The sequence below is a fragment of the Taudactylus pleione genome, unplaced genomic scaffold (genome assembly GCF_031769625.1).
Source record: "Taudactylus pleione unplaced genomic scaffold, aTauple2 ptg000069l, whole genome shotgun sequence".
Taxonomy (NCBI): domain Eukaryota; kingdom Metazoa; phylum Chordata; class Amphibia; order Anura; family Myobatrachidae; genus Taudactylus; species Taudactylus pleione.
The window spans coordinates 2010698-2143882 of record NW_028284471.1 but is presented as its reverse complement, the minus strand read 5'-3'; the positions used below and the strand labels follow the sequence as shown (position 1 = coordinate 2143882).

At 45.6% G+C, this 133185-nt stretch overlaps 3 protein-coding genes across 5 annotated transcripts; 1 reads left to right on the top strand and 2 right to left on the bottom strand.

Moving 5' to 3' along the window:
- Positions 1–21608: 21608 nt before the first annotated feature.
- Positions 21609–69296, bottom strand: ZNF512B (zinc finger protein 512B). 3 transcript variants are annotated; one of them, XR_015877666.1, is made up of 18 exons: positions 62343–62503; positions 52337–52458; positions 48210–48283; positions 47320–47448; positions 46841–46965; positions 46486–46637; positions 46301–46372; positions 43473–43601; positions 42742–42866; positions 39108–39200; positions 38720–38818; positions 38272–38439; positions 31276–31467; positions 30982–31083; positions 30488–30550; positions 30233–30331; positions 26392–26525; positions 23335–23419 (listed from the first exon to the last, which is right to left on the bottom strand). XR_015877666.1 is itself a non-coding variant. In XM_088467017.1 (17 exons), exons 2-17 carry the CDS (start codon positions 52431–52433, stop codon positions 23138–23140), a joined length of 2001 nt encoding a protein of 666 aa, XP_088323143.1. In that variant the 5' UTR covers positions 52434–52458; positions 69248–69296; the 3' UTR covers positions 21609–23137. The 3 variants fall into 3 exon arrangements, 2 of the variants coding, with proteins under 2 accessions (XP_088323143.1, XP_088323142.1); XM_088467017.1 differs by lacking the exons at positions 26392–26525; positions 62343–62503 and adding an exon at positions 69248–69296 and having other exon boundaries at positions 21609–23419; XM_088467016.1 differs by lacking the exon at positions 26392–26525 and having other exon boundaries at positions 21609–23419.
- A 9812-nt stretch (positions 69297–79108) lies between these two features.
- Positions 79109–118703, bottom strand: SAMD10 (sterile alpha motif domain containing 10). The gene is made up of 5 exons (XM_088467015.1): positions 118117–118703; positions 109405–109586; positions 93269–93437; positions 87286–87426; positions 79109–81022 (listed from the first exon to the last, which is right to left on the bottom strand). The coding sequence occupies exons 1-5, from the start codon at positions 118199–118201 to the stop codon at positions 81003–81005; spliced, it is 597 nt and encodes a 198-aa protein (XP_088323141.1). The 5' UTR covers positions 118202–118703; the 3' UTR covers positions 79109–81002.
- Positions 118704–128981: 10278 nt separating this feature from the next.
- LOC148534228 (uncharacterized) lies at positions 128982–131586 on the top strand. The gene is made up of 3 exons (XM_088466985.1): positions 128982–130254; positions 130448–130771; positions 131474–131586. The coding sequence occupies exons 1-3, from the start codon at positions 129981–129983 to the stop codon at positions 131584–131586; spliced, it is 711 nt and encodes a 236-aa protein (XP_088323111.1). The 5' UTR covers positions 128982–129980.
- The last annotated feature ends 1599 nt before the right edge of the window (positions 131587–133185 follow it).

Here is a 133185-nt window from a genome sequence, read left to right as displayed (position 1 = left end):
GCGTTCTTAAAAGAAACAAATGAACGCAGGACAGCATCCTTTCACTAATGCAGCATTATCTAAACACATCTATTGTGTGAATACACATTTAAGCAAATGTTATTTATGGAAATGGATATGATTTGCATTACTTTGGCAAATTCAGCTTTCAGTTATAAACATACTGCTTCTAAAGACCCTATTCTCTTTTTCAAAATTCTCCATTTATTTTTAGGTCGGGTTACCTCAATAAATAGTCATTCACTCTGTTGTGCAAACAAAATATACATTGCTTGGAATATTTAGCTGTTCCTGACTGAATCAGGAACAGTCAACAACAATATTTGATTGTTTCCACATGTTTTTGTCCCTAGCAGATGCATTATTTACTAAGCTGTGTTAGGAGATACACTAATGGTGGGTACACACTGGGCGATATTACTGAGCGACTGCACGATTACGATATCGTAGTCGTGCAATCGCTCAGTAATCCTGCACAAATCGTGCACTTTTATGTCAGAAACGACCAGCGATGCGCACTCCCGCTGGTCGTTTCCGACATTGTCCATCGCCTGAACATGCAGCACAATCTGACGATAACGACAGATTGGCATGTTCAGGAATGATGGACAGTGCCTGCACTGAACGACTGATCGTTCAGTGCAGACACTACAGGGGATCAGGAACGACGGTACGATCACAATGTCGTAATCGTACTGTCTTTCCTGATCGCCTAGTGTGTACGCACCTTAAGTGAAAGGTGATAAGGTACCAGACCAATCAGCTCATGACTGCCATTTTTCAAACAGCCTGTGACATGGCAGTTAGGAGCTGACTGGCTGGTACCTTATCACCATTCACTTTATCTCCTAACATAGCTTAGTAAATAGACCCCTAAATCTTTTGGAGTCTATTCATTATGCTGGGGCTTTGTGCGCCTGCGTGAACTCTTCACGCAGGCACACAAAGCCCGGGCGTCCAGCAGAAGGAGCCGGACAGGGGCAGAGGGTTCTGAAAGGATCCCACTTCGCAACCCGAGACTCCTTCATATAGGACGGCGAATGCTCCTGCAGTCAAGCTCCGAAAATATTGTATTTTCGGAGCTTGATTCATTTAGGTCTCCATACTAGTGATATCTCCTGCATTACCTTTACGATGAATAGCCCCAAAACTTAATTTCTACAAAAGCAGGTAAAAATTTTAATTTTCACCTGCTTTTGTAGAAATTCAGTGATAATGAATAACCCCCAAATGAGAAAGTGGAGAAGTTGCCCATAGCAACTAATCAGCTTTTGCCATAATACATGCTGGGCTAGAAAATTGACAGAAGCTGACTGGTTGCTATGAGCAACTTCTCCGCTTTATCTCTGTCCAAGATTTGATAAATCTCCCCCAATGTTTATTATTGTTTTTCAACAGTCAAACAAGTAAAAATCATTCATTCTCAGTGCTGAAAATAATGGTCAGTGCTTGAATATATTTCATGCTTGCCGACAGTCTGGCTGCCCCTCTCGGCAGGGAGCCGCCAGATCAGCATAGCAAGGGGCGTGGCCGGCATAGGGGGGCGCGGCGGGACATTTTACCCAGCATTTGTGGACGGAGTGGGGGCATGACCACACGATCACATAATTTTAGCCCCACCCCAGCTACACAATTCCGAGATTACCAGCATTGTGAAGCAGAGGGCGGGGCCAAAATGACGCAATTCAGCGTGAATCACGTCATCGACCTCCCTGCTGCGAGGGTTTCTCTTGTAACTGCGGTGGGGTCGGCAGCCGCCAGGAGGCGTGCCTTCCTTTCCGCGGGGCCAGGAGCGGCACCTGATTTTCGGGAGGCTCCCGGCCGAATCCAGAGGGTAGGTAAGTATGATATATTTTCTACACACACATACACAATAAATTATGCAGTGCACTTCTCAAGCTTTTACATAGTAAATAGTGAAAAAGAGTATACATAATGATAAAACTAATTTGTTCAATTCAAAATTGAGGGAAGTCCACTTATGAGCTGTACTGAAGCTTAAATATCAAACACTAAGGGGCACATTTACTAATGCTGGGCATACATTATACAATTATAATTGTACAGTGTATTTGCGCGACCGGCCACAAGTTATCCGTCTGCCTATCCTCCAATATGACCCCTTCCACCAGGTACAAAATGCTCTGCTCCTGGGCTTCTCCCCTAGTTTATGATTGCAGTCACCTGTGTGGAACTAGTTAATTGATGAGAGGGGTGTTTCAACGGGAAGCAGTCGGGAAGCCGATGGACGGAATCCCGACTGCCGGCTTCCCGACTGCTTAATCCCGGCAAGGTACAAATGACAGTAGTCGAAATCTCAAAGCCTGTCATTTTACCTACGCTGGGAGCCTGACACCCGGCTTACTAATCAAAGGTATGCAGGGCGCCGGGCGCAGATAGCCACGGGGGGGTTAGGCTTAGGGTTCCCTGGGGGGACTTAGAGTTAGGCACCACTCCGGGAGGTTAGGTTTAGGCTAGGGGAAGGGGGGGTTAGGGTTAGGCACCCCCAGGGGTAGGTTAGGGTTAGGCACTTAGAGGGGGGATTAGGGTTAGGCACTTGGGGGGGGGGAGGATAGGGTAGGCACCCCTAAGAGAGGGTAAGGGTTAGAATTAGGTTAGTGCATACTAACCTTTCACGATCGGGATTTCCTCCTCTGCCGGGATGCCGCTGACGGGATTAGAACCTGCGGCCAGCGGTAAAACGTATGTATTCCGTTTCACCACAGGTGGCTGCAATCATACATTAAGAAGGAAGTCTAGGATCAGAACATCTTGTACCTAATGGAACAGGTCATGTTGGAGGGTCTGCTTCTGTCGGACATGCCAAATCGTTCAGCATGTCTGAAAGATACAATAATGTGGGTATTGGCGGCAGCGGGAATTTAATTGGGCGCAAAGGGCAGTGTATGTGAAATATCTCACAGTGTATGGCCATGATATTTGCTGGTTTCAGGGTGTCCGATAAAATATCAGTCGGTCTGACAAACATTTTATCTGACAATGTATCCCCAACATAAGCCTTTGCTGCTTTGCGGTGTGTTTAAGTAGGAAATTTAAAACGGCAATACATGGACCCTCCCAACCCATTAACACAGGACTTGACATTAGTGGCTCAGGGGTAAATTTACTAAGAATCGAATTCAACTCGATTAGCATTCCCGAAACTTGGGTGATTTTCCCATTTTTAAACTCGTAAATTTACTAAGAAGTGAATTTAGCTGAAAGTGAGATGGCCGATGGTGAAGCAGATCGAGATTTCTCCCCCGAGTAGCAAGTTTAGATGAGATTACTCAACCAAGATTGCAGTGTTTTCTCTCTGCAAAACTCTCCCGAGCAAGCAGCCTGCACATATCACATATCAGTGAGTACCTGTAAAAAACGGGTTAAATGTAAAAAAAAAAAAAAGAGGTAGGGCCCCCCCAAAAAGCACAACCAGCCCCGGACTGCCCAGCAAGTCCTGGTTCCTAAAATTACGGGGTACAAAATGAGTAGGGTTCCCCTGCAATTTAGGAGCCAGCACCTGGCTGCAGGGCCAGAGCTGTTTTTAAACATGGGGGGGGATGCGTAGGGGTCCCCCTATATTTAAAACCAGCACCAGACCCAAAACGACTGGGGTGTAATGCCACAGCAAGGAGACTCTATCACCGGGGCCCCATGGCCAAAGCATTCACACCCCAAGTCGGTCATCCCAAGCCGGGGATCTCAGGGAAGCTAGGGACCCCCCAAAAAAGGGGTCGGCCCTCTCCCGAAACCCCATGCTTGGGCTGAAGCCCGGGGCTCTTCCCAGCACTCCTGGGCTGTGGGTATGGGGATAATAATGTATTAAATAGTTATAAACTATTGTATTTTACAGTGGAACTACAGGTGCCAGCATGCCTGCCCTTTTGCACTTGTGGAACTACAAGTGCCAGCAGGCGGCCGGCACCCGTACCTCCACTGTAAAATAAATAGTTAAAAAAAACACAGTACACACACCGTCTAACGTAAAACTTTATTACACACTTACCTACCTCACTCACACATACCATATGTGGACCAATAAACCCTCCTTTGGGCAGCCTCTACAACAGTAGTGGGGAACCTTTTTTCTGCCGAGGGCCATTTTGATATATACATCCCCCAGATCAGGCCCGGCCAAAAGGTTGATCGCGATCTACCGGAAGAGCTTCAGAGGTCAGCGTTCCCAGTAATGAAGTGCGCGGGTGATATCATGACATCACCTGCGATGTGAGGAGCCTGCGCGCCTGCTGGATCCAGTTAGATCCAACAGGCAGCGGAAGCGGCAGCAGCGACGGCGGGACTCGGGAGCCTTGATGGCAAGGAGTGAAGACAGGTAAGTTTATTCACAGGGCTGTGGGGCGGGGAGGGGGAGCTAGTACTGGGGGCACTACTTTAGGGGGCACGACTACAGGGGGCATTAAAAAAAAGGCACAACTACTGGGGGCATTGGAGAAGAGTCACAACTACTGGGGGCGTTGCAAAAGGAGCACAACTACTGGTGGCATTGCAAAAGAGGCACAACTACAGGGGGCTTTGCAGGAGCACAACAACTGGGGGCTTTGCAGAAGGGGCACAACTACAGGGGGCATTCACCCCCCCTCCCAGCTAATATTACCTGCGTCCGATGTCTTACGATCGGGATGCCGGCTGTTGGGATTCCGACGCCGGAATCCCAACCGGCTGTCTTGGAGCATTCTGCTATTCTCATCCATCCTGTGCGTTCCCCTGCGCTGCAGTTACTCCTCTCCTAACTCAGCTTCTCCAATCTGGTGACCAAAAAGCCACCTGGGATTATTCCACCGAGTAACGAGTATCTGTGACCGGATACCCTTGCTCCACCAGGTGATCACAGATTTTTTGATCCCACTTGATCTTGACGTATTAGGATTCCCACTTGCCGTCAGTAACCACCTGTTGCTGACTTCACCCACTACATAGTGGGCAGGTACTTTGCTGCCATCACCAAGCTCCTACTACTGGCACTTGGAACCGCTTACTTCCACCCAGGCTCTTACACTGGCACCTGGAAACACTTCTTCCAGGCTCCCATGTCAGCACCTCACTGATTTCCCTCAGCGCCGAGACTTTAACCATTCCCTTACCACAGCAGCCTGATGGGGTCCAGACTGAGGCACACCATATAATACATTTTTTATAGCAACACTGCGTTTGGCGCCAGTAAGACTTTTAAAATTAGCGCCTAGCGATGATTTGTCCTTTTAAAAAAATTACGATTAACCCCTTCCATGATGCAGCTGCACTCGGAAACTCAAATACCTCGGGCCTATCTCGGAAACTCAAATACCTCGGGCTTATCTCCCCAGGTCCTACTCAGGAGTTTTTGACACCAACTTCCCTGGTCTTATTAACTCCCTTAAAAAAGATCTCTCTCACTGGAACTAGCAAATTATCTCCTGATTTGGCTGCAGTTAAAATTATTTTATTCCCCAAACTTCTATATTTATGATAAACCCTCCCAATTCCTGTCCCTTCCATAGTTCTTAAAATCCTCCAACCTGATTGTGGGCAGGTGGGAAACCTAGGATGAAAATGTGGGTATTATATAAATACCATACCCATGAAGGGCTTGGCATTCCTAATCTCCTCAAATATTATCAGGCTACACATTTATCTCAATGTGTCCTTTAACTCTCTCCCCTCACCCCTACCTTTGGACGTTCATTGAAACTGATTTGCATAGCTTGTTTCCCCCCTCCTCGCCATGGATTGCTCCTTACGGTCACCCTACAGATATCACTTATGTTCCTGTAGCTATAATTTTAAATACTCATACCCCTTATTTACTCCCTTGCAGACTATCCAATAGTTTGCTCCAGGTCAAACCCATGGCACATATCAGTCTTGGACACGCCACAATCTTTTTCTCATTAAAGTAGCACCTCTGCATTCCTTCCAGGACTTTGCAAATGTCCAATCTTGTTTTGACCTTCCATACCAGGCCTTATTTCAATACTTACAACTCAGATACTCTACCAGCCTCGTCATACTTCTTCCAAGCTGCCACAATTTTCCTCCAAGGGCCTAATTTCCTCCCTTTATTAAACTCTACTGACACACAATTTGCCTCAGAAGGATGCACATGAAGTGGCCTGAGAGAGGGATGGGGGAGAAACTCTGGACCCTGACAAATGGCCTAAAATTAGAGCTAATTTAGCTTCTATTTTCATTAGGATAAAGGAAAATTCCTTTAAACTTTGTGCCTGCATTCAATTTCCCCCAACTAATTTACGTTGGAGATCATGTGGCCAATGGGGCACCTGCTGCACATCTGTTGTACCTGCCTTAAACTGGTCCCATACTGAGCCAAAATCCACACTCTTATTATAGCGGTCACTATTGTCCAAATGTCTGACTCTCCCCTCTTTTCCCTCCTCCCATAGACCCATTCCAAACACATCTACACATTTTTAAAAACAGTAATTTTCTCAATGCAGCTAGATGTCAGACAGCTCTCTCCTAGAAATGTACAAATCTTCCCTCCTATGGTGAATAGTAGCTGGTCTATGTATTGCATGGTAAGCATTACTTCTTTCTACTTAATACATCTGACCACTTCAGGAAAACATGGTCTCCCTGGACTGAACACTTTGAGCCGAACCCCCTAAGTATACAATCTAGACTACAGGTTCTCAAAATCGGTCCTCAGGACCCCACACAGTGAATGTTTTCCAGGTCTCTCCACAGATTTAAAAGTGAAATAATTATAACCACCAAATGTGTCAGTGAGTAATGAATACACCTGTGCACCTACTGGGTGACCTGGAAAATGTGACCAGTGTGGGGTCCTGAGGACCGAGTTTGAGAACCACTGATCCAGACTAATTTTGCCTGTTTCCTCTTCGCAGTGTTTCCTTCCCCTTCTCTCTCCCCAGCTCCTTTCACCCTTGTAATCATTTTTCTGCTTCCTTTTTCTTTACTGGTTTGTTTGTTTTTTCTTTCACTTTCTCTCTCTTATTAACCTAATAGTGTTTATTGTTGCACATACCCCTCCCTCTTTATTTTTCCACGTCCCCCCTCTCTGATCCCATTCCGATATGTTAGCTTTCATATCAATATATCGGTCTCTCACGAAAATCCAATAAACTTTGATTAACAAAATTTTTTTTGCAATTTTAGTCTTGACTGCTTCTCTGCAGACGACGAGTCCTACTCATCATCCAGATGCCCACTACAATTTAGAAAGATGAGTGGGACTCGCTGTGATGGAGGATAAAACAAAACCAGAAGTCACTTTAGGCCGTGTACACATAACAACGGCGTGTATCCGAGCCAAACTCACACCCAATGGAATGATATATCGGGCGGCTGTACACACTGCATGATACGGTGTACCACTGCTCGATATACCCTTCCATCCCGCATTCACCTGCACGTCGTCAGCATCGTCGTCCCATCTGAAGTGCAGCACATCAGATGGGATGGAGTCGCAGACGGCGGACGTATCGCGTATTTCAGGGTACACTGGGGTAGATGTATGATAGCGGCACTTGACGTGCTGCTATAATGCTTCCCGCTTCGCGTGTGACAACCCACAGCTATAGCGAGCGGCCAGGAAGATGGTCGCGATGGTCAAGACCATCGGGCTTGCGACGAGACCCTTGTGGTAGGGTCTCATTGCCGCAAGCCCTGGAGTGCTTTTGGCTCTATCAGAGCCGAGAGCACTCCCACTGACATCACTTGTGATGTCAGTGGGGCCGTCCCCAGACGGTAGGCGTTCCCATGGTAACGCCTCCGTCTGGCCAGCCACACCCACCTTGTAGCGAGACCCATAGCGAAGGCTAGCCCGTCGCTATCCGGGTCTCTTACATGCGCACGGCGGAGCAGTGTCCGTCGTGCGCATGCGCACTGGGCCAACATCGACCCACTTGCGAGCGCTCAGCGTTCGCGAGCGGGTCTGAATCAGGCACTATGTACGATATATAATTCCACTTCAGGTCGGAATGATATATCGTCCAATATATCACCTGAAGTGTACACAGCCTTACATTCCCCACAAGTCCAGATGACCGATGTGGTCAAGCCGGGAGCCGCGAGGAGTTCCTGGGAGAGCCATCAGCATGCACATGCTTGCTGATGGCACTGCAATGTTACAAAAAAATAAAGAGAATGAATGAAAAATGTAGAGGTAGGTAATTTAATTCCCTCTTTTGAAATAAGGGAGACCCATCTTTTAAACTATGTTCCCCATAGAAATGTATGCCTGTTGATCAGTGTTATCAACAGGCATTAACCCCTGCACTACAGAAATATCATGGAGTCCAGGGATGGGGAAGAGCTCCCCCTACCTGGCATCCATTAAATCAGGGGCAACTATGGGCCTGATTCAGACCCACTCGCGAGCGGCTGTCCGCTCGCAAGTGGGTCGATGTTATGGACTGAGCATGCGCACGACGGAGGGAGCTCCGTCGTGCGCATGCGCCAGACGCGACGAGCGAAGGAAAGTCCTTCGCTCGTTGTGTCCGATCAAAGGGGGCGTGCTGTCAATGTTGATTGACAGCACGCCCCCTTTGGTGGGCGTGCCAGGGGCGTGCCTCCCTGACGGGGGCGTTCCCACGGGAACGCCTCCCGTCAGAAGCCGGCCCACTGACATCACTAGTGATGTCAGCGGGAGTGATTTTGGCTCTGATAGAGCCAAAATCACTCCGGAGCTTGCGGTTGAAAACCTCAACCGCAGGCTCCGGCTCGCAAATTCGATGGTCGCGACCATCGCGACCATCACAATGCACGCTCGTATAGCCTGTGGGTGGTGAAAATGGAGCCCGGCCCTCATTCAAAGCGTGCGCTCTGCTCAGAGCGTACGGCTCTGAATGAGGGCCTATATCTTTAAAATTATCTGACTCCTTACTAGTTATTGTCTGGTAATACAAGACAATATTACCCATACTATGAAAAACATAAATTTTCTGTATATTGGTGGGAGGGCACTAAGTGCCAGACTGCCCCCATAATGATGCCTGCACATATGGAAGCATCCATATTTGAAAGAGGGGAGCCTCCTAGTAGCTATTGTCTGGTAACCATTCCAGTGATCTGAAAAAAAATGACGTATATAGGTGGAAGTGCATTACATGCCCTATCACCACTATAATGACACTGGCATTCATCAGGGGCGCAGCTATGGGGGCTGCAGGCAAGGCATGTGCCCCGGATGACAAAATAAGGGTGCTCCAGTGAAGCAGAGGCCTCAGCTGGAGGGCAGGGAGGGGGGCTGGGTCAGCAGTTAGCTCCTCCCAGAGTCAGTGCTCAGCAGCAATATGCTGAATGGCCCCTGTCTGTGCATGGCCCTGTCACCTTCTCACTGTGCTGTGTGGCTGCAGCAGGAGACGGACAGGGACAGATTCAACAGAGAGGTTGGGTATAGTTTATGGTAGGTTATACTAAGAATAAGTGGAATAAGGGGTTAGTGATTTAATGGGGTTAATTAGGATCAAGTTTTCTGAGAATGAGGTGGTCGCTAATGCAGTCTGTCACTAAGTTATCTGTAGTATGTCGTGGTCACTAATGCTGTCTGTAGTATGTGGTGGTCATAAAGATAAAGGGTGACTACTATCCTGGGACAGGGAAGGAGGGGGATGGGCACCCTGATGAGTCTGCCTCAGCTGACAGAAATACCAGCATCACCACTGGCATGCATAATGGCACCCTTGTTTGAAAGAGGGGAGTTTCCTTTTTCAAATGATGTGGCCCATTAGCATCTATTGTGATCCCCAGATGATATAACCCAACTATTACACTTTCCATAGATTGTGGGGGCGGGGGAACACTGTCACAGGAATTAAATGACTTTATTAGACAGGAAGTTGAATTGGTACTGTAGTTGCAGAATCAGATAGGAACCGATATTGTAGAATCGTTGATGCAGGATTGGATTGGAACCGATATTGTAGAATCGTGATGTTGAATCAATGATGCAGGATCGGACTGAGACACTCTGTTTGGAGACAGTCGGACCGGGACAGATGGTAACAGGTGTCAGCTGGAATCAATGATAATACTAGCAGCAAGTCCTATAGCTAGACCAGACTGGAATACTGGGATAGATGGAGACTTGCATTCACCAGACTGGAACTGAATTTGGATGGTATGGGACTGTACAGATACAGTGTACCTGGGAGCTCAGCACAGAGCTGTAACTTTAGCAGAAGCGACATTGTACTGGCAATGTGAGCCAGTCAGGAGATGGAATTATAGAGTCTCCAGGGATTGGATGCTGCGATTAGCTGGTCAGGGGGCAGCACCCAGAGTGGTGGAGGAGAGTCAGGTTACTGAGTCCAACATGGCTGCGTCCATACCGAGTTTTGGAGGGAACTCTGGCATGTAGTCTGAGTACTACACGCCTGGACAGAGGACAATTACATCTTCAATCTCTACAGTCAAGACCAGCACTACATTTGGATTGCACACACTGGGCCTGATTCAGACCCTGTCGCAAGCGCTGTGCGCTCGCAACCGGGTCGATGGTGTGCCAGTGCGCATGCGCACGACGGAGCCGGGTCCATCGTGCGCATGCGCGAGACCCGGATAGCGACGGGCACTCCGTCGCTCCGGGTCTCGTACCAAAGGGGGCGTGCTGTCGATGTTGAGTGACAGCACGCCTCCTTTGGTGGGCGGGCCGGGGGGATGGCTGCCCAGACAGAGGTTTTCCCATGGGTGATGTCAGTGGGAGAGCTTTCGACTCAGCCGAAAGCTCTCTGGGGCTTGCAGCAACGAGACCCTACCACAAGGGTCTCGTCACAAGCCCGATTGTCGCGACGGTCTTGACCATCATCATGGCCGCTCGCTATAGCTGTGGGTGGTCACCTACAGCTATGTGAGCGGCCAGGAGGCCGTTCTGAAAAAAAAAAAATGCCTGGCTCTGATTCAGAGCGTCCGGCTCTGAATCAGGCCCATTGTTCTAATCAGGTGCCTGATTCATCACGGATCGCAACTGCATACGCAGATCAGTCGATGGTGCGTACTGCGCATGCACCGCAGTGCGTGTTAGCATTGCAATCGCTCTGCGATCACTCACACAGAAAGTGATTGCAGAGTGAGTGATGGGAGGTCAGCATTTGGGGGTGGTGAAGGAGGGGTGGTTGGAGAAATGCAGACGTGCCTGTCCGTTTGAACGCTATTGCATGGACGTGCATAAATTAGCCACTGCTTGTGTACTCACTGCGTGCGACGAGGTTAGCAATTTCTGAGTAAGGACAGACCTGTTGTAAATGTGTGTGAGGGGCAGATGTGAACAATGTATACGCAGGACTGCAAGGTATTACGGATGTGAGATAGCAGTAGTGGGCATCTCTATGTAGTCTGTGCAACTGCATACATTAGCATATTTTTGCAGCAGACCTCAGTTCGTAATCGCATCTGCGATCGCAATAGCGTTCCATAGTGAATCAGGCCCCAGGACTCTACAGAGGTCACAGACAGAAGGTAACTCAGGTGAATAATCAGAGAAACGTGGGGACCAGATGCTGCGCACAACCTATTTCCTGAACTCTGTATATTCTAAATATATTCTAAAGTAGTAGAACCCAAAATGATGAGAGGGTACCAACTAAGAAACAAATGTTGCTTTTACTGATAAAAGTTTCACAATAATAGTCACTACAATTGTAATGCAATATAATATGGTGCCTGTAAACCATTGGTTATACACCAACAGATTAAACAAACAAATAAACACAATGGACAATGCTGCAATATGTCAAAATTGTCAGAAGGAAAAGTAAACAAATATAAACAAAAATAATCAAAATATAGACAAATGTAGACAAAATATAAATAGCAAATGTGCCGATCTATTTGTGAATAGGCACTGGTACTGGTCTCAACCTTAGATGCCGCCAACTGAATAGTCAATATGATAGATGGTTAAAGTATAGTGTTTAGTCAGGGAGATCTAGCGGCGTCCCGCTAGTTCCAAAGGGGTACCTCGGTGGTATGCTGTAAGTCCTGTGGATGTCTGTACGTTGCCCGGGTTATTCTCCGTGTAGTGTGGGGGAGGCTGGCTGTGGCGAGCGCCGGGGATCACTCTGCGTCACGGGCGCCCTGAGTGCTGAGATCACGGACACTGTCCCTGTTGCCAGGGGGCAGGTCCGTGCGCGTGCACCAGGTGCCGGACAGGGGAGAGGGGTGCCTACGGTCCTGGCTTGCGCAAGCCGGGGTCGTGGACGACTCTGCACCAGAGGATACTTACCCGGATGCCAAGCTGCCGGTCCCGGCGGTCTTCGTCGGCGGTGATGGCGCGCTTCTGTTGCTCGCTAGTAGATTCAAGTTCCGGTAGTGGTAAGCTGAAACAGTTGGACGGCAAATGTGGTACTGGAGACGCTGTTAGATAGGGATTGCAGTGTTCCTCCAACGCGTTTCGACCTGTCAGGTCTTCTTCTGGGAGTTGAACATTTGCCGTCCAACTGTTTCAGCTTACCACTACCGGAACTTGAATCTACTAGCGAGCAACAGAAGCGCGCCATCACCGCCGACGAAGACCGCCGGGACCGGCAGCTTGGCATCCGGGTAAGTATCCTTTGGTGCAGAGTCGTCCGCGACCCCGGCTTGCGCAAGCCAGGACCGTAGGCACCCCTCTCCCCTGTCCGGCACCTGGTGCACGCGCACGGACCTGCCCCCTGGCAACAGGGACAGTGTCCGTGATCTCAGCACTCAGGGCGCCCGTGACGCAGAGTGATCCCCGGCGCTCGCCACAGCCAGCCTCCCCCACACTACACGGAGAATAACCCGGGCAACGTACAGACATCCACAGGACTTACAGCATACCACCGAGGTACCCCTTTGGAACTAGCGGGACGCCGCTAGATCTCCCTGACTAAACACTATACTTTAACCATCTATCATATTGACTATTCAGTTGGCGGCATCTAAGGTTGAGACCAGTACCAGTGCCTATTCACAAATAGATCGGCACATTTGCTATTTATATTTTGTCTACATTTGTCTATATTTTGTTTATTTTTGTTTATATTTGTTTACTTTTCCTTCTGACAATTTTGACATATTGCAGCATTGTCCATTGTGTTTATTTGTTTGTTTAATCTGTTGGTGTATAACCAATGGTTTACAGGCACCATATTATATTGCATTACAATTGTAGTGACTATTATTGTGAAACTTTTATCAGTAAAAGCAACATTTGTTTCTTAGTTGGTACCCTCTCATCATTTTGGGTTCTACTACTTTAGAATATATTTAGAATATACAGAGTTCAGGAAATAGGTTGTGCGCAGCATCTGGTCCCCACGTTTCTCTGTATTTACCCACTGGATGAGGTCAGGCATCCCCCAGTGCAGCAGCATACCTGTGGCAAGCAGTACCATCTACACCACTTGCGCAGGACCTACAATCTCTCAGGTGAATAATCAGCCTGCATGCTGAGCAAACTTCCCAGGCAAATCAGAATATCCTAATCCACACAGGTAGGACATGAGACAACTAATAACAAATGAGAGAAATAGTCCGGATGGTGACAGAATGAATCTCCTCTTTCAATTGATGTGCCCTTTAGTAGTTATTGGGGTAGATGTATTATAGCGGCACTTAACGTGCCGCTATAACGCTTCCCCTCTTTACCGAGGCGAAGCAGGAAGCACTACCGATGAGATGTATAAACATCTCATCGGCCGGAGAGGGGGAACTCCCCCCTCCGGTGCTACCCGCTAGAGACAGCAGCGCATCAGCCTAGTGCTGATGCGCTGTCTCTCTCTCCCGGCCGGCTCCACTGAGCATGCGCGGGATCTCGCAAGTATCGCGAGATCCCCGCGTGGAGCCGGCAGCCAGGACAGCGCTGTCCCTGCTGTGGGGATAGGCTAACGCCAGGCTGTAGCTGTCGATAACTACAGCTATAGCCGGCCGAACGGTCTTGCGTTATGACCGTTCGTACACGCCCCTGTCATTTACCGCCCAGGCCCCCGATCATACATCGGGGAGAAGCGTAATCACCGTTTCTGGGCTTCGTACATCTCCCCCATTGTCTGTTGATCACCAGACAATGACTTAAACAGTACACAAAGAATAAACTTTTCCACATGTGGGCGATATAAAGCCTAGATTTTCCCCACACTGAAATAAAAAAAGGGGTTCTCTCATTGAATGCTTTCCCTATCCTAGTTTAAAAAATAGTAATCCTTGTTAGGCTGCAATATTAATCCTATGCATAGTAAACGTTTAAATTGTGTTGGCAAAAATTAGCAAAATAAAAAACTATCATTTTCAAGAGTAGGATTTTTTTTTTTTAAGAAAAGCTACAATGTGGAATCCTGTTGGTTGCAATTTTAGAAGAATGAACTAATGCCGAAGCAAGAACCAAAGTACTTATTTGTAGTGTTTATAAAAAAAATAATATAATCATGTTTGCTTTTCTACTTTCTTGAAATTTTAATAATAAAAAAAACCCATAAACCTATAATGAGCAAAAAGACTAATGATATTTTCATAAAACAAAGTCTGACAAAGTATTTATGGTCTTACCTTGTCAAATCCTTTCTTTGACTCCATACGGTCACAGGGATCACTCTGGGTATAGCATGGAGAGGAAAGTCTGGGCAGAAGCCCCCAGACTCCCTCTCCACTATACCTGGCCCCTAGCCACAGGCCAGCCAGTTTAAGTTAGCAAGCAAGCAAGCAGGAGCGGGGAGAAAAAGAAGGAGATGGAAGACCGGCACACACCCAGAGCAAAGTCAGAGAAAGGTGTGCCAAGAACCAGCATCAGAGGAAATAAACCCCGCAAGCCAGGTGCGTCAGGGTGGGCGCCCTATGGAGTCGTAGAAAAGGATTTAACAAGGTAAGACTATAAATCCTTGTTCTTCTTCCTCCACTAGAGGGCACAGGGATCACTCTGGGATGTCCTAAAGCTGTCTCCCAAAGGGAGGGGATGCCCCTGGGCTGCATGGAGAACCCCTTTGCCTGAAGGCTGCGCCTGAAGAAGCGAAGGTGACAACTGCATAGAAACAAAGTGTGGACAGAGAACCATGTGGCAGCTGTACAAAGCTGTCTGAAGAGCAGTCACCACAAAAGGGGCAGGAGTGTGGCGGATAGACAAGCGGGGCGGGCCAGCGGGATAATCTATTCACAAACCGGAAGCCCCGTTTGTTAAAATCCTACCGGACCATAGAGAAACTGATCTCCGGCACTGTCCGCTGAAAATAATACCAGAGAGCCCCATCCCTAGAGGCGTCCTCTCTTGAAGAATCTGGAAAGCAGAGAGCCGGAACCACAATCCCAGGTAGGAGAACAGAGACACAACCCTGTGTAGGAAATCAAGCGAGATCGCAGAACGGTTTGATCCAAGTATAAGATCAGAGAGGGCGAGCAACAAGACAAGGCTCTTCAAACAGACACCACGATGGCAAGTAGAAAAAAGCAACGACTGAGCAATGTGCACCGCAATCCACGAATCAAGGACGTTAAGCGAGCTTTCTAAAGAGACCAAGAACCCAGGGGAGGTTCGATGGAACCACCTGGTAAGAACAAATGGTGGCTGCACCTAGAGGACACCCTGAAATAAATGCCCGAACCTCTGGTAGGAGCGGAAGTGATCGTTGGAGATCAGACAGGTCCGAGACCTGTATCTGCAGGAAGAAGGCCGCAGGCCCAAACCCTGAACAATTTGCAGAAAAAATAGGACTCATGCTAGCTGGAAGAAGCCTCTAAGTAAGAAATGCTGACCGAAGAGGGATACTAGACATGCAGCAGGGTCAACTGACCCCTCTGGAAAGAACCTTCCTAGCTACTATGGCAGGTGTCAAGAACCACTCTGGCAAAGCGAGGCGGGCTAGAATCTGACAGAAGTACGGCCCGGAGACCAAAGGACCGACCGTAGAGGAAGACGCAGTGGAGTACCGACTGAGAGGCAGAAAGAGCTGCTTACTACAGCCGCAGTGGCCAAGCTAAGCCACGAGGATAGGCGTGCTCCCATCCAACTGCGACCCGCGGGAGCATGGAAAGTGGAGGAAAGACAAATAAGAGCGAAACCTTCCACTGTACCGCCGGAGTGACCAAGTGGAGAGCTCCTGAAATTCTGGAGACAGAACAGTATCTCAGTAACCTGTGGTTATGCAAGACATCATAATCTCAATGTCCATCAGTTCCCAGCGATCACAAGGCTCTCAAAGTGTCAGAATGTAGAGTCCACTCACCCGAGAGAACGACCAGGCAACCTAGGAGCCCACTGCCTCAGGAAAACTGCGGGAAGGAAGGCAGTCTACAGAGCTATAAGAGGACGCGCCGCCCACCTAGGGAAGCAGCCAACCATCTTAATGGAACCGCAACTGAGAGCTCCACCCTGATTGCTTATGTGAGCAACGGGTCTTACGCTGACAGATCAGTCAAGGACAGGACGATGCTGGAGGAGTGATAGAACCAGACAGAGAGCTCTGAAGACTATGCAGAGTAGCAGACTGAAGATCGGTAACAGGCTCCCCTGACCCGTTCAAAGATCCAAACGGTCTAATGACAGGTTACTCCTCTCCATCAGCGAAGATGTGCATCAGTGCTGAGAAGGACCCCTGTCCTGGATCCCAAAGGGAGCACCTTTAGCGACCACAAAATAGGGACAATAGCTTACGTTATAAAAAGCAGACAGGATCTATGTCATAGCCCACAAATTTCCCTGTGAAAAGGCAGGGAATGAAACTGAGCAAACCACAACCACTCCACCCCGTCGAAGGGGTGGACTAGAGAGCTCAAGATCTGCTTGCAAGAGTGTAATAACACTTGGTAGAGATTCCAGAATAGAGGGAATGGTCACCAGAAGACCCTTAGTCTAACTGCAGGGAGGAAAACCTGTTGAACCCTGGAATGCAGTAAAGCTCTCTCCGAAGGAGAAAAACTTCCAAGTAATTATTCATCCGTGGGTCCAGTGACTGAGCCCTGATGAGCAGGTCGAGAGGAGCTGCCATGACTGTCCTGAATCTCATGAAAACACTAGGGGCTGTGGACCTTCCCTAATGGTGATACCAGAAACTGGAAGTGATTGTCCCGTACAGTCTACCCAAGGAAGTACTGGTGACTTACTCGGATGGCAAAATTAAAATAGGCCTCTTAGGTGTGAAAGAATGCTCTAAATCCTCTAGCCTGAGCAAATTATGGACTGCAGCAACCCCATGCAAAACCTGAGAATCCTGTAGTTCCTGCTAGTGCACAGAGAATGAGGATGGGCTGGAACAAGCAGTCCGGCGTCAGACCAGTAGAAGGCAGATATAGTAAATCACAATCCAGTGGACGATGCAGCATACTGGACCACCACTACACCCACACCACCGATAGTCTCCAACACCGGTAGGATATAGCCACGATGATGTGTCTACCTGCAAGCAGAGAGCCGATCTCTTACCTGCCAGGCGACCGGTTGCAGCTGTGGGGAGCGGAGAGACAGACTCGAGCGGTCCTTGCTTAGTGCTCGGGATGGTAGTCACCAGTCCACTCACTTGTGCAGGACACCTGCACAGACCGCTCAATGATACAGTCAAATAAAAATAAATAAGTAACAGGGGGACCACTTAAAAGTAGCCCCCCTTAGAAACGGTGCCCGCTTCTGCGAGCACCAAACTTCAAACCGGCTGAACTGTGGCTGGGGGCGGGGTATAGTGGAGAGGGAGCCTGGGGGCTGCTTGGAAAAAAATTAGTAACTGTTTGGTGCCAGACTCTTTTCCAGGCTATACCCAGAGTTATCCCTTTGCCCCCTAGTGGAGGAAGAAGAAAAATAAGGTAGAATTTGGATGGGCACGGTGTAAAAAAAAAATAAAAAAAAATCTGTGATATTGATGTTGGAATGTGACGGACATCAGAAAATGGCCTCTGCACAGAGGTGTTAATAACTGGACTATCCATGTTCCAATTTTCATAATATAGTAGTAAGATAATTAGGTTCTATCTTGTTGAGGATTTTTCACCATTACTTTGGTCCAGTGTGTACTAACTATCGAGCGCTCCTCCTATGTGTTTTTCGCCGCATCTTTGGATCTGCTTGCAGTGCAGGCCAATCTGAAGATGGTTTTAGATGCTGCGGGGGAACGACATATCGGGCAGTTGTACACGAGATCGGGCAGTGTGTACGGAGCGCCCTATATATCATCCAGTAGCATCTGCTGTCGCTGGGTACACGCATTGTCTAATGTGTACCCAGCACTAGACATGATTTACAAGGGATATTTTTAGGCAACAAATGATTGTCAGACATCAGGAAGCTCCCTCACATGGAGTAAAAATTATTTTTGTGGCACCTTGGCATATAATTATGCTGTTTTTTTGTATGAAACATTAATAACGGGATATAGTCAAAATGTTGACACCTGAAATTACAGTTAGGCTGCAATTAGGGGTTGATTAAGATTAAGCTTAGGCTAAAATAGCATTGTTGACAATCACAATGTCAATATTCAGAAAATGTCGATATTAGGTCAGTGTTGACATTCTGAACATGTCGACATTATGGTGTCAACATAATTAATGTCAATATTTCATACCAAACCCTTCATAACATACTTTGTAGTTGTACCATAGAAAAAGCATAGACCAACTGGTTGACGCAGAGTGAGACAAATGATATTTGCATAGCATAAAATCTCTCATGCCAAGAAAACAGACAGCACCAATATATTAGAGGTGGTTTATACAGGTTATTGATGCTTAACTGCAAATATGTAATTCACAAGCAATACATAGGAGTAAAACGTGGGCTTAAGTGTAAGTGACATATGCCTAACCTAAAACCTGCTGCATACGTTACTGATGTTTATCTGCACACATATTGCATTAGATGCAATTTTGTATATATGCCTGAAATTGCGGCTTATTTAGTCAGTGCATTTTACCGATGCAATTTGGGGCACAATTTAGCATCAGCCCCCAATACCTTTTTTAAAATATTAGTTGGTAACAATGACTGCTGTGACTTTACTACTGTCACATCAATACACAACAGCAGCTTCAGGTGAAAGGTACAACTTTGCACCTAGACAGGACCATTAAAATACTGTTTTACGGCATGTAACAATCAATTACTGGGTACGCAGTGGCAGATTTTACCTAGATGCTGTAGCCCCCGCCCCTGTAAAATCCGCCACCTCAGTGAGTCAACTGTAGTCCGTGGCTGCATGGTCTGCAGAGTGACTGGCAGTGGCTTCCCATTGGAAGCGCTACCTGCCAGTCACACAGAGGACATGCAGTTTTCAGGGGAAGGTATTTTCTCCCCATGTGACTACCAGTCTGGGCTGCGATTAGCAGAGAACCCGCTTCCACTTGGGCACATGTGCCGGTCCCAGTGCCTGCCCGATCCATTGCGCAAGCACCAGGACCTGGCTTCCCGGCCCGGGACTACAGTGTCTCCTCCTCTCCCCTGACCTGCACTGTAGGTTGGAGCACCGGCAGCCCCCCTCATCTAAGGGCAGGAGCCGCTGCTCCTGGGTAGAGTTATATTTGCACTGTAATTTAGAGGTAAGCAAGGCCATGATCCCATCCCAACTCTGACTGCACAGATTAAGTTAGCTCTTCTGCAAGGCAACATAGTTTTCCCTACTGCAAAGTTGTACCTTCTAATTATATTTACTCCTAACAGTAAACCAAACACTCAGGGGGCCCATTTATCAAAATGTATTTGAGGTAAAATCCCCGAAAACACCCATTTTCGTGGGGTTTACCTCAAATACTAAGTATCCCCCGTATGTATTAAGGAGGGACCACAGCAGGTATCTCCAATACCTGCTGTGATCCCTCCATTACCGCTGGCAGCCGCCTCCCCCATAGGTTTCTATGGGGGATGCGATGCTGCAAAATTTACCAATATCCGGAATGCGATGCATTCCAGATATTGGCCCCCACAGCTAATGCCATCTGAAGATGGCGTTAGCCGCTGTAGCCTATGGGCTACACCGCGCATTATTATGCGGATGTGCATGTGCAGTCCACGGGCCTGCGCATGCGCACCACCCCCTGTAGTGGCGGCAGCTCTCCGGGGAGACATCCTTTCGGAGCCCGTGTCCCTGCACGTCCCGTATGATACATCCAGCCGAAGAGATCGCTTTTTGCAATGCGATCATGGGCGTTACTGGAATACCCTAATCGCGTTGCAAAAGCGATCCTTGATAAATGGACCTGTCAGAGTCTATCTTCATGCAGCCACATATGTATAGGATTTTCAGATGCAAGTACCTGTGTTGTTTTCCAGAAAGAAACACTGCAGCTTTCCATGTACTTTATACAAAACATACAGTGAAACGCATTTTGTATCTCGTCTTACTGTGATATTACCATTTAGCGGTTATTGGAGAACAGTTGTTGATGTTTTTGTTATTTTTACCAAGGGTGCAGCATTTAATTCTATTTTTGAAAAAGATTTACTTGCTAACCATACATTTCTATGCCTTAATAATCGCACACAGCACCACCTACATTGTGCACATTTTTACATTCCACCGACATGCTAATCGTTTCTTTAATGTTTGAAATATTCAAATGCAAAAATAAGATTATCTTTTTAAAAAAAAACACACCTCATTATCCTTCACTGAAAAACAGCCAATTGGATCAATTATATTGGCAAAACAATGGTGTTTCCATTAATTTAAAAGCACAGTATTAGGAAATACGGTAAGTGTATATAAATTTGTATCTCTGCATAAATACTGCACAGACAATAACTTTCAAATGCAAGTACTGTATGAAATGTCCTTCTCATAGTGCGTACACACGTAGCGATCTGCCAGCGATACGATATCGCTGGCAGATCGTTATGCACCCTCCCTGATAAGCTGGATGATCAATATCGATCATCCTGCACACCACCAACTTGACAACGATAGCGATCCGCGATAGTCTATCGCGGGTCCCTATAGTAACTTGCTCGAAATCAAGCAAGTTGACCGGCATGCACGGGCCAATTGACTATATTGAGATCGTCCATACGTGACCATGCATTGCTGGTCGACGGTAAGTTGGTAGGGACCATTTAGAAGAACGATTTGAAAGATAACGGTAAGGATATCGATATCGTTCAAATCGTTCTTTTAAATCGCTACGTGTGTATGCACCATCACACCAGATTTCCTTTTACAATCAAATACCACTTTCAGACCGAAAATGGCAAAAAACCCGGCTTTTACCCGGCATTTGCGTGTCGGGCTGTTTTGCCAGTCCCACCCTTCAGACAGAAGAGCAAATTACTGGGTCATACATTTCTACCTGGTAATTTGCTGATTAACATGGGTATTTCTTCTGTCTGAAAGGGTCAACCCGGATCTAAATTTCCAGGTCTCCGACCCTGGTAAATTCCTGGGTCGAAGTCCCGGGAATTTCGACCTGGGTTGACCCTTTCAGACAGTAAAAAAAACAGTGTTGATCAGCAAATTACCGGGTAGAAATGTAGGAGCCGGTAATTTGGTTGTCTGTCTGAAAAAAATGTTGAGGGGAGTTATACTTTAACGATAGATAGATAGATAGATAGATAGATAGATAGATAGATAGATAGATAGATAGATAGATAGATAGGATATACATATTGTTACAAGGTGCCTACTAAAATTGGATCAACTTTTATTTTGTTTCTTCAAGACCCCATTTAATGTATAGGGAAACTTCTCTGTAAAACACGTTACGAGAATTTAAATAAATTTTATTTCAATATGAAGCCATGTGCTAATTGACAGACACTGGAGAAATAACAGACATGGTAGTTATGGAGAAAGCCTGGATGTTCACTTCAGTGGGTACATCAGTGTTCTACACTCGTACATTTCTAAAGGTCTGTGCTAGTAAATCTGGCTATATATGAATATAAATGTGAATAAAAGGGTGTGCAAACGTGTGCAGACAATTGACAAAGTGTTTATGCATATTTCATGACGCTTCTAGGTCAACCATTTTAAACTAGACACAAGTTAAATTACAGCAAACTTGCAGAGTTAAAACCACAAGTAAGCACCATGTGTGTATTTGCCATGTGCCTGGCGTTAAAAGTGTACCTGTCACCTACACACAGTGGGGGCAGACATTTTGGAATCTGAATAAATATTCATGAGAATGCAGACTATCAATTAACTTTGAACATAGTGAACCTATACAAACTGCATTGTCTTGAAGATCGCATTGCTTCCTACCGTAGCTAACCGATAATCTGAATTGTCACGAAGTATGAAGAATTCATAAAATGGCTGCCTCCACTTTAAATAGCTTAGCTAGCTGCTTTGAAACAACATAAGGTAGTCGTGTGTATGTACAATGGCAATGTATTTTATAGGTGTACTGTCTCCTGAGAACAGACTATCGACTTGACTGTAAGTGCTTATTAAATATAGAAATTAAATGTCCGATATAAATTTTACAGGAGTAACTAGATGTTCCATATTATTTTCTGGGTACAACCCCCTCTTTACATTGCAGTCTTAAAAACATTGTTCTCATTTTGCTGCTTACACCATTACACCATTTTCTTATTAAAAAGAAAAAAAACTAACAAACAAACAAACAGGGACACGGACTCCAAATCCTGGATGGATTACTGGCAGAGGATGCCCATTTGTTGCTCAATCTTCTATATTGCCAGATTATGGGCCTGTTGTCCATACAATTACTTGTTGGGCTCTATTCCTAACATCAAATTAGGTGAAGAATTTGCACTGATCCACAGGAACCAATCCGCGTAATATTTATCGAAAGTGCAAGTTCCATAATAAAAGCAAATGTTTGATTGGTTTAGTGAAGTTTTCACCTTAATGTAATGTTAGTAATGAGCCATAGTGTCAGGATTGAGAACCACATTAATCTGTAATATGTTAACACTAAAGAACCAAATATTTGTGTACTGCCACAACAGATTCATGTCTTTAGGCTATTGCTGTATTTTATGGTGGGTGCTGCTTTCAATTTTCACATAAAGCAGCAGCAGGGTCCTTTCCTTATGTCCTTTCAATATGTTTTACATATAATATTTAATTCAGAAAGTAACGTCATTATTTCCTATCCTGAATTTCAAGTAGTAGATTTATATTATGTGTACTTGGTCCTGCTTTATGCTGCAGCAGTGAGACATTGAGAGGGATTTGCTATAGCATTTGCATGGTTTTCTGTGTGACTACTGCAGGCTGCTTAAGTTGATTCTAGGATTGGTGCACGTTCCTATGTGTAGTTATTTCCATCTTCTGGATGGTGCACCCTTCCGAACTTTCCCCTTGGGCCCAAAGCTGTGCGTGTACACTCCAATTTTACTTGATGCTTTCTTAGGCAGGGAATTTTGTGCAAATGGAAGCTCTCTTTTAGGGGTTGTTGTGGATGCTTGAGGAACAACTACAGAATTCTCCTCAATCCTTTTTTTCTTCCCTGTTGCTTTCATCTCAGATTCATTAGCAGAGAATTCTGGAGATATTTTTCTTTTAGAAGGTGATGAAACCACAGACACCCGGAACCAGTTCTGGGAATACACAGCTAGTATCAAAAGCTGGATCATTCTGCCACAAGACTTTTCCCCATGACCCCTCATGCCAACATGCCCTCCCAATTCCTTAGTGACAAAACCATCTAGTCTTTCCACCCAACAGTCTTCAGTAACATACTGCTCATCAGTGTCCCCAACTCAGCTCCTAGTAGCTCACATTATACGCCAGTGACACTATTTACAAAGTTGCAAAAATGTAGCGCAAATTTTATTATGTCGCACACCAAGGTGTACAATGTTGCACCCATTTGTATGACAAATTGCATGACAGTGATTGCAGGGGAGCAACGTTTGATCCTTTTGATTGCAGGAGCTGGGTAGATTAGTATTCCTTGATAAATGCAGGTTAAATGTAGTACTGCACCTCCCATGTAAAAATTAAATATTGCAATTCAAGAAATTTAAAATGAGCTTTATAGGATGAGACTGTCAATTTTGTGGAAAGTTCTTGTTGAGGGTGTCAATGCAAAGCCTTTTCCCCTCCGCAAAATAACTATATCTTTAAGCCTCCAATCTTTTTGCACTTTCTAGACGCACTTTATAAGGGAACGTATAATCTTTTTCATGAAGTTGGGGGGAGACTGCAACTATGGGTATAGAATGAAGTCGAGATAGGCACTTAGGATGAAATTCAATTAGCACCGATGCACAGTCACACTGTACGGCTGTGCACATCACTGCTTATTACAGCATACCAACATTACAGATGTTCCGCAGTACAATTATGTGGCAGCAATACCTCATGGCCATCAACGCTAATTAAACTGCTTATGAACTACACAAATTCCTAAACATTCTCCACCTCTAGAGGGCATAAGTGGATCTGTCCAATGGACAGTGGCCAACTACGCACTGGACATTAGAGGGAGGTGCTTATCACCGCCAGTTAACAATTCCTCTTTGGCAAGTTTACCTCATAAAAGGCAAAACCTGCCAAAACTAACAGACACTCTGCATGCCTGCTTGCTGTACCAGCTCTCTTATGCTGGGTACACACTTGTTGATATATTGTTCGTTCGATGACGATATATTGCGGGCGCTTTGGCGGGTGTATACACTCGATACGTCTGTGGACAACATCGTTCACAGACATATCAGGTCAGCCCTGCAGCACAGCCAATACCGATATATCAGAAAGATATATTGGTGCATCTGCTGTGTTTACGGCATATATGCCTACTCTCCAGAGACGGGCAGGGCAGGAGGCTCACGAAAAATGGATGGTGCTCCCCACCATCCAGAAAAGTAGGTAAATCTTCCAGCTGGCCGCCACCCCCTTGCGCCCCCCGCTTCGTCCCGTACCCTCCACATCCCCATACAGGCCCCCCGCAGCATGAGGGGCCAATGAAGCAATTTGCGCTCAATCAAGTCATCGTGACCCCATAAGGCCATTGTGAAGAGGGGGCGGGGCCACAACGAAGGGATGGCATGGTCAGGCCCAGTTCCGCCCCTAAGCTACATCATTTTCCGCCACGCCCCCTTATGCCGTGCCACCCCAAGAATGATGTAGCTGGATGTCGGCAAGTATGGTTTACAGGTGAACCCCCAACCGCCCGTAAATTTGCTGCAGGGACAACCAATACTGACATCACAACTGGGCGGGCAAATTTAAATGCCTGCCCAGTTGTGATGTCAGCCCAGACATATCGAGCTCTGATGGATCGTTCTGTTGACCTGTTTACCGAGCATTGTTCGGTTTATCGACACAGGGAGGAGTTTCTGAAAAATAACTTTGTATGTAATTTCTGCTACTGTTTAGCACATAAAAGGCACAGTTTTATGTGCACTACACTAGCTATATAATTGGGTGTCACTGTATTTGCACTCTTTTCTATCAGATTGTGCATTTGAGTGGATAGACCTTTCCCTCTCAGATCCTGCACTACGCCTGCACAGGCTACTTCCAGCTTTTTTAAGCAACTCTGAGTTGGCTGCACCTTGGTTGCTTCTCAGTTACAGCTGAATGGGCGTTGCTAGGTGGCAACAAGGCTTTCGAACACAGAAGAAGAGTCAAGTAAGCGTCGTTTGGGCATGTTGACAGTTGCGGGCTATTCAAAGGTGAATGCATAAAAGAGATCCGTCCAAGTAAAAGCACCAGTGCATTTGCATAGATGCAGCCAACGCGGAATGCAGGCAGATGTTCGCAATAATTTCCAATCACTGGAAGCGGCCACAATTGTGACTGCTTTACGTATGACACAGAATCATGCACCTGGTGTGCAGCTTGTGTGACTAAGGACTGTGGATGCAGCTGTAATGGCAGAGCCAGCCTAGGCAAAACCTCTGCGCCTAACCATCACAGAGTTTACACTAAGGATATAAAAAGTGTAGTCCCACCTACGGTGCACCTCTGATGCTGTAGGTTAGATATAATTCCTAGACACCACAGGGGTACAGGAGGAGCCAGTCTGGGTGCAGAATTGGGCAAAAATCTATACATGGTCCGACACTAGTCTCTTCTTAATGAGAAAATATTTTAGAGTCTGCATTTACTGAAGCCTCACAACCACATAATTTCCTCCCAGATTCAATACTGGGTGGATTCTGATTTTCAGTATTACTCCCAGGAGGAAGGTAAATGGTCTCTGTTTTCAATGAGGAGGATTAATCAAAAAGGAAGAATATTGATGATTTAGTAACAGTAGGGCAACAGACACTTAAACATGCAGAACCAGAGGTTCATATTGTATGTTAGCTAAGAGGAATAAGAAGCATCTTTTTCTTCTCCTGAGTTGGGGGCATTACTCAAGCTTCAAATCCTGTCTGCTACAAGTTCTTTATCCTCTACCTAATGATGATCCATACGAAAGGTTAGCAAACCTCTGTTGCACCTCTCAAAATCTACTACAACCATTTTGGTTTTGCTTGAGTAAAAAGACAGTGGGAAAGGGGCATGAACTGATTTATGAAAAATTACAATCTTGTAGACCTGAGTCTGAGATGCTTACCTTGTTAGATCATATCAGATTCATCTGAATATTTGAGTGATGTTGACCTTGATGTGGGCCTAATTCAAGTCAGGATTTCAGCCTTAGTGGTTCTTTAGCGGAAGCAGGATTTAAAAGGACACTTGAGTCAGTTCCTTTTGAAAAAAACATTAAGATCATAAGTCAGGCCAGAGGAAAAACCTCCTTTCTCCTGATTGACATTGCCAGACTTTGAAGTCAGAATTATTGGTTCTTTTGTTTCTCAGAAGCTCTCATACTAGACAATTCTCCTGGTCACATAAAGCACAAAATAGAGGTAAACATGTTTGGTCAGCTAAGCAAACAGATTCCAGGTCCTCTGATAAACAATCAGCATGGGCTCTTCATAGTTCCTGTGATGGGAGCATGCTTTCCCCTGGATAAGAGAATAATTGAGCACGCCATCATCTTAGACCTCCTGAAATTCCTTCACAAGAGATATTCTACCACTGGTCTTCCAAGAGACAGGACAAAAAGATTGGCACTCAGCAATGCCCTTCTGTCCTCAAACTCCTCAGGAATGGTGGTACCAATTGCAAAAGAACAAAACAGTTATGACATTCTTTTCCAATCGGTTTTAGATCAAGAAACTATTTCACGTATTCAGATAAATAGGTTCAAAATGGAATCAGTAATAAATGGCATAGAACAAGAGGAGTTTCTAGCTTTCACATATATCAAGGACAGATATTTTCATATCCTAATTTGTGATGAACATACAAGACTACTTAGATTTACATTAAATATAAATCCCCACTATCAATTGTGCGCTCTTTTCTGCCTGCCTATAGCATCAAAAGTATTCATGAAAATTATGGTGTTAATTCCGTGTTCCCGAGAGGGGAACGTTGATTGCCTAGCTGGAAGACCTGCTAATCAAAGCAGGATCTTCATCACTTGCCCAGACCCACTTACTGGTTCAAACTCCAAAGTCACATGGGTGGCTAATAAATTGAACCTTGCTCAGTCACAAATAATAATATTGTTTGGATTGCTATTTGATACCAACTCCTCAGAGAGTATTTTTGCTAATGGACAAGACTATTCAGAGAGACTTCAATTCTGTTGTGTATGGAGGTTCTGGAGAAAATTATCTCCATCTTCGGAGCAGTTCAATATGAATGACGTTACTCTAGGACATTCTGAATTGCGATTGTTGCAAAATGGAATAAATTGATCCATTACCTATCCATCAAGATAATCTCTATATATCCTCAGGTGTGTCAGTCCCTTTGTTGGTGGTTGAAACTCGACAAACCTCAACAAAGGGCCATCCCTTCATGACCTGGAACTGGATGATTGTAACAACAAATGCAAACCTTCAGGGTTAGGAAGCTGTAACTCCACAGCATGGACCCTGGTGCCAGGAGGAATCAAAAGAACAAGCTCTTTTTAAAGGGAAAGACCATAAAAATTCAATATGACAATGCCACAACAGTAGCTTAGATAAACAATCAAGATGGCACCCAACCCTCCCTGGCAGTGAAGGAGACCAAGAAGATTATGCATTGGGTGGAATGAAACATTCTGTCAATTTCAGCAGTGTTCATTCTTAAAGGGGGAAAAGTGGCTTTCTAAGCAGATATGTTTGCTACTAGGGAATGGTCCTTCACTCTAGAGGTGTTCCTTCAGATTGTTCAACATGAGAACATCTTGGTTCAACCAAAAAGTTAACTGCTTTTGCAAGAGATCAGATGCCAAGTCAGTCCCTTGAAAATTTCAGCTAATTTACCTCTGAATGCAATGCTCCTTCTGGTCCTCAAGATGTAAAGAAGAGGATCTACATTCTACTAGTGCCAGCCTGACCAAGGTGGTCGTGATACTCAGAAATCAGGCATTAGGTCCCTGCTGGTGATGTCTTCTACGATGTGACCTTCTAAGTTCTGATCCACTTATTCATCAAGATATTCTTGAAGTGGCTGTAGTGGCGTGGCCATTGAACTCCTTATTCTTAAAGCTAAATGGTTCTCAAACAGTGTGATTAAGACCTTGCTTAAGGCTAGGAAACCTGTTTCTGCTACAAACTACCATAGTTTTTACAAAAAGTTTTTCTTGGTGCAAGTGCAGAGATTTTCATAACTCTATCTTTAAGCTAACCTGCCTATTGTCATTTTTACAAGACTATCTAAATGGTATATTTGAAATGACAGATTTTGTCCCTGTATGTGCAGAATTGTATACAAGGGGTATTGCAGCCTCCTATAGCTTCAAGGAACCTTAATTTATTCCTCGAAACCTTACAACATCCTCTAACTGAGCTTGTGGACAATATACAATTGAAACTTTTCTACTGGGAGACAGTTTTCCCTGTTGGCGATACTGTAGCTTCTGCTTGGAGATTTTCAGAATTGGCAGACCTTATATGGATGTTCCCCATATTGATTTTGTTTATAGGCTAGGGGGTAAATTTACTAAAGTGAGAGTTTTTAGAAGTGAGTTTTAAAAGTGATGTTGCCCATAACAACCAATCAGATTCTTGCTATTATCTTCTAGAAGGTGCTAGTTAAATGTTAAGTAGAATCTGATTGGTTGGTATGGGCAACATCACTTTTAAAACTCACTTCTAAAAACTCTCACTTCAGTGAATTTACCCCTAGGACTGTACTGCATACAAACCCCTCTTTTAAACTGATAGTGGTATATACAGTAGATTCTTCATTTATCTGGAGATTTTCATTCTGTATTCAATGAAGTGCCCCTCATCAGAGAAAGAAGGGTTGTTATTGTTAAATTTGGTACAGGACCATGAAATGTTATTTGCATAGGACCTCAGCTATTAGGAAGGCAGATGACTTATTTGTCCTGTATGATGCTCAGAAGAAAATAGACTACGACCAAATAAACCATATCCAGATGGATCACTTCAGTTATTTTCCATGTTAGTTTGGGAGAACTGGTGTCTGGAAATATTAAAGCTCAGTCTACCAGATCAGTGTGTACTCCGTGGGTGATAGGACACAGAGCCTCTGTGGAAGAGCTGTGTCCGGCTGCTATCTGGTCGTCTATTCATACACTAACAAAATTGCAACATTTACTTTTGCGTTGAGAGGGTAGTTGTGGTTGGAAGGTTTTGCGCTGAGTAAATTTAGAGCCTTCCATCAAAAGGGACAACTCTGGATAATCTAAGTGGTTGAAATTGGATGAAAGAGAAAACAGGACATTTGTATTTATATTGAAACCATTTCTCTGAGTCCATTGGGGGACATGGTGCTGTCTCCCTTAATACTCTATTGTTGATTCTATTAGTTTCTTTTATTATATCCCATGGTTGCAGGGTTCCCCAATGGAGTCAGAGAAGTGAATCTAACGAAGTACAAAAATCCGTTTGTTTTTTTTTTTTTTTTACTAATGTGACAAACACATTTACACATTTCATGCAACTCAGGAAATCAAAAGATGACTGAAGTTCCCTTAATCACGTCACTTACTGACAACATAATGTACCAAAAGCGGCAGTATTCAAGGGACAAAAGTTCAAATTAACGAAGTGGGTGGCAGAAATGTATTGCCTTTGATGTGTGCATTCTGATGTGTGGCCACAGTCATACAAGTGGTCATGCAAAGTATTTTATAAGGCACTCCCCAAACTAGAAAGTAGTTGTGCATTTACATAAGCACAAGGCAGTGATCCAAGTACAGTATATGTCTGTATATTTTGTGGTTAGCACACGATCCTTACCCAATTGTCCCCCAGCAAAGCAGCTTCAGCACTCAACTCCAAAGCGAGCGGATATTCCCACTGTAAAAGACTGCTCCTTATGTGTCCCCAAACACAACTATCTACATTATTGCATGCTCTGTTTTGTCACTGCCGAATTCTTACCTGCGAGTGTGTCTTCAAGATGTGGTACTTTACTCCACTTTCAGAGCTAAACTCCTTCTGACACAGTAGACATCGATATTTCCCCACTGAGTGATTACCCTGAAAGGACAAACGGCAACGCGATGACCACCTCGAAGCAGACCTACACTCACTAACGCAGTGCCCCAACACTGAGCAGTAGCAAGTAGACTCATTCACTCAGTGTATGTTTCAAGCACTCAGCAATCTGAGTAACCATTATGTGGCGCTCGGTACCTTGCTGCAGTTTGCTAGATGAGCCTTCAGCCCAGACACGCTGGAATATATTGCTTCACAATGCTGCCAAAGGAAGCAGGACATGGCATGAGTGTCACTGCATGTACTAATGTACACTAATGTCAATGTGTATCTATATTGATGGCAGAGTCAGTATCCATGTGTTAAAAGTGCAACTGTCAAGTAGTATCAAAAGAATCAAACACTATTAGTATAGTGTATATAAAAGTGGAATTGCAATGTACAGCTATCAAAGCACATAGAGCACTCTTGAGAAAATCTACTTGAACATTTTTAACAAAGCCCAGACAGTATAGGTGATAAATATATGTTCCAATATAACAAAGGTGTATCCATTGCAGGCAATCACTAGATAGGAGTGATCGCTGCTGTGGATTTTCACTACAAAAAGGGAACTGTATTTTCACCTCTTTTTATTAGTGAAAGTGTACTTAGTAGAAGTGTATCACAGCATACACAGTATGTGCACTCACATTATTGGGACAACAAATGAATCCATTCTCCTTTACACGTGTTTTCCAGCTGTCCAGGAGCCGGGGGCTAAAGGTCGGCAGTCCAGGGCGGAGGTAGTTCAGCTGTCACATGACACACGTTAGACATTGTCATTGCATCCCAGACATAACTAGCAGAAGGGCACAGATTATACAGCGTGACATCGCAGCGGGCAAGATCTGCAGACTGTACTTACCTTCCCTATATATACCTACTAAAGTATCTGTCACTGTAATTGTACCTGTAAGTGCCAGATCTCATTATCTGCCCCTCACCCTCTTGCTGTCAGGTACTAAATCTTCCTTCATCCTCCTCCGGCTTCCTCCACTTGTCAGTTCATCCTCTGCAATTTCCTGCAAATGGAAGACTGCAATCTGTGCTGAATGCCTCCTGATCCTGCCACTTGGGGTCCGCTCAAAATCCTCTACCTCTATCTCCTGGGTCTCTGGCTCCAGTTCCACAGGATTCTGGCAGGGGACGAATGGAGAGGTCTTGAAATATCACATATTGGATAACTTGGACAGTTACCTATACCAATGAATTTAAATACAGTCATAGCCAAAATAGTAAAGACAAAGCATAGAATAAGGAGAATGTACACTAGTGTAAAACTCAGAATAAATTGAAACACTAATGATTATCCATGAGTAGTTCATAGAGTCCACAGGGAGACCTTGGGATGGCTGAAAACCGGGCACCACACCTCCTATACCCCGCCCCCGAGGCACATCAGTTCGTGACGAGCCAGAGGCCGGAGGAGGAGGAGAAGAGAGAAGGAAGACTGGTACAAGCAAGAATCACATCCTCACGTAGAAGGAGACTGGAAAATGGTGACCAGAAACATAGCCCATATGAAGCCAGGTGCGTCAGGGCGGGTCAATACAGGGCGGGTGCCCCTATGGACTTCGAAGAAAGAGTTAACAAAAGGTAAGTTTTACCATAACTCTCATTTTCTTCTTCAGGGTCCATAGGGCTCCACAGGGAGACCTTGGGGATTCCCCAAAGTAAGAATTTAAGGGAGGGGAAGCTCCTGTGCTGAGAGGAGAATCCGTTGCCCAAATGAAGCATCCTGAGAGGCAAATGTATCAAAGACATAAAACCTCAGCAATGTATGGACAGAGGACCACGTGGATGCCTTAAAAAGCTATGGCGCGCTTCCCACGAAGGACCCACAGAGCGAGTAGAATAACAGTAGCCGGTACAGGAAGGCCTGCCTGCGTGCAAGTCTGTAATATAGTCATGCGAAGCCATCTAGCCAATGTCTGTTTGTTGGCTGGCCATCCCTTCTTGTGAAATCCATATAGAGCACAAATAAGGACTCTGATCTGGTATGGTCCACTTATATCTTGAGGGCACGGACCACATCCAAGGAGGCCTCACCTGCCGATAGGTCTGGTGATTGAAAGGCCGGGACTACAATTTCCTCATTAATGTGGAAACTAGTAACTACTTTAGGAAGGAAACCAGGGCGGGTCCAAAGCACAGCTCTGTCCTGATGGAATATCAGAAATGGGGAGCGACAGGAGAGCGCCCCTAAATCTGACACCCTTCTGGCAGACGCCATAGCCAGAAGAAAAAGAGGTCTTCGCTTTGAGCCACTTGAGTTCCACAAATTCCAGGGGTTGAAACGGAGGACCCTGGAGGGCACGAAGCACAGTCAAATCCCATGTAGCCACTGGAGGGATAAAGGGAGGTTGTATACGGAGGACACACCCTGGAGGAAGGTGTGGGCCTCTGGAAGTGGAGCAAGTCTATGCTGGAACCAAATCGGTAGAGGAGAGACATGCACTTTCAGTGAGGCCAGGCAGAGTCCAAGGATCTAATCCAGCTTGAAGGAAGGCCAGGACTCTGGAAATCCTAAACACTTGGGGGTCATAGCTTCTGGTACGACACCATTGGAAATATGTATGCCACACTCTGTTATAGATCCGAGCAGAAGCTGGCTTACGCGCTCCGAGCATAGTTTTGACTACAGAGCTAGAGAATCCAGCTAGAGAATCCTTTGGATCTCAGGAGGGATGTCTCAAGAGCCACGTCGTCAAAGACAGACGACCCACATCCGGGTAAAGGCAAGGACCCTGAGACAACAGGTCCGGTCGTTGAGGCAACAGGAATGGAGTTTCGATGAAGAAACTCTGAAGATCTGAGTACCAATGACATCTGGGCCAAGCTGGAGCCACAAGCAGGACAGTGCCTCCATCTTGTTTGAACTTCCGAAGAACCCGAGGAAGAGGGGAGACTGGAGGGAATAGGTATGCAAACTGGAAGGTCCACTTCACTGATAATGCGTCTACAAAGTTTGCCTCGGTATTTCTTGTTCTGGACCCGTACACTGGCAGTTTGTGATTGTGTCGGGAGGCCATAAGGTCCACCTCTGGTAGGCCCCATCTGCTCATTAGGAGTTGAAAAACCTTGTGGTGAAGAGACCATTCCCTGGGATGCATGTCGTGACGGCTGAGGAAGTCTGCTTCCCAATTTAGAACTCCCAGAAGGAACACTGCAGAGATGGCCGGAAGGTGACCCTGGGCCCATGTTAGAATGTGTGACACGTCTGTCATTGCTGCCCGACTTAGAGTGCCTCCTTGATGGTTGATGTAAGCCATTGTTGTGGTATTGTCGGACTGTACCTGTATAGGTTTTCCGTGAAGTATGTTCTGGACCAGTATGAGGGCCCTGTAGACAGCTCGAAGTTCCAATATGTTGATTTGACAGATTGCTAGCGACCCTGACAAGGAGTGTGGACCGGTCACTGCACCCCAGCCAAAAGGGGTGACCCTTGGTTAGATGAGATGTCTATAGCCACCAAAAGAGGGACAGACGCACCTCCGGAGAGAGTACCATTGTCTGAGCTTTGATCCGATGGGGTAACCCGTTCCACCTGGAGAGGATCAGCCTTTGCAAAGGCCTGTAATGGAACGGAGCATACTCCACCATGTCAAAGGTGGACACCATGGATCCCAGAACCTGCATTGCTGAGTGTATTGACACGCGCCGACTGTGGAGACATCTGTGCACTCGTAGATGAAGTGTGGCGATCTTGTCTGATGTCAGAAAGATTCTCCGATCCTGAGAATCCAGCAGGGCTCCCAGATGAACCATTTTCTGTGAGGGATTCAGGGAGGACTTTTTCCAGTTGATTAACCATCTGTGCTTGTGAAGGAAGGCAATGGTTAGCCATAAATGGCGGTGAAGCACTTCTGAGGATCCTGCTAAGAGCAGGAGGTCATCCAGATATGGTAACAGTCGGAAACACACTGACCACACAGGTGGGACGCCATGATAGCCATAACTTTGGTAAACACCCATGGAGCTGTGGATAGTCCAAAGGGCAGAGCCTGAAATTGGAAGTGTTGCTGTAGTATAGCAAACCGGAGATATCGCTGATGTGAGGGCACTATAGGTACATGTAGGTACGGGTCCTGAATATCCAGAGATACCATAAAGTCCCCAGGCTCCATAGCTAAGATGATGGAGCGTAGGGTTTCCATCCTGAACCTGGGTACCCTGAGGAATTTTTTCAGGGATTTGAAGTGGAGGATAGGCCGCTGAGACCCATTCGGCTTTTGAACCAGAAAGAGTAGAATAGTAACCGCTCCTCAGCTGAGATAGCAGGACTGGCACAATTACCCCTGCTTGCAGCAAGGACTGAATGGCTTTCTGGATTTGTAAGGCTTTGCTTGGGTCTGAAGTAGGGCCTGTGTAGAAAAACTGGTGGGGTGGCCATCGAAAAAATGAGAGGACGTACCCGTGAGAGACCACTTCTCTTACCCAAGCATCCGTGGTGGTTTGACACCAGCACTGGGCAAACTGAAGAAGCTTATCCTTGGATTTTGAAGCAGGGCGTCTGGAGGTCCAGGCCTGCTTGGTCCTGGGCTTGGCGGCCCTAGTGGAAGCCGACTGCTTAGGAAAGGACTGACCTTTAGGTTTTCCTTGAGGACGAAAGGCCCTAAAATATGTAGTCCGAGGCTGTGCAGTAGTAGTTGCTGAAGGCAGAAATGCAGTTTTTGATGCCGCCAATGTGGTTACAATCTTTTCAAGGACCGGGTCAAACAAGATCTCCCCATTGTAGTGTAACATTTTTAGGCCTTTATTGGAGTCCGCGCCTGCCGTCCATGAGCGTAGGCACAGGGTACGGTGGGCAGACACTGCCGTGGCCGAGACTCTGGAGGTTAGGAGACTGGCATCCAATGTTGCTTCTCCAATACAGGAAGCTGCATCTCATATGTGAGCAACGAAAAGGAAAAAAAGGGTCTTCAAGTGCGTCAGCCCAGCACTCTATAGCTTTAGCCACCCATGCAATAGTCATGATCGGACGGGCAACAGCTCCTGAAAGAGAGTATATTGATTTAAGGCAAGATTCAACCTTTCTATCCGAAGGGTCCTTCAAAGAGGATACTGTAGGGAGAGGCAATGTAATTAAATGCGTAACATGTGAATACACCGCAGGGGGAGTCTCCCATTTTGAACATTGAGCAGCAGGAAATGGATAATAGGAGGTCAGATGTTTTTGGGGCTGAAACCTCTTACCAGGCATCTGTCAGGCTGCCGACATATGTTCAGCTAATTGATCCGATAGAGGGAATTCTGCTGAAGCCACTTTCTGTAGTTTAAACAGTGGGTGCTTTGATTTCGGGGCTGGCTCGTCATCTTCTGTTAGTAAGATGGATCTAACCAGCTCACACCAAGGCAGGAATAATAATTTTAGACTGACTCTCGTCCTCCCCCAGAGGGGAGTCAGTGTTAGAGAGATCAGCATCTTCTGCCTCCTCAGATGACACTTCAGAATCTGAGAGTTGCGTGGACTATGAAGATAACACAGGATGCTTAGAAGGCTTACTGGGTAGGGGCTTCTCATCTAGCAACATAGTTTGAAAGGCTGTAGAGGTAGCCACCAGACTCTGTACCGAGCTAGAGAGTACGTCTACCCATGGAGGGGGCCACAGGAGGTACCTGTATCGCCTGAACCTGTTGTGGCAACACCAGAGGGGGAATTACGGCCTGCTGTGGTAACACCATAGGGGAGATTCCAGTCGGTACCTCTAGGTGGTCCGCAATAGTAGCCAGCACCTGAGAAAAGGAAGCCCAGGGGGGGCTCTGATAGGCCTGGTGGAGTAGAACACTTAACACATAACTCATTTTGTATCAAATCCTCCTCACTTAAGCCTGCAGCACATAATTTGCATGATAGCAGTATGGGTGCAGATGCTTGCTTGCTACTCTTGCCTTTGCTAGACATAGCTGTAGTATAGCACACAATATGGCACTGGGTAAAATGCAACCACTGGGTATGTAGGATACAAGTAGGAATGCAATATACTGATCCTGTCTAAGGCTTGGGCAAGCTGCAGGAGCTCACAGCACAAATATGGAACTGTGCACTAACCAACTGTAAGTGACAACATTCACCAATACATTTATCGTAGAGATGTGAGGTACTGGGAAAAACCCTGAATTTCACCTGTATTTTAGGGCAAAGTCAGAAAAAAAGGATAGATATATACTGACAGTATAGAGAAGTAAACAGACAGGCAGCGCTAGCATAAGTCATATACAATGCAGAAATGCAATATACAGTAACTGCAAAATGGCACTACAATCAACTACACAGATTCTGTTGTCAGTGACTCAACATCTGGTAGGCTATAGCGCTACATAACCTGACTCCAGGGAGAGGTATGTAGGGGGGCAGGATCCTGCATTTCCCTGAGAGAGCTATGGCTAAGCCTGGAGAGAATGGCCGCCGGAGACCTCTGAGCGGGCATGGTCGTCGGAGGAGAGCAGTTCAGGGAAAAGAGACATCAGAGGAATGGCGCCCTGAGCTGAGGGGAGAGGCTTTAATGGGGAAAGCTGACCTCCCCATGCTGATTTTTAACCACCGGGACGCTGGATTCTCGCTCCATCTGTACCCTGGTGGTCCAGTGGATCACTCTGGACAAAGCCTGTGTTCACTCTCAATGCGTCTGGTCTGTCCCCTGAGACAGCAAGCGATGACCCGCCTTACCTGTCCCCTTGCGTCCGGGCTGCAGGCTAGGTCCGTCTGCAGGGGCGGCTAGAGAGGACCCTGGGATGCCCACCGAAATCTCCAGCCGAAGCTGGCATTGTGGCGCCCGGAGGAGTGACGGAGCGGTAGCGCAGACATCCTGTGGACAGTCTGTTGCTGCGCGCTCAGCAAGAAACATAAAAAAAAAAAAATCAAATCATTAAATAAAAGCTTTTTGGTTTGCCTAAGCAGCCCACTGCATGATGGTGACCCGACTCCGGCCAGGCACCGACGAAACTGAGGAGGTACCTCTGGCTCGGGGGCAGGGTATAGGGGGTTGGACCAGTGCATCCTGGGAGCTGAAAGCTTTAACTGTGTGGTGCCTGGTCCTCAACCACCACCTAGGAGCCCTATGGACCCTGAAGAAGAAAACATGTTACAAACTAGTGCTCACAATGGGGTGAATGCAATTAGCTGCTATGTACTCGCAACAGCCGCACTTTACAGCACAAACACCCTATGGGGCTACAAGCAAATTTGTGCGGATTCGTGCTGAGAAAGGGCCACGACGGGAGCGAGATGCGGTGCAGTTGCCGGCATTTGAACACCGTTGCATTGGCAACTCGCACCCTTCGCGGCAAATTGGATTGACCTCAATGACTTCATTAATAGGAAGGAAAGATGTATCCAGTATAGTACAATAGGGTAAATTAATTGTGTAACTCAGTGAAAGCAGCGAACAATACACACAATAGTTATCTAAATGTCAGGTGGCTGAGAATCTTCAGATAGTAAGCAGTGATCCATCAGTTTAGAAAGCAAGGCACGTTCCGCACTTGCTCCTACCAGTATTACACTATTTATGTTTTTCATTTTAGAAAAAAAAAAATTGAGAAAATTACAATTTGAAGCATCACGCTTGTAGAATTTATTTATTTATATTACACCTTTTGATGACCAAAATAAGGTGAGCACGATTCATATATTCACACGTTATGATCTTTTTATCTTCATGGAGGAAATCTGTTTTGGAAATACGCGATCTCTAATGATTCAGAAGAATCAGGAAGTTCTTCTGGAGGTAGCACAAATCTGATGCATATGCATGAATATCTCATCTCAAGAGGTAAGCAGCATTCCCATCTATCCCTGAGATTAATGACTTACACAGTGTGCACTATACTATATTTTTTCTTCTTTTTCCAGTACATCGTCACCACTGAGATCTCATTATTTCTAATGGACCATTAGTGATACCCTTGTGCTGTCTGGATAAGCTATGAACACTTACCACACAGTGCTCGGAGCGTACATGGTAATCTCTCCCAGCTTTGGACTGATACGACTTGTTACAGTGGGAGCAGGAGAAGTGCAGCTTCTCCCTATCACACTGCTGCCTGCCACATCGCTGTATGTGGTACTGATACCCCATCAGGCTGGAGAACGTGGCGGAGCAATTCTGGGATGGGGACATAAAAGCACAGAGTGCAGTTTACTCTGCATCACAGCTGATAATATGTAACATAAAACTACAATAATGTAGTGAGAGAAGCATGCAAAATATCACTCAGAGATAACAAAGCAATATCAGATTATATCACATACATACAGCAGAAGCAGTCACTTTGTAGGATGAAGTCTATCAATTGCTTTGTCCCAGGAATACTGGTTCAGCCTGGATCTGGATTTATTGAGCATAATATAGGTTTGTATACAGGACATTATTGATGGACATGTACCTGTTTTGGACAGCGTAGTTTTCCCATCTGTTTCAAAACTTTGCGCAGGCGTTCCCTCTCCTTAGGATCATCCAACAGGACATCATCAGTACTGGAAGACTAAGAAAGTGGGGGGGGGGATTAAAGGGTGTACTGATGTCAGGAGGCCAGAATGACTTTTCCAGACCACAAAATGGGTATACAAACCCTAATATTGCATCAAAGAATTAAATAGAGAATACCTTGGCAATTTTTTTTTTTATTTAAAAAAAATAATATGTGCGGCTGATTTTCTTTCAAAGATGTATAGGCTATAATTCCCAGTAATGAGCACACACCTTAGAGAGAGGGAGTCAGTACCGCGGACCTCAGACTTATAGAGACTGAAGTGCTGAGACTTTTCGCTCACCTTGTTGACGTGTTCTGCCATAGTGTGATAATTGAGACCAGCTTTGGACTTGAACTGCTTCTTGCAATGTTGACACCTCAGTGCTTCCTGCAGCTGGGGGTAGGAGGCAGCAAGTGTCAGTACTTCTGTAGCAAATGTAACACAATAACAGGTATAGTAACGTACGCCAGGCTTAAACTGGGTACACACCTATGCAATTATCGGGCCGTTTACCTGACATCGCCTGATTGGCCCGATAATTGCATAGGCATGTATGCAGATAGGTTAGCCGATAAACTGCTTCATAACGGTCCTGCAATGGTCAGATGAAAAGATCGTATCTTATGAGGTGCTTACAAATTGAGATATCCGGCCTCCCAATCCCATTGAAGAAAGTACACACAGAGCTCAAAATAACTCAGTGTGTAAGGGGTGCACAGTGATTGATAATCGATCTGAGGATCGAAGCATTTATCTGATGCAAAGAGCGATGTGCACAGTGTATACCAGGCTTTATGCTGCATGTGGTTCTACAGCTGATGTGGAACTGATCATCAAAAATGCCTGGCCTGCCCAGTACGTCATAACTTGAATTTCCCAAAAGCTTGCCTACATCAATATCTATTTAATATCCACACAGAAAATCAACATAGAAGGTGTACAAGAGGATTATTGTACGGACCATAAAACCTCTTTCTCAGGTTTGGGGGACACTGCTGTATATTGCACCAAGGCACCTATGCTGGAATAAGGTACTAATTTATTGAAGAAAATGTTACCTGCAATCCCTCCCCTCTATGCCCCTTTACCACAGGACCTAAGTTTATTTAACAAGCAAATTGCAAAAATCTAAAAAAAAAACTTTTTAAACATTGTCACTATGGGGTATTGTGTGTAGAATTTTGAGGACAAAAATAAATTATTCCATTTTGGAATAAGGCTGTAACATAACAAAATGTGGAAAAAGTGAAGCGTTCTGAATACTTTACGGATGCACTGTATGAACCAACAAGCAAATATTCAAACAGGAAACAAGTGAAATAAAAATAGGACGGATCGCAGTGTCCCCCAAATGGATCCTGAGAAACAGATTTTACGGTAAGTACAAAAATCCTCTTTTCTCAGTCATTCATATTGGGGGATACTGCTGTATTGTTAGGAACGTTTCAAAGCTGCTCCTGTGGAGAGATACGCTCAGTTGTAGCTGCAAGTAAATCTTTATACCCTAAACTGGCATCTTTAGATAAAAATTTTCAAGTTATAAAAAATTTGGTAAAGGAAAGGACCTAACCACAGCCTGGCACAACTATTCCGCTAATATGCTATGCTGTGCCTCCCAGCAAGCACTCACCGACCCAGTGGACCTCTCAGATTAGTGTTCTATAAGTCCAGAAGGGAAACGATCTTGCACATGGTGGAAGACATTACCACATCAATCTGCAAGGCTCTCACCACATCCAGGAGAAAAATGGAAATGGTCTTGATGACTGATCCAGCTCTAAGAACCTTATGATGATCACCTGATTTAGGTGAATGTGCAAACCCACTTTGGGATGAAAGGAGGGTCTGTTATGCATCACCTCCCCCATTTACATGAAAAGCAAGGTATGGAGACTGATGGCCAACAAAAAGGAAACTTTCCAAATAAGGAATTTAAGTTCCACAGACTGAAGTGGATTAAACAGAGATTGCTTTAGACCACAGGGAACCAGGTTAAGGCGGTACAAAGGAGGTTAAATATGAATGATCCCATGAAACATATGTACCTCTGGAATCAAAGCCAGCTTTAGCTGGAATAATATGAAGAAAGCATACACCTGGGTCTTCAGGGATGCAACACGCATCCCACCATCAAGCTCATCCTGCAGAATTTAAAGCAGGTGTGCCAATTTAAAAAAGAAAGAGCACACCCTTCCCATGACACCTGTATAGTTTAACAGCTAGTTTCCTAGATATTATCCTACAGCTCCTTTGCTTGGATCATCAGGTCTTCAACATCCATGTTGTTAAAGCTAGTCAGGTCAAATCTTGAGTTAACAGATCATTTCTGTGTTGCAGTCACCTTGGTGGTTCTGCATCCTTCGCTAAGATGTCTGTACTGTATACCATGCTCTCCTTGGCCAATCTGGAGCCATCCTTGGCTCCAATCTGGAACCATCACTTTTTGTCTTTTGGCTTTCTTTATAACCAGAGGAACAATGGCAATAGGAGGAGCAGGTACACTAGACCGTAGTAACATTGAACATTAAGGTCATCCACCGGGATTGCTCCCGTGTCCCATGTGCAATAGTGATCCACTTTGCCCCATATAAGTGTGGAGTATGTGTGTCCTCCTGTTTGAATGGGTTTCCACTTGCTCTGATTTCCTCCCACAATCCAAAAACATACTGGTAGATTACTTAGTTTCTGAAACAAAATTAACCCTAGTATGTATGAGTGTCCATGTGACAGGGAATATAGATTGTACGTGCCACTGGGGCAGAGACGGATGTAAATAACGGAGATATTCTCTGTAAAACACTGCGTAATTTGTGTGCCTATTTTTTTTATAAAATATATATATATATATATATATATATATATATATACACACACACACACACACACACACACACACATACACTGTATATATTTAAAAAAAAAAAAAATAAGACCTTCTACTTTTGGTCAGGTGCACGGAGCATGCGGTTATTATCAGGCGAATCACAGCACTCACTGTTCCTGTAGATGATTTACAGAACATTACCTCTCAACCACCACACCTCTGGACATAGTTGAAGATTAAATAATCCTGGACAGGTGGTAACCCTATTCCTGGGGTCCAGCTTGCCAGAAGGACTCACACTCTATAGCTGCAAGCAGACCGCTGCAGAGTTTTCGGGGTGGAGGCGAGGTGACTGACACCTTCAATGAGCTTTTCTGCCCACTTCTGCTGCTGTGGTTCCCGCAATATAGTCCACATGGCTGGGTTATCAAAATAGCCATGGATCCCTGGTACCAGTACACAGACTAGGTGACCTATCCAACTGGGAATATAACAACGAGAGTTGCGAGCGCCAGAGGTTAACGCTGGAGCCTGCATTCCCCATGCTGGTGTTCAACAGAACAGAACACAGCTGTACCTACAAAATACCTAAATAGAAAAGGAAAATAAAAAAAAGGCCTCAGTTCCCACAAATGGAGGCGTGTCGCTGACGTTTGTGGGGGAGGGAAGAGCTGGCCTAAGAGGCTGAGAAGTCTCTGACGGAGATTTCCTAGCCTCTTTCTGTCATCTGCGGTGGCCGGCTTGTGTGACCCCATGGGTCACTTGACCGGCCGATGTACAACGCAGCTCGGATAAGTAATGCATGCAGGAGGCGTGATGCCTAATTGCAAGGACGGATTTGCAAAGCTGCTTGCGTGCAGCTTTGCAATTCCATTCTAAGCTGAATCAGGCCCAGGTACCTTCTGGAGTTGCAAATAAGGGAGCAGTTACAGGTCACATTTATTTAAGTGAATTAGTGCCTTACTCCAGAACTGGCACCCTCTATATCAAATGGTATAGTAGCACCTCCTCACACACATTCTGAAAATGAAACAAAGACTCAAAACCTACCAGAATGCACAGACACATGAAAATAGATAAACAGACATAGTTCCATAGGCATAGTCTTACCTGCTCACACACATCCATGTGTTTTCTCAAACCTGCCATAGTTTTACGTGTGACAGAGCAGCAGTTAGGACAGGTCACTTCACCCTTCTTATTGGTCTGGCGTTGGCACTTGTCGTCCACACTGCCTGGTACAGAGGGCAGAGACGTGAGAGTGATCTGTACCCACCCAAAACAGAACATTCAGTACAACTCACTAAAATGTAAATTTCCTTTCCAGCAACTGTAATTGATTGCAATGCTGAGGACATCGTGATGGTGAGACCTGCACTAGTGCCATGTACAACATGCATGTTAATTTAGTGGTTTAGGGGCCAAATGCAGTACTCTCTCCCTTCTACCTCATGTCCCTCAGACACTTTTAAAAAAAGCAACTAAAGCAGACCCTCACCTTTTTAAAATGTTCTATATCAAATTACAGTAGTTCTCTACTTATTTTTTTTTTACCTTATTGCAACTCCCTTCATCACTGCCGAATATACAGTACTTTTAAAAGGAAGCTTACAATACTTGCCTAATCACAGAAGCCCAGAGCTGATCTAAACCGCTGATCACTCTGTGTGTGGCGCCTGTGTCCTGGGTATAAGCCATGTGACCCTCGCTACATTTTATTCTCTCCATATGACTCAGTTATTATAATGAAGACTCCAAATTGTAAATGAACATGACCACAGGAAATAGGGATGGTTCTTTTCTCTGCACTTTCTCTGTTGATCTGTGCATTTGTTTCTTACCTGCAGGGGGCGACATTATATGCTCCAGTCTTATATTTGCGCTTTCTATCCTCTTCTTTGGGGCCTTTATTTTCCCTTGTACAATCCTCCCTGGTCTTCCCCTGGATTTGTCTTCAGTTTTCCCCAGGCCTGTGAAGTGAAACGTACAAATTAAGCTATGGAAGAAAACTAAACACACACTCATAAATGCGTAAATGAAAAAAAAACAAAAAACCTGTGGTTCATATATTTCTGTACACATGTAGAAGTGTCCCGGCAGAGTTATATATCTCTGTACACATGATAAAAAGACTGATGTTTGAATTATGTCTGCATATATGTGTAATGAGGTCAGGCGCAGACAATTCCCAGCAGCTCTATGTGTACAGACAGGTGTTGCAGACTGATGCTGTGTATGTTTCTCTTTAGTCTGTCTGTTGTGTCTGCCTTTTTCCTGTTCTTGCTTGTGTTTGTCCTTTTCATCTTCTATGTGCATCTGGGTACCCTTGTTCTCCTGTTCTCAATGTGTCAACTTTCCCACTCCACTCAATTGCTTAGACCCTTTTTTTTTTAATTGAGTAATCTTTCTTAAAACAATAAAAAAAAAAAAAAAAATACAAAAACAAAATAAACTCTGCAGACATGGAAAATAAATGAAGTACAGAAAATAACATTAGACAGTGTAACAAATTAATGATAATAATCAAAACAGGATATACGCAAACCCACATCATAGAAAGAGAGCATACCAAGTACCCAAAGGCACCATTTGGGCACATGGAGCCTGAAACCAAGGAGGGCTATATGAGACATACAACACACAAAAAATAATTGAAAGAAATACACCACCAATAGAGAATCGAAAAAAATAAAACGCATGCCAAGACAGGAGATATAAAATGAAACAAACCATGTTCGCCAGTATAGCAAAAAACAAATTAACCCAAGGCAAACCAATTAAAATGCCGGCCAAACAATACAAAATGTCCCAGAGGAGTAAAGACTGGCAGAGGGTCACAGCAGAGGACAGTAAAACAGAAGGCAGCAAAGCAGCGAAGCTGCGGCATCAGTGGTGCTGGGAAAACAAGGAGACAGCCACAGACCGAATCAGTCCCCAGCTCCTCCTACGCTACCAGGATAGGCTAGAAGATATTGGAGGAGCAAGGGGCAGCAAGCAGCGCAGCCGGGCCACCGGAGGTCACTGTCAGGAAGCAGGAGGGAGCCGCCAACCAAACACAGCGCAGGAGGACAGCCGCTGGAGCCAGGAATACCACACCGCGGGAACCGGCCACGGAGATCACTGGGCAATAGGTAAGCAGGCACTGGACAAAGAAACCACCGGTGAACCTCAGGAGATGCAGGAAAGAGTACTTCACTGCTATACCGAAGTTGGAGAGAGTACATCCACGCAAACAGGATTTATTAACAGGATGAAAGCGGGAGAGCTCCAATTGTTTACCCCTTTAAATCACATGCAGGGCCAGAGGCCTGATGGGAGCCGGTCTCTGCAATGTGTAAAAATAAAGTAATCGCTAATGTAATCACATTACTTGATCTTTCAGGGTCCGGTCGCGGGGAGGGACATTGTGCGCGCGGCGCGGCCGCTGAAGAGGGGGAGTGGCCTCAAAGACATAGGGCGTGGCCTCGCAGGCCGAACCCCCAGTGCAGGCCGGCTCCCTCAGTATCAGGAGCATAGTGCTGCACTTAATGCTACAGCGCAGCATCCGGCTCCTGTCTTTAAGGATGGGGGGAATCTGCACCTTGGCGTCACCCCTTGGCGGGTGACAGCTGGGTGCGTACCGCATTTCCCGCACCACCCTTGTGACACCACTGTGGTCACGCTACTTCGCATGTGCGGTCATCAAACCATGCATGTGCAAGAATCCCTCTCACAGTAACTTTTGCGGTGTGTAGCCTATAAGCTACAATGGCTAAAGCCATTTGAAGATGGCATTAGTTACTGGGGCCAAGCTAGCTTGTTAAATCTCACAAAGAAACTTATGGGGACTGTTACTGCGATCGTCAATATCTGCTGTGGTACCCCCTACATACATCCTGGAGATGTTTAGGGTCTGTGGGTATCATTAAAAATGTGTTTTGTTTCCGGGATTTCCAGCAAAATTACTTTAATAAATATGCCCCATAGTCCTGCCTGGATCCTCTGCCTGTTTATCACTATGGTCATGTATGAAAGTCTAAGGGGCCCATTTATCAAAAAGCACATTCGCAATACGACCTGGGCGCGATATTAACGCCCAAAATCACATTGCGGTATATGACAGTACTGCTGTAATGTGTCAAAAAGCACATACAGGAACAAGGGCCCCGAAAAGAGCCCATCCCCGATGTGCTAGGAGTGAAGTAACCATATCAGCAATATAGTCAATTCTCCATAAGGATTCCTGCACATGCACGGTCTACGGACCACACGTGTGCAGGCGGCCATTGCCGGGGAGGGTCTCAGAGGATGTCCCTCCCGGTTAAATTTTAGGTGTAGCCTATAGACTATAGCGGCTATCGCCATCTTCAAATGGTGTCAGCTGCGAGGGCCAAATCTGACAGCTTCGCAACTAACTTAGAAACCTATGGAGGTTGCGGCTGCAGCCAGAAATGGAGGGATAGCAACAGATATCAGAGATCCCCCAAAACACCCGCAAATATTTAATGATAAATAGGCCCCTAACTGTTCATGTTACCTTCACCTATTTTTTTTTTCTATTTTAGTTTAGTTCTTGTAGATTTTATCCTTTAATTCCTCACAAAGAGCGTTCACCAGTCACTTGCTGACCATTACATTCTGAATACAGATAGAACAGGCCAGTGAGGTTTGTATACTTCTGGACACTCACTTTTCAAGCCAAAAGTCGCAGTGATTGACGACTGTTCTCCTGTGAATTTCTTTGGGGTTTTCTGTTTCCTTCCTAACTCAAGTTAAGAGCAGAAATAAAAGAAATGTATCAAAGTTATTTCAATAAAATTATACAGTGTGCCTGAATGGATGAGATAGAGATATATATATTGCCCCTCCCCTTACTGTGCTTCATCCTCTCCGGGTCCTCATCAGATAGACAGATGTCCACCTGTTTTTTATGGTCTCTGGGATGGGTGACGTCTCCATTCTCCTCTGGTACCCATGCTTTAGTCTGTTTAGAAAGTCTGTGTGTTGCAGGTCCTCTTTTTATTACCCTAAGAGCAAAAGGGTGAAAGGTGAAATAACAGGCCTGTATTACAAAATAGACACTGTTACTGACAATACACTAGAAGCATAGTTCGGTTATTTTGCAGGATATTACAGTTGGCAGCCCCCATCCCAATGTTATACTCCAATGCAGCAATTGAGTGTGTTGAGGTTTTCTCTTGTTCCCCTAGAGACTGTGCATGGACTTGACCTTTTTTCTCTGCTGTCCTCCTTCTCTGAATGGTTCCACATCAGGTGTTTCTGCAGTTGTGTCTTGAAGGCAAAAACAGCTTCGCAGCGAGGGCAGGAGACCACCATCCGAGACAACATTGCGGCCTAGATAGAAAACGTCAGAAAGGTAGGGGACAAAACCCAAAAGCTGTCTTGGATAATAATGGAGTTGCCTACATCAGTGGTCCTCAGGACCTCTAACAGTCCACATTTTCCAGACCACCTAGCAGGGGCACAGGTATATTATCTACTGTCAAATTTAAAGATTCACAGGTGACCTAGAAAACATTAACTGTTTGGGGTCCTGAGGACTGAGTAAGAGAACCCCTGGTCTACATTAAATACAGACAAATATATAGGAGAATGTATAGAGAACACTAGAGCGAATTACACGGTCACATGTCAGTCAATACTGAGAAACTAATAGTGTTTAATGATGAATATTAGAATTACGCTTACCCCTTGACATCGTTGATAATGCTGTTTCAGCCCGTACACACTGGGAAACTCTAGCCAGCAGCCAGAGCTTGGACATCTCACCCGTGACAGCGTTTTAAACATCTCCTTCCATTCGCTGAACAGGGAAGCCTGAGATATCAAGGGAAAAAGTTATATGGTTTGTAGACTGAGCATGCTGGAATGATGTGAAATGTTAGGGAGGGTAAAAGAAGAGCACAATGAGTACAGACCCCATTTAGGCTTAATGTACAAGTAGATTGTCTACAGCAGTAGTTGTCAGCATTTCTTTTTAGGCACGAGCCAAGAGCCGGTGTGCCATTTCCTGCAAGTCCAAGAGTTAAGCTGCATACACACACACACACAACGATGTTAGTAACCAATGATTTTAGTGAACGATTTTCTTTAGGATTTTCCCTTGAAAAAGTGAACGAAAATCATTCACTAAAAATCGTTGTTACTAAAATAATGAACGATTTTCAAAAACGATGAAGTTTTTTTAATCATGCATACAGTGAATGGAAATCGTTCATCGTTTATTCTGCACAACATGAACGATTTTCTGAACAAAAATAGTTTGTTGGACAGTCAGAATAGACGATGAACTACAAACGTGAACGAGTATCGTTCAGCTTAAAAAGATTAACAAACGATTTAATGATAACGACGTCCTTATAGTTAAATCGTTCAAGAAATTGTTGTGTGTATGCACCTTTAGTCTACTATTCTTCTAGGATCCCAAAGACACAGCTGTCAATATATATTATGTATGTATTGCTAACCTGAAACAGATTTTTTAGGGGCCCTGATTGTTCTTCTGACCCACAAGTTGTGCAACTCTGGTCTAAAAGATATACTTCGTTTTATTTGTATCAGTCATTGGCCATGCTTACCGGTACTCCTCGAAGCTCACGGCTTTCTTTTCTGGGATATCTCCTTTGAACTGTTCTCTTGTTGTAATAGCTTCCTACAAACATACATTCAATCTGTTAAAATCTTAAGCCATATCTATGAACATATATGATATGAGTATATACTGTAATGCAATTTTAAGAAGACACATATCTATGCGAGTACGAGGTGATATTACCAACTACAGCCTCTACTCGGATATTACCAGGCCATCAGATGACACAGCAGTTTAGACAACCAATCAATATAATCTAATCCTGAAGTATCATATTCACCTGGTTGTCAACACAATCTAAATCTTCCATACCAAAATAAGCAGCCTTCTACAAACCACACTATCAGATCATCAAAAAGCAATAAAGATCTGCCACCCAAAAGGATGAAGCTGCATGACAAGAGGTCTCTCGATAATACAGAAAGTTAACCCTATAAACAAAACATTCCCCATCCCTATCCAGCACTCAAGAGAGATACACAATAATTCACCACAGCAGTTAATAAAGAGAGTAAAATAATCAGCAATCTGTGAAAAGATACTAAATGTGCATAAATCACTGAATAATTTATTGCAATACTCCAGGCACAGGTTTAGTGCATCAGCCAATGTAGAAAAAACAAACCCCATTTCACTGAACATCAATTCCCATAGCAATTCAATTCACAGCAGAACAGTACTCCCAAAGCCCCTTCCATGTACGATCATGATCTCTCCTCGGTGCCAGCTCACACAGCTTTGAAGCCAAACTCATGAAGTCCCTCGCTGATAATTATACATCTCAGCCTAGAACCTGTCCCTCCCCCCCATGACTTATCACAAGCTGTAAGATAGAGGACATCACACTATCTGTTGCACTTAACCTATTACCATCAAACAGATGACAAACACCTATTCAGAACATGCTAAAACTAACACAAAAAAATCTTTAATTCAGTAGATATTATTGAATTGTATTAACATAATTATACTAATGGTCCTCTGTGGTCATATATAGGTTCCAGTAATAAGCATGTTTTTGGTGAATAAACTCAATGAGAGGAATTCAATTGCAGGCGAAGGGTGAGAATGGCCGTTGCCACAGCTTTAAACGCTGGTAACGGCAGCCCTTCTCACACCTTTTGCACAGTCAGCCGAATGCCCGATTCGCTCAAAAGTGCTCGTTACCCTATGGGCGTAAAGTGCGGCAGCTGCCGCGCAGATTCGACCAGGAAAATGTATTCGCTCCTAATTGAATTCCCCTCAATGTGCTTTCTACATGTTATTGTAATGTATTATCCATGACACATGTAGCACTCACACTATTCTATGGTCTTCATTCTATCCCCTCTATTTGATTTCCATTTGATTTAGCAGGCATGCAAATAAAACTTATATTATTACTATTATATAGAAAACATCACTGTTCCGTGTACTAAGGGCCTTCACTTCGGAACGCAATATTGAGCATGCACACGTTCAACTGAGATAGTACGCTAATCCATTGCGACCACAATGCAAACTCAGCACTACATAAGGATGTCCAATGTACAGTGCACACATCCGTAATACAGATGAATAGCGAAACCATCGGTACAATCGAGTACCATCGCAGCCTCACACTCACTTGCACAAGCTCTGACCTTGCTCAGAAACTGCTAACAACCACGCCTACTACAAGACCTCAGACTGCATCGCAGTGGCTAATTTATGCACGCCCCTACAATGGCAGGCGAACGCACTGGGACACCTGCGTTTCGCAGACCACCCCCCCCTGGCACCACCCACAAATGGCACTTCCTGTCAATCACTCTGCGATGGGTCTGCGTAGTCACTGCGATCTCCGTCCCGATAGTAGCGGCCGGTTTGTGCACAGCGACGCGTAGGCATGAGCAGTACGAAACAATCGGGCGATTGCGTGCATATTCGCATTTGCGTACGGTTGTGGATCAGCCCCTAGATCCCATATCTAAAAGGACACTCTTTAAAATTACTGCATCTTTAAATTGCAGTCTCTTCCTCCCAGAGTAACTCAGCCCTGAGGTTAACATTTTGGGAAGCTGTCAGCTGGGCAGAAATCTCTAGGGTGCATTTTCAAAACACGATCGCATCCAGGACAACCTGGGTAAAAGCTGTGCCCTAGGCAATCAAGTCACAACACTTTGAAGGTGCACCAGAGGGATCCCAGATTTCCTTGTGGCACCAAAACTGCTGTGCCCACACTCGTCACTGGGAAATCTTAAACTGAAAAGTAAAAAAAAGTTTAAAAATTAAACTTTTTTTTTTATGAAATTGAAAAGGCTGGTAACCCGAACTGGTAAAAGCTGTAAGCCAGACTGAGATACTGGATAGAGGGAGAAGACCCTTATAGTTGGTGGGCATCCAATGTGATTATACATAAATAAACATATGTCCTGCTTTGAGCAAGATCTGCAGCCAATCAAAATGGCTCCTGAACACATAAGATTACATTATCTGTCCAGTCTTCTCAGAAAACCTGGCCCATTTGATGAGCCATTCTCTACTCTACTAATGGCCACCTTAGTACGCAAAGTTTTCCCAGTTACTAGGCCAGTTTGATGTACCTTCCTTCCCCATGCCTGAAAGTACATCCTTCTACATCTTTGTAAACACCACAGCCTACATAAATGAAAGCCTTTTTTGTGTAGCATATGGTACAGTATAAGATCTTTTAGATGTGCTTCTCTACAATAATAGCATTTTAAAGCATGTTTATTTTTATTAAAAAAAAATAAAAAAACTATTTTCAGAAACATGGGGCCGTATTCAATTAGTTTCGCACACGCAATACTTTTTCGCATACCGGACTTTTCACCTACATCGCGCATTTTAGCTGCGGAAACTTATCGTGCGCGTCCCCGCGATTCGCCATATTCAATTCCAAAAGTCGTGAAAACGCAACACGGTCATTGCAAAACAGGCGAAAAGGGTTGTCAGAATTGGGGAAGTCAGCTTGACACCCTCTAAAAGATGCACTAATATTGGGGATCAATGTACATGCCCCCAATTAGCCCTAATAAAGCTACTTGGGGTACTTAAGGTGTGTCAGCATTTTCTAATTAGCATCTGGTGAAAATGGCATTAAGCAGTTTTTTGTGTGAAAATAAGTAGTCCTGTCAAGTCTGGGGTACTTGCATATGGGTGCAAGAATGGTTTAAAGTCGCTAAAGTAAAGTTTTAAAAAAAAAACTTTAAAAAAAGCGCACCTGAAGCAAGCACCTGCAATCAAAAAAACACCTCACCCATACTTGCAAACCCCCCAAAAATCTATTTTGTTACTTTAAGTTTGTACCCACACTTTGCACTTTTAGCCCCCTATTTTCAAAGTGCTTTTTTGGGGTGATCTTCGCTTTTTTTTTAGGGTTTTTTTGACGCAGTTATCCTTTGGGGGTCTGTCCCAAGGGTGCTGAGTGGTTTCCCCACCTTTGCACCCCAAAATAGTGATCTTACACATTTTTCACCACCTATTCAGAGGCGAATCTTTTTCGCCTATTACACTGCATTGCATTTTCGCGTAGGTTAACAGAGTTTGCAATTGAATACGGAGATAAGTTTCCACCTGGCGAAAAGTCGCAATCGGCGATACATTTTCACGGATTCTGACTTTTCGCGGCTAATTGAATACAGGGAATCGGTGTGTAATACCGCCGGCCGCATGGCCGGCAGTTCGAATCCTGGCAGCGTCAGGCCGACAGAGGAAGAGATCCCGGCAGCGGCAGCCCGACAGCGCTGGAAATCCCGATCGTCCCCAGGTAAGTACTAACTAACCTAACCTACCCCCCTAACCCTCCCTTAGGGGTGCCTAAGTCGGGAGGAGTCGGGAAGCCGGCGGTCGGTATTGCGGCCGCCGGCATCCTAAACGTATACCGAATACAGGCATCAATGTAAAGAATAGGAAAACACAAAATTAAACTATAGTAATATAATGTGTTAACATCACCTGCACATTTTGTGGGATAAACCAATATAGAAGCCTACACAACAGTTTATAGGCTCAATATCTGTGCAGTTGATTAAATAGCGGTGTGAAAATTGTGCACCCGACACTATTAAATATCTGAACAGGACAAGTCAAGTATCATAGTCAATAGTACAACTATAGATAGACCCTTACCTGCGTCAGAGGCAAGAAACTGCAACTGTGTGGAAGATCTAGTTTTACTGGTCCTGGGAAATTGTCTTCTAGATCCAGTGGCAATTGAGTCAGCCATGACTACTGAATGGCCAAGACAGAAACTGGAGTGAGAAAGACAAGTGTGTACAAAGTGTAGTTAAGAGATGTTTCTCGAGTACAGGTAATTTATTTGAATGAAGCAATAATCTGAAGATATTTCTTAGAGGTTAAGAGGCCTATTTATCATTAAAAATGTGCGTCATATTCCCTGAAAAATTAGAGTTATGGTTAAACTAACCTTTGTTAACTCTCTTTCTTCGAAGTCCATAGGGTCCACAGGGAGACATTGGGGTGTACGTGGGAACTGGAGGACCGGACACCAACAGAAAAGCTTTTCAGTCTCAGGATGCTCCGGCCCTTCCCCAGGATGCTCTGGTCCTTCCCCCCCCCCCATTTGCCCTTCTGCTCCACGGGAGGTTTCTGTCCTCCCTGAGCTCGCCTTAGGACACCTGCGTTACGGTTTGACAGGTGTACCGCCCCAGTCAAACTCCCCATCTGCCACTGTCCCCGAAGCGTGTCCTGGGAAAGGACTGGAGCATGCTGAGATTGAAAAGCTTTGCTGTTGGTGTCCGGTACTCCAGTTCCCACCTACACCCCAATGTCTCCCTGTGGACCCTATGGACTTTGAAGAAAGAGAGTTAGCAAAAGGTAAGTTTTACCATAACTCTCATTTTTCAGGGAATATGACACAAATATTAAAAGATAAATAGGCCCCTTAACCTCTAACAAATATCTTCCCTTCAATTGACACCTATTTTTTAAAATATATTTAGTACATTTCAATACATGACTACCTTCTAAGTATCTTCATTTACTACCTGATCATTAGTTGCTTCACCTTACACGATACATCTTACATTTATCACAGCAATCCCAGCTTCTACATACCTTCCTGTCATCCATTACCAGATCTACACTCACCCAGCCTTACACCAATCACTGTCCTCATTCCTGCCACTGTGTACTTTGGGGTACACACAGCCTGAGGGCACTTCAGTTTTGTTAACAAGCCCAAGGGAGGAGCAGGACAGGAGAGAAGACTGGTACACTGAAGAATCACATTCTCACACAGAGAAGGAAACAAGTGACAAAGAGAGACAACCCATAGAAGCCAAGTGTGTCAGGACGGGGGCCCTATGGACTTCGAAAAGAGTTAACAAAAGGTAAGTTTTACCAGAACTAATTTTCTTCCTCAGGGTCTATAGGGGAGACATTGGGGATGGCCCAAAGCAGTAGTTTAAGGGCAGGAATGCTCATGCGCTGATAGAAGAACACTACGCCCGAAGTAAGCATCCTAAAAGCCTGTGAGATAGTTATGCGAATCCATCTGGCCAAAGTTTGTTAGCTGGCCATAATTTCTTGTGGAATCCATAGGACAAAGAGGGAGTCAGATTTCCTGATGGAAGTAGTATGGTCCACGAAGATCTTTAGAGCACAGACCACATCAAAAGTGAATTAAAAGGCGGAACCACAATATTTGTATTCAGGTGGAAGCTAGAAACCACCTTAGGAAGGAAGCCTGGGCAAGTTCGAAGAACCTCCCTATTCTGATGAATTATCAAAAAGGGGGAACGGCATGAAAGCGCCCCCTAAATCTGATACCCTACGGGCAGATGCTATAGCCAGAAGAAACAGTCTTCGCAGTGAGCCATTTGATATCCACCGATTCTAGAGGTTCAAGTGGAGGTTCCTAAAGTGCTTTGAGCACCACTGACAAATCCCATGGAGCCACAGGAGGGACAAAGGGAGGTTGTATCCGTAGAACACCTTGCCTGAAGGTGTGGACATCTGGCATAGAAGCAATCTTGCGTTGAACCCAATAGACGAAGTAGAAACTTGCACTTTGAGAGATGCTAGGCGAAGGCCTAGATCCAGTCCAGCCTAAAGAAAGGCAAGAATTTGAGAAACTCTAAAGACCTGAGGGTCATAGTTGGAAATATGAATGCCAAATTCTGTGATAAATTCTAGCTGAGGCTGGTTTACGTACTCTGAGCATGGTTTGGACCACAGAGCTAGAAAATCTCTTAGCCGTTAGGAGGGAAGTCTCAAGAGCCAAGATGGACTAGGTCCGGATGTAGACAGGGACCGTGAGACAACAGGTCTACTCAGAGGAAGTTGAAGAGGAACGTCTATGGAGAGTCTTAGAAGATCTGAGTACCAATGACATCTGGGCCAAGCTGGAGTTATTAACAGGACTGTACCTCCTTCCTGTCTAAATTTCCGAAGCACCAGAGGAAGCAGGGATATTGGAGGGAAGAGATATGTCAACTGGAAAGTCCATTTCACTGACAAGGCGCCTATGAAGGCTGCACCGGGGTCCTTTGTTCTTGCTCCATAAACTGGAAGTTTGTTGTTGTGTCTTGAGGCCATGAGATCCACTTCTGGAAGACCCCATTTGTCCACCAGAAGTCTTCCAGCTGAGGAAATCAGATTCCCAATTGAGAATCCCCAGGATGAACACTGCGGATAAAGCCGGGAGATTGCGTTTGGCCCATGTGAGAATGCGGGACACCTCTGTCATTGCTGATTGACTTCGAGTGCCCCCTTGATGATTGAGGTAGACCACAGCCGTGGCATTGTCGGACTGTACTTTTACTAGCCTGTTTCTCTGAATATTCTGAACCAGAGTGAGAGCTCTGTAGATGGCTCGAAGTTCCAGGATGTTGATTGGCAACAGTGCCTCGACTGGGGACCATCGGCCCTGGAAGGAGTATTGGCCCAACCTTGGAGGCTTGCATCCATGGTGAGGAGAGCCCAGTTTATGATCCAAAAGGGACGACCCTGGTTCAAATGGGAAACATGTAGCCACCAGGTTAGAGACAGGCAAACCTCTGGAGGAAGGCTTATCATCTGGGATCTGAGCAGATGGACTAGTCCGTTCCACTTGGAGAGGATCAGGCATTGCAGGGGCCTGGAGTGAAACTGGGCGAACTCCACCATGTCGAAGGTGGATACGATTGACTCCAAGGCCTGCATTGCCGAGTGAAATCGACACTCTGCGATTGTGAAACAGTCTGCGTAGTTTGTACTGTAGTACTGAAATCTTGATTGCCGTCAGGAAGATTCTCTGAACTTGAAAGTCCAGGAGGGCTCCCAAATGTACCATCATTTGAACGGGTGTCAGGGAAGACTTCTTTCAGTTAATCAGCCAACCGTGCATTTGTAGAAAGGTAATGGTTACCTGCAGATGTCGTTGAGTCTCTGGGGAGCTTGCCAACAGCAAATGATTGTCCAAGTATGGGAGCAGTCTGATCCCTTGACGACGAAGAGAGGCCGCCATAACTGCCATGATCTTGGTAAAAAACCTGAGGGGCCGTTGAGAGGTCAAATGGTAGAGCCTGAAATTGGTAATGTTGCTGTAGTGTAGCAATCCTGAGATACTGTTGATGAGAAGGCACTATAGGTACATGTAGGTAAGCGTCCTGACTATCCAGGGATTCTATTAAATCTCCAGGCTCCATAGCTAGTATAAAAGAATGGAGAGTTTCCTTACAAAACTTGGGCACCCTGATGAACTTGTTCAGAGATCTAAAATAGAGGATAGGCCGATGAGACCCATTGGGTTTCTGAACTAAGAAAAGGGTACAATAATAGCCCTTGCCCCATTGTGAGGAGGGGACCTGCATTCAGTAAGAACTGAATGGATCTGTGGAGCAGCAGGGCCTAGGTTGAGTCCAATGAGGTCCTGTGCAAAAGAACTGTTGGGGGGGGGGGGGTCGCCTCAGAAAGGAGAGGGCGTATCCGTGGGAGATCACTTCTCTTACCCAGGCATCTTACGTGGTTTGATGCCAAACCTTTGTTAATTGAAGTCTGTCTCCCACCCTGGGAACCACCAGGGAGAGTCCCGCCTCGTCAGACTGTAGGTTTGTCCGTAGACTTGGCTGGTGGACGTCTAGTAGTCCAGGCCTGTTTGGCCCTAGGCTTGGAGGCCTTGGCTGACGTCTGGTGCCGTGGAAAAGACTGACCTTTGTTTTTTCCTTGAGGGTGAAAGGACCGAAAAGATGACGTCCGAGGCTTTGCATTATATGCAGAGAGCAGGAACGCAGTCTTGTTAGCCGCCAAGGTAGTCAATGTTATCTAGCTCTGGACCTAATAGGATGACCCCCGAATAAGGGAGAGACTCCAGAGCCCATTTTGAGTCTGAATCTGCTTTCCAGGAACAGAGCCAAACAATACGGCGGGCCACTACCGAAGTGGCAGATATCCTGGAGGCCAGGAGAGCCTTATCCATAGCTGCCTCACCTGAGTAGGAGGCGACATCCCTAATGTGAGATACATAGGAGAGTTGTTCCCTTGAAGAATCAGGGGGAAGTGTTTCTTCTAGGCTTTTGCCCAATTCTCAATGGCTTTCGCCACCCTTTACAGTACAACAGAATAGGGGCAGGATCCTGAGGCTGATTATTATTCTTTCCCCTGCCAGCCATAGTAATGATACAATGCAATAAACACCCTGCAATATGACAAATATGGCACAATGTAGTGTGCAAAACGCGCTATGTAGGACCCAATATCATATGAAACAGCGCTATATACGACATCATGTAGTATGCAACAGCGCTAAAAATGACAGCATGTAATATTTACACAACGCTATATCTGGCACAACGCAATGAGCAACAGCGCTATATATATATATATATATATATATACACACACACACACACCCAACACATATATATATATGTACACACAGGGCCTGATTCAGAGCCGCTCATAAGCAGATGCTCGTTCGCTCTGAGCGATGTTCGCACATCTGCGCATGCGTATGGGTCGTAATGCGCATGCGCCAACCAGTCAGTGCGGTCGGAAATCGTGTGTTCGCAAAATAGCGAGTGTCTGATAATTTGAGTGACAGGATGAGACGTTTGTTGGTGGTAACAGGGGAAGGTGCTTGAAAACGGGGAGTGGAGACCCGAACGCAAGCGTACCAAACGGTCAAAACAGGTGTTTTAAGGGTGTGCATAATTGACAAAGCAGCGTCATCGGCCACGTCACTTGGTTGTCTCTTAGCCTGAACTGTTCGCATGATTGCGGTAGGAAAATCCAACCACAAGCACTGCGAGCATTTCAGACGCCTTTCGATGTACTCGATTAATCTAATAAATAGCGGAGATGATGTATGATGCGAACGTCAAAGGGGCGTCTTTACAAAATAGCGAGCGCATGTTTCGTTCGCTCGCTCAGACATAGGCGCGTCAACAGACCGCAAAGAGCGAGCGCTCAATTTAAATAGCCGGCGCCTTTTTCTGAACGAGCGAGCGCAAATAGCGTCCGGCTCTGAATCAGGCCCACAGTATATACACATTTTTTATATATATATATATATATATATATATATATATATATATATATATCACAATATAGTGTGCAACTGCGCTACTGGTGGCAGCGCTATATATGGCACGCATTAGTGTGTAGTAGCGCTACATGTGATGCCAGGGAGCATGCAACCGTATTAGATATGGTACCATGTAGAGTGCAACGCGGTATGAAGTATGTGACAGCCCTCACAAATGTGAGGTACGATGTCCCTCTATACCTTAGTATGACAGGGTATAGTAGAAGAAAGGGATAGTTATAACTGACAGTACAGTAAAACAGAGATTAGCGCTAGCACAAGTCACATACAAATCAGAAAGAAATAATACATTTCTGCAATGGGCACTATTTTCAACTACACAGACCACAGTGGCTGGTAGGATATAGCGCTGTATAACCTGGCCCTTGGGAGAGGTATACAGGGAGACTAAACCCAGTGATTCCCGGAAACTGCTTGCCTAAAATGGCTGCCGCACGTCTCTGAGGGGGCGGAGGGTGAGGCAGGAGCAGCCCAGGGAACACCAGGACCGCAGTGGAACAGCGCCCTGAGCTGGGGGAGGGGCTGCATGAAGAGCGTCTTTTCCCCTGGCTGACGTTAACCACCGGGTCCCCTGGCATTAATAATATGTCTCTGCGCCAGTATGTTAATGCCCCGGTGGTCTAGTGGAGTAGTGGGCTGAAACCAGTGTCCACATCAGCGCCTCCGATCTGTCTCCTGAGACCGGAGGCAAGAATGCACTGAAATGCAGATTCCAGGCTGCAGTTTGGTGGTCCGGGGAGTCTGCTAGCTAATCCCCCTCTGAGCCCTGCCGGGAGTACCTAGCACAGGCTTGGAGTCACGGCGCCGCAGAGGGGTGATGGGGTGGCAGCACAGACGTCTGGAGGACAGTCTGGTGCTGCTCACCAGTCTGGTAGAAGAAAAATGTAATATACAATCAACTGAAGATGGTGTTAGCTGCTGTAGCCTATAGACTTCACTTTGCAAAACCTACAGGGAGAGCAGGGCCGTAACTAGGGAAGTGCGACCTGGGCAGGGGGCGCCGTTTGGGCCTGCTAATTTTCCTGTTTATCATCAGCCTCAGTTGTAGCTTCTTCTTCTTCTTTTATCCCCAGCACCTCCTAGCCTCCCCTCTCTCTTCCCTGGCCATTCTCCATGAAGCCATTTTCAGGTGCACTATCTTATGTCCCTATTTAAAAAAAATGGGGGAGGGGGCGCCAATGCTCTCTCTGGCACAGCACACCAAAAAGTCTAGTTACGGCTCTTAGGGAGAGGGTTCCTCGGCAATGGCAGCCACACATGCATGGTCCGTAGACCGCTCATGTGCAGGAGTCCAGATAGAGGAGTGAAGTGACTGCTGATGCAGTCACTTCACTCTGAGCTAATGGAGTCACTTCATTCGCAAGGATGGGCTCCTTCCAGTGCTCCTGTATGTACTATTATCACATACTGCATTGCGATTTTGTCCGCCAATATCGCACCCAAATCACATTGAGTATGTGATCAGTGTCGTAACTATAGATGGTGCAAGGGGTGTGCTTGCTATGTGGCCTGGCGGCTTAGGGGGCCCGCCCGCCCAACAAGCACCCCCCTGCACCCATAGGTGAAACTACGGGGTGTTCCGGGTGTGCACCGGACCACCCATTAGAGTCGCTGTTTTTTTTTTGTAAATCTGCGTGGCTATGTGCTCAGCCTCAGATGATTAGACTTTCAGGCTGCTCAGTGCCGTCAGCGAAAACGCACACATAGCGTGACTTGACATCGCAGCCGCCTACTCTAGTATGAAGGGGAGCTGAGAAAGGAACAGTGATGGCCGCAGCAGCCAGAGAGCAGCGAGAGGATGCTGCCAGTTACAGACAGCTACTGCTGCTGGAGGAGTCAAGTGGCCCCTGGCATATGATTTTGCAAGACTCCAAATTATAGGTGGGTTGACCTCTCTCTTACTAGTCACCCTAATACTAATAACTAGTTCACCACAATACTAGTTACAATATCATGTGGTGATTTTATTTTATTATTCCCTCTGCATCAGCCGCTTAGGAGTGCCCCGATCACTGGACATATATATATAGCGTTCCCGCTAGGCTGTTTTAGCGGGGCGTGGCGCCCTCTTCCTGGAAGGCAAAAAGCGCCCTGCCCTCCAGAAGGAGGGCAAAAAGCGCCCTGCCCTAACAGCCTGCGGGAACTGTCTTCACCCGCGGGTCGCAGTGTCCCGCGGGTGAAGAAATGTGCGGTGACCCGGTCACCGCCGGAGAATGCGCCCGGCATCTATTCTCCCTGTCTGCAGGGCTTGGGGGCTCCCCGGCGTGTCCGTAAGTGCCGGGCACGCCCCCAAGAGTGCCGAAAAGGGGACGCGTCTTATAGACACGCCCCCTTTTCGATGACCACGCCCCCTTCTCGGACACGCGCACGCACGATAGTGCCCTCTCTAGCTCCAGCGCCCTGCCTCGCGCCGGAGCTATAGTGAACACTATATATATATATAAATAAATTAATAAACGTATATATGTCTACACTCTGGTTTAGGCCTGAGACAAAATTTTGCTATGGGGCCCACAAAGTTCTAGTTGCACCCTGTATGTGTTTATTCATAAATGAACCCTAGTGACAGGAGGTGAAGGTAAGCACTGATTGAAATGTATCAAATCTCTGAGAGAGTGTAAGTGGAGAGAGATAAAGTACCAACCAATCAACTTCTTAATCGTGCACAAATCGTCCACTACAATGTCGGAAACAACCAGCGATGCGTGCCCCTGCTGGCCGTTTCCGACATCAATCAACGCCCGAACATGCCAGTCAATCTGCTGATAACAACAGATTAGCCATGTTCGGGAATGAGGGAGGGTGCCTACACTGAATGACATCGTTCAGTGTAGGCACTGCAGGGGATGGGGAACGACGGAACGATTACTATGTTGTAATCGTACTGTCTTTCCCTAGTCGCCTAGTGGATGTGTGGCTTAACTGTCATTTTTCTAGCACAGAATGTAAAATGGCAGAAGCTGATTGGTTGGTACTTTATCTCTCTCCACTTAATATCTCTCCAAGATTTGCTAAATCTCCCAAGGTGCATACACACGAGACGATATCTTTGAACGATATGAACAATATCGTTCAACGATATATCATTTATATCGTTCCGCGTGTATGCAATGAATGACCAACGTTGCACGCTCCCGCTGGACGATAACGATATCTTTGGTCATCCGTACATGCAAGCCAATTTGGACGATTTCATCACGATTTGCATGTTCAGAGATGTGGCAAGATGACATCACTGAAAGATATCAGTGTGTACACCCAATATCGTTTGTCCTGCACTACAGAGAAATCGTTCAGCGATATCGTTGGTTGTGCAGATCGATATGGGGAAAAAAAAAGAAAAAAAGAAGCTGGAGTGCATTTACAGGTGTCAGTAAAGGTAAACGAGAAACAGAGTGAGTGCTGGGTCAGGTACTGAGTGAAGGGTGGATACTAAGGGCCTAATTCAGAGCCGCTCGTAAGCGGCCGCTCGTTCGCTCCGAGCGATGTTTGCCCAACTGCGCATGCGTACGGATCGTTATACGCATGCGCGAACCAGTCAGTGCGGTCGAAATTAATGTGCTCGCAAAATAGCGAATGCCTGATAATTTGAGTGACAGGAGTAGGCGTATGTGGGTGGTAACGGGGGAAGGTGCTTGCAAACGGGGAGTGGCTGTCCGAACGCAGGCGTGCTTAAAGGTCAAAACGGGCGTTTTATGGGTGTGCATAATTAAAACAGCAGCGTCATTGACCACGTCACTGGGTTATTTTATAGCCAGAACTGCTCGCAAAATTGTGGTAGCAAAGACCAACCCCAAGAATAGCGAGCATACCCTGGTCATACCCTGGTCGATGTACTCGATTAATCTAATAAATAGCAGACATGACGTAGGATGCGAGCGGCCAGGGGGCGTATTTTTTCAAAAAAAGACCGCAAGTTTTGTTCGCTCGTTCAGACCTAGAGGTGTGAACAGACCGCAAAGAGCGAACAGTTGATTTGAATAGCCACCCCTATTTTCTGGACGAGCGAGCGCTAATTGCGTCCGGCTCTGAATCAGGCCCTAAGAACCTATGAGTGTAGTATCTGGTATGATGTAATGGTAAAGAGTCTGCACCATACTTTTGCAAGTATTAACTGAAGTGAAGAGCAGTGACAGGAGGACAGTCAAAGCGAGGTGAGTCCTGGACAGTTTAAGAGAGTGCAGGCTGTAGTGTGATGCGAGGTAAGGGTCTCCTGGGTCTGTACTGCTTAGGAATGGAGTGAAGTGACGGCAGATGGTGTGAGGTGAGGTAAGTGCTGGTCAGATACTGGGTGAATGTACGGTGTATGGACACTGAGTGGAAGGCAAGTGGTGAGAGGGTATAGCTGCTGCTGGGCAGGTAGTGAGTAGAAGGTAAATCTACAATAGTGACCGCACGGATAAGTAAGTAGCGTAAGGTGTGTCATCTGTAGGTGCAATAACAGGTGGGCTGAGATTTGGGGTGGAGGATGCTTAGGCTGATCGTGTGGGACCCGGTCCCTGCTTATCCGACGCTTATGGGCTGAGGGTCGCGCACAGTAACAGGGATCCTGTCGGGTTGAGGGTCTCCGGTAAATCTGTCTCTTACCTGCCGGGCCCCGCCGCTCGCTGTCGGTCATGCGCTGAGCTCACTCCGCCCCCGGAGCCCGAACTCTCGCGGTACTGAGGGGGGTGACCGGGATAGAACCGGGGGAGGAGAGAGAGATTCGTCTACTAGACTATGTACCGGTGCCATTCTGCCGTCATCCTTATAGGCGCGTCACGTGATGCGCCTTCATCCTGCCACCATCCTATCCATACGTTGCACCCACATATATCCGATCTATACTATTCCTATAAGCTGCACCCACATGCTGGTTATATTATTCCTATATCTATGCTGCACCCACATGCATCCTATACTATTCCTATACGCTGCACCCACATGCATCCTATACTATTCCTATATGCTGCACCCACATGCTGATTATATTATTCCTATACGCTGCACCCACATGTATCCTATACTATTCCTATACGCTGCACCCACATGTATCCTATACTATTCCTATTCGCTGCACCCACATGTATCCTATACTATTTCCTATACGATGCACCCACATGCTGGTTATATTATTCCTATACGCTGCACCCACATGTATCCTATACTATTCCTATACGCTGCACCCACATGCATCCTATACTATTCCTATACGCTGCACCCACATGTATCCTATACTATTCCTATACGCTGTACCCACATGCTAGTTATATTATTCCTATACGCTGCTCCCACATGCATCCTATACTATTCCTATACGCTGCACCCACATGCTGGTTATATTATTCCTACACGCTGCACCCACATGTGTCCTATACTATTCCTATATACGCTGCACCCACATGCTGGTTATGTTATTCCTATATCTATGCTGCACCCACATGCATCCTATACGCTGCACCCACATGTATCCTATACTATTCCTATTCGCTGCACCCACATGTATCCTATACTATTTCCTATACGATGCACCCACATGCTGGTTATATTATTCCTATACACTGCACCCACATGTATCCTATACTATTCCTATACGCTGCACCCACATGCAGGTTATATTATTCTTATACACTGCACCCACATGTATCCTATACATTTCCTCTACGCTGCGCCAACGTGTATCCTATACGCTGCAACCACATGTATCCTATACTATTTCCTATATGATGCACCCACATGCTGGTTATATTATTCCTATACGCTGCACCCACATGTATCCTATACTGTTCCTATACGCTGCACCCACATGCAGGTTATATTATTCTTATACGCTGCATCCACATGTATCCTATACTATTCCTATACGCTGCACCCACATGTATCCTATACTATCTTCTTCAAGGTCCATAGGCTCCACAGGGAGACCTTGGGCTGTAGGTGGTGGATCTGAAATCCGGGCACCACGCAGTTAAAAGCTTTCAGCTCCCAGGATGCACCGGTTCACTCTCCAAATACCCCACACCTAACCCCGAGGCACCTCAGTTTCGTTGGTGCCCGGCCGGAGTCGGGTCACCATTACGCGGGGAAGCTTTTAATTTTTATGATTTTTTTATTTTACTTTTATACTTAGAGCGCGCATCAGCAGACTGTCTGTGGGACGTCTGCGCTGCCGTTCCGTCACCTCTCCGGTGCCGCGACACCAGTACAGAGCTGGGGATCTCGGCGGGCATCCCGGGGTCAGTGCTAGCCAAGGCCACGTGGGAGGACCCAGACTGCAGCCGGACGCTAAGGGGACAGATAAGGTGGGTCACCGCTTGCGGTGACCCGCGTGTTAGCAGTCATACCTCCGGTCTCAGGGGACACCCTACCTCCGGTCTCAGGGTGGCCCACCTGCGTATTCAGGGTGTTCGACTGTTACCATACCCGGATGACCTCCTGCTCCTAGCAAGATCCCCAGAAGTGCTTCACCGCCGTCTGTAGCTAACCATTGCTTTCCTGCACAAGCATGGCTGGTTAATCAACTGGAAAAAGTCCTCCCTGAATCCCTCACAGAGAGTGATTCATCTGGGAGCCCTGCTGGATTCTCAGGATCAGAGAATCTTTCTGACATCAGACAAGATCTCCACTACGAGTGCGCGGATGTCTCCACAGTCGCTGAGTGTCGATCCACTCAGCAATACAGGTTCTGGGATCCATGCCTTCGACATGGTGGAATATGCTCAGTTCCTTTCCAGGCCTTTGCAAAGGCTGATCCTCTCCAGGTGGAACTGGATACCACCATTGGATCAAAGCTCAGACGATGGTGCTCTCTCTGCGTCTGTCTCTATCTTGGTGGCTACAGACATCTCATCTAACCAAAGGTCGCCCCTTTTGGATCCCAGAATGGGTACTCCTAACAACGGACGCCAGTCTCCCGGGCTGGGGCGCAGTGACTGGTCCACACTCCTTTCAGGACCATTGGACATCAGTCGAATCAACCCTGTCAATCAACATATTGGAACTTTGGGCTGTCTACAGGGCCCTCAACCTGGCCCAGCACATACTTCATGGAAAACCTATTCAGGTTCAGTCCGACAATGCCACAGAAGTGGCTTACATCAACCATCAAGGAGGCACTCAAAGTGGGGCAGCACCTCCCGGCCATCTTTGCAGTGTTCATTTCGGGAGTTCTCAATTGGGAAGCAGACTTTCTCAGCCATCATGACGTGCATCCCGGGGAATGGTCGCTTCACCAAGAGGTGTTTCAACTCCTAGTGAACAGATGGGGCCTCTCAGAGGTGGACCTCATGGCCTCCTGACACCATCACAAACTGCCAGTGTACGGGTCCAGGACAAGAGATGCCGGGGCACTCCTGGTCGACGCTCTGTCAGTAAAGTGGACCTTCCAGTTTGTGTACCTGTTTCCTCCAGTCTCCCTTCTTCCTCGGGTCATTCTGGAGTTCAAACAAGAGTGAGGAACTGTCCTGCAGGTGGCTCCAGCGTGGCCCAGACGGCTTTGGTACTCAGATCTTCAGAGTCTCTCCATCGACACTCCGTTGCTGTTGTCTCAACGTCCGGACCTGTTGTCTCAAGGTCCTTGCCTTTACCCGGACCTGGGTCGTCTGTATTTTATGGCGTGGTTCTTGAGACTTCCCTCTTAAGGTCCAAAGGTTTCTCCAGCTCTGTGGTCAGTACCATGCTCAGAACACGTAAACCAGCCTCTGCTTGAATATATCACAGTGTGGCATACCTATTTTCTGTGGTGTCGTCCCAAAGGTTATGACCCTCTGGTATTTAGGATACCTAGGATTTTGGCTTTCCTTCAAGCGGGTTTGGATCTTGGTCTCCGCTTAGCCTCACTGCAAGTGCATGTTTCGGCTCTATCAGTTTGGTTTCAACGTAGGATTGCTCCTCTACCGGATATTTATACTTTCCTGCAAGGTGTCCTTCGGATTCAGCCTCCCTTTGTTCCCCCTGTGGCTCCTTGGGATTTGGCTGTTGTCCTTAAGGCTCTCCAGAGCCCTTCATTTGAACCGCTGGCCTCAGTGGATCTCAAATGGTTGACAGCTAAGACTGTTTTTCTTCTGGCCATAGCTTTGGCCAGAAGGGTGTCAGACTTAAGGGCGCTCTCCTGTCGCTCCTCATTTCTGAATTTTCACCAGGACAGGGCAGTTCTTCAGACTCGCCCTGGGTTCCTTCCTAAGGTGGTCTCTACTTACGACATTGATGAGGAAATTATTGTTCCAGCCTTTCAATCCCCAGACCTCTCGGCAGGTGAGGCCTCATTGGATGTGGTACATGCTCTCAGTTCCCTTCGGAAATCAGACTCCTTGTTTGTCCTCTACGCTTTTCAAAAGAAGGGATGGCCAGCCAATAAACAGACATTGGCTAGGTGGATTCGTATGATGATATCTGAGGCTTACACTCAAGAAGACCTTCCTTTTCCATCTTCTGTTATTGCTCATTCTACTCGGTCTGTGGGTCCATCGTGGGCAGCTCGCCGTGGCACCTCGGATCTTCAGCTTTGTAAGGTGGCCACGTGGTCTTCTGTCCAGACCTTTTTAAGGTTCTATGCATTTTATACCTTTGCCTCTCAGGATGCTTCGTTTGAGCTCAGGAGCGTCCCCACCCTTAAAGGACTGCTTTGGGACATCCCCAAGGTCTCCCTGTGGAGCCTATGGACCCTAAAGAAGAAAGGGAGATATGGTAAGAACTTACCTTTGTTATCTCTCTTTCTTTGAAGTCCATAGGGTCCACAGGGCACCCACCCTGACGCGTCTATCTTCAGATGGGATTCGCTCTGATCGCCGTTTTTTCCGTCTCTTTCTATGTGAGAATGTGATTCCTGTGTGTCCCTCTCTCTTTTATCCACTTCCGGTATTTGGATTATTACGCACTGAGGTGCTTCTGGCTCGGGGTATAAGGAGAATGGCCCGGTGCATCCTGGGAGAAAAAAAATAACTGCGTGGTGCCCGGATGTCCAAGCCATTGCCTACACCCCCAAGGTCTCCCTGTGGACTTCGAAGAAAGAAAGATAACAAAGGTAAATTCTTACCATATCTCTCATTTTATTGAAATTAAATTCTCCCCAAAACAATTGTTCACATATTGGTTAATAAAATAATTGGGGCAGCGCAGTTGGTGTAATGGTTAGCATTACTACCTTACAGCACAGAGGTCTTGGGTTCAATTCACACCACAGCGCTAACCCCATGGAACTATGGGCCTGATTCAGACCCGCTCGCGAGCGCACAGCGCTCGCAAGCAGGTCAATGGTCGGGCAGTGCGCACACGTGACCAGCAGCACCATACAGACTGGTGGCAGCAGCGTCTTCACCCATCACTCACACCAATGTCACTGTGTGCTCTGTGCACAGACTGCTATGTAGCCTATCCTATTCAAGTGAACGCGGGCCCAAAGCACCTCTCCCCCCATCTCTTACCAGCAGTGGCGTCCCTCCCCGCATTGTCACCTGGTGTGAAGAGGGATGCTGTGCGCCGCTGAAAAGGGGACGTGGCATCGTTGGGAAGGGGCATGGCCTCGCGGCCGAAATCCCATTGTCCCGTGCTTTTTACCGGGGGTCCGAGCGGGGGGTGCAGGAGGTGCGGACTGCCCTGTCCTGTGCGCAGTGTCGGCTCCCTCACAGTGTCAGGAGCCAAGTGCTGCACTTAATACTGCAGTGCAGCACCCGGCTCCTGTCACTGAGGGGAAGTCTGCACCTTGGTGTCACCCCTCGGCGGGTGACACCCGGGGGAGGCTCGCACCCCCCTTGTGACACCACACGCATGGTGCCACACCTATCTCTTGCATTGATGATGTCAATAAATTTGTTTTTTGTTATTGCTCAGCTTTGACTTGACGAATCAAGTTGAAACAAAGTTTATTAAAGTGTCCAATAAAAAATTATGATGAAGTTTCATGAAAATTGGTTCAGTAGTTTTTGCGCCAAATTGGAACAAACAGACACAAAGTTCTTATAATATTAGTATAGATTCCTACCTTATCCCATACATGTCCTCCTATGTGTCAGATTTTTAAATATTCTTATGTAACATAATTCTATTTCTAAACTTAAATGTATACTTAATAATGGCAAACAAGTTCTCAGTTGTATTTGATCTATATTGAGAAATAGCATTTGTGCAGCCCCAAAAGAGTGAAAATTTAAATTTACAGATGATTTACCGATTTATTGGCTTGTTCACAACATCCAACAACTTCTGCTACAAATATTTTGTTATGTTTCAAGCATTCTTTTCAGCTTTTAACTATACGAGGTCTGTCTAAAAAGTATGGTGAATGGTCTGATATATCTGTATGCAACGCTTGTAACAAGGTCGCTCGGCATGGACATGTCTGGACCTACCCCCAGTCGGGGTTTGCCCGAGGCCACCACCACACTGCCATTGCATTCATTTCAACAAAGTGTCCCGTGCAGTGTGTGTCGAACAGCAATGGAGCAACGACACAACATTAAATTCTGCTTCAAATTGGGTAAATCGGCGACGGAGACGCACAAAATGTTGATGAAAATGTACAGGCAGGATGCTGTGAATAGAAAATGTGTGTACGATTGGTTTGCACGCTTTCGCAGTGGCAAGGAATCGGTGGAAGACGAGCACCATTGCTGTTCAACGCACACTGCTCGGGACACTGTTGAAATGAATGCAATGGCAGTGCGGTGGAGGCCTCGGGCAAAGCCCGACTGGGGGCAGGTCCAGACATGTCCATGCATGTCAGCGCGTATGAGCGACCTTGTTGCAAGCGTTGCATACAGATATATCAGACCATTCACCAAACTTTTTAGACAGACCTCGTATATAAGGGCAGCATGGTTAGCATTACTACCTCACAGCACTGAGGTCATGGGTTCAATTCTCACCACGTCCCCAACTGTGTGGAATTTGTATATTCTTCCTGTGCCTGCGTGGGTTTCCTCCGGGTACTCCAGTTTCTCCCACAATCCAAAAATATACTGGTAGGTTAATTGGCTCCGGACAATAATCTAGTACAGATTGTAAGTTCCACTAGGGCAGGGATGATGTAAATGGACAAATATTCTCAGTAAATCAGACAAATATTGTCACGGCCAGGGTATTTCAGCATGGCGCTAGGCGGGTGTTACCTGTGAGGTCGTTGTGGCGCGGGCTGTCTGGCGGCGGAGCTGGTGTCTGGCGGGGGGCTTTGGCTGCGCGCGTTGTTGTGCGGCCCTGTTGTCACTCTGCGCTGGTGAGGCCTGGCGGCGTCTCCGTTCCGTTTGGCATGGGCGCCGCCATCTTGCCTTCTGGCCATGTGATGAGGCTGGCCAATCCTGGTGAGTCACATGTTCCCTCCGGCCAGTAACAGCACGGCATGGGGTATTTAGGAAGGGTCAGTGCCTTCCTTCTTTGCCAGTGCAACGTGTATCTCAGCCTAGCTGAGAGGGAGTTCTCTGTGCTTATCCTGTTCCTGTGAATTCGCTGTCTGCCAGTCTGCCTGTCAGCTCCTAGTTCCCACTGGACTACCCCGCTACCTCCATCACCCTTGCCCATACCTGAGTGCCTGAGCCTGCTGACATCCTGCGCTTCAGTTCACTGTCTGCAAACCTGGCTTGATTATTTTCAGTTCACTACCTGCAAACCTGGCTTGATTATTTTCAGTTTCACTACCTGCACACCTGGACTGCTCTAATTGTTTCTACCTGGACATTAACCCTTTTGCTCCCACCACAGAACTCTTGTGCACATTTATATTTTCCTGGACTTTTATTTACTGCCACATTATATGTCTACTCAAGCACTTATTAAAAATCCTAGTTTTATTTTCAAATCTGCTTCTGTGATTGCTCCTGCTACCACCCCGGGTCCACAAGCAACCCAGAACATAACAAATATTTGTTAATAATAATCATGTAGCCTTCATTTTATGAAACTGACTTTTTGCCCTATTTAATGCCAGTTGTATTGTAGCTAGATTGATAGATGGCCAAGATTGCTTTGGGAGAACATAAGACTAAAGGTGCGTACACACTAGACGATGTGCTCATGATGCAATATCGTGAGAGATTTCCCTTGAACTCTCTCTGGGAGCTCCCCGGCCCTCCAGGACACAATATGGTGCTAAAAAGTGTCCAACCTATCGTGCGTCCTTAACAATTTCCGGTGCGTTGAGTAAAAGATTGGCAAATCTGAAAAAGCGATGTACGACCCGCGGATATGCGCATCGGGATTTGGACATATTTTACACGATTTGTCGTTTCGATGTGGTGAATCATGCAAAATATCGTCTAGGGTGTACGCACCTTAAGGGATCTATTTATTAACGGATCATTTGTATAAGTCTCGCTTAGCATTGATTTCTGTTGCCATTTTGAAACTGTCACTCAAAGCCACCGACAAAACTGCCATTCGTAAATATACCCCTCAATATTGTTTTTCACCTTCAGGGCCTCATTTATCAATGAGTTTTATCATACACAACGAGTGATAAAACTCGTTGTGTATTATATAATGGAGCTCCTAACTATCATCTGTTTGAAAAATGACAGTTGGGAGCTGATTGGCTGAAGCACCATTTATCATACGCAACAAATGTTATCACTCTTTGTGTATGATAAAACTTATTGATAAATGAGGCTCTCAGTCAGTTGGACAATCAGTGTATGATATTTTAAAGACAAGAGTTTAGATTCATGGATAAGACAGTAGGTCAATATTAAAAGCTGGTACACACTAAACGATGTGTAGTGTGTTCCGACCTCATTAACAACTAACTCGGAATGTGCCCGATGCCGGGAGTGACGGTGGGGGTCATGCTGCACTCGCGCACAGTCAGCGAAATAGCATGTACACACTGCCCGATGGTGACGATATGTCGTCCGATCCGATATCATCTAGTGCAGGGGTGCGCAATAAGCGGCCCTCCAGCTGTTGTTGATCTATAAATCCCAGCATGCCTTGCAACAGTTTTATCATGGCTAAATAGCAAAACTGGCAGGGCATTCTGGGATGTGTAGTTCTACAGCAGCTGGTGGGACGCTTATTGCCCACCCCTAGTCTAGTGTGTACCTGTTTAAGATTATCACTGCGATGCCTTCAAAATCAACACTAGTAATTGCGCATTGTATTTTGCGCTATAAGCTGGTTTGTTTGTCCCAAGACTCTAGTAATAAAGACAAGCCTCAAGATTATTAATGAATGTTTATTCAGAAAATTGTATAAAAAAGGAAGAACTCCAAAGATGAAGAGAAGACCTCATATAACCAGCCAACATTCACATTCTGTAAACGCCAACCTGGCCAGCGGAGGCACTTTAACTTGTTGTAGTGCAGGGAATAATATCACAGTGATAGGAAGCCTGCCCACATTAAAAGATTTCCCCCATTAACAGTAAAATACAGTAATGTCTACTAACTTTATTTTTTAAGCTCAGAAAGGGAAATTTGTGGCTTCTAACTACAGAGACAATCAGGTGTCATTATCAATCACCAGTGGCGTAACTAGGGCAGGGCCGCCGGGGCTCGTGCCCTGGGCGCCGTGGGACCGGTGGCGCGCTGCCGGCCACGGTGCAGGCCCGTTCTAGTTAGCCAGTGTAGTTCAGACCACAGTGAGTGCGGTCGCACTACACATTTACACACACATTGCCGCCAGCGGCTATGTGTCTGTTTCAGCAGCTAATGAGAATCAGACAGACTCTCATTGGCTGCTGCGCCCACTGCCAGAGGTGGGCTGGAGCTCACTCATGAGCTCCGCCTTTCGGCTCCTGCAGTGGGTGATGGGAGAGGCGTCAAGACGTCTCTCCCACAGAACCAAGCGGGAGGATGAAGACGGAGGAGCAGACCGCTGCAGGAGCGGGGATTCAGGTAATACCCCTTTTACACCAGAGCAAAAACTTGGGTTTTTGCTGGGTCTACCCGGGTCGCAGCTCAGTGTAAAAGGGTCCCTGAAAAATAACCTGGGTCAAGTGACCCTGCAATCCAACCCAGGTAGCTACCAGGGTTGGACCCAGGATGGACCCAGGTAATGGTGCAGTGTAAACGGTGCAACCCGGGTTATCTGACCTGGATCATGCCTAAAATGAGCAGATTGGTGGTTGTGGAGCAGTCACCTCCCACTTTTTATGACCTCACAGGTTTAGCAGGGCAGACCTGAGTTCTGTGTGAACAGGGCTGACCTGGGAGTAACCCAGATCAAAGGTGCAGTGTAAATGGGTCTGACCAGGGATGGAACCATGTCCAAAAACCCAGGTCGGACCAGGGTTTTTGGTGGAAAAGAGGTACAAGTCTGTTTTTTTGTGTGTGTATGTCTATGTGTGATCACTACTGGGGTCCTGCATAAGGGGGACCACTACAGGGGGCACTGTGTAAGGGGCACTAATGGGGCCCTACATAAGGGGGAATCACTACCGTGGGCACTAATAGGGGGGCCTGCATAAGGGGGACCACTACTGGGGTACTGTATAAGGGGCACTACTGGGGCCTTGCATAAGGGGGACCACTACTGGGGGCATTGCATACTGGGGGTACTGTACAAGGGACACTACTGGGGGCATTGCATACTGGGGGTACTGTATAAGGGGCACTACTGGGGGCCTGCATAAGGGGGACCACTACTGGGGGCACTGCATTATGGTGCATATGAAATGGAAAGGAATGTCCCCAGAGTGCCGAGAAAGGGGAGTGTCATGTTGACACGCCCCATTTTTCAGTGGCCACGCCCGTTGCGACATGTGGACACGCCCGTTTTTTGACACACACATGGGGGGGTCCTCCTTTTTTCAACTTGCCCTGGGCTCCAAATACCCTAGTTACGCCACTGTCAATCATATTTGTGTGGGCAAAGGGAAGACTTCTGCAGGGGTCTTGTATGTATGCACAATATGCTGCTATCTACAATCTAAAAACATTAGGATATAGAGATTATCATAATTATCTATATATAATATTATATAATACAGACCCATCAGAATCCGCATGGGTCACAACTTTAAAGGCGACTTCCCCTGGAATAAATATTGTATATGGCACAGTTATTGGCACAGTTATTTACAGTAAATCTTACACACACACGAATATACAGTTTATATATATACATATATATACACACACACACACACACACACACACACACACACACACAGTCAGTGGCCACGTTATTAGGTACACTGTTATGTCAGCAAATATCTAACTAGTTGTGACCTAAGCAACTTTGACTTGAAATTACTGTTTGTGTCATTCAGGATGGTTTGAGTATCTCAGAAAATGCTGATCTCTGTGATCCCACATCATACTCTATGGAGTCTACAGACACTGGTGCCCAAAACAAGTGGCTGATCTATGGGCGACAGTTCCCTGTCAATGAGAGAGGTCAGAAGAGAATGGACAGACTGGTTTAAGTCGACAAGGCATCAGTAACTCAAATAACCATGTGTTACAATAGTGGTATGTACAATAGCATTTCTGAATGGTCAGCATGTCGAACCTTGAAGTGGCTACACCAGCAGAAGGATGCAGTGGGTTCCACTCCTGTTAGAGGATACAGTGGGCATAGGCCCACCAACACTAGACAGTTGAAGATTGGAAAAAAAATGTTGCATTGTCTGACAAACCTGGATTGTACTTCAACATGCAGATAGTACAAGTCAAAATAACCAACATGAAACCAATTATCCATCCTGCCTTGTGTCAATGCTTCAGGCTTGTGGTAGTGTTGGAATGTAATGGGGAATGCTTTCTTGACACACATAAGGCCCCATTATACCAACTGGACATCATATAAATGCCACAGCCTACATCTTGCTGACCAGGCCGGACTGGCCATCGGGCACTTCTGGCAAATACCAGAAGGGCAGATGGCCACATGGGCCGGTTTGACGGAGAGCAGGCTTACCCGGCAGAACAACCTCCCGGGCAGCGCCATGCTCTGAAATGCGCGGCTGCATCATTGCGTCAATTACGTCATGACGCGGCCATGGCGATGGGGGCATTGGGAATCTGGGCGGGCAGGCGGATGCTAGTCAGACAGCTCCTGTGAGCTAACAACGTGCTTCATTCGGTTACTGCTATGTGCGGCCAGATTATAGGCGAGGCGGTCGTCCAGGAGCCCCCTGGCAGGCTTCCGCATCCCACCTCCCTGGGACATCACACAGCGCAGCAGCAGCACCCGAAGATGACCGTGGAAGCCCCACGCCCTTTGATGAAATAATGCCGCTATTCTCGGGTGAGTAGGGGGCGGGTCCTAATGCAGAGACGTGCCTGCCCCTTTAGAAAAGCTGGTACTTGAGGTAAGTGTGCTACTGAGAGAGCGTGCACACACTCCTTTCCTCCCTCTCAATCTCTCTCTGTTGCTCACTCCTTCCACTTCTCTCTCTGTCCCCTACTCTTGTTCCCCTCCCTCTCTCTTCCTTTATCTCACTTTGTCTCTCTCCATGTCTCTCACTTACTCCCCCCTCTCCCATCCTGTCTCCCTCCCTGTCCCTTCCTCCCTCTCTCTCTCTCTCTCTCTCCCCATCCCTGTCTCTTTCCCTCCTCCCTATCCCTCTCTCCCTCTCTTAGGGGTATATTTGATGTTAATTATCGGGGTCTGAAAGGACCCCGATAATTAACATTCTAACTCTACGCGAGCGCCGGTGCAATTCATCATTGCTCCAGTGTGGAGACACCTGATCCGAAAATCAGCTGTCTCCCCAAAGTGTTTCACTGCTCCTTTCAAAGGAGACAAGTGCACATGTGTGACCTACGGGTCACACATGCGCACAAGAGCGTATGGGGACAGCGGGCCATGCCGTGAGAGGAAGGTAAGTAGGAGATATCTGTGATATCTCCTGCTTTACCTTCTTGATGAATGGCCCGAAAACCTAATTTCTACAATTGCAGGTGAAAATGTTCATTTTCCTCTGCTTTTGTAAAATTTAAGTGAATAGGCTGCTATATATCTCACTCCCTGTCCCTCTCTCTCCCTGTCCCTCCCTCTCTTTCTCTCTCCCTCCCGCCACTTCTCTCTCTCTCTCCGCTCCCTCTCTCCCTTTCCCCTTTCTTCCCCCTGGCAATTTTATTGATGGGCCCCCCGCAACTTAGTTGCCCCGGGGCCCCCACAAGTGTTTGTCCGGACCTGGGCCACGTCATTACTTAGGGACGTCATAACGCGGCCCGGTATGAGATGCGCGGCAGGGGCCAGGCCCAAGAGTAATATGGGAGGAATGGCTGGACAGCATTTTGACAGCTCCTGTGAGCTGCCTGCAGGACTGCCCTTGAGTGTCCCGTGCGACCACGGTGAGGTCATGACGCCGCCGGCCCAGGGATGAAAAGCGCGGCGGGGCGGGCGAGAAGCTGACTGGATGGACTGGATGCCATCTTCGGGGACCTCATGATCTGCTGACAGACGCCATCTGCAGACGCCAGGGTATTACTGTAAGTGCATAATGTGTTATAAGGGGGATTATTGTGTGTGTCATAATGTATAAGGGGCATTACTGTGTAGCATAAAGTATAAGGGGCACTACTACTGCATGGCATAATGTATAAGGGGCACTACTACTGTGTGGCATAACGTGAATGGGCTCTGTGTGGTGTAATGTGAATAAGGGACACTACTGTGTGACGTAACATGAAAAAGGGACACTACCGTGTGGTGTAGTGTGACTAAGGGACACTATGTGACGTAATGTGACTATGGGGTACTACTGTGTGACGTAACGTAAGAAAGGGACACTACTGTGTGGCGTAACGTGAAAAAGGGACACTACTGTGTGGCGTAACGTGAAAAAGGGACACTATTGTGCGGTGTGATGTAATGAAGGTGCACTACTGTGCAGTGTAAATTCTTTAGATTGTAAGCTCTCACAAGCAGGGCCCTCTTCCATCATGTGTTCTCCTTTATAATTTCTTCTACTCCTTACTCCTCATAAGGGCATCTAACAATTTATTGCTGACTCCCTGCTGCTTATTGTGAGCGTCATGATCGGTAATGCAGCATATTCTTGTCCTGTATTGAATTGTACTGTAAGTCACTGGTTTCTTGTTCACTTATTGTACTTTTGTAAGGCGCTGCGGAACACTTGTGGCGCCATATACATAGAGGATAATAATGTGACTAAGAGGCACTACTGTGTGGCATAATTTGAATTGGGGTACTATTATGTGGTTACGTCCCTTCCCAGCGAGACCACACCTAGATTTTTTTGTGCGTGCACGCTCTCTCCCTGCTGCACCTGTGGTTGGCGGCACAAACGCTCTTTTGTCAAAATGTGTAGTTACTGCTCTACTTTAGCCCTAAAAAAATCCTACATTGAACACTATCTAATCTTCTACAACTACTAAACTAGGGATCGGTCAATTGGGAAAATGTTTTCCCTTTTCTTTGTGTGTGACCTACACCAGTAATGTTTGACTATGGCACATGTTTGAACCCCCTGCAGGATGAGCTCTGTTGTATGTATTACATTTTTAATACAGAGAATGATGTGTACTTGTATGTTGTTCTAATATTAATTATATTTGTAAGAGCATAGACTAAGAAGTGGGAGGGGCCAGGAATAGTAAGGGGAGCTGTCTATGGCAGGAGCCAGATGCTGATGCGAAGTGGGCCTGTGTGCTAGTTAAATGTCAGGCCCGTCAGGCCCTATTTTTAGTCCCAGTCCGGCCCTGTTGCTGACCCTGTACAGCCCATTTTTGGCCACAGTCTACCCATCTTCTAGTGGCAACTTCCAACAGGATAACGCACCATATCACAAAGCACATAGGACCTTATTCAGAGGCGGCCGTACGATGTTTGGCCAGTGCGCACGCGCACGAGGGAGCCGGCTCCCTCGTGCGCATGCGTGAGACCCGCTACGACCGACAGCGCTGGTCGTAGCGGGTCTCTTTCCAAAGGGGGCGAGCTGTCGATGTTGATTGACAGCTCGCCCCATTTGGAAGGCGGGCCGGGGGGGTGGCAGCCCAAACGGAGGCGTTCCCATGGGAACGCCTACCGTTTGGGGGAGGCCCCACTGACATCACTAGTGATGTCAGTGGAGAGCTTCCGGCTCTGACAGAGCCAGAAGCTCTCCGGGGCTTACGACAAGTGAGACCCTACCCTAGGGTCTCGTCGTAAGCCCCGATGGTCGCGATGGTCTCTGACCATCGCAACCATCACCCGAGCGGTCGTTAGAGCTGTGGGTGTAAACCCACAGCCTAACGACCGCAACAGAGGCGGGCGGTCAGGATGCAAGTGGCCGCCCAGTTTCTGAGCGACCGATTGCATCCTCCGACCGCCTCTGAATGAGGTCCATAATCTCACACTGGTTCCACGAACATGACAATGAGTTTGGTCAATGCCGATTGTCTTTACAGTGACCAGATCTCTATTCAATAGATGGGATGTAGTGGAAAAGCAAATTCACAGCATCATAAATTCATGGGAGTTATTTTGCCAAGCTGTGGATGCCTACACGGAGAGCAACAAATTAGATAAAGAGGAATTATTTAATCATGGCATTCATACTGTATTGGGGGCAATGGGGACCTCTACTCAGTAAAGGTGCACCTAATAAAGTGGCCACTGAGAGTGTGTGTGTATATGTGTGTGTATATATATATATATATATATATACAATCTTTAATTGCTGCCAATTTGTCATGTATAATTTCACATTCTGTGTAAGCTACATAATTAGGGTGCATATAGTCCCACACTGATTATTTACACATATTTGTATGCTCATTTTTTTATACTCTTTTAAATTTTTGTATTAATCATAGTAATTATGGACATTGGAGCTATATTTATTAAATGTGGCATTTTTGTGTGTTTTGGATGATTTCATTAAATTGGTAAATATGTGCCTATAAATAAAATTTTCCACAGAAATGCAAAAGGAAGGTGCATAAGTGTGTTACATTGTAAACACCACATAGGTCAATTATTAATTCCTTTTGCAATTAAAATATCTCCGATATCTGCTGCTGTCCCTCCATTTCCAACAGCAGCCACAACCTCCATAGGATGCGATGCTGTCAGATTTACCAAGCTCCAGAACCCCCTCCCCGGCAATGGCCGTTGTGCCTGCGTGGTTTGGAGACCGCGCATGCGCAGGAGTCCCAGCGCTGCTGATGCGGTGTCTTCACTCTGAATACATCGCAGGGATGGGCTTCTTTCGGAAACCCCTGTCCCTGCATGTACAATTCCATACATCCCGGAGGTATAATATCGCACCCAGATCGCATTGCAAATGCTATTATTGATAAATGGGCTCCTTAATGTCTTATTACGCATTAAAGTATTTAAAATGTGCATTATTAAGACCTTGTATACAATCAGATACTACCCAGCATTACCAGGAAACTATTAAATATAGGACATTATTATGTGAACTAGGACTGACAATTACCTAATAAGGGGAGACAATGGTAAATTTATCAAATGCTAGTTTTTACGGCAGGTATGAAATCGCTTTATGTCGCCAGTGATTTTACACTGTAAACTGCTGGAGGATTAAAACTTAAATGTGAAGTGCAGTAATTTAAAACCCCTATATTACATATGGTTTATTGGAAACTGTCCCAATTCAAGGTGAAGAAGCGGTCGGGGGGAGGGGTTGCCTGCACCTAGGGATCCCTGTGCCAATGCTTAGTAACATTAGCCCCCTCCTCCAATTAGGAGATGTCTCTCATTATGGCAGTTTTCCATCAATTTTGCTTTGTTAAATTCAACTAAGATCATGCCGAAAAAGCTGCAATTTCACCAAATGCTGCTAGATAAATTTCCCAAGAAGGGTTCTAAACACACTGAAAATAAAAAAAGTAAAAGTTGCAGTGTACATTTTCTTTTCAGCTTCTGTGCAAATGCCTCTAATTTTATAGTTTAGCAAATGATACCATGGACCAAGAGCAGCATCTACAGGGGTGTAAAATTTTGCTACTCACTTTCACATTTAAGACTTAAATTATAATAAACTAAGGCCCGTATTCAATTTGAAGCGTTAAGTCCGGATCCGCGTTAAGGTAACGCCGATGACGTCATTTTCGCCTATATTGGTTTTCCTCCGTATTCAGGGCCTGATTCAGAGCCGGACGCTCTGGACGAGCGCCCGCTCTGAATCAGGGCGTTTTTGTTTTTTTGGTGCGTCTTCCTGGACGCTCGCATAGCTGTGAGTTACCACCCACAGCTTATGCGAGCGTCCATGATGGTCGCAATGGTTAAGACCATCGCGACCATCGGGCTTGCGACGAGACCCTGCGGTAGGGTCTCGCTGCCGCAAGCCCTGGAGTGATTTTGGCTCTATCAGAGCCAAAATCACTCCCACTGACATCACTCGTGATATCAGTGGGGCCGGACCCAGACGGTAGGCGTTCCCATGGGAACGCCTCCGTGTGGGCAGCCACGCCCCGGCACGCCCACCAAAGGGGGCGTGCTGTCACTCACCATCAACAGCACGCCCCCTTTGGTTCGAGATCCCGAGTGACAGCTTCCCCGTCGCTCGCCGGGTCTCGCGCATGCGCACGACGGAGCAGCCTCCGTCGTGCGCATGTGCATTTGGGTGTCATCGACCCGCTTGCGAGCGTCCTGCGCTCGCGAGAGGGTCTGAATGAGACCCTCAATTTGAAAGACTTTCGGCCTAGGCGGAAAGTCAATGCAATGTAATAGGCGGTAAAGTATCGCCTATGAACGGCAGGCGGAAAAAAGTGCAGAATTGGGGTTTTGGGGTGCAACGTTTAGGGAACCCCCCTGCAGCCTTCAGACAGCCCCCCAAAGGTAATCTGTGTCAAAAAAAAAAAAAACTTAAGGACACCCCAAAAATTTACTTTGAAAAAAAATTGGGGGTACAAAGTTAAAAACTAGCGAACTTGACTCTGGGGGGTCCCCAAGTATGCCCCAAGTGTTTTTTTGATTGCAGGTGTTTGCGCCAGGTGGATTTTTCATGATTTTTCAACTTCACTTTAGCAACTTTTAAATATGCTGACCCTCATTTTCAAGTACCCCAAATTTGCTGGGATAAGTAATTTTCTGGAAAAAATACTCTACAAAACAGAAGAAGTCGGCGCGTTAAGTTAAGCTCGGCTCAAATTGAATACGGGCCTAAGTAGTATTTTAGGAGAAAGGAAGGGAAACTGTAAAATTAATAAAGGGGATGATCCTAGACTGGTAGTGGGATTGACTTTAATGTAAATTTTATACTGCTTCGATAATGCATATTTTTGAGCTGTAGCCTGCAAAACTAACAGGTGCAGAACAGTGCTTCACCGTTCTCCGCTACAAAATTTGAGAGCAGAGCGGGGACCTGGGATCTTGCAGAGGGAAGACCAGGCACTCCTGTAGAAATCCCACTCTCTGCAGTGGTTGTAGTTCCGCCCAAGGGCCTGCATCTTGAAAAAGTGGACAATGACTGTAGATACGCTTGTGCACATAAAGAGGAGGAGTTGATTTGGCAGTTCTCAAATGTCCCTAACTTTGTTGAGAACAACTAAGTGGTTGGCCCTCATGCCTATGTAGCACTAACAATTTTTCTTTTAAGAACATCTCTGTATACAATGAAATACATGAACCCTTTTAATATTAATACTTATTGCTATAGGAGAATCCTACCCAGGTACAACAGTGTAACATCTCCTCCCTCCAACTAGCAGAAATGTGGAACTCTGGGATTTATATAAATGTTCATTTTCCAGAAGGAGGACGAAAGAGAAGCATGGAATTCAACTGCCCTATCCGCTCTTGTGTCAAGTGCTACCTGGATAGCTGTCCAATTAGTTAAACAGTGATAAAGAAACCGCTAATGTTGATGTGCTTTAACTGTAAAATTATGACCCACACGGCTTTGCTAGCTGTGGTGAAATGGAATGTTATATTAGTTTTCTAGGAGGAGTTCTTTTTTACATTCTTCCCAATATTCCTGGTTAATAGCAATCAAAAAATATTATGCTGCATCCCACAACCAGCCGTGGTCACACCCCAAATTCACTGCTGGCTACGCCCTTACCCACAAGGCTACACCCTTTGCCCACAGTTAAAAACAGGACTGTTCTTTGAAAATGTAGCTATTTGGGCATTTGTTTCTAGGGTCAGGTACAGTTATCATGTTTTACAGTAATCATGTTTTACAGCCAAGGGGGTCTCGAGAGAGAGGACGTTCACTCTTTGTTGTTACTATGTTCGGTAAATGATCCAATTCATACATTGAAACAGACTCCCATAACCCAGGATTCCAAAAGAGGAGGTAAATGGGAACTGAGGTGTTTATCAGCCTATACCAGCATTATTTCTTCACTCCGGCAGCAGGAAGTAACCTTCGTGCCTAACTTATGACAGTCACAGTGTCCGGAGAAATCATCTCTATCAGAAGTTTCCGAATGAAGCTGCAAGAAAAAATAATGAAATTAGTAGTAAATTTAGAACTGGACAATCATTAACAACATGGTTGTATTCTTTTTATTTTATGTTACTATGGGCTAGGCCATTTCTAAAATATACATACAAACATGCATATTTACTAGGGATGTGCAGGCTCGGATAGGTTCGAGTTTGCACGTGGAGTTCGGATTTTTCCCTCCAAAAAAACGGAACTCAGAACGAGGCAAAACGTCATCTTACATGGACGAACATCATCATTCCTGGTCTTTTGTCCAGGAATGATGATGTTCGTCCATGTAAGATGACGTTTTGCCTCGTTCTGAGTTCCGTTTTTTTGGAGGGAAAAATCCGAACTCCACGTGCAAACTCGAACCTATCCGAGCCTGCACATCCCTAATATTTACAAAACGAAATAATCACTGAGTAGTCATTTCATGTTTCTCCCTCTGCTCATCTGCTTGTTTCTCACAGTGGAGATTGTGGAGATTAAATGAATGTCTGTTCTGTTTTCAGTACAGAGATGACAACTGAAACATTGCCAAATTAACTAGGCCTTACGAAAAAGTGCAATGCCAATAATAAACCAATCAAAATCATTGGAATCATTATCGAGCATGATGGCAAATGTAGCTAAAGATGATGGCACATATGTCAAGAGCGATATTCTGACCACATATCGAATGGATCACACTCATTTAAGATGGATGTGATCCAGCCTGACAACCAAATGGCTGGATCTTATCCAATCTCACCATACACGTGTGTGATCATGTCACTCAGCAAGTGGGTCAGAACAGAGGGATGTAGTCACAATCCAGGCTGTAAGGATACTGGCAGTTAGAATCCTGGTGCCAGTATCCCGATGGTAAGTAGTGGGGTTAGGGTTAAGTACTAGGGGAAGGATTAGGTTTAGGCTGCAGTGGGAGAGGTTAGGATTAGGCACTAGAGGGGCCTAGGTTTAGGCAGCGGAGAGGGTTAGGGTATCCTAACCCTGTTGGGATGCTGGCGTCGGGATTCTGTCCACCGGGATCCCCATCGCTGGCATCCTGTACCCAACCCAAAACAGAGACTGGAGGAAAAAATAAAAAAGATAATATTTTGTTTATTTCTGTCTATTTGTCTATACATTACTTGTAAGTTTGAAAGCTCCACATAAACTACATGTGTAGAAGTATGTGGACAAACCCTCTAATTAGTGTGTTTAACTATTTCAGTCATACTCGTTGCTAACAGGTCCGTATAATCAAGCAGACAGCCACTCAATCTCCTTAGTAGAAAGGACAGCCGCACAAAAGCCTCAGATCACTGTGTGCAGTGCCAAACATCAGCTGGAGTTGTTTAAAGCCCAGGAAGGTATAAATAATATTTATTAAACTAAAGGTGTCACTTTTTTTGTTCACCCTGGTATCCACCACCAGGTATAACAGGAGGAGGCCAATGCTACTTTGTGCTGGCCCAGGCATCACTGGAATCTGGGTTTGGCGAATGCCAGAAAAAGCTTCCTGCTTGAATGTGCACTGCCAACTGTTACATTTGGTGGAGGAAGAATAATGGGCTGGGGCGGTTTCTCATGGTCTAGACTGGGTCTCGGAGTTCAGTGAAGGGAAATGTAAATGCTACGGTGACAATGACTGAAGAGTTTAATTAAATGCCCCCGTGCACAAAGCAAGATAAATTTTAAAAAAAGGTTAGTTGAGTTTGGTGTGAAAGAACTTGACTGGCATGTACAGAGCCTTATTCTCAACTCTATCAAACATCTTTTGCTTAGGAATTGGAATGCTCATCACCCAGCATCAATGTCTGACCTCCCTAATGCTGTTGTGGCTGAATGTAAGTCAATCTCCGCAGCCGTATTACAAAATGAAGTGGAAAGATTTTCTAGAAAAATGAAGGATGCTATGAAAACAAAGGGGGCTAGACTGACAGTTTCACATCATACTGTATCAGATAGGCGGTCTGCAGAATGGATGAAATTCTGCATAGTAAATATTTACAAAGTCCACAAATATCATTGTTATGTAACAAGGGTATTTTCAGCACTCTACCACTCAGCTGCTGGTATATAAATGGCCCATTTTTTTCTATTCTGTCCTTGTGTGGATCTGCGTTCTCCTATATATAAAGTGTATTGCAAAAGAATTCAACCACCTAAAAAGTCCTATAAATTTGTCTGTATTACAAAATACATTTACACAGACTGTTCCAGACAATATTTTTATTGTAAACCAGTAAGCTCTTAAATACATTTTGAAACTCGTGATTTATTATTTGTCTGCATATTAAAAAAAATCATAAAATAAAAAATACTGCTTGCATAAGTATTCTACTCTTGTGCTGTGGAAGCTCCAAGCTTATACAGATGAAAGATATTTCCCTAATAATTGGCTTTCAATTAGACTATACGGGTAAGATTTACTAAATGGTGGTTTTCAATGTTTTGAAACCAACGGGACCTACCATGGTTTGACGGCAGGTTCTAAAGGTAAAATCTAGATTTTGCTAAAGGTCGGTTTGACCTACTAAATAGAACACACTGTTGATTCTCGAAGGCTTCGAAAACCCTATCCCGCTGCAAAACTGTCCTAAACCAGACGTAGTTTGAAAGCCTGCACAAATCAATAGGGACCCAGCCGGTAGTGAAAGCTCATTCACAGACACTCCCCAAAGGATAAATAAGGGATGTGGGGGAGTGTTTTCTTTCAAATAAAGGACTTTATATTACGGTGTGTGGGTGTGGGGGGGAGGAGCGTGGGGGACACAAAGCAATTTTTCCCCTATTTTTAACTCTACAAGCTTAATGTTAGAGTCCTGGTTAATCAATCAATTACGGTTTTAAAATTTTTGAATACACTCCTGCACTGATCCCCAGGGATTTGTACAGCGTTTGCAAACTTACCTCGCAGAGGCAGGCAGGCCTTTTATTTGCGTGGGATTGCATCGGGTTTAGCAAATCTGGGATTTTTGTTCTAATGGAAAAAGCACAGATGGTCATTCGATGTTCTGTTCTATTCTAAGGTGTGGTTTCTCTTCTGTTTTTTATGTGGGTTTGAGCTACATTTAAGGTAATTCAAAGGCGACATACTCTAGCAGCGGTCTCCTGTTCATGAATGTAGGAGGCAAGAAGGATGTCACTGGGGGTTTCTTATCTCAAAGCACTGAAAGGTTGGGGAGACGCCAACCCATAAAATCTAAAGAGACTTATTAACCCACAAAGGTTAACAAACTTGTAGGGTGCGAGCAGCAGGGTAGCTAACAGCCTCCTTGAGGTGACCTTTTTTCGGGTGGATTTTTCCTTTGATTACTTTGTCACCTTTCGGATAGGTGAGTTGGTGGCTGTATCCAGAACATCAACAAGCACCAGTTTGCTAATCGATAATGTAATGATCAGGGAGTCGGGAGCACTTTGTAAAATTCACAGGTATAAAACAGATCAGGCAGGAGAGAGTGTATTGCACTGTCATAACATGAGAACAAGGAAATATGTCCACTCCGACAGGCATCCCATTACAGAGCGCTAAAGCATCCATGAGGGTATACCTGGTTTTTGCAAGAAAATGGTGCGCCTCTGACTATATTTCAGTTCCTATCAGTGTTCAAGAAATGCATTGCTGATTTAGGACTGGAGCGCAAGAACTTTGGTTCACACTCCTTCAGGACTGGGGCAGCAACTAGCGCTGCCAACTCAGGCACTACAGTAAACAACATAAAGGCATTGGGGAAGTGGAAAGTAACAATTACAAAGTTTCATTAGCTCGGGAAAATAGGCAGATGTGGGATCACACTTATTATGATTTCGAATGGGGTAGGGGATCTACTTCTGCAGAGGGTTTTTCCTCATGTCACTATAAATTTCTAACTCTTATAATTGGCATAGACATGAGGTTTTTCTAACCCCCTTCATGGGTTTTGAACCTAAGGTGAGCACGCATTAATGGAATCAGTTAGGAATGCTGGGGTTTTATTAGGTTGTAATTAACCAGAGAGAAAAAGAAAATGATGGAGGGTGACAAAATTCTGTGGGTATATGTATGTAAAGTAACACGTCTGGGTAAGGTACATTACAGCTGGGAAGTAGCCCGGACCTGGTCGTGAGGGAGAATCCCAACAGGCTGTCTCCCCGGCTGCCAAGTGGGAAGTGTCCGCAGCAAGTGGAGCCGAAGGAATAGGGTGTCTGCCGGATCTGTACTGGACGCCGATTTGGAGTGTTTGTATACTCGACTGAACAGGATACTAACCACCAGAACCGGAAACATGTGAAAACGCTATCACCGGCATCTGAGCAGCCTTCGCACAAGAAATAAATATTCACAGGAGCCAATCCCATCAGACCAGGGAAGACAGACAGCTGGTAGGAGGAGTTCAGCGAACGATCGCCCCGGCATTCACTTTGCCCAGTGTTCGCAACGCAGCGACTTGTGACATGTACAGAACGGACGGGATGCATCTGTACGTACATGGTATGGCTTAGTTCATAGAAGATGTATTAGCTGGCATAGTGGCAGGAGGCTAGTTGGTGGTGGGCTGGAGCTTTTGAAGGTCCTAGCTGTGCCGAGAGATGCAACTACAAACTAAACATAATCAAGGTACGATGTTAGCAATGTGATGGGAGGATGATATGTCCTCCGGGGCCGTGTAGTGATTGGGCACACTTACTGAATTAGCCTGCCTCATGTCGGGGAGATGACACCTATGTTGCTGTATGACACCTGTGCCGGTGTGTGCAGCTGTGCTGCTGGTATTGTCACGGCCCCCAATGATGATAATTGTGAAGGCTACTCCCAAGCTGATTAATAATGGGTCATAGGCTCGAACTCAGGCCGTCCCCCCGGTTGTGAGGACATAAGCCCAAACTCGGACTGTCATCCTAGTAGTAAGGGAGGAGTTTCTGACTTCACAAACAGTAGGATTAGAAGAACCCATCTGTTGAGTTAGGAGGGTACATCGGCATCCACCAAAAGATGGGGTGGGTAGGATTACCCACTCCGATGACCAAATTTGGATAGTATGTTTGCAATTACTTTTCCTGGGCCACCAACTTTATGGAAGCGATAAATAAAATTTGGACCTTCTTTCCACCAGCTACGGTGTATTGTGTTTAATTTATTTGGGTTTGGAGGCTGTTATCTGAAATGCAGTATAACTTGTAACTATGACAAAGACACAAAAGAGGCCCTCATACTTATTGAAAATGTCAGACAACAAGTGTCATTAACCAACCTGAACCACCTGGAGCAAATCTGCAAGGAAGAATGGACAAAAATCACTCTCAAACAGTGGACCTCATTCAGAGGCGCTCGCAAAATGCGAGCGCTCGCTCTGAATGAGAGTGGCCGCATCTATTGCCCGGCCTCCTGGCCGCTCTCTAGGCTGTGGGTGACCACCCACAGCTTTAGCGAGCGGCCAGGTTATTGGTCGTGATAGTCAAGACCATCACGACCATCGGGGCTTGCAACGAGACCCTTGTGGTAGGGTCTCGTCTTCCGCAAGCCCCAGTGAGCTTTCGGCTCTATTAGAGCCGGAAGCTCACCACTGACATCACGAGTGATGTCAGTGGGGCCGCCCCCAAACGGCAGGCATTCCGTCGGGAATGCCTCCGTTTGGCAAGCCACCCCCCCGCCCCGCCTACAAAACAGTGCGAGCTGTCGATTACCATCAACAGCCGCCCCTTTTGTAAGCCCCGGAGCGAGAGAATTTCTCTTTCGCTCTGGGGCTTGCGCACGCGCAGTGCGGCCGCTGCGCGTGCGCTGGGCCTCTACATTGACCTGCTTGCGAGCACATCGGCACTTGCGAGCAGGTCTGAATGAGACCCAGTGTGCAAACCTGGTAGAAACTAACCTCAATAGCCTTATAGCTGTTATTGCAGCAAAATGATGTTTTACCAAGTACTAGTCTGCAGGGGTTAAATATTTAAGCAAGCAGCATTTTTCAGTATTTTTTTTTCCAGTTTTCATTTTTAATTTAAATCTGCAGAGAAATAATGAATTATGATGTAGAAAATTTAATTTAATTTAAGAGCGTACTGGGGCACAATAACAGTACGGTCTGGAACAATTTGTGTGTCATTTATAATACAGGCAAATCTGTTGACTTTTAGGCGGGATAATACTTTTGTAAGTCACTGTAGTTACTTACGTCACTTAGCTTTTTAAAATTTTACATTATATCAATAGTCAATAAAAACATTAATTAAAAAATAAGTTTTTGATGTAGATCTTAAAAACTTCAAGCAAGGTTTCACTCCCACTGCTGTATTGTGCACGCTTTGTACCTTGGCTGAGCAGCTGCAGATTGCGGACCTCTTCTCGCACTTGCAGCTGTAAAACCTGTTGTAAGACTTCCTGCCGCTGAGACTCGTGGGTGATACCCATACGCTGTAACTTCTCTGCATTGAGTCTCAGTAGAGCTCGGCCTGACAAAGAAACACAAAACTGTGATATTTCCCTGCTTGCGCTTTATGTAAGACACTAGGACACACAAACAAATAGAGAATGTTGAACAATACAAGCAATCGACAAGCTCCAAATTCTGCAATTATAACACGTGATTCTGTGTTTATTAAATATCGCCATTCTCTATATGGCCACTATTTATTAATATGAGACAATGACATAGGTTTTCTATTGCTGTTAATCACAGCAATAGAAAATCTGTTATTTACCATTAAAATAATGCTGGAGCAGATGATTGCTAGCAGTGGTAAGTATTATCAGTCTTAACACATCACCGGTCTAGTATTGGTGGATGTGCGCACGTGTGCGTGGTGTAACTGGGAGCCCCAATATGGACTTATAATTACACTTGAAAAAAAAAAAAGATAATGTTAAATAAATAAATATATATATACACACACACACACACACACACACACACACACATATATATATATATATATATATATAATATATATATATAATATTATAATTATCGCCACCCTGAGATAGTATAACGCATCAATTCATAGGTGCATGGGGAATCTTTCACCAGAGGACTAACAATGGTGATAGAATGGCTATTTCCATGTTAAACAGAGAGAAACACTTGTCTACACCAGTGCTTATTATATATGGTTGGGTACTCGATCACGGCACTGATAATGCCGGCAGTCAGAATCTCAGTAGTGTAATCCCAATGCATGCAGATAAATGTTCTAACCATTCCCTTAACCCTACCTCCCCACAGCCTAATCCTAACCCTCCCCTCCTGCAACCTAACCCTCCCCTTAGTGCCTTACCATAACTTCTAACCCTAATAATCACCATTGGGATTGCGGATTCGGGATTCTGACTGCTGTTGGGATTCTGACTGCTGTTGGGATTCTGACGCTGGGATTCTTACCGCTCACATTGTGTGCGCTGGAATGCTGACTACATCCCATTATATATATATCAGCCTAACTCCTAGTTCTCTTTGCACTATAATGCTTAATTATGTTCTTTATCTAAATAATTGTACCATTCTCCCTATAAGGGACATTACCATGCATTAATGGGTCCCTGCAGCATGTACGTCATTTTGTAACATCATGTGCCTATTTTTATGGGAAATGCATGAATATGCACACCGAGATGGCATCTCCTATAGACGGGATATTTCTGGATGAATGTGGGCTGGCGCCCTAATGATAACTGGTAAAAACATGTAATTTTCCCTTGCATATTTATTATTATTATTATTATTATTATTATTATTATTAACAGTTTCTTATATAGCGCAGCATATTCCGTTGCGCTTTAATATTTTTTTATATTTATGTAGCATCCTTTGTGTGTGGAAGAATGACAGGCCTTTTGAAGCTGGGCAAGAGAGGTTATAGTAAGGTCTGTCTTCCTGAGTCAGCCATAAACCTATCTCGCTGTATAGGGCAAATAATAAATATGGCTGTGGAAATTAAAGGACAGCTGGCCAGTCCCTTGATTAAGAGCCCTGTGTTCGGTTTGGGAACAGTGGGCCTGATTCAGAGGCGCTCGCAAAAAACGAGCGCTCGCTCTAAATCAGGGCGGGCGCTGTTTTTTTTTTGTTGTGGCCTCCTGGCCGCTCGCATAGCTGTGGGTGACCACCCACAGCTATTGCGAGCGGCCAGGATGATGGTTGCGATGAGACCCTTGAGGTAGGGTCTCGTCTGCCGCAAGCCCCAGAGAGCTTCTGGCTCTAATAGAGCTGGAAGCTCTCTCACTGACATCACTGGTGATGTCAGTGGGGCCGCCCACAAACGGCAGGCATTCGCTTGGGAACGCCTCCGTTTGTGAAGCCACCCCCGGCCATGCCTACAAAACGGGCGAGCTGTCGTTCAACAGCAGCCCCTTTCGCAGTGAGCCACGGAGCGAGTGCTTTTTGCGCTCTCTCCAGGGCTCGCGCACACGCAGTGCGCACGCCGCGCATGCGCACTGGCCCACCATCGACCCGCTTGCGAGTGGGTCTGAATCAGGCCCAGTGATCAAAAAATTGTTGTTTACACAGGGAGACACTCGGTCTCAGCAGGTGTGAATTTCTTCACCTAGTCGCCGGGCACGTTTATGAACCACAGCCTGCTTCCCAACTTGAAAGAGAGCTGTATGTGTAATTAAAGAGCCCCTGCTCATGTAGCCAGGAAACCCTGAGTTTCAGCCAGCTGGACAATTCACTCTGAGCTGAAAAGGGCTAAAATCACCCCAGGGAGGGGGGTGAGGGGGTGCCTGGAAAAGCATGCATAAATATGTGAGTTAACCCTGGCCCATTGTTCATTCTGCATGAGGCTATCGAAGAATACAGATGATCCCTAATTCGTCACTGGGAAGGCCTCATCCCAGAACCATTTAATCCAATGTGATCCAATGGTTTATTTCCCCAATTTGTTATTTTATCTTCTGGAAATTGTAAGTAATGGTGTGATTCTCTTTAAAATTATTATATTCTTTGTAACTTTTTGTACATAAGCTTTCAAGATATTCTTGAATTGATAATTGTGTATGCAGGTGAGAGCAGAAGTCCATCTTATGCTTTAGCATTATATTTATCTTCTGCTTGAGGCAGTTACCAGGTTTAGTTAACCACACGTGCTGAGGTAACCTGTAAAAGTCACCGGCGGCGATTCTCATATTGGCGTATCTTGAGGGTCGGCCCGCAGGACCGTGACAATTATCATTCTCACTTGTAGCTTCCTCTTCTTTATCCCCAGCATCTCTTGGCCTCCCCTGTCTCTTCCCTGGCCCTCCCCATGAGGCCATGGCCCTTTTTCAGGTGCACTATCTTATGTCCCTATTTAAAAATGGGCGGGGGGAGTGGAGTGGGCGCCAATGCTCTCTCTGGCACAGGGCACCAAAAAGTGACTGCAGTAGATATCTTCTGGGGTACCCCCTTGGTAACTGTATACTAATATGTGGGAACCTTCCATAAGCAGCAGTTTATGGAGGATTCTCTCATCACTGTAGTGCACTCTCTCCTCATTGTAAGAGGAAGGGGAATGCCAATGCACACATTGGGCCTGATGCAGCTTTATCTAAGCGACTGCACTGCCCTCCATCCGCTGGCACCATCATCAACTCGCATTTGCACCAACCCTGTCCTTGGTACAGGAGATGCACCTGAAAGCGGCTGGATCTCTGCATACACTCACCTCTGAATAGCCTGCAGTTCTGTCAACACGCCCACAGCACACTTATCCTATGTGGAAACACTCAATTGCCGCCCAGTTACACCCAGTCAGTCACAAGTGGAGATACGGCTGAGATGAATACTATGAATTGGCGATAGTTGCCCTAAGATGCACAAGCCGGTCACAACGCATGCCCAGTCTGCTAAAAAATTTGAGATCCATCTGCAGACGGCCCATTGTGAGATATGCGGATAGTATTTTTTGGATGTCTGGGAATTCACTGTCTCTGGTGACTCAGAGTTCGCTGTCTCTGCAGTGCTACCTGACCAGATACACTTTATGGAGAGGTATGGCATGTTTTTAGGAACCTTTGCTGGTATTTGGATGGGGAGGGTCTGAAAAGAGTATAGTAATCTTGAGAGGAGGTTTATTTAATAGCTGAGACAAATCCATTATATAAGTACAGTAGCTCATCCCTTTTATGAAGAATAGCTTTTACAGTACAGACTGAACACAGTTGGGAATAGAATGAAGCTAGGTAGATGGCCAGGTACTTCTAAAGCTGTCAGCAAATTGTTAAGGTACTTTCAAATGAAATATGTGCAGTAAGAGGAATATTTAGATCTAGGATCTCAGATTTGTCAGCATTAAGTTTAAAGTTAGCTAAATTTCAAAGAGTTGTAGTTCATGATTAAGATTGTGGATTGGGGTATGAAGTCCAGAGGCTTGAGGAGCACATAACCGGCATATTAAGCTATCTTATGCTCCCAAAGAACAGCTCCTAATTCACTCCTTTTTGTAGAGCTGATTCTTTTCTCAATGTCAGGCCTATTTATTATTGGCCGCTGATTTGCCTTGAAATCTATCCTCACTTATCGTTCTATTTGTGGCAATAAGGGACGTAGCTTTGGAGCAGTTTATCAAATTTATGCTGGGACAGCTGTATAATAGGCCCATGTACCTTCTAATTCTCTCCTCTCTAGTTGCTATATTCATTATGTTAATTATCGGGGCCTGAGCGGACCCCGATAATTAACATTCCAACTCGATCAGCTGTCTCCCCGAGTCTTTTCACTACTTCTTTCGGAGCAGTGAAACTAGTGCGCCTGCGTGACCCACAGGTCACGCATGCGCACAAGAGCTCTCGCGTCTGGCAGAAGAAGCCGGACAGGGGCGGAGGGATCCGAAAGAATCGCTCTTCACAACCCGGGACTCCTTCCAATAGGAGATGGCGAATGCTCCTCCCGGGTCGCAAAGAGGGATCCTTTCGGTTCCCACTGCCCCTGTCCGGCTCTTTCCGCCAGACGTCGGGGCTCTTGTGCGCATGCAGAACCTGAAAAGATTCGCTGCTCCAAAAAGGAGCAGTGAAGCCGCTCGCTGGGACAGCTGATTTCGCATCAGCTGTCACCACGCGGGAGCAAACGCCAAATGAAGATAGCGAATGCTCCCTCAGTTAAGATCCGGAAATATTGTATTTTCGGAGCTTGATGAATTCTGGCCCTGATTCAGAGCCGGAACGCTCTGACAGAGCGCTCGTTCTGAATCAGGGCCGTCCCTCCTTCATTTTGGAGCAGCCTCCTGGCCGCTCGCATAGCTGTGGGTGACCACCCACAGCTATAGCGAGCGACCAAAATGATGGTCGCGATGGTCAAGACCATCGCGACCATCGGGCATGCGACGAGACCCTGCAGTAGGGTCTCGCTTCCGCAAGCCCAGGAGTGCTTTTGGCTCTATCAGAGCCAAAAGCACTCCCACTGACATCACTAGTGATGTCAGTGGGCCGGTCCCAGACTGTAGGCGTTCCCATAGGAACGCCTCCGTCTGGGCAGCCACGCCCCCGGCACGCACACCAAAGGGGGCATGCTGTCAATCACCATTGACAGCACGCCCCCTGTGGTGCGAGACCCATAACGACGGCCTGGCCGTTGTTATTCGGGTCTCGCGCATGCACACGACGGAGCAGCCTCCATCATGCGCATGTGCACTAGGGCAACATCGACCCGCTTGCGAGCGCTCAGTGCTCACGAGAAGGTCTGAATCAGGCCCACTGTCCCCATAGTGGTGTATGGGGATAGCGGGCCATTCCAGGAGAGAAAGGTAAGCAGGAGATATCTGTAATATCTTCTACGTTACCTCTATGATGAATGAGCCGAAAACTTAATTTCTACAAAAGCAGGTGAAAATGTTCATTTTCACCTGCTTTTGTAGAAATTAAGTGATGATGAATAGACCCCTAAAGCTCCTGTGATGAATCTTCTCTACTTCCTATAGCTTCTAATGCTTCCCTCCTGGGCTTATTTTGGCTTTGTTACTCACCCTCTCATCTTCATCTCTGTCTCTATGTCCTAGAGTGGATTTCTCTCTCTCTGTACTTTATGCGCTCTGTGCATTAAGACTTTTATTCTGTGCAGCCTCGGGATACAGATCTCACAGTGTGAGCTGGTGCGTGTCTGCTGGGATTTAGAACAGCCAGATGATTCTCACTACTCCCTGTATATTGCTTTGGCCCTAGGACACAGAACAGTGCAGCCCCTGACTCTGATGCTACTTTGCTTCTTCTTCCTAGAAATGTAGTGACTGGAGGACACTGGTACAGATTGATAAACATGGCAAAATACACAGGGACAGTGTAACAATATAATATACTAGTGTAATACACATAGGGGTAAGACAAGGCTACCTGTTATGGCATGGTGGGAGAAGGCCTCGACATAAGTGAGATAGTTGTGTGGACAATGTTTCTTCAGCCATTTGCACACATCTTGCTGGGTCCACAGGACTACAGGTTTAGTGAGGCAGCTGAAGGATGGGCTGGTGTGATAAATACCGTATTGATCACTAGGTCTGACCTGCATTGGGGACAAAGCTGGAATTACTCACTGCAAAGGAACAACACCAGGTATGCATAGGTAATGTGTGGGTCTCTAGCTGCAAGTCGCAGGCATGCTAGATTGCTAGTTCCACCTGAAGAGCCACAGATTGATTGTCTGCAGACAACACCTACCCCATTCTAACCACTGCAGCATTATCTGCTTTTAATGCACCTTTATTTTCAACCACTCTGTAAAAATACATGAGAGTATAGTATAGCACTAACTTGATTGGGACCCATTACATGCAAAGTAGTATGCTATATAGCGCTGCCTGTTTCCTGACACAGGTCTACAAAGGGGATGCAGTTCATTTACTGTCATCCGGAATGCCGGACGTCGGAATCCCGACGCTGGAAGCCCGACTCTGTACTAAAGATAGGCGTCTAAATACAGACGCCTATCTTTAGAAGGATGCCGAATCCCGATGCCCAGGGACTGTTAGCTGTTAGCCGAGGGGGTGGGTTAGTTTTAGGCACCCTCGGGGGGACTTAGGGTTAGGCACCCCCTGGGGAGGGTTAGGTTTAGGCTAGGGGAAGAGGGGGTTTAGAGTTAGGCGCCACTGGGGGGAGGTTAGGGTTAGACACTCTCCTGGGAGGGTTAGGATTAGGGTGCGGGAAGGGGGGTTGGGTTAGGCACCACTGGGGTGAGGTTAGGGTTCAGTACTCCCCTGGGAGGGTTAGGATTAGGGTGCGGGAAGGGGAGGTTAGGGTTAGGCACCACTGGGGGGAGGTTAGGGTTAGGCACCACTAACGGAGGGTTAGGGTACTTACCAGCCCCAGTTGGGATCCTGACGGTTCGGGCTTCCAGCATCTGTATTTTGTCCGCCGGCAATACATCCGGCGGCATTACATACAAATTCCTAGCAAAGAACACATCACTGCACAAGAGTAGTAATACTGCACTGCTCTATACCCAGTACCTTGATATTCAATCCTCTGCCGCACTACACATTTATAAATCATCTCCCATATATCCCTGCTTCTCTATACACCCAGATCTCCAAGGTGAACAGAACTACACCTCGATAACTTTTCAACCCCTGCTCTGTACCCTAATCTTTTATTCTTTGCACATGAAGGCATATCAGTAAATAATTTACATAATATTAAACAATAAAAATAATATTCTCCACCGCATTGCAAATTCATAAATCATCTCTTACACAGTTACACATTAAGAAGTCATCTTTGGCACAGCACTGCAGATTAATACATATTCTGTATAGTAATAATATTGCGCAGCAGTGTACCTTGATAAATCACCTCATGCACAGTACTGTACGTAATTTTCTGCACAGCACTGCATTCTTCTAAGAAAACGGTTTCCCAACACACTAATATATAATCTCCTGTGCAGCACCATACACCAATATATCATCTCCTGTACATCAAAACACACTAATATATCATCTCCTGTACAACACCATACACCAATATATCATCTCCTGTACAGCACCATACACTAATATACAATATCATCTCCTGACCAGCACCATACACCAATATATAATCTCCTGTACAGCCCCATACACTAATATATCATCTCCTGTACAACACCATACACCAATATATCATCTCCTGTACAGCACCATACACCAATATTTCATCTCCTGTACAGCACCATACACTAATATATCATCTCCTGTACAGCACCATACACTAATATATCGTCTCCTGTACAGCACCATACACTAATATATCATCTCCTGTACAGCACCATACACCAATATTTCATCTCCTGTACAGCACCACACACTAATATATCATCTCCTGTACAGCACCACACACTAATATATCATCTCCTGTACAGCCCCATACACCAATATATCATCTCCTGTACAGCACCATACTCTGTAGATTGGAGTACCACGGACGTCTTTGCCACGCTGGGGCCTCCAGTACCAGAGTGCCTCCGTTCTGCTTGAACTTGCGCAGGACCCAAAGCAGAAGGGATATCGGAGGAAACAGATATGCCAACTGAAACGTCCATCACACCGACAGAGCGTCCACCAGACTGACGCCGTCGTCCCTTGTCCTTGACCTGTACATGGGTAAATTGTAATTGTGACGAGAGGCCATCAAGTCCACCTCAGGCTGTCCCCACTTGTCCACGAGTAGTTGGAATACCTCTGGATGAAGCGACCATTCCCCTGGATGCACGTCGTAACGGCTGAGGAAGTCTGCCTCCCAATTGAGGATTCCGGGAATGAAGACTGCCGAGATCGCTGGAAGGTGGCACTCCGCCCAAGTTAGGATGTGAGACACTTCTGCCATCGCAGCCCGGCTGCGAGTTCCTCCCTGGTGATTGATGTACGCCACCGTGGTGGCGTTGTCTGGCTGCACTTGCACTGCCCTTCCGTGAAGAGCGGTGCCGGCCGACTGCAGAGCCCTGTACACGGCTCTTAGTTCCAGAACATTGATGGGGAGAGCCGCTTCCTCCGCTGTCCAACAACCCTGAAGTGACAAGGAGCCTGTCACTGCCCCCCCAACCCCGAAGACTGGCATCTGTCGTGAGCAGAACCCAGTCCAGGATCCAAAAGGGGCGACCCTCTAGGAGGTGAGCTGTTTGACGCCACCAATTCAGGGACTGTCGTACATCCGGAGATAGCACCAGCGTCTGGGACCGGATCCGGCGAGGCAACCCGTTCCAGTTTGCTAGAATCAGCCTCTGCAGAGGCCTGGAGTGAAACTGGGCAAATTCCACCATGTCGAATGCCGACACCATGGACCCCAGCACTCTCATTGCCGAGTGTACCGAAAGACTGGCACAATCCAGGCAACTGCGTATCCGCAACAGTAGGGAAGATACCTTTTCTGGAGTTAGAAAGATCCGCTGCTGACTAGAGTCTAGGAGGGCCCCCAGATGGACCATCTGCTGAGATAGGATCAGGGATGACTTCCTCCAATTTATTAACCACCTGTGCGTCTGCAGACAAGCCACCGTCAGTTGGAGATGTTGCAGCAGAACCTCCGGAGAGCTTGCCAGCAATAGGAGGTCGTCCAGATACGGTAACAACCGTACCCCCTGGTTCCGAAGGTGGGCAGCCATAACTGCCATCACCTTGGTGAACACCGTCAGCGCTGTGGAGAGCCCAAAAGGCAGGGCCCGGAACTGGTAGTGATGGTGCAACAGAGCGAGCCGCAGATACCTCTGATGTGACGTTGCTATCGGCACATTGAGGTAAGCGTCCTGGATATCCAGGGAGACCATGTAATCCCCTGGTTCCATAGCCAGAATTATGGAACGCAAGGTTTCCATTCTGAACTTGGGAATCCTGAGAAACCTGTTCAGAGACTTTAAATTTAGAATGGGTAGATGGGAGCCATTGGGTTTCTGTACCGGAAACAGCGTAGAATAGTACCCCATCCCACGCTGAGATTGTGGAACAGGTACAATGACCCCTGCAGTCAGCAAGCAGTCTATAGCTTCCCTGATCAGCATAGCCTTGGCTATGTCCTGAGAAGGACTCGTGCAGAAAAACTGGTGAGGCGGTCTGCGCCGAAAAGACAGGGCGCACCCCTGGGAGACCACTTCTCGCACCCAGGCATCGGTGGTGGTATTGAACCAGCTCTGGGTGAATTGAAGAAGTCGGCCTCCAACTCTGGGATCCCCCAGAGGGAGGCCCGTCCTATCAGGCGGAAGGCTTATCTTCCTGTTTGGAAGAGGGACGCCTGGCACTCCAAGCTTGTTTCTTGGACTTGGAGGCAGACTTAACTGCTGCTTGCCTCGGGAAAGACTGACCTCTTGCCTTACTCTGAACCCGAAAGGGCCGAAAAGCCGAACTCCGGACCTTGGCAGATACTGCAGCTGAAGGAAGGAAGGCCGACTTGGACTTAGCCAGTCTATCCACGATCCTATCCAAGTCTGGACCAAAAAGTAATTCCCCATTAAAAGGTAAGGCCTCCAGGCCCTTCTTTGAATCAGCGTCCGCTCTCCAGGACCTCAGCCATAAGGAGCGGCGGGCATGCACAGCCGCAGCCGACACCCTAGAGGTTAGCAGACTAGCGTCCAAGGAAGCTTCTCCAATATAAGAAGCCGCATCTCTCATCTGTCCTAGTAATGCCCTCTGGACTTCCTGAGTATCCTCAGGAAAAGTGTCCTCTGAGGCATTGGCCCAACCCTCAATGGCCTTAGCCACCCAGGAAATGGCCATGGACAGGCGAGCAATTGCTCCTGAGAGGGAATAAATAGACTTAAGGCAAGCCTCAACCTTTCTGTCCCTGGGATCCTTTAACGAGGAAACTGACGGTATTGGCAGCGTAGCACTCATAATAAGGCGTGTTACGTGGGAATCCACCACCGGTGGAGCTTCCCACTTCCTACAATGCGCCTCCGGGAATGGATAATTGGAAGCCAACCTCTTTTGAGGCACAAATCTCTTACTGGGTGTCTGCCAAGCCATCGCCATATGATCCGTTAAATGATCAGACAGGGGGAACACCGCCGAAGTCACCTTAGTCTTTTTAAAACTAGGGAATTTCGACTTAGGAGCAGGTGCCTCATCCTCTTTTAGGAGAATGGCACGCACCACCCTAACCAGAGCTCGTACATTAATAGACGACCGAGATTCCACCTCCTGAGCCGAGGTGTACGAATCGGAGTCGTCCTGGACCTCACCCTCATCTGAGGACCCCTCAGTGTCCAAAATCTGCGCCGCATGCAACTTATGTGCACGCTTAGACGCCCCTGCAGACCTGTCATTCTGCAGCATCGACTGAAAAGTCGAAGATGCAGCCGCCAGACTCTGGACTGAAGAGAGCACGTCCACCCATGGTGGAGGAGCTGCCACATTGGCCTGGAAAGGCACCACAGACTGTTGCGTAGCAGGAGTGGCCTGAAAATAGATAGGCAATCCTGAATAAGGGTCCACAGTCTGTGACCCAGAGGAACTCTGCAATAATTGCGGGGTACCCTGGGAATGGGAAATGGTAGGCTGGGACAGAGTCCTCGTAGGGACAGCAGACGGAGCCGCAAGGCGGTCCGCCAGAGACACCAGCACCTGTGAAAACATAGCCCATGGTGGCTCCTGTGTCATAGGGCGTCTGGATTGACCAGGAGTCACCTGACACCGCTCACAAAGGCCATCCAGAGATGCCTCTTCCCTATGTAATCCCGCAGAGCAGCGCCTGCAGGACAATAACACTGGAGTCCCGGAGTGCTCAACTTCACCCTCAGACATGACCAAATATAATGTACAGACAAAATATATATGGCAATAGAGGAAAAAAGAATTGCACTTCCCTGTGTGCTGAACAACAGTCCTGAATATGGCACTGTGTAGCACACAACTGTATGTGACAGACCTCACAAATACTTGATTTATATATGTGAGGTTAGTAGAAAAGCCCCTCCTCCACACCTGTAGGGCTAAGGAAGAAGGAAAGAGATAGATATAAGCTGACAGTAATAAGAGAAAAATACAGACAGCAGCACTAGCAAAAGTCACATACCATGCAGGAAGAAATACTTACTGCACCTTTACACTACACTCAACCGCCCAGATTCAGTGTCTGGGAGGGCTATAGTGCTGTGTACGCTGTCCTAACAGGGGAGAGGTACACAGGGGGACCGGTCCGTGTGCTCCCTGAGGGATCTGCGCTGCCACATGTAGAAAAAAAAAATGGCCGGCAGAGACCTCAGAGGAGGAGTGGCCGAGTGAACTGCAGCTCAGGGACGCTAGACATGCAGGCTGAAAAGCGCGCTGAGCTCAGGGGAGGAGCCGCTGAACAGGGAAGGCTTCCTCCCCTGGCTGGCCATTAACCCCAGGGATGCTGGCTTCCCGCTTGCCGGTTATCCCTGGTGGTCTAGTGGTCCTACGGGTTATGGGGGGGGGGGGGCCCGCCGCCACTGCCAGCAGCCTCCGTTCTGTCCCCCAGGCCCGGAGGCTAAAGGACTTCATTTTAAGGCATTCCACGCGCCGCCGCTAGCCAGCGACGTGCGGCTTACCTGAATCCCCGGCGACTCCGGCAGCAGTCCCGGGAGGTAGACAGAGTCCGGCTAGTACGGACTCTGGCCTCCCGCCGCGATCCCCAGATCAGTACTGGCGCCAGTCGGGGATCAGAGTGGCAGCGTGGGCGTCTGTACAGACAGCCCTTCGCTGCCATCTGTAGTAAAAAGAGAAAATAAAATAAATAAAATCTATTAGAAAATAAAAAGCTTCCGGGGGCTGCTCCTGCAGCCACCCTGCGCGGTGACCGACTCCGGCCGGGCACCAACTTACACTGAGGTGCCTGTGGCTCGGTGGCGGGGTATAGAGGAGGACCCAAGTGCATCCTGGGAGCTAAAAGCTTAACTGTGTGGTGCCCATGGATCCTGATCCAGCTATATCCCCAAGGTCAACCCTGTGGACACCCTATGGACCCTGAAGTAGAAATTATATTTTCGGAGCTTGAGTGCGGGAGCATTTGCCATCTTCAGATGGCGAATGCTCCTCCTGGGTCGCAAAGAGGGATCCTTTCAGATCCCTCCACCCTTGTCCGACTCCTTCCGCCAGACGTCGGGGCTCTTGTGCGCATGCGTGACCTGAAAAGATTCACTGCTCCGAAAAGGAGCAGTGAAGCCGCTCGCTGGGACAGCTGATTTTGCATCAGCTGTCACCATGCCGGAGCAATGATGAATTGCTCCGGAATCCGTGACGAGTTAGAATGTTAATTAAAGGGGTCCGATAATTAAAATCATGAATAGGCCCCATAATCTCCTGTACAGCACCATACACTAATATATAATCTCCTTTACAGCACCAACACTAATATATAATCTCCTGTACAGCACAATACACTAATATATCATCTCCTTTACAGCACCATACACTAATATATAGGGCCAGATGAAATAGGGTGTGAGTGATCAGGCAAAAACCAACTTGCACCTTCTCGCGTTTTTTGAAGGTACAAGCTGATGCCGAGATTCGCAAATGTAATAGCCTGCAAACTTTTGAGTTCGAGGCTACTACACTATGCAAATGTACGCGAGAATTTCCTATGTAAACTCACACCTTTTAATGCGACTAGCATCAAAAGGTGCGAGTTATACAGAACCCGTCACAGATCAGTGAGTGCCGTGAAGGCTTCTGTGTGTTAAAAAAAGAAGTTACACTAACATTATTTTAAAAAAATACGTGCCCCCAATAAAGGGCTTCCCCTCTCCAGGGCACCCGAAGAGGACGTGATCTATGCAAGGTATTGGTGAATATTTTTTTTTGGTTACAAGTGTTGTAGATTTCTAATTGGACAAGTGGACATGAATGGCTTCAGGAATATTAGGTGAGTATATGAGATAGTGAGTGTGAATGTATGTGTTAATAAAATTGTACTATCATGGTGTGTGTGGTACTGTGTTTATTTTAATATTTCTTTTGCAGGTGAACTACAAGTACCAGCGTGCCTGCAATGCCCTGCATGCAGGTTCTCCAAGTACCAGCATGCGGGGGAGATTTGCTGGGACCTGCAGTTCACATGCAAAAGACAATATTATCTCATCTTTTTTTTACACCACACTACATTATCAACCCGGCACCCAACGCACAGGGGTGCCAGGGATAGCCTGGGCTATCAGCCAGGCCTGGAGTGCCCTGGAGAGGGGGAGCCCTTTATTGGGAGGTCCCCACCTTCTCAGGGATCTCTAGCCTGGACTGACTAGCGGTCAGAGGTAATGCTTTGGCTGGGGAACACGGCGAGAGGGTACTCATTTTGTCCCCTGTATTTCCACAACCAGGACGGGCTCTGCAAAGCACTGTGCTGGTTCCTAAAATACAGGGGGCCCCTACGCATTTTTCCTCCTGTATTTTAAGAAGCAGGAACGGCTGTACAGAGCCCACGGCTGGTTATGCTTCTGGAGAAAGGAAGGGGGGGGGGCATATCATTTTTTGTTTTTATTAAACTGATTTGTTAAACCACACATAAACATGCACGTATCTCATGGATATGAGCATGTTTCTATGTTTGTCCGACCTGCTCGGGCTAGACTCGAGATTTTTGGTATGGTTTTGTGTACGTTGCGTTAAAAAAACACCCTATTACATATGCGTTCGCTATTGTTTCTATGGAAAAACATCTGGATGCGATGTTATCTTTGCGATTTTAGTAGCGGCTGAAAACTTGCGATTTGAAAGGTACCCGCACCCTATTACATTTGAGAGTTTTGCAAAACGTGCGATTTTACAACAAAAATAAAATTTTTGCCAAAATCGTACCCTATTACATCTGGCCCATAGTATTCATTCTACTACCCTGCACCTGTCACAACCCCTGCAGTTCCTCTTTCCTGCCTGGGGTGCCGCTCTCTGCTCTGGTGCTTCTAACACACTCAGCTAATGCAACAAACTGCTGAGATACAGACGTGAGTGTGCTAGATGCACCAGAGCAGAGAGCGACATCCCAGAGGAACTGCACAGAATGCAGAGTGCAGGGTGCTAGAATGAAGACTAAATAGATATCATCTCCTGTACAGCATTGAGAACTCACAAATCATCTCCTGTACAGCATCACACCATAAATCGCCTCCTTTACAGCATCGCACACTAATATGTCATCTCCTGTATATAAATGCACACTCATAAATCATCTCCTGTACAGCATTGTGCACTCACAAATCATCTCCTGTACAGCATTGTGCACTCACAAATCATCTCCTGTACAGCATTGTGCACTCACAAATCATCTCCTGTACAGCACTATACACTAATATATCATCTGCTGTACAGCACCACACAAACATCTCCTGTAAATCACCACTCAATAATATATCATCTCCTGTACAGCACGATACACTAATATATCATCTCCTGTACAGCCCCATACACTAATATATCATCTCCTGTACAGCACCACACAGTAATATATCATCTCCTGTACAGCCCCATACACTAATATATAATCTCCTATACAGCCTCATACACTAATATATCATCTCCTGTACAACACCAGACACTAATATATCATATCACCTCCTGTACAGCCCCATACACTAATATATCATCTCCTGTACAGCCCCATACACTAATATATCATCTCCTGTACAGCACCACACACTAATATATAATCTCCTGTACAGCTCCATACACTAATATATAATCTCCTGTACATCCCCAAACACTAATATATCATCTCCTGTACAGCCCCATACACTAATATATCATCTCCTGTACAACACCAGACACTAATATATCATCTCCTGTACAACACCAGACACTAATATATCATCTCCTGTACAGCACCATACACTAATATATCATCTCCTGTACAGCACCACACATTAATATACCATCTCCTGTACAGCACCACACACTAATATAACATCTCCTGTACAGCCCCATACACTAATATATCATCTCCTGTACAACACCAGACACTAATATATCATCTCCTGTACAACACCAGACACTAATATATCATCTCCTGTACAGCCCCATACACTAATATATCATCTCCTGTACAGCACCACACACTAATATATCATCTCCTGTACAGCCCCATACACTAATATATCATCTCCTATACAGCCTCATACACTAATATATCATCTCCTGTACAACACCAGACACTAATATATCATATCACCTCCTGTACAGCCCCATACACTAATATATCATCTCCTGTACAGCACCACACACTAATATATAATCTCCTGTACAGCTCCATACACTAATATATAATCTCCTGTACATCCCCATACACTAATATATCATCTCCTGTACAGCCCCATACACTAATTTATCATCTCCTGTACAACACCAGACACTAATATATCATCTCCTGTACAACACCAGACACTAATATATCATCTCCTGTACAGCACCATACACTAATATATCATCTCCTGTACAGCACCACACACTAATATATCATCTCCTGTACAGCACCACACACTAATATATCATCTCCTGTACAGCCCCATACACTAATATATCATCTCCTGTACAACACCAGACACTAATATATCATCTCCTGTACAACACCAGACACTAATATATCATCTCCTGTACAGCCCCATACACTAATATATCATCTCCTGTACAGCCCCATACACTAATATATCATCTCCTGTACAACACCAGACACTAATATATCATCTCTTGTACAGCACCACACACTAATATATCATCTCCTGTACAACACCAGACACTAATATATCAACTCCTGTACAGCCCCATACACTAATATATCATCTCCTGTACAGCACCACACACTAATATATCATCTCCTGTACAGCACCATACACTAATATATCATGTCCTCTACAGCCCGATACACTAATATATCATCCCCTGTACAGCACCACACACTAATATATCATCTCCTGTACAGCACCACACACTAATATATCATCTCCTGTACAGCCCCATACACTAATATATCATTAGCGTTAGGTTTTGAGGGGGGAGGTTAGGGTTAGGCACCCCTAGGGGGGAGGGTTAGGGTCAGGCACCACTGGGGGGGGTTAAGTTTAAGCACTAAGGGGGGAGGGTTAGGTTTAGGCACGAAGGAGGGGGAGGGTTAGGGTGCGAGGTGGGGAGGGTTAGGGTTAGGCTACCAGAAGGGAGGGTTATTGGGGGAGGGTAAGTACACTTACTTGACCCCTGTCGGGATACCAACCATCGGGATTCCGCTGTCGGTATTCTGACAGGAGGCATCCCGACAGCTGGCATATTATACCGATTCCCTCCTGTACAGCACTGAGTTCTCATAAATCATCTCCTGCATAGCATTGCCCACTAATATGTTATCTCCTGTATAGAATTGCACATTTATAAGTCATCTCTAGTACAGCACAATACATTAATATATCATCTCCAGTACAACACCATACACTAATATATCATCTCCTGTACAGCACCACACACTAATATATACTCTCCTGTACAGCATCACTAATATATCATCTCCTATACAGAATTACATAAAATTATCTCCTGCACAGCACCATACACTAATATATCAGCTCCTGTATAGAATTGCACACTAATAAATCATCTCCTGTATAGCATCACACCAGTCACCGACGCAGAGGTCAATGGCTGGAGAGGCACTGGCTAGTATCAGAGCCAGAGTTACACACACATATGAACCAGAAGCAGGTACCTTACTTTCACCACTCAACTGGCAGGTTGCATAATGACATAGGGCCAGATTAAAAGATGGAGGCAAATGCAATTGTAGCTGCTATCTCTCACGGATCGCAATTGCTAAAATAAGCACTCTGTCCAGTGCTTCAAGACTCCAGTTTATCCCTTGTAAACTATGGTTAAAATATAGGGTCTCATTCAGACCTGCTCGCATGCACAGCGGCCGCACTGCGCATGCGCAAGCCCCGGAAGCGAGAGAGAAATTCTCTAGCTCCGTGACTCACTACAAAAGGGGCAGCTGTCGATGTTGAACGACAACTCGCCCTGTTTTGTAGGCATGCCGGGGGGTGGCTTCACAAACTGAGGCGTTCCCAAGCGAACGCTTGCCGTTTGTGGGCGTCCCCACTGACATCACCAGTGATGTCAATGGGAGAGCTTCCGGCTCTATTAGGGGCTTGCGGCAGACGAGACCCTACCACAAGGGTCTCGTTGCAAGCCCCGATGGTCGCGACCATCATCCTGGCCGCTCGTTAAGGCTGTGGGTGGTAACCCACAGCCTAGCGAGCGGCCAGGAGGCCGGATCATTTTTAAGATGCGGCCGCCCTCATTCAGAGCGAGCGCTCGCATTTTGCGAGCAGCTCTGAATGAGGTCCATAATACAGTATCACTGGTTATGCTCCTCACTAGTGAAACTAAAATGAGTTTTAAACCTTTTAAAGATTATCGTCCCTTAGCAAAAGAATTAGGTTGTGGGACCTGTTACTTTAAAATGGCTTGTTTTAGAGGTAGTTATTTACTAAAGACAATACAGGGCAGAATAACTTGTCTGAGCTGAAACCCTGTCCCCAGCAAAGTCTTAGAGAATAGCAAACCACAGTATGAGCCTATCATGAGGTTTATACTCCTTTTTTTCTTGCCTGGCAGTGTCTAATATGAGGACTATAGTAAATGCACTAAGGCTGAGCTGTTGGGCACTTTGAATACCTTTGGGTGATCAGAACCAAAGTCCTTCTGCTCAACGGGAGGTTTCTGTCCTCCCGGAGCACGCCTTAGGATGCCTGCGTTACGGATTGACAGGTGTACCGCCCCAGCGGTCCAGACCGATGGAGAGCAGGCTGCTCTATCCAAAATTCCAATTCTCAGCTCCAGTGAGCACTTGCGCTGAGCTTGTGGGCAAGTGCTGGCATGTAGCTGATTGTAATGGCAGCAGCACAGTGCGCGGTTGGAAGTGCGCTGTTAGAACTTTCTCAATAGGTCACCTGATGCTGCCATTTTCTAACACTGTGGTCACCTCACCACTCACAACGGTTGTTTCATCAGAGGTGATGTGGGAAGCCCCCCTCATTAAGGCAAATGTGATCGCTGCCTACCCTGGTGCTTTTTTCATGGCAGTAGTATTATTGACCGTGGCGCCGCACTCCAGGCAGTTTCTTATCTATTAGAGGGGAGGTTGAGTTCGTTGCTGCCTCACCTCTTGTGCCTCAAATGATTAGAGAAATACAAAGAAGACATTTGTAACACAGATCAGTGGAAAAATCTGTATGACAGGTGAGGCTCTGCCTCCACTAACTGCACGTCATGCTCATAAATCATCTCCAGTACGGTTTGTTTGCATATTCATAAATCATCTCCTATACAGCGAGCCACTCTCATAAATCATCTCCTGTACATCAGCGTGACACTGTCATAAATCATCTCCAGTACAGCATCACAAAGTCATAAATCATCTACTGAACAACATCGCTCACTCATAAATCATCTCCTGTCTAGTACTCTGCTGTATAGAACTGCACTCTCATAAATCATCTCCTGTACAGTATCACACACCCATGAATCATCTGCTGTATAGAACTGCAATCTCATAAATCATCTCCTGTACAGTATCTCATACTCATAAATCATCTCCTGGTTAGAACTGCACTTTCATAAATCATTTCCTGTACAGTATCGCATATTCATAAATCATCTCCTGTACAGTGACGCACTCTGTAATTCATCTCCTGGACAGCACTGCACATTCATAAATCATCTCTAGTACAGCATCACAAAGTAATAAATCATCTACTGAACAACAACACGCACTCATAAATCATCTCCTGTACAGTATTCCATACTCATAAATCATCTCCTGTATAGAATTGCACGCTAATAACTCATCTCCTGTACAGTATTGCACACTCATAAATCATCTCCTGTACAGTATCGCACACTCATAAATGATCTCCTGTATAGAATTGCACTTTCATATATCATCTCCTGTACAGTATCACACACTCATAAATCATCTCCTGTACAGAATTGCACTTTCATAAATCATCTCCTGTACAGTATCAAACACTCATAAATCATCTCCTGTACAGTATCAAACACTCATAAATCATCTCCTCTACAGTATCACACACTCATGAAGCATCTCCTATATAGAATTGCACTTTCATAAATCATCTCCTGTACAGTATCGCACACTCATGAATCATCTCCTCTACAGTATCACACACTCATGAAGCCTCTCCTATATAGAATTGCACTTTCATAAATCATCTCCTGTACAGTATCGCACACTCATAAATCATCTCCTGTACAGTATCGCACACTCATAAATCATCTCCTGTACAGTATCGCACACTCATAAATGATCTCCTGTATAGAATTGCACTTTCATATATCATCTCATGTACAGTATCACACACTCATAAATCATCTCCTGTACAGAATTGCACTTTCATAAATCATCTCCTGTACAGTATCAAACACTCATAAATCATCTCCTGTACAGTATCAAACACTCATAAATCATCTCCTCTACAGTATCACACACTCATGAAGCATCTCCTATATAGAATTGCACTTTCATAAATCATCTCCTGTACAGTATCGCACACTCATGAATCATCTCCTCTACAGTATCACACACTCATGAAGCCTCTCCTATATAGAATTGCACTTTCATAAATCATCTCCTGTACAGTATCGCACACTCATGAATAATCTCCTGTAGAGAAATGCACTCTCATGAATCATCTGCTGTATAGAAGTGCACTCTCATAAATCATCTCCTGTACAGTATCTCACACTCATAAATCATCTCCTGTACAGTGACGCACTCTGTAATTAATCTCCTGGACAGCACTGCACATTCATAAATCATCTCCAGTACAGCATCACAAAGTAATAAATCATCTACTGAACAACAACACGCACTCATAAATCATCTCCTGTACAGTATTGCATACTAATAAATCATCTCCTGTATAGAATTGCACTCTCATAAATCACTGACTGTACAACATTGTCCGCTCATAAATCATCTCCTAAACAGCATTTCAAACTCACATATCATCTCCTGTACTGAACTCAAAACTTACAGTAGACCATCTCTCCTGCATCGCATTGCACACTCTTGTGCGTACACGGGACGATCATTAGCGATAACGATATAGCTTAACGATATCCCTGTGTGCTGGATGATCGATATTGATCATCCAGCACACCTCCAACCCACCAACGACGGCCCAGTGACCCGCATCCCTATGTAACCTGGACGAAATCGTCCAGGTTGGCCTGCATGCACGGCTGATGGACGATATCGTTATCGTCCATACGTGCCCATGCATCGCAGGTCGTTGGTGGGTTGGAAGGTACCAAAAAATTAACGATATGATCGTGCATTTTTATTGTACCATGTTAAATTGTAACCAGCTATGTACTACACACTCACAGATTATCTCCTAAACCATGAAAAATCATCTTTTGCACAGCACTAACACTCATGAATCATATCATGCACACACTATATACATTAATAAATCTTCTCCTGCACAACACTTCACATTGATAATTCATCTCCTGTACCGCACCATGCCTCACACATCACTGCACAGTCATAGATAATGTTCACACAGAAATGCACATTGATAATGTATGTGCTCTACTGTTCTGCAGGTTGAAAGCCCATCTCTCATTATTACCTTGGAAGTCTCTTCCAACATTACACTTATATATGCCCACTTGCTGAGTTCATTCATGTGACAGCACTACATCTCGATTCATGCACCACAATGTCAGGCCCTTTATGTCTATCGTCTGTGCTTGGTCATTTCTGTGTGGGTATGTAGATCACTGTAATGATACTCTCAATGTCCAAGGAGGTCACACATGAGTTGTCCAGCAAGAAACTCCCCCCTTCCCCTACCCCACTCCTGCGGAATAGCCGCCTCCTGACCCGTTGTGTGCCGCTCCGTATTTTATTCTCTAACACTGTGGCCTGAGATCGGGGTGGTATTATCAAGTACACATAAGCATTATTATAACTTTTTAATATATTACTAATGTAAACTGTGGCATTGTACAAAACATATTCCACTGTTTTCCAGACATCTGTTTTGTAAAACCAACATTAAATATTAATATAAAAAAAATATTTTATTGCAAATATCTATTATTACTATGATTAAAACAGAAGTACTCCTATTGCTAGCATCTAATGAAGATGATGAATTATACTGTCTCACCTTGAATCTCAACTCTGTCAATCAGTAACTGATTTAGCTGTTACCTTCTTCAAGCTGCCATATTAATGTAAAAGTCAGTCACCAATCGCAAGCAACTGACATTGATGTTTGTATCTATGTGCTTTGTCCTAACTAATTCTGATAACTATTCCGCAGGGGAACATTTTGAAAAGATCATGCCAAAAGTGAGTGTGTGTGTGTGTGGGGGCTTATATTGTAATACATTGCAGGCTTTTCTTTCATGCTTATGTAGAAAGATTAACTATGTGATATTGCAAAATGGACACAGGAACTATATTCAATTTGGCTCACATAAATATTTATACGATGAAATAAAACTATCAGGACAAAGTCAGTGAAGAGTTATTACCTGTGATACGTCTGTTCCAGGCTGTTTGAGAAGTTTGATAACCCTGCCTCCAGTTGCTCTGTGACCCCGCCCATCGTGCCAGGTCAGGCTGTTGCCAATCTCGCGGCGAAAGCGATGATTCAGGTTCTCAGCAGAAACGGTGTGCTCCAGGAGGTTTCGGCAAAGTCTGTAGTGAGTGGCAGCTATCAAATAAAATAATCCAGTTACATTATAAGTGTGACATAACTATATGCATAGGCACAGCCCACCAGCTTTTACTGACCGATAAATAGGGAATATATATACCAATTGGTCCACCTAAATTGCCCATGATACTTATTAATTCTATAGACACATGTTCACACGGGATGGGGATGGGATTCTGGTGCTCGGGATCCCGGCGTTCAGAATCCAGACGCCGGCATCCCAAAAGGGTTAGCATACCGACACTTGTTGGTCGGTATGCTAACCCTCCCCCTCTCCTTACCCTACCCCTCCCCTAAACCTAACCATCCCCCCACAGTGCCTTAACCTAACCCTCCCTCTAGTGCCTAACCCTCCCCCAACCCCACTACTTACCTTCGGTATCCCAGCGGTCGGGATGCTGACGCCAGGATTCTGACCGGCGTCGGGATTTCGGCACTGGTAATGTAAGTGCCAGCTTCCCGACCGCCAGGATGCAGAACATATCCCGTATTAATTAGTGTTTAAAAATGTTTTAATAATATGAACGGATTGATTATTTTCTGATGTGGGTACCGTTTATATAGCCATAAAATAATAAATTCTTCCCCCGTCAATAAAATACATATTTAAATACCAATTAAAAATTAATTAATATTGCCCCTTTAATATAATTATAGAATTATATTGCACCCTTAATAAAATAAACAATAATTTTTCCACTAATATTTAATAAAATAGTGACCCTCATAAGAGAATTATCAATGTAACAGTTTTTGGCTCATTTTGGTTTTTTATTGGTTTTACAGTTATACCCCTTTCACACTGAAAATGAAAATCCCGGGTAATTAACGTTTACCTGGTAATTTGCTGAACAACCCGGGATTTTTCCCTGTGTGAAAAGGTCATCACGGGACTAAGGACCTCATTCAGACCTGCTCGCTCGATGCGCATGCGAATTCGGGAAGGCAGGCGATTGCACGGCAAGGCATTAGCACGCCCACTATGTCTTGGCGTGCGATCGCTTTGTATATGCAGACGCCCACCAGCCAGTCTAAAGACGCCCACTTGCGCACGTCATCTCCAGGAAGTGCATGCAACCATCGGTACCATCGAGTACAATCGGATGCATAAGCAGAGCTTATATTGCTGCCTCATAATTATGCACACCTCTGAAACGGCGTTAAGATGCTCAGGCACGCCTGCGTTCGCACCTCCACTCCCCTGTTTCTAGCGGCCAGCCCGTAACCACCCACAAACGGCTTCTCCTGTCACTCATTCTGCCGGGCTGTCTATGCGCAGCGTGCGTACGGTTCCTGATCGCTCGGACTGGTTCGCGCATGTGCACTGCGATGCGTACGCACGCGCAGAATGCAAAAATTGTCTGGCTGCGTGCGAACGCATCCTAGCGGGTTCTGAATCAGGTCCTAAATTCCCAGGTCTCCGACCCTGGTTTTTTGCAGGGTTGTAGACACAGGGAAAATCCCGGCTTGTTTAGCAAATTACCGGGTAAAAGTGAATTACCCGGGATTTTCATTTTCCTGTGTGAAAGGGGTATCAGACAGAAAATGGCAAAAAACCTGGCATGCAAAATGGCAGGTAAAAGCTGGGTTTTTTGCCATTTTCTATCTGAAAGTGGTATTACATTGGTTTTATGGCGGTTTGGTGAAAATCCCATTATAAAACCCCCCCAAAAAACAGACAATAAACGGATGCACATCTATGGTTGTTTACAAAACCCCATATACTGTAAACTTATGAATAGTAAATACAGTGGTTTGGTGCTTCAATTTCCTAGTGATAAGCATGGGTTTCAAACCCCCTGAACAAAACAAGGCTTTGTAAATGTATTCCTAAATCTTCTTGCAGACCTTCATGCAATTAAAGCTATACTTACCTACTTTTGAAAAAGCATTTCAAGGAGACAGTGAAAGCAACAGGAATGCACATGGAGCTGAAAAGGGTGTGTACTGCCCCTTCTGAGAGGCGTGTCATAACATTTACCTATATACAATTGTAGATGAACCACAAAGCAGATACACAGTTTAGCCAGGGTTGCCTACCCTCCCGATTCGGCTGAGTGCCTCCCGATAAACGGGTGCAGCTCCCTGCCCCCCAGAAGGGCAGGCAAGCCTCCCGACTGGGAGGGGGGGGGGTGATTTACGCCATTGTGTTGCGGGGTGGGGCCAAAATGGTGCGAACGCGTGGCCCCACCCCTGCAAATGACATCTGCCCGGGCGGCCACATACCCTTTTGCCAGCCACGCCCCCTGCCCTGCCGATCTGGCTGCTCCCTCCCAGAAGGAGCAGCCAGATAGTCGGCAAGTATAAGTTTAACACATACACACTATGGGGCCTATTTATCATTGTATATTTGCGGCTAAATCTCTGAAAACACCTGTTTTTCGAGGGTTAACTGCAAATATTACGTTTGTGTAGCCTATGGGCGGCAGAAGTGGTTAGGTGAAAGAAAAGAAAATGGAGGAGGTGGTGAGCAGCGTGTGCTCATCTCCCCCTCTGTCCAGAAGAAGGCGAGTAGGCAATTATGAAGAAGTAGAATGTTGCTTTATTTGCTCATGCCACATTGCGAATTGTTGTAATAGTCGTATAACTTTCTTCTTATATATAGAGAAGTTGTGTTATAACAAACATAGAAAAGAGAATAGTAAAATATAAAAATACATGGCAATATCAAGATGGAAATGTATTTTATATGATGTTTTTTCTACAGCCATTAAGGAGAGGGGCTTATTGATTTTCTACAGTTAAGGCAGGACTTTATTGTTATATTTAGGGGGGAAACATGTAAATGGAATGGTATCTGGACTATAGATAGACAGTTAAAAGGTCGACAATATCTAGATAGACACCAGATGTTAGACAGACAATAGGTCGACAGGGACAAAAGGTCGACACGCTAAAGGTCGACGTGGAAGAAGGCAGATATATCCGATACCAGCTGCGATCCCTCCATTCCCGCCAGCAGCCCCCTCCCCCATGCTGCCAAATTTACCAACTTCCGGAATGCAATGCACTTTGGAGATTGGCCACCGCATCTAACGCCATCAGAAGGTGCCATTAGCCGCTGTGGACTATGAGCTACTCATCGCATTATTAGCTGTCGGAACCCTCCCCGGCAATGGCGGTTACGCATGTGCAGTAAGCGGGAATGCGTATGCGCAGTAGCCCCGACAGCACTCTGGGCACATCGCAGGGATGGGCTCCTTTAGGCCAAGGAATCTGAACATCTTGAGAGCAGATTGATACGAATATAAGTTATATTAGAGGTGAAGCCCTTTACATATTTATAAGTGTCAGCAGCCTAAGGCTTCAGTCACATGGACGTGTTTAGGTGCGCCCTGTTCAAGGCACAGTGAATGTTACCAAAAATGGATGATGGACAATAAAAGCAGTATGTACTCCTTTTCCTGTCCCTGGTCCATCATCCATTATCTTACAATGTCCACATCCATGCACTGTCAGTTTTAGTACAGGAACCATTTAATTAAATGTAAGAATCAGCACACCTTGGAGGGGCTAAAGGCCTGCATGTTTGATGCTGAAGGGCTTGCTGCCTATGTGCTGAGTATTTCAGGGCTGTCCATCTGTAATGCCATGAAAGAATCTGCTCATCTGGACAAGCCCTACTTGTGTACAGATCATTGACCATCAAACAATCTCCTGGCTTATCAGCCTCAGCAAACAATCAGTTGCAGAATACACACACAGTGAAGGATTATAGAAGATTGTGCAGCTATAGAAAATATGTTTTGTTTCTCTGTGTATTCTATTTCCTCAATGCTGTTTTCATAGTAATGCAAACTCTTTAAGTGAGCTACAGGGGGATGGGAAGGTGCGAAAAAGGATAATCCAATTAACATTTTTATGCAAAAGATTGTTAGCGTTATAAGCGATTTTCATGGTAAAAGCAGCTATAAAAGTTCTGAAAATATCAGTGTATTATATGTAGTGACACATTTTCTAGCAATAAGATATCATCAAACTTGTTTTTAGGGCTTATTTATTAACATTTTCTTTGTGTGCAATATTTGTATTGAATCTCAACAACCAATTTTCTATTAGCTTTTATCCTTTAGTGCCCGTTATTCAACATGCGGCACTTCAGATGCTGCGGTACTACACATCCCAGCATGCCCTGCCATGGTTTTGCTGTTAGGGCATACTGTGGTAGATGTATTAACTCTCGATATAGGGCAGAAGTAGTATCAGCGCACGTAATGTGCGCTGATAACGCTTCTCCCCCATGTATTATTGAGGCATAGCGCCCCCGTCATTATCAGCCCTGCTATCTATGAGATAGCAGCGCCGATATGGAGGGCAATGTGTGAACGGTCAATTGCAATGACAATCGACTGTCGTTGCCCTATCACCACAGCAGGGAGAGCAATGTCCCTGCGGCGGTGGCTGTCGGACCTGGGGGCTGCACGTGGGATCTCGCTATGCTTCAGAGATCCTGCGCATGCCCAGTGGAGCCGGCCGGGAGGTGAGACACAGCTCAACAGCAATAGGCTGATGCGCTCTGTACTCCGGTAGATGTTAATACATCTCATCGGTAGTGCTTCCCGCTTCGCCTTGGTAAAGAGGCGAAACAGGAAGAATTATAGCGGCACAATCTGTGCCGCTATAATACATTTACCCCACTTTGTAGTTTCACAGCAGCTGGAGGGCCGCATGTTGAATAGAATTATTCTAGTGCAAATGTCTGATTGGTTGCTAAGGTGTTGTACGAATTTTGCACCTAAATGTAATATTAGCAAATGTGCCATTTTATTTCTTGTTGGCATACGATATCAGTGGGCTACAAAGCTGTCTACACACATTCCCATGCTATCTGAGAAGTAAACCTACCAACTTGAAAATTATTTCCGCCAAGTGAATGCCATGAATAAATAAATGCCAAAAAAAGAAAACGTTACATTAGAAACATACGTGAAAATTTATGCCAAAAATACCACTCCCCTGCCTCAAAAAATTATAAAGTAATGCAAAAAATAATACTACTTACATATGGAAGAACCAGAGGGCAATCACCAAATATTCAAAAGAGAATATTTTATTGAAGAGTCACATACCACCATACAGCATAGGGATAGGGTCAGATCTGACATTTTGGTCCAACATAATAGACCTTTCTTAAAATAGAAATGCAATCTTCCCAGCTGGAGATTCAAAAGCGTACTCATATTAAAGGTGGACCGCGGATATATACAATCAACAACTTGTATGAGCTGAATCCAATCATGTACGCTCATACCTGTGTTCTGGAAGCCAGAGGCTGAGCCGCCAATAACCCCACAGATATCACAAAGCCTGAACCCAGGCTACAGAGTCGTAATTAGACTTTTTGGTGCCCTGTGCTAGAATGAGCATTGCTGCCCCTCCCCCCTTTTTGAAATAGGGAGATAACACACCCGAAAAAGGGCCATGGCCTCATGGGGAAGGGCAAGGAAAGAGATAGGGGAGGCCAGGAGATGCTGGGGATAAAATAAGAGAAAGCTACAAGTGAGAATGATAATAAACAAAAAATTGACAAGCCCAAACAGCGCCCCCTGTCCTGGGGTGCCCTGTGCCATGGCACTGGTCGCTCTACCCTAGTTACGGCCCTGCCAGGCTACACAAATGATACGAGTGCCATACACAGGAGATTGTCCGAATTTAGCACAATACTAAAAGGTTGTGCTGCCTGCTGAATTCTTACTGGCCGGTCAATATGGAATGATTTTTTTATTTTAAACTCTGCATTCTCTGTTCAGCATTGAAAACAGTGATTACTATTTTAAGCTAGATTTTAACTGTTTTGCACATACTGAGCAAAATACATTATTTTATCTAAAATACCATATTGTATCTAATCTACAAATAATGTAGAGACAAATCAAAATCCAGTACAATCATATAAATCTTTATAAATGTACTTTGCAGATTTCTGCATGTCCACAAAATGATCACATCCACATGTATAGTTTAAAGTCACTTTGAAACCACCGCTAAACCTTATGCACAGAATATTCATTTAGTAGTGTTTTCTAGTAGGCCAGACTGAAAGTGTTGTGTATACCTCTCAACTTTTAAAATTGGGGAGTCGAGGCAAATGGTGCATGCATATAAATAGAGGGCATTGTCATACATGGATGTGGATTGAAAGATCTACAGTAAAAAGGTAGACAATGTCTACATAGACACCAGATGTTAGACAGTCAATAGGTCGACAGGGACAAAAGTCGACTCACTAAATGTCGACATGTAAGAAGATCGACGAGTACAAATGGTCGACAGAGTCAAAACAAAAATGGTGGACACATGTTTTTTTTATTTCTAACCCTATTCTTCACCCTAACTCTAACCCTCCCTTTGGTGCCTAACCCTAACCTTCGGAGTAGGTTCCTGACCCTAACCGTCCCTTCTAGTGCCTAACCCTCCGGTAACTGTCTAACCCTAACCCTCCCTCCTGGTGTCTAACCCAAACCATCGGGGTAAGTGCCTAACCCTAACACTCCGGTAAGTGACTAACCCTAACAAAAAAATAATAATACATGTGTCGGCCTTTAGTGTGTCGACCTTTTGTCCCTGTCCACCTATTGACTGTCTAACATCTGGTGCCTGTCTAGACATTGACTACCATTTTACTGTTGATCTTTAAACCAGATCCCGTCATACATCACAGTGGGCATGGTCATATATCACAGTGAGCATGGTCATATATCACAGTGGGCATGGTCATATATCACAGCGGGCATGGTCATATATCACAGTGAGCATGGTCATATATCACAGTGGGCATTGTCATATATCACAGCGGGCATGGTCATATATCATAGTGGGCATGGTCATATATCACAGCGGGCATGGTCATATATTACAGTGGGAATGGTCACGCATCACGGAGACTGGATTGAACTGCACCCCTCCCTTCCCCTCTGCTACAACCACTTTTTGAATTCTGCGCACCATAGCAGAGCAGCAATGAATGGGATATATCTACCAAAATTGTAGCCCAATTTGGCTAAAGCTGTCCAGATCGAAACAGCAAAACAGAGACCTCAGATTGGGACTGTCCTGTCTAATTTGGAACATTGGGGAGATATTGGTATGTGTGGTGGATCTAAGACAACTAACCTAAATCATGCTAAATATGGTCATTAAAAGTAATTTACTAGCTTCAATATATGTGGACACACAGTACATATAATTTTGCAAAAATTCACCTATATGACTGTTGTGCACATACCTAACTGCAGACAGACTTTATGCTTTTAAGAAATGCTTTTGTGCAGATGGTATGCACCAGCATTTGGCGGGAATATTGATTATAGGTAGTACCAGTAAAAATGTCATTTCAATGACTAACCCACGATCATAATAGGATGAAAAAAAAACACTTTCAGTTAGGATATGGCTTATATAGGTATAAAGTGTAGGATTTGGTCAGATTTAATACTACGGCATTAGCTCAAGGTTGTATTTCGAGTTTGGTCACATGTGACATTGTACCACTACACTATACATCTTTTTTCCAGACCTTATTTATTTATTTATTTCCAGTTATTTATATAGCTCACACATATTCCACAGCGCTTTACAAAGAATATTTAATAGATGGGCAGCTGTTTATGGCCCAAACACTTATGTGACCAATTAGTACAATTATTTATAGCTCATTGGCAATCAGAATCACAACGTGTATGGCCACCTTCAAGTTGGGCTTCCTGTCCTAATTAGGAAAAGGATCATGGCCTTGGGTTGAAATTAATAATATAAATGTATTATAAAATGACCAAATCATTACCCAACTATGAATCTGTTCATATTTAATTTGATATCTTTACACGCTGAGCATAATACGTGCCTACTGCAATACCAGCAATCACTCCTGTACTTGAATATACCAATGTTAGTTTTGAAGGACGATTAGTGGTACAGATGCATTTAGTACAATAAAAGTAAGTATTACTGTAACTGTATGTGAGCAATGAATATGAGAAATGTTGCCTCAGGCCTTTCAAACTATTACCGAACTAGCTCATACAAAATAAAGTAAGATCTGGAGAGATTTTCTTCTCATTTAGGTCTTCTGAGGTCATTATACTGATGGTAGGCGTGTGTGATGGCATTGCATGAGGTCACTATAGTAGGCGTGTGTGATGGCATTGCATGAGGTCACTACATTGCTAGCTGGCAAGTGTGAGGTCATTTCACCAGGCCAAAATAGAAGCACAGTAAACATGTTAGAAAATGATCCAGCGGTTAGGAATTGGTGATCAGTGCACTCAATGTGGGCTCTTTATGGTTATCTTCCCATACACACATAAAGAATCCCTTATCACTGATGTGCTGTCCATTTTACCCAACACCGCTCCATGAACATATCATATGTACAGTGTATACACACATGTATCCTTTCACGTCACACACACGTACTGTCACTACCTCATTGCACACATATCCCTCACTGCATACAGGTACCATCCCTTATGAATATACAGATGCATTACCCAATCAGTCTGTAAGATATATTACTCCACACACTCACCCTCCATGCTGACCCTTTCCGAGCTGTAGTCCCCACTCCCGCTAGGCTCCCTCTCACCGATCCGAGCTCGAAGGTCAGTGAACATCGGGCGTCCGGGTCAGAGACAGCAGCAGCAGCACAAGGCTCCGGTGCTGCCTCCCTCTTCCAGCAGCACACACAGAGGACAGACTAGGGGAGGAAGGAGGGAGGGAGCACTCACACAGCTCTGTGCAGTACGGGTCACTCCGGCTGATGCTGAAATACTCCTTCTTCCCATAGATACTCAGCAGCGCCTGGGTGAGATGTTCTGTCTGCAGGAATTGTTCTGCATCTGGGTGAAATGCTCTGTAGAGCGTAGTTTAGAGGGGGATACTCTACATGCTCAGCATCACTTCTGTCACATGCTTCTTTGGTACTTTGTTGTTGTTTTGTCATCCTTTGTGGGAGATGTTTTTGTCAAGACATGTTTTGTGTGTGTGGGTGACATGTTTATGCCACTGAAATGTTTTCTTGACGTGATGTCAGTGTTGTCTGTTTGTGATATGGATTCTGTTGACGAGATGAGCTGTCCTTTCATACAATGTGCTGCTATCTGTTTGTCAGATGTGCTGTCTCCTGACAAGTGTCATGCTTTCTGATGAGACGTGCTGTTCCGTGACATGATGATGTCCTGTCTCTTGATGATGAACGTTGTCTCTGCCCTCTGGATGAGACATGGAGTATATTGGTGAGATGTGCTGTATGTGTGTAGTGTATGGGTGAAATTACCTGTCTCTAAGGGTTATGTTTATTAATATTCAGTGGTAACTAAAAAATCTGTTTAAACTAATTGCTTATCGAAGTGATAGAGATTTTAGTTGCGCTGCATTTTACAAATCCAGAGCCCTGGCAAAAACCCAGCAGATCTGCAAGGATTTTCTCTCTCTGGGCGGGATGAACGCACAGGGAAATGCTGTCAAACCTCCAAAAATGGCCGTTTGATTGCATTTCCCATATGTATCAAGTTCTGGAAAGCAAAACTTTCCAGAGCTTGTACCCGATAGGCAACATTATCTATAGGTGGCGTGATGTATCGTATTCAAAATGCCATGCTTGATACGTCCTGCCCTTTTACAGACTGCCTAACGCTGCTGTATAAGGATCACAGTACAATGCACACAATAGTTTGATCAGACGGGGATCAAGCAAGATATTCCCGACTTCACAGGTCATCCTTTTCTGGGTATTGGGTAATACCATCATAAGAGATTTTTATTTAAATTAAGCTTTTCACAGGCTCCATATAAGGGTATGGTGACTGCAGTAACATGCCACATTGGAGGAACCGCATGATAAATCTTTGCAATGCTTATTGGTACGTATGACCGCCGGACCTCAGCCCGGCGGATGAAATCCAGAAGCCAGAAGGCCGGAAGATGAAGATCCCGACTAAGATAAGTAACTACCCTAACCCTCCCCCCCCCAACCCTCTCTTAGGGGTGCCTAACCCTAACCTCCCCCAGGGGTGCCTAAACCTAACCCCCCACCCCACATGCTAATCTTAACCCTCTGGGCATGGGAGGTGCCTGACCCTAACCTAAGGATGCTTAAATGGCACAGGCAGAGTTTAACGCAGGACATCCGGAATTGCTCCCGCATTGTGTGCGCAGGACAAATTATGTTCTTTCGCCTGTATACTGAATTGTATGCATTTCTATAGTTAGACCGCCCCCATCCGTATGCTTGATTTCATAGCTATCATCATTGTTAGTGCACTCTTGCAGCAGCCTTATCACTGGTGCAAACGATACCTCGGCAAACAGGTGTAGTTACGTGTACTTGCATCTATCCCTCAACACATTTTTGACTGGGTCGGGCTCCTTTCAGAGCCCCTGTCCCTTCGTGTGCCAGATGATACAACCCTACACTATGATCGCATTTTGCAATGCGATCATGGGTGGTAATGTCATGGCCAGATCGCATTGCAAATGCGATAATTTATCAATGGGGCCCTATGTGAGATACTCTATCTTGTGACATAATCTAATTCTAGGTACACACTATAAGATTATCTTTCCAATCTGGCTGGTTGGAACGAAAATCTGGTAATGTATGGGAGCAAATGTAAATCAACCATTTGCTCCCAAATGCCGAAAAATGGACAAAAACAGTCGTTCGGAAAATTTGGTTAAATCAGTGGATTGAACCAATTTGTCTGAATGACCATTTTCGTCTGTTTTCCAGTGTTTGGGAACAATTAGTTGATTGTCATTTGCTCCCGTACATTACTAGATTTTCATTCCAACCAGCCAGATTAGACAGATAATCTTATAGTGTGTACCTATCTTAACTTTAGAGAGATGATGTATCTTTAGGTTGGATGCTCTGTATGTTGTGAGATGATCCATCTTTAGGTTTGATGATCATGCTCTGAATGTTTTCAGATGGTCTATCTATAGGTGGGATGCTCTGTATGTTGTCAGATGGTCTATCTGTAGGTGGGATGCTCTGTATGTTGTCAAGATGGTCTATCTATAGGTGGGATGCTCAGTATGTTGTCAGATGGTCTATCTATATGTGGGATGCGCTGTATGTTGTGAGATTATCCATCTTTAGGTGGGATTCTCTGTATGTTGTCAGATGGTCTATCTATAGGTGGGATACTCTGTATCTTGTGAGTTGATCTAACTTTAGGTGGGATGCTCTGTTTGTTGTGAGATGATCTATCTTTAGGTGGGATGCTCTGTATCTTGCGAGTTGATCTAACTTTAAGTGGGATGCTCTGTCTGTTTTGAGATGATCTATCTTTAAGTGGGATGCTCTGTAGCTGTCACGACCAGGGTTTCCTAGCATAGGGGACGACGGGTATTACCTGTGAGGACGCTATGGCGTGGTCCTTCCAGCGGAAGAGCTGGTGTCTGTGCGAGGTGTTCTGCAGGCATTGTGTCATTCTGGCTGGGGTAGACCTGGTGGTGTTTCCATTCCATTCTGGTATGGGCGCCGCCATCTTGCTTCTGGTCATATGACTTAGTTGCTCCAATCCTGGCATGTCACATGCTCTTTCTGACCATTCATGATCCTGCACTGAATACTTAAGGGAGTTCAGAGCTCCCCATAGTTGCCAGTGCAACGTGTTTCAAAGCGTATGCTGTGAGAGAGTTCCTGTGCTCTTGAGACCTGTTTGTTCCGTGCTCACCTGTATCCCAGCTTCCAAGCAGCCTGCATTGCTCTGCCTGCTCCCAGTCTCCTGCTGGAACCACCCTGCACCTTCCATTAACCCTCTCCCTGCCTAAAGACCTGAGTGTGCAGTTAACCCTGTCTCTACACTGCCTCCAGTTACCTAGCTCTCTGCAGCTATCCTGTTCTACACTGAGCCATCTCAGTGCTACTCATCAGTTATTCAACTACTCCATAACCTCTCTGGATTTCATCACACCAGTATCAATTTGTAACCTGATATCCTGTCTGCAGCCTCGCAGTAACCATTTGGATTACAAATACTTTTTATTATTTCTGTCACTACCTGGACATTACCCACTCTTGCTTCACTTCAGTTTCAAGTCATCACCTCCCCATCTATATTCTGGACTTTATTTAACAGTGTACATGTCTTCAAGTGGGATGTAGTTTGGAATCCGACGGTCTAAATCCCACCGCCGGCTTCCAGACGTTCTAATCCTGGTGTGGTACTAATAACAGGCGTCTAAATCTAGATGCCTGTCATTAACTAGACGCCGGAAGACCGACGCCCGGCATTCCGCGCGCGGGGGGGGTAGGTTTAGGGCTCCTGGGAGGGACTTAGGGTTAGGCACCCCCCCGGGAGGTTAGGCCAGGGGAAGGGAGGGTTGGGCACCCCCGGGGTGAGGTTAGGGTTAGGCACCCCCCGACAGGTTTAGGCGGCGGGGAAGGGAGGTTTAGGTTTAGGCACTTAGAGGGGGGATTAGGGTTAGGAACTTGGGAGGAGGTTAGGGTTAGGCACCCCTAAGGGAGGGTTAGGGGGGAAATTAGGTTAGCGATACTTACCTTATGGACGATCGGGATTTTCACCCTTGCTGGGCTGCCGCTGTCAGGATTTGAACTGCCCCTTCAAGTTCACCCATTAAAATAAACACTTTTCAGTTTAAGTCTGTTCAGGTGTCTGCTCCTGTTACTACCTCGGGTCCACAACAAACTCAGATCCTAACAGTAGCTTGTGAGTTGACCTAACAGGTGGGATGCTCTGTATCTTGTGAGTTGACCTAACTTTAGGTGGGATGCTCTGTAGCTTGTGAGTTGACCTAACTTTAGGTGGGATGCTCTGTCTGTTTTGAGATGATCTATCTTTAAGTGGGATGCTCTGTAGCTTGTGAGTTGACCTAACATTAGGTGGGATGCTCTGTAGCTTGTGAGTTGATCTAACTTTAGGTGGGATGCTCAAATCTTGTGAGATGACCTAACTTTAGGTGGGATGCTCTATATCTTGTGAGATGACCTAACTTTGGGTGGGATGCTCTATATTTTGTGAGATTACCTAACTTTAGGTGGGATGCTCTATATCTTGTGAGATGACCTAACTGTAGAAGAGGTGCTATGTTTTGGTGAAATTATCTATTCTTCTTAGATATATTCATACTTTTGGTGAAATGCTCTGTATTTTGTGAGATGATATACTCTCTCTGGACCTTGTTCAGAGTTAGACATAAACATGTTTTGCGGATTTTCCTGCCACAAGTTGCATTTTCCTTTAGTGCACATGTGTATCTTCTTGCAATACATATCTTTTTTCAGTTGTAAGACAGACGTGCAACTGCGTACATCTAGGAGGCTGTGACATGGGCTGGAATGAGTTTACAGTGGGTGTCCAGATGCGGCCAAAGTGAAGTAAGGGTTTGGTGTGGGCGTGTGGTATTGAATTCTACTAATATGGCCAGCACAAATGTCACAAATATAGCCGTCTGGAGGAGTCTGAATTACGGATGCTGTAACCCTGATGTAAGTTGCACACTGATTAGGATGGCTGCATCCAGTTGGCCACACATTGAAAACACAACCATATATGCAACTCACTAAAACTGCTGCAACAGTGTATTAAAGTCACTGCAGTGCACACGAGCGTTGCACAAATTAAGAATGCTTCATACTCGGTTGGTGAAGAGGAAGACTTCATGTATATTTTTAAGTGTTGCTATTAAAAAAATTATATGCATGTCAGGAGCTTTAGGGGGAGTACCAACCAATCAGCTCCTAACTGTCATTTTTCAAGCACAGCCTGTAACATGGCAGTTAGGAGCTGATTGGTTGGTACTTTATCACTCTCCACTTTATCACTCTCCAAGGCTTAGTGCATCACCCCCTAAATCTTGGGAACTTGTTATGCGCTCTGTTCACCCATTATCTGTACTGTGTTTTCATTATTTATTGTGATCTTTAGAATGTTCAGTCTTCACAGTAAAACCACTCATCCAGACTTGAATAGGTCACAAAAATGCAACTTAGTTCTTGGAGGCATTTGGTTCTCTGTTTGCATCTGACTCTAAATAAGGCCGTATGTTGGTTTGAATGCTCTAATTTGAGATAATCTGTCCTATGTGAGGCTCTAGTGCAAGGCAATGCTCTGTCAGTCAATGGGATGCTGTGTCTCATCAGGCCGCTATTAGTTTGCAGTAACTGTGCTTCTAAGGCCCTCCCTCTGCCTATCCCACTTGTATAATCCCCTCACTACTTTTTTCTACTGAGTTTATTCCTTACCATCTATGTTTGACACTTCTTTTTCCTTACCATCATATTACTTTGTCTCCAGCAGGTAAAATATACATCGGTTTCTAGGCCCTTAACTTGACTATACAACAAAGCCCTGGCACTGCCATAAACTCAGTAGGATGCCACTCACACTGTTCTAAAGTTAATCAGTCACTTTCTTTGCCCACAATTCACTAGCAAGTCCTCCTTCTGCCCTGTACTTAATAACAAGCCCTTTGCATTACTCTCAAATTAATAGCAAGCCCCTTGTTTTGTCCTCCACCCCTGTGCAAGTCCTTTTTCTGCCCTTTACTCAATGACAAGCCCTTTACACTGCTCTCCATTCAATAGTAAGCTGCTCACACTCCCTTCCATTCAATGACAAGTTCTACAGACTAGCCTTTGCTCAATATCAAGCTCCTCAAACTATCCTTTACACAATGACAAGCTGCTCACACTACCTTTCACTGAACAAAAAGCCCCTCAAACTGACCTCCACTCAACAAGCCCTTTACCCTGCCCTTCACTCATTATCAAGTCCTACTTCACTGCCCAGAACACAATAACAAGCCCTTCACACTGCCTTCCACTCAATGCAAATCCACTCACACTGCCTTTCACACAATGCTAAACCCTTCACACTTCTCACTACTCAAGTGCAAGTCTCTCACATTGTCCTCCACTCAATAACAAGCTACTCAGATTGCATGAGATTCAATGACAAGCCCTTAACACTGCCCTCCACTCAATTGACTAGCCTCTCACACTGACCTCATCTCAATATCAAGCATCAGCAGCAAGTCTTCCCTATGTACTTGATAACAATAGCTTGTACTGACCTTTGCTTTACAAACCCCTCACACTGTACTCCACTGAAGTAGCAGTCTACTATTAATGCACTCCACTAAACAGCAACCCACTTACATCTCCTTATGGGTAGGGATGCTAAATGTCTCGGGATTGTACCGGAATTGAGGTCTGACCCCAGCATCCCGAAGACAATCTTTGGGACACCCAAATGTCCCGGGTTTTGTGGTTAGGGCAACTGGAGGGGTGGTCTCTATACTATACATAACTAACTAGCCGTATATTTAAAAAATAAAAATTGAGACACATTCGCGGGGATCCCACCATTGTAATCAACTTGCACCATACACTATTACATAAATGCCATAATATGGGAATTATATTGCCGTGAAGGCAAAATACGGGCTGCATAGAATTTAGTCATGTATGGTCATTTAAAACACATTTAAAGAAAGGGGGGGATTGTTCAGTTTGGAGTGTGGGCTGTGTAGTGTGTGAGCAGTTTGATTGCATGTGTAATATTCTGTGTTCGTGCTTGTGCTTGGAGTGTGAGTGTGTGTATGTCAGGGTGGTATGTAGTGACTATAGTGTGGCGTGAAATGAGGAGGAGACAGATATAGGTGGGAATTGAAGAGTAATCACAGTGCTTCTCTAAAGACGGTGCCAGCAGCGCAATCGGGTATGCTATACCCGCACTCTAAAAAATTGGTGGGTGTGTGCGCTGTGGGGAGAGGTAAAGTAAATCCTTTAGGGAGCACCTTTACCAGTTCTTGATCAGCACACGTCCCCTAGTAGATCTATGGTCTGTCAGACTCAATGTTGTGTCTAGAGCGCTTCAGGGTGTATGCAGCTGTGTGCAGTACAGAAAAAAACAGTAACAGCATCCCACACTGGTAGGGATACTCAGGATACTCAGATAAAGGGGTAACGTTCCAGTAGGTGGGCAGTTGTAAGGTGAGTCTGCTGTTGTGGTCCTTCTGAGCTCCTGGTGCCTCTTCACACTTGAGTGTAGCGCTTTTCATGGGAGGCATCCTTACTTCACTATTGCACAGATGGAGGCTTTCTATAAAATGTGGTGACACCTTGGCCCGGTTGAGTCTGGCTCATTCAGTAGCTGGAGGTGCTGTCAGGGGTGATACGTGCTTAAGGATGATCAAATACTGTAGCAGTGGGATGTGTGCACAGTTTACTATTGGCTATCCAGAGTAGTGGTGTGCCTCCGGTGCTGTGATGCCTGGTCAGCGGTGTGGCTCCAATGTAGAGCCTTTTTCAAGGAGGGGAAAAGTGTACAACTCCTGATATCCAGTATTAGGGCTTCCGGGGGTGATGCGGTGTTACATGGGGGTGCTGTAGCCAATGGGTGCTGCGTCTGGGGAAACAGTCATGTGAGGGTGTTTGTCCAATGGAGAGGAGGCCGGTGGGTGTGTACAGTGGTGTGCTCTGCTGTTCGGAGATCCCTTTGTCCTATATGACGACTGGTAGTGCATATACACTTACCAATCATCTGCCCGATGTGTTGGGCCTGACGTCACAACTGGACGGGCATTTAAATTTGCCTGCCCAGTTGAGCTATTACTCACCATCGGGTCCCTGACATGCTCGCAATATATATCGGCTATATAACGCCCATTGTGTACCCAGCTTAAGCCCTGTGACCAGATCTGCGCTAGTAAACTCTTCATGGGAGGTACAAAAACAGCATAATGAAGACAGGTAGATCTTACAAGTCCAATGTTCTCTTAATTCATATAAACTTTTCTAAAATACTGCTTAATGTAGTGTCATTTATAGCTTACATTTATCACGATACTGAGTGGACAGGTGGTCCCGGGGACACACATGTTAGGGGACTTTTGGGCCCCATGGATTTTTTTCGCAAGAACTTTTTATAATCGATGTTTTTGCATCCTTTGCTGTCTAGAGACCTCTGCTCAGCCTTCAGTTTGTTATTTATTGATATTGCACACATTTATCATGCAGCACTTTTACAGAGAATATTTAGTAATTCACATCATTATTTGTTACATAACTTGTACACAGTGATACATTATATTACAGCACTGTACTTGGAGACCAATCTCCTCTCAAGGAACTCAATAACACTGATCAGCAGTGAACCTGGTAAAATGCCCAATGCATTACTCCAAAAATATACTAGTAGGTTAATTGACTCCCACCAAACATTTACCCTAGTTTGTATGTGTGTACGTGTGGTAGGGAACATAGATTGTAAGCTCCACTGGGACAGGGACTGATGTGAGTGGCCATATATTCTCTGTAAAAGCGCTGCGGAATATGTGTGCGCTGTATAAATAACTGGTAATAAATAATAAATAAATTACCCTGCCTGCACCCCTGACACTACACCACACTGATCTATCACAAAACATAAACATTACATTGGGAACTGCTCTGAGATCACTGTCAGAGATCATCCTCCTATAGTCTCCCCCTGTAGGGGGGATTAGTCTCAGAAGTGGGGGGAGGGAGGATTAGCTTCTGTTCTCTGAGCTCTGTGCCCCGCAGGCTGAGTGGGGATGTGTGTCAGGGACAAGCTGGTAGATCCCGACGGGAGAATGGAAAGTCAGACACACATCAGTTCTAAACAGTGTGTACGCTGTACAATGAATATAATGACACGTGTGTACCAATAAACAGCCACTCATTGAACCACATTACTATTACATAGACAAATAGACACAACCTGATTTTAAGGTATTGCTGAAGAAAAAAATGTAAGATATGCAAAACCATAATTGGTGACAGCTACATCAGCTGATATCTTGCTCTTTCTGTGTATATGTTAGGAATGGTATACAGTCGGGATGCCGTCGGTCTAAATGCCGACCGTCGGCATCCCGACTGTCTAATCCCGGCAAGTGTCTAATGACAGGCGTCGAAATCCCGACGCCTGTCATTAGAACTACGCCGGGAGCCCATCACCCGGTTTACCGATCGAAGGTAAGCTGGGCGCCTGGTGTGTACAGCCAGGAGAGGAGGGAGGGATAGGTTAGGGGCACCGGGGGGACTTATTGTTAGGCACCCCCCTGTGATGGTTAGGGTTAGGCTAGGGGAGGGGGGGTTAGAGTTAGGCACCCCCGGGGGAAAATTAGGGTTAGGCACCCCCCCTGGGAGACTTAGGGTTAGGCTGCGGGGAAGGGGGGGTTAGGTTTAGGCACAGAGGGGGGTTAGGCACTTGGGGGGGGAGGTTAGGGGTAGGCACCCCTAAGGGAGGGTTAGGGGGGGTTAGGTTAGTAAATAGAAAAATACTCACCTGTCGGGATCTTCACTGCCAGGCTTCCGCTGTCGGGATTTGAACTGCCTGCCATTTAGCTGCCTTATTTTCCTTTGTGCACGTGTGAGGGAGTGCCATGGCGCTTATGGAGATATTCATGGTTTTAGGTTTGAATGTATTTTGGTGATCGTTTGGGATCCTGACTGTAAGGTGGCTTATGGTTTTTAGGCAGATATTTCATAATTGTGCACTGTCCAGAGATGAACTTCCAGGAGGTGGAACAGCTAGACTGAGGGCATGATTCAGAGATGTATTCAGAGTTGATGTTTGATGATTTCTTACTACTGTGCATGCTCCAAAGCTGCGTGGTCGCAAAAGGATTTATTCACAAGGTGAGTGACCGGTAGTCAGCATTTTGGGGAGGCTACGGGGTGGCTAGAAAGATGCAGGACCATTTTCTGGGTGTGCCCCAGTGAGCCTCTGCAAATCGTACGCAGCTGGAGAGGCCCATGCGTCTTAGGTGAGATACTCAATCTGATACAGCATAGTCTTGCTCAGAGGTTCGATGTGCGACTGATGGTTTTGCTTTTGTGAGTAAGTGGCGGATGTGAGATGTCGATGGTGGGCCATACTTGTCAACTCTCCCAGAATGTCCAGGAGGCTCACGAAAATCGTGTGGTGGTCCCGGCCACCCTGGAAGTGTGGCCAAGTCTCCCGGAGCCTGCCCGTGTCCACCAAGCACCACCCACTTCCAAAGTGAAGTGGATGGTCCAGGCTGCCGATGACGCGATATGCACTGAATTGCGTCATCATAGCCCTGCCCCCGTCCTACAATGCCAGTGATCTGTGATGTGCCATGCCCCCTGACCGATGGTTTTTTATGTGCGCATGAGCCGCACTGCGCATGTGTAAATCTGGTCCTGCGTCATTGCAGTTCGTCTGACGGTCTGCAGCCATTTGAGGCAGTGACGGAGGGGCGTTTATAACACTGTGTTTCGCAAGTTAGTTGTGGTGTACATTCTGAGTAACCTTAGAGTTACTCAGATGTCTAAAGGTCATCACAATGTTTTTCAGATGCTGCATATTCGGATGCATGCAGCGGATCTGAATAGCCGATGATGGGCATGTCTTTACAGAAGATGGCATCTGTTGCATTAGCATATTTAAATCCACTGCTACCGAAGATGCAGCACTGATACCTCTTGCGTCCACTTTTGAGTCACCCCCTCAGATAGAGCTAAACCCTTTTGTAAGTAGAGCATCAAAGGGTGTCAAGTGGCTTCTTAAGCTGGGTACACACTTGTAGATATTTTGTTTGGTCGAACGATATATCAGTAGTGCATTGGCGTGTGTGTACACCCGACATTTCAAAGACATATCAGGTGACCTGTGCAGCACAGCCGATGCCAATATATCATGCAGATATATCTCTGCATATGTGTACGGGCGACTTGCCATCTACCCATATACTTGCTGCAGGGACCGCTCACACTGTGGACCCCATTCAGAGTCGGTCATTGCGGTCGTACGGCCAACGACCGCAAATTCCGATCGTACGGCAGGCCGATCGTAAACAAAGTGACGCCCATTCGTTAGCACTGCACCTCCTCTAGCTACCGACTGATCTGATCGAACGAACGAAACAATTGTAGTCAGGCGCTGTCATTCGTTGTATGCTAATTATGTTCTGATGTTTGCGGCCGTATGTGTTGTTTTGATGGTCACATGTAATGTTTTCATGGACTATCGATCAGCTTGTTATGAGCTTGTTGTCAATTATCTAATTAATAGTGTTTAGCTCTTGCTGTTCTTTAAAACGAGTTTTTTATCATGTGTCAATAAACTTTATTGTTCATTTTGTGGTTGTTTTCTCCGTTCTCTTTTTTTTCACACAATTTAAAAAACAAAGTAAGATTTATTATCTGTGAATGTACTGTTGATAAGTGTGTTATCTTTAGAAATACATGTGCATTTTGCATTAGGATCATTTGCACTCTTATGTTTGCAATTGCACACTGCGTGTTGTAGCCAATCAAATGTGAACTTATTTTTCGGGCCACATGATTAAAGGATTGGCCAATAGTGGTTTTTTTTGGAAACTGTAAATATTTTAGCCAATCATCTTTTTGTTCCCCATGTATATTTCATGTTTTCTGAAAAATCGGCCATTGCCATCATGAGAGCCGCGGCCTTTACCAGGAGAGAATTGCTGGTCCTGGTGAATATCCTGGACAGGCGGATTACGTTCGCTGTGCCGCCCATTTCCAACCACATAAAGCGGGCGGCCTATGCGGAGGTGAGGCAAGCCCTGAGATGTGCGGGATACAGGCGCAATATTGTGCAATTAGAGAGGCGCTGGTCTGACCTGCGCCGCCAGTCGCCTGTACTCCTGATGAATTTGTGGGCGCAACTACGCAGACGTAAGTATGCATTTTTTTAAAAGTAATAATTAGTGGACTGTTAAAAATGTATGTTCCTTTGCCAATTATTTTAGTCAATGTTAAAAAACCCTCCTGTATGTTGTCCCTATTGTCCTGAATATGTAAAGTGTACTTGTATTGTGTAGCCGAAATTCAAAACGAATCTATTTTTTTTTTTATGTTTACATTTTAGAAGCACAGCGGAGACAGAGAAGGGCACGCAGAATGCAAAGAAATGCAGGTGCCAACCTGCAGCCCTCACCTTCACCATCTCCTCAACCCAGCCCTCCCTCCCCACCACCATACTCCCCCAGTAACCCTCCCTCCCTCTTCCAATCCTCCCCGAGTATTCTTCCCTCCCCTGCCAACTCATCCCAAATTTCACAAATATCCCCTCCCTTGGATATTTCCTGCTCTATTTCCCCTTCCGCCATTCCCCCAACTCCAGAGTATTCCCCTTCTCCGGAAGCACCTCCGGCGACATCTGTGGTTGTGCCCGACCACTTTCACTTTGAGGGTATGTTTTTTTTTTTTTTGGTGTTGTTGTTATCCATTTATTTGCCCAAATTTATTTAATTTCAGTATGGGTGTCAAAATCATTGCGCAGTAATGCTGTTTTTCACAATTGTGACCTTAGGTTTTGTGCCTGGGCCTTTTTTTTTATTGTGGGCCACAAAAATATAGGTTTTTTTGGGCTTTAAAAAATGTTTTCTATTTTTAGGAAATAATGATTACATTAGGATTAGTATTTTACAATGTAAAAAAACGTCACACAACTTGGCAAGGTGCTAGGAACCAGACTACCCTTGTTGATGTTGTGTACACTGTGTTTAAAATGTACTAAGATGTAACTTCATTAGGAAAAGTGATGTTTGCCATAGCAAACAAACAAATTGTATTTTAGGATTATCAAGAACATTCTAGAAGTGAATACGTGCATTGTGTTTTAAGGATATGACCATCATGACTTAAGAATACACCTCCCATTATTTTTAACATCATCATAGTGGTTTTTGGCTTATGCCACATAGTTAGGGTTTTCAATTATTTTTACAACATAAAAGTATAAACCTATTAATAATGTGTGGATGAAACTTTCAAACACACCGTAACATCATTGTGTTTAACCACTTTTTGGTACATTGAATAATGTGTAATGTTCAAATGTTTGTAATTTTAATGAAGTATTTAATCCAAAAATATTTTTTTCTGTCCACAGATCTAACCCATATCCTGAGGCAAATAAGGGAGGAGCTTCGAGACACAAGTGGCTATTTAATGCAGGCCTACTGCTGCCTCCAACAAATTGTGGGGAGTTTGGAGGATTTATAGTTATTCTGTTATCATATTTTTCCATTTTTCGAAAAAAAAAATTACATTAAAGTTTTTGTGGTTCAAACATTTTTCCTCTTTTTTGTCACACATTAAAGGGTGTAATTCTGCATTTTAAAAAATTTGTGAACAAAGGTGGGTGCCTTTCCATAGTGTAAGAACTGCAAAAATGTATTAGTAAACCTTAAAAACATTTGCAGTAATGTTGTTTTTTTTTTTTTAGGGGTTGGCATACATTATCCACCTCAAAATGGCTTTCATTAAAAAAAGAAAAAAAACACCATTTGGATTTAATTGAAAAAATTTATTAAATAACAAACATTTTGCTAACAGGCTTTTACTCATAAAAAGAATTTCATAACAGATTCACACATAACAAAGAAAACATCTGGCTTAGTCAGACATAAACAACAATAGTAAAAAACAAACAGATTTTTGAATGGAAAACATACAAATTAATAAAACAAAAGGCAAATTAACTAAACATGTTGGGGTATATCCATGCTAAATGTGTTGTCCAAAAATATACAGGGTATTGCCAATGGGTTCCATTATTTTTGCAAGTTTTGGAAAGTGTTGTGATTTGGTTGGTAGGAAAAGAAAACAAAATAAAAAGGTACACATTAAAATGCATTTGCAATAAGTGTTTTGCTATAAAAAAACAAGTAAATATTCATACTTAAAAAAACGTGAAACAACATAATCGCGTCTGGCCCCCCCCCGACAGCATCACAACACCTTCATCCGGGGGGCCATCCTCTGGCAAGGCCTCCTCTAGCTGCATGGGTACTCGACTTGCAATGTTGTGTAAAATCCCACACAGGACCACAATGCGAGAAACCATATCCAGCGAGTACATGAGTGCACCACCAGAGTGATGGAGACACCGGAACCGGCCCTTTAAAAGGCCGATACAGTGCTCCACCACCTGCCTGGTGGCAGTAAACGCGGCATTATAGTGAGTTTGGGGCCCTGGTGTGGGAGTCAAATAAGGAGTCAGCAGCCAGGGCGTGCAAGGATATCCACTGTCACCTGATGGAAATGGGACACCAAAAGATACATACATTTGCCATGAAAACATGTTTACACTATTACTATAGATACATACTGGCTTTTTACTTACCAAGAAGCCACGCATCACCAGCTTGCAGTGTGCTTAATTTTGGCCAAATCCCTGAATGCTGGATCACGTACGCATCATGGCTGCAGCCTGGGAATTTGGCATTTAGGGAGAGGATCTGGAGGGAGGCATCACATAGCACCATTACATTTAGGGAATGAAAATGTTTTCGGTTCCTATATATTTGTTCCCTGCATGCAGGGGGCTGAAGTGCTATGTGAGTGCCATCCACTACCCCTATGACGTGTGGAAGGCCTGCAATTTCAAAAAACTTCTGCTTTACCACATAAAGAGCTTCCGTATCCAAAGGCATACTAATAAAATGTGCTAGATTGAAAAATGCATCTAGCACATGCCTCGGGATCCGTGAAAATGAGGGCTGGTAGAGGCCACCCACCAGCCCCATAGTGGTTTGGAAGGACCCTGAGGCGCAGAAATGTAACACCGCCAACAACTGTGTAAGTGGCGAGATTGCTGTT

Bases quoted from the DNA above. Each gene is read 5' to 3' on its own strand.
- ZNF512B (XM_088467017.1), bottom strand. From the start codon at position 52,433: ATGGCTGACTCAATTGCCACTGGATCTAGAAGACAATTTCCCAGGACC. The intron at 31,084-31,275 runs GTGAGGGGCAGA...GTCATGTGACAG, and splicing joins TAGTACCTGACAGCAAGAGG to CTGAACTACCTCCGCCCTGG. The intron at 23,420-30,232 runs GTAAGAATTCGG...GTGTATTCCCAG, and splicing joins TCTTGAAGACACACTCGCAG to AACTGGTTCCGGGTGTCTGT.
- SAMD10 (XM_088467015.1), bottom strand. From the start codon at position 118,201: ATGTTCACTGACCTTCGAGCTCGGATCGGTGAGAGGGAGCCTAGCGGG. The intron at 93,438-109,404 runs GTAATAACTCTT...TCCCCAATGCAG, and splicing joins CTGGAACAGACGTATCACAG to GTCAGACCTAGTGATCAATA. The intron at 87,427-93,268 runs GTAGCCTTGTCT...TTTCTTTGTCAG, and splicing joins CTCCCACCATGCCATAACAG to GCCGAGCTCTACTGAGACTC.
- LOC148534228 (XM_088466985.1), top strand. From the start codon at position 129,981: ATGTTTTCTGAAAAATCGGCCATTGCCATCATGAGAGCCGCGGCCTTT. The intron at 130,255-130,447 runs GTAAGTATGCAT...TTTACATTTTAG, and splicing joins GTGGGCGCAACTACGCAGAC to AAGCACAGCGGAGACAGAGA. The intron at 130,772-131,473 runs GTATGTTTTTTT...TTCTGTCCACAG, and splicing joins CGACCACTTTCACTTTGAGG to ATCTAACCCATATCCTGAGG.